This window comes from Pseudopipra pipra, chromosome 16, assembly GCF_036250125.1.
Source record: "Pseudopipra pipra isolate bDixPip1 chromosome 16, bDixPip1.hap1, whole genome shotgun sequence".
NCBI classification, from domain to species: domain Eukaryota; kingdom Metazoa; phylum Chordata; class Aves; order Passeriformes; family Pipridae; genus Pseudopipra; species Pseudopipra pipra.
This window is the reverse complement of record NC_087564.1, coordinates 1517463-1651726: the sequence shown is the minus strand read 5'-3', so window position 1 is coordinate 1651726 and position 134264 is coordinate 1517463. Positions and strand designations below refer to the sequence as shown.

The 134264-nt window shown below is 56.3% G+C and overlaps 9 protein-coding genes and 1 long non-coding RNA gene across 30 annotated transcripts; 6 read left to right on the top strand and 4 right to left on the bottom strand.

Annotated features, from left to right (window-relative positions):
- Positions 1-216: 216 nt before the first annotated feature.
- On the top strand, positions 217-4524 carry METRN (meteorin, glial cell differentiation regulator). 2 transcript variants are annotated; one of them, XM_064672546.1, is made up of 5 exons: positions 217-1060; positions 2114-2535; positions 2705-2764; positions 3374-3480; positions 3631-4524. In XM_064672546.1, the coding sequence occupies exons 1-5, from the start codon at positions 720-722 to the stop codon at positions 3688-3690; spliced, it is 990 nt and encodes a 329-aa protein (XP_064528616.1). In that variant the 5' UTR covers positions 217-719; the 3' UTR covers positions 3691-4524. The 2 variants fall into 2 exon arrangements, with proteins under 2 accessions (XP_064528616.1, XP_064528615.1); XM_064672545.1 differs by having other exon boundaries at positions 220-1060; positions 3374-4524.
- Positions 4525-13065: 8541 nt separating this feature from the next.
- ANTKMT (adenine nucleotide translocase lysine methyltransferase) lies at positions 13066-15789 on the top strand. Of its 2 annotated transcripts, XM_064672561.1 has the most exons (5): positions 13066-13287; positions 13363-13467; positions 14081-14221; positions 14683-14733; positions 15306-15789. In XM_064672561.1, exons 1-5 carry the CDS (start codon positions 13081-13083, stop codon positions 15492-15494), a joined length of 693 nt encoding a protein of 230 aa, XP_064528631.1. In that variant the 5' UTR covers positions 13066-13080; the 3' UTR covers positions 15495-15789. The 2 variants fall into 2 exon arrangements, with proteins under 2 accessions (XP_064528631.1, XP_064528632.1); XM_064672562.1 differs by lacking the exon at positions 13363-13467.
- A 598-nt stretch (positions 15790-16387) lies between these two features.
- Positions 16388-40050, bottom strand: CCDC78 (coiled-coil domain containing 78). Of its 4 annotated transcripts, XM_064672539.1 has the most exons (18): positions 39854-40050; positions 36192-36343; positions 32022-32109; positions 30501-30578; positions 30113-30241; positions 29852-29938; positions 29445-29624; positions 25666-25803; positions 25537-25587; positions 24818-24903; positions 24041-24119; positions 23477-23602; positions 22516-22727; positions 21766-21937; positions 20790-20833; positions 19081-19147; positions 17703-17803; positions 16388-16768 (listed from the first exon to the last, which is right to left on the bottom strand). In XM_064672539.1, the coding sequence occupies exons 3-18, from the start codon at positions 32097-32099 to the stop codon at positions 16645-16647; spliced, it is 1752 nt and encodes a 583-aa protein (XP_064528609.1). In that variant the 5' UTR covers positions 32100-32109; positions 36192-36343; positions 39854-40050; the 3' UTR covers positions 16388-16644. The 4 variants fall into 4 exon arrangements, with proteins under 4 accessions (XP_064528609.1, XP_064528610.1, XP_064528611.1 ...); XM_064672540.1 differs by lacking the exon at positions 25537-25587; XM_064672541.1 differs by lacking the exon at positions 30113-30241.
- IGFALS (insulin like growth factor binding protein acid labile subunit) lies at positions 36740-39860 on the top strand. Its single transcript, XM_064672542.1, has 2 exons — positions 36740-36986; positions 37577-39860. The coding sequence occupies exons 1-2, from the start codon at positions 36971-36973 to the stop codon at positions 39388-39390; spliced, it is 1830 nt and encodes a 609-aa protein (XP_064528612.1). The 5' UTR covers positions 36740-36970; the 3' UTR covers positions 39391-39860.
- A 780-nt stretch (positions 40051-40830) lies between the features above and the next one.
- NUBP2 (NUBP iron-sulfur cluster assembly factor 2, cytosolic) lies at positions 40831-45558 on the bottom strand. Of its 4 annotated transcripts, XM_064672551.1 has the most exons (8): positions 45482-45558; positions 44024-44145; positions 43218-43416; positions 42776-42930; positions 42469-42579; positions 42110-42221; positions 41405-41551; positions 40831-41185 (listed from the first exon to the last, which is right to left on the bottom strand). In XM_064672551.1, the coding sequence occupies exons 1-7, from the start codon at positions 45495-45497 to the stop codon at positions 41409-41411; spliced, it is 858 nt and encodes a 285-aa protein (XP_064528621.1). In that variant the 5' UTR covers positions 45498-45558; the 3' UTR covers positions 40831-41185; positions 41405-41408. The 4 variants fall into 4 exon arrangements, with proteins under 4 accessions (XP_064528621.1, XP_064528622.1, XP_064528624.1 ...); XM_064672552.1 differs by having other exon boundaries at positions 40831-41551; positions 42110-42179; positions 45482-45555; XM_064672554.1 differs by lacking the exon at positions 45482-45558 and adding an exon at positions 45067-45085 and having other exon boundaries at positions 40831-41551.
- Positions 45559-45793: 235 nt separating this feature from the next.
- On the top strand, positions 45794-54210 carry SPSB3 (splA/ryanodine receptor domain and SOCS box containing 3). 3 transcript variants are annotated; one of them, XM_064672548.1, is made up of 7 exons: positions 45835-45914; positions 47859-47992; positions 50456-50633; positions 51276-51463; positions 52351-52453; positions 52844-52969; positions 53195-54210. In XM_064672548.1, exons 1-7 carry the CDS (start codon positions 45863-45865, stop codon positions 53536-53538), a joined length of 1125 nt encoding a protein of 374 aa, XP_064528618.1. In that variant the 5' UTR covers positions 45835-45862; the 3' UTR covers positions 53539-54210. The 3 variants fall into 3 exon arrangements, with proteins under 3 accessions (XP_064528619.1, XP_064528618.1, XP_064528617.1); XM_064672547.1 differs by having other exon boundaries at positions 50453-50633; XM_064672549.1 differs by lacking the exon at positions 47859-47992 and having other exon boundaries at positions 45794-45914.
- LOC135422933 (uncharacterized) lies at positions 52279-62565 on the bottom strand. 6 transcript variants are annotated; one of them, XR_010434650.1, is made up of 3 exons: positions 60630-62565; positions 57402-58042; positions 52279-55782 (listed from the first exon to the last, which is right to left on the bottom strand). It is a non-coding gene; the product is annotated as an uncharacterized LOC135422933 (long non-coding RNA). The 6 variants fall into 6 exon arrangements; XR_010434649.1 differs by lacking the exon at positions 52279-55782 and adding an exon at positions 55822-56631; XR_010434647.1 differs by lacking the exon at positions 52279-55782 and adding an exon at positions 55822-56114.
- NME3 (NME/NM23 nucleoside diphosphate kinase 3) lies at positions 62517-67131 on the top strand. The gene is made up of 5 exons (XM_064672563.1): positions 62517-62650; positions 63158-63288; positions 63660-63761; positions 64228-64340; positions 65077-67131. The coding sequence occupies exons 1-5, from the start codon at positions 62542-62544 to the stop codon at positions 65192-65194; spliced, it is 573 nt and encodes a 190-aa protein (XP_064528633.1). The 5' UTR covers positions 62517-62541; the 3' UTR covers positions 65195-67131.
- Positions 67132-68471: 1340 nt separating this feature from the next.
- On the top strand, positions 68472-95677 carry UBN1 (ubinuclein 1). Of its 6 annotated transcripts, XM_064672519.1 has the most exons (18): positions 68472-68556; positions 68944-69365; positions 71006-71092; positions 71969-72064; positions 72608-72742; positions 73191-73294; positions 74408-74846; positions 78235-78305; positions 80303-80432; positions 80667-80785; positions 81245-81373; positions 82235-82378; positions 85217-85267; positions 86327-86369; positions 86679-87896; positions 89710-89962; positions 90259-90348; positions 93339-95677. In XM_064672519.1, the coding sequence occupies exons 2-18, from the start codon at positions 69126-69128 to the stop codon at positions 93389-93391; spliced, it is 3402 nt and encodes a 1133-aa protein (XP_064528589.1). In that variant the 5' UTR covers positions 68472-68556; positions 68944-69125; the 3' UTR covers positions 93392-95677. The 6 variants fall into 6 exon arrangements, with proteins under 6 accessions (XP_064528589.1, XP_064528593.1, XP_064528591.1 ...); XM_064672523.1 differs by lacking the exon at positions 82235-82378; XM_064672521.1 differs by lacking the exon at positions 85217-85267.
- Positions 95678-96345: 668 nt separating this feature from the next.
- On the bottom strand, positions 96346-124794 carry PPL (periplakin). The gene is made up of 22 exons (XM_064672518.1): positions 124645-124794; positions 114538-114637; positions 113730-113884; positions 113147-113267; positions 112523-112648; positions 112149-112190; positions 111861-112022; positions 111307-111414; positions 110718-110813; positions 109609-109731; positions 108626-108772; positions 107716-107867; positions 107144-107241; positions 106735-106892; positions 105674-105852; positions 105088-105226; positions 103582-103775; positions 103093-103243; positions 102713-102796; positions 101657-101773; positions 100944-101036; positions 96346-99923 (listed from the first exon to the last, which is right to left on the bottom strand). The coding sequence occupies exons 1-22, from the start codon at positions 124704-124706 to the stop codon at positions 97239-97241; spliced, it is 5292 nt and encodes a 1763-aa protein (XP_064528588.1). The 5' UTR covers positions 124707-124794; the 3' UTR covers positions 96346-97238.
- Between the last annotated feature and the right edge of the window lie 9470 nt (positions 124795-134264).

Here is a 134264-nt window from a genome sequence, read left to right as displayed (position 1 = left end):
AATGGTGGGGTCTGTGCTGGTGGCACAATAGCGGCTGGAAGGGGGGTGGTGTAAAAAATCCCAAGGTTTGGAGGGGGGGAGCTGGGGGTTCGGATATGTGTGACCTCTGTGTCAGGCCCACTGCCACGTGCCTGGGCTCCCTTGGATAGGAAAGTGTCTGGGGGGGGTGGGTTGCTGCTGGGGGTTGGGGGTAGTAGGTTACAAGAAGGTTGGGGGGGTGTAGCTTTTTGGGTACACAGTTCTAGGGCGGTGTAAACCAGGGGGGCTGTAGTCTGGGGTGTGCATAACTTGGGGGGAACACAGCCTGGGGTGTGCATAACTCAGGGTGTGGACAGCCTGTGGTGTGTGTAACTCGGGCTGGGATGTTTGTGTGACTCTTGGGGGTGTGTGCAAACCAGGGGGCCTGTAGTGTGGGGTGTGCATAGCCTGGGCTATAGATTGGGGTGTACCCAGCCTGGGGTGCATACAGGTGGGGGTGCATACAGGTTGGGGTGTGCACAGTTTGGGGCGTGCACAGTTTGGGGTGTTCTCAGCCTGGGGTGTGCACAGGTGGGGTGTACCTGTCCTGCAGTGCCTGTAGCCCTGCTGTGCACAGCCACGGGTGCACAGAACTCAGGGCACACCCCACGGGCGGAGGGTCCCTAAGCTGGGGTGCCCCAGCCCTGCTCCGGTGTCCTGTGCCCCGGGCTCAGCCGTGACCCCTTGGCCGATGTTCCCCCATGCCGGGGGGCGCGGGGGAGCCCCGGGGGGCTCTGGGGCTGCGGCAGCGGCGAGTGCCGGTGCCCCGGCGGCGGGGAGGGGGCCGAGGGGGCTGCTCCGGTGCCCGCCCCTCCGCCGCTATTGGCGGAAAGTTCGGGGCGCGCCGCGGGGCGGCGGCCGCGCTGCCCCGTCCCCGCCGCCCCGGCCCCGGTGCGGGAGCGCTGCGGGCAGGGCCGGGCCGGGCCGGGCCGCCCGGGGCCGCCGCGGGCGCGGCCATGTGGGCGCTGCGGGCGCTGTGCCTGGCCGGGCTGGGGGCGGCCATCGGCGGCGTCTCAGCGGACCAGTGCAGCTGGAGGGGCAGGTAGGCACCGGGAACACCGGCACTGGGAACGTCGGGAACGCCGGCACCGGCAACACCACGCTGGGGGGGGCAGCGTGCCGGGCGGGTCCCCGCCGGGCACACGCGGGTCCCCGGTTCGCAGCCCCCAGGGGAGCTCCTGCCGCCCGGGCAGGGCAGGTTCGGGGAGCAGTGGGATGGCTGCTCCCCCCCCTCCGCCCTGTCGACCCCCAGGGCTGACCCCCCTCCCGCATCAGTGGGGAGGGTCATAGGGACCTTCCTCTGCCTCAGTGTCCCCAGTCCTGCCTGTGGCTGCCCTCCCCCGCCTCGAGGGATGCTGGTCCCCCCGCGGGGCTCCCCGCCCCTCCGGGACCCCTTTCCTCGGCCCCCCTCACCCGTGAAGCCCATCCCGGTGGCCGGCGGGACACTGAGCCCCCCGGCAGGGCCCGAAGCACCGCCCGAAGGCGCCGAACTTCGAACAAAGAGCCGGGGCCCGCGAGGAGGGGCTGCCCCATGCGGGGGCTTGGGGGGCCATGAGGGCTACACCGCCACCAGCATCCTGGTCGGGACAAAGCAGCCCTCCGGCTGTCCCTGCTCCCCCCACGCTGGTTTCCCCGCGTGTCTCTCCCACGCTCACAGTGCCGCGGGAAAGAAGTAGCTCCGGGCATCATTTACGTGTGAGTGTGTGACCCCAGAATCCACTGGGGATCCCCAGAGTGGGGATGCATGGGAGCAGGTGACCCCAAGGCTGTGGGCACCCTGGGGGTGGCTTGGGAGCCCACACTGGGTGCAAGGGAGGCTGTGCTGTTGCACCCCCTCTTCAGCCCCTCCTAAAAGTGCTGGGGGACCACAAGCACCCCCAAATGATGCACTTGCACCCCAAGTCCAAGTCATTGAGGGTTTGGTGCTGTTCCTCCCTGTGGCCATCCCACAGGCCTCCGCAGAGGTGCTGTGTGGGAGTGCAGGATGCTGCTGTGCTGGGGGACACGGGCGGGGGTGACACGGGCGGGGGTGACACTGGCTGGGGGCTCTCCATCCCTTGGGGGGTCCCTGCTGACGGGGTGCTGTCCCCCACAGTGGGCTGTCACAGGAGGCAGGCAGCGTGGAGCAGCTGTCCCTGCACTGCGCCGAGGGCTCTCTGGAGTGGCTGTACCCCACGGGGGCCCTTCGTCTCCGCCTGACCCCCCGCCTGCCCCCCACCACCGCCGCTGTCAAGGGCGGGAGCCCGCAGCACGTCACCGCCTGCGTCAAACCCACTGGGACCTTCCGGGGGGCTCAGCTTTACCTGGAGAGGGAGGGGGTGCTGGAGCTGCTGCTGCCAGAGGCCCCCCGGCCCCGCGCCCGCTGTTTCAGCTGGCTGCCCCAGGAGAAGGTGGCCCTGTTCCTGCAGGCCACCCCACACCCCGACATCAGCCGCCGCATCGCCGCCTTCCGCTACGAGCTGCGGGGGGACTGGCTGGCCCGCCCGGCCCTGCCCACCGCCAGCCTCGGGGCAGAGGGTGAGTGCCCAGCGTCCCCTCACCCGCCTCAGGGTCCCCTCCCCTTGCCGGGGTGGCTGTGAAGGCGAGGAGGAGCGGGATTGGGGTGGTGTCCCCCCGCAGTGCCACTGGCAGTGGCGGGTGGTGACGGGTGGTGGCGGGTGGTGACGGGCTGTGCTTGGCCTTGCAGGCGCGTGTCGGCCGTGCAACGACACCGAGATCCTGATGGCCATTTGCACTAGTGACTTTGGTGAGTGGGGACCAGGGCCAGGGCAATCAGAGTGGGGGAACAGCCCCACAGGCAGAGCTGGGCCCCCTCCGAGCTGGGCTGGGCTGGGCTGTGGCCAACGGGGACAGAGGGTGCTGTGGCATGGGAGCAGTGATGGGAATGGGGATGGAGATGAGAATGGGGGCAGGAATGAGGATGGGGATGGGAATGGAGAAGGGGTGAGGGATGAGGATGAGAATGGGAATGGGAATGTGGATGTGAACAGGGATGGGGATGGGAGCTGGGATTAGGATGGAGGACGGGATGGGAATAGGAAAGGGAGTGGGGATGAGACAAGGATAGGGATGGGGATAAGGATGGGAGTGGGAATGCAGATGGAGACAGAAATGTGGACAGGGATTGGCATGGGAATGGCGATGGAGATGCGGATGAGAATGAGGATAGGAATGTGGATGGGAACAAGGAAGGGGATGAGAATGGAGATGAGGACAGGGATGGGAATGGGAGTGGAGATGTGCATGGAGAAGAGAATGGGCACAGGAATGGGAATAGGGATGGAGACAAAGATGGGGATGGGAATGGGTCAGGGACAAGGACATGCTGACACCTCTCCCTTCCTTCTCCCCACAGTGATCCGTGGCAGCATCCGGAGCGTGTCCAACGACGCGGAGCTGCAGGAATCCATCATCGGGGTGAGCGCCACCCGCATCCACCGACAGAAGTTCCCGCTCTTCCAGGTGGGCGGGCGGCCGGGGCGGCCCGTGGGCAGCATCCGCACCCCCCTGCGCTGCGGGGTCAAGCCGGGCCCCGGCACCTTCCTGTTCACGGGATGGCTGCATTTTGGGGAGGCCTGGTTGAGCTGCGCCCCCCGCTACCGGGACTTCCAGCGCATCTACGAGGGGGCCCAGCGCACGCGCCAGAACCCCTGTGAGTTCCCCGTGGACTGAGCGGCTCCGGGAGTGCGACCCGGCCCCGCGGGACCTGGGGGACCCCTGGCAACGAGAGTACCCCGGGGGACACAGGGACGGTGCCCGGAGGGAGGGCAGCACATCCATCCTCGCCGTATGGCTGGACTGTGGCAGCGCCTGCCGGCGGGCTCGGGGGTTCTGGGAAAATCTTGCTGCAGGAGAAGGGATTTTCCCAGGGCACATTTTTCCGTGGGCTCCAGGGACCTGCCTGGGTGAGGGCTGCAGTGGTACGGGGTTGGGGCTCCCAGGGGACTGGGTTGCTGCATGCTCAGGAGATGCTGTGGGGCAAGTGGGTCTGGCACCAGGGGCAGCCAGACCCCCAGACCCCGGCAGGGCTCGAGGGTGGGTGGCAGTGGTGGCCAGTCCAGGGACACGGTGGGCACAATGGGGTGTGGAAGGGCCAGGAGATGGATTTGCAATGTTGAGGGTGGAAGAGGGAGTGGGCAGCAGCGAGCCTGGCCCTGGCCCTGCCTGCAATGCAGGGCACAGGCAGGAGCTGTGGAGGGGATGCTGAGGAAGAGGAGTGAGGCCGAAGGGAGCAAGGGGAATGGTGAGGTGGGAAGAAGGCTGAGCAGAGGTGCCCTTGGCACAGCCAGGGCAGGACCAAAGCGCCAATGCAGGGAGGTGCTGTGGGAACAGGGAAAGGTCACTGTGCCACCCGTCACCGGCAGCCTGCGGGTGACTGGCATTGAGGCACAACGTGACAGCCGGGGGGAATTTTGGACCGTGGGGGTGGGGGGCATTGTATGTGCACTAAAGTTATAATGATACCAAATTTGTGACTTTTTTTTTATAAACTAAGCTGTATTTGTAGCGTGTGGCTCTTGTTTTCAAAAAGCTGAGCGGGATGTTCAGTGCTGGGCACCGCGGTGAGTGCCGGTGCTGGTGTGTGCCACCCGCCTCCCCCTGTGCCAGCTCCAACCACCAGTCCTGCCTCCTGTGGGGCTGGAAACAGCCCTGATATTTATATATCTACATATCTATCTACAGAGTCAGATATATTGCTGTTTGCACGTGCTGCATCCCCTGGGATGGGTCACTTTGGGTATCCCAGGGTGAGGGGGCTGGGGTGGTCCCGTGCCGGGTGGGTGACAGCAGAGCTGCTGTCAGGGCTGATTCTTGTCAGAGTTGTCAGCCACAAGGCTTCATTGTGCCGGGCTGTGCCATTCCAGCATCCAACCCTGCTGGCTCCCACCCCTCCGCTGCCCCCAGCCAGCCCCCGCCTCGGGCTCCTGCTCCTCTGGCTGTGCTGTGTCCCTGGGGGTGGAGGGGATGGGACCCCTGAACAGGGATGGGACCTGGAAACCCCAGCTGGGGGTGGGGAACAGGACCCCCAGATAGAATTGGGATATGGAACCCCCAGGTGGGGATGGGGCACAGGACCCCCAGTTGGGGTTGGGCATGAGAACCCCAACAGGGGATGGGACATGAGTCCCCCAGTTGGGGATGGAGTACAGGACCCCAACCAAGGACCTTTTCTCCTCATCAGTGATGCCCATAGGTGCTCATCACAGGGAGGCATAGCTCCTGAGCCCCCCCAGAGCCCCCGAGCCCCCCAGATCACCCAAGCCAGACTTATGCCACACATCCACTTGTACTTAAACAACTTCTCAGTCTTGTTTCAATAATACCTTTTCAAATATCACCATCCAGGATGAACTTCTGGGTGTTTGGTTCCTCTGCTGACCACAACACACTTTTCCTTGCCAAAAAACTGTTTCCAAAGAATGCTGTGGGCTTTGGAGCTTAATTAAATATAAATATCTATATGTGTGTGTGTATAGAATGATCTGGCTGTGATAAGATCCTGGTGGGTTTGATACACAACACATGTTTTCCCTTGAGAAGAGTTTGATGCTTATTTTATGTTTTACTGCCAATTTTATACCGATGTATTTTGATTTTTTTCCTTTTACTGCCCCATTTTTGGGCTGGGCTGGGCTGGGCTCTGAGGGCAGGATGTGGCTCTGGGGAGGGGGATGCTCCACGCCGGGTGCTGGAGGATGCCAGCATCCCCCTGGAATTTGGCAGCAGGCAGGAGCCAAGCAGGGCAGGGGGAAGGGGGAAGGAGTGGGAAACCCAGCGGAGGAGGAAAAACGAGGCTGGAAAAGCAATAAACGAGGTGCAAAGGGAATTGTGCTGCCCACGGCATCCTCTGTTCACTCCGGGGGTAAATCCTGGCGGCTCTGGCCCTGCAATCCAGCACATTCCTCGTGGCCGAATGACGGCGTTTAACGCGCGGAGCATCCGGCGCTTTTCTGTCCCACAGCAAAACCTCTTGTTTTTCTTCAAATCTGTTTATTTGGTCAAACCAGCTCACTGCGCTGCAGCGGAAAGGGCTGTTACTCTGCTCAACCTCCGCCACAGAGATTTTTGGGCTGTTTTTAGTGCCCTCTGCCTCATGTCAGGTTGGGTCGCCCGCCCTCCCTTCCCCCGGTGCTGGCTCCTGCAGTGCTGGGCCCCGGCCAGGGCACTAACACTTCCTATGGGATCACCCCACAGGGCAAACAGGCAGATGGTGCCTCAGTTTCCCCACTGTGGGATGGGGATCACAGCTCTTCCCCGTGGCTCAGGGTGGCCACGGCACCAGGCAGCATCCCATGGCTCCAGCATCTCCATCGCCCCAGGGCCAGGCATCCAAGCACTTCCCCAAAAGCTGAGTCCAGCCTGGCCAAGCCATACTCCTGCCTGGCCTGTTGGCACCCGTGGAGGGTGAAAACACAATGAGATAAACTCCAACCCAGGGAATATTTCCTCTGCAGGATGGAAAATGTGGTGTGAGGCAGCACCAGCGAGGGGGGCAGGATGGGGGACACGGTGTGAGCTGGGGGGTCTGAAGGGGCTCGGACAGGGGTGGCCATGGTGAAGAGCTATGGTAGCACCCTGTGAGCCCAGGAAAGGGTGACCCTACCTGTGGGCACTGTGGTGCCCACCCAGCACGGCTGCCTGCAACATCCATGGGGATGATCCAGCCAATCTGCTCCAAAAGCGCCCCACCCATCTACACCCCCCCCCCCCCCCGAAGGGGGTTTTGGGGATCCCATGGACAGCAGCACCCCAAAAACAGCTCCCTCGGTGCAAATGTGCCCAAGGAGGTGCCTGTGGCTCCTATCCCATGGGATTAGCCCCATTGTGGACCCAAGTGTTCACACATCCCAGCCCAGGAACTCTGCGGGGACTGTGAAGTCCTTCGGTCACACTGCAGGTCGGTGTCCGTGCTGGGAGAGCCAAACACAGAGTGGTGGCAGTGCCGGGTGTCCCCTGGTCCCTGTCCCCTTCCCTGTCACACAAAGGGAGCCGCCGTTTCCCGCCATTTCCCCCCCTCCAGCCCTTCTCCCCCCTCTCCTGCCCCCTTCACCCTCCTCCTTCCCAGCTGCCTGATAAAAGCCCGAACGTGTGAATCGCGGGGCACAAAGGGGAGGCACAAAGGCGGCCGGCCCCGCTCAGCCATCCCTGCGGCCCCCACCCCAAGCAGGGACCCCCAGGACCCCCCAGACATCCTGCCTGTCCTGCCCAGCCTGCCTGCAGCACCCCAGAGCCAGGAGCTGGCATGGAGCAAGGGGATGTCCCTGGGGGCAGGGGGTCCCCAAGAGGGTCAGGATGATGTCCCTGGAGTTTGAAGATTCCTCATAGTGTCAGGGTGATGCTGCTGGGCTTAGGGGATGCCCTACAGGGTCAGGATGAGGCTCCCAGGTTTGAGGATGCCCCATAGGGTTGAGGATGCCCCTGAGACTGAGAGCAGCCCCATAAACTCAGGATGAGGACCCTGGGGTTCAGAGATACCCTGCAGGGTCAGGATGATGCCCCTGGGACCAGGGGGTGCCCAGCAGGGTCAGGATGATCCCTCATCAGCTCTGGATGAGGGCCCTGAGGTGTGGAGACGATCCATAGGGTCAAGATGATGCCCCTGGGACTGGAGGATGTCTCATAAGCTCAGGATGAGGCATCTGGGGTTCAGAGATACCCCACAGGGTCAGGATGATGCTCCTGGGGTTATGAAATGCCCTATAGGGTTGGATGATGCCCTTGGGGTTTGGGGATGCCCCACAGGGTCAGGACGCCTCAGGAGTTCAAGAATGCCCCATAAACTCAGGATGAGGCCCCTGGTGTTCAGAGATGCCCCATAGGGTCAGGATGAGGCCCCTGGGGCCGGTAGAAGCTCTAGCCTACAGCCCTTGGCAAGAGGAGAAGCAAGAGCCTGGTGACTCCGAGGACACCCTCCCACCCTGCCACCCCTTGGGGCGCTGCACCCCAAACTTGGGCATCAGGGCATGCTTCCAGCCCCCTGCTTCGACCGGGATGAACCCAAACCAGCATCATCGCAGCGCGGGGAGGGTTGCTGGGGGTAGGGCAGGACCCCGGCCCGCAGCAGGGCCCCGCAGCCCCTCACCCCGTGCAAGGCGCCTGCGCCCGGCGTGTCCGGCCCCGACAGCTGGTGGGAAGCAGCTTTCCCAGCACATAGCGACAAATTCCTGGCGGTCGGGGCTGCTTTGCAGCCGCCGCGGCCCCGGCGGGGGGAAGCTGCCCTGGAAAGAGGAGGATTAAAAGCTCTTTGACTCCGGCGACACATCCCAACTGGTCCCCTCGCCCGGCCACCTGCTCGTCCCGGCACCCCGAGATGCTGCGGGCACCCCGGGGCTGGGGCAGTAGGGGAAGCTGCCACCACCCTGCTAAATCCCAGGGGCCCAGCGAGGAGGGCTCAGCCCTGCCTGGGAATCGCTTCCTTAATTAATTTGCTCTGCAGCACCACGGGGGCTCTCGGGCTGCTCCAGGGACTGGCTCATCCCCACGGACCATCCTCCTCCTCTGCAGCCCGCTGGCCCCCCTCTTCCCCCAGCTCCGATTTCCCTGGATTTTCTGCTTTAACCAACTCCACCTGCCAGCGAGAAAAACCCGAAACCGGAAAATCAGGGTGATCCCCATGACCCCCGATTTGGCCACGCTGGGCCCTTTGGCGGGGCCGGGCAGGGAACAGCCCTGGGATGGATTTTGGGGGTGGCTTCACCTCCCCGTTGGAGCCCCACGGCTGCTCCATGGAATGTGATTAATGAGGTCTGGTTGTTGTTAAGCCCCCCGAGCTGCATGTTTGGGGGTAAAACACATGTGGGGGTACGTGTGGGTGCGTGTGCATCCTCATTCCATTTGGTTCCCACAAATCAGGGTGAGATGGAGCAGAAGCACGTGTTGTGTTGCCTTTGGCAGCTTCACTCTTGGCTCACCAGCAAAGAGGGGCTCCAGGGGGGCTGGTGCTGGGCCTGTGCTGCCCCCAGGGCTGAGGAGGTGGGAGTTCCGCTCCCCAGTTCCACTTCCCTGCACCCCAAAGCCCTTCCCAGGCCATCAGAGTTCTTTCCTACACCCACAGTGGCCTCAGGGACACCAAGGCTTGTGACGAGGCTGGTGGCCCTGTGGCAAGGACGTGGAGTGCCACCAGACCCCTGAACCCCAAGCTCTCAGGAGACACCCCAAAACGGTGCTGGAGGGGAGCCCTGCACATACTGACCTACGGACCAAGGGGGGAGCAGGGGGAGGTGACAGTGGTGACATCCCTGGTGACACGTGGCCACACAGGCAGGGGGGCTGCAGCCCTTTGTGCCCCTCATTGAGCGGGTGTTGTTCCCCCAGTTGGTTGGGTTGGGTTGGGGGGGTCATTAACTGGGGGTGGGCAGGGGCTGTGGGGCTGGGCTGCCCCTCCTGCATCCCATTGCCTGAAATTTTCCCACAGTCACTGCTGCCTCACTGCAGGAAACCCACCGGCTTCCTCAGGCACAGCCCCCACCAACGGGGCACGGCTGTGCACAGCCCTGTAACAACCCCACAACCCCATAACAACCACACACACACAGGAACAACTGTGCACAGCCCTGCACAACAGCACACAACTGCGCCCAACCCCACAACAACCCCACACAGCCATACACAGCCGTGCACAACCCCTCACAACCAGGCACAGCTGCTCAGGCCTGCACACAGTCACACAGAGCCACGCACAACCTCCACAGCCCTGCAGGGCCGGGCACAACTGCACACAACAAAGCACACCTGCACACAGCTGTGCACAACACACACCAGACCACGCTCATCCACGCACAACTGTGCCCAGCTGTGCACAACTGCACAAACCCCTGCACAGCCACACACAACTACGTGCACAACAATGCAGAACGACACACACAGTCCCACCCCACTGTGCACAGCTGTGCAGAACCGTGCACGACTTGGCACAGCCCTGCACAACCACACACAGCCACTCACTGCCACACACAGCTGTGCACAGCCTGCACAACACACACAGCCATTCACAACTGCACAGGACCACGCACGGCTGTGCACAGCCATGCACTGCCCTGCACAATCACACACAACTGTGCACAGCCACAGAGCCCTGCACTGCTGCACACAGCTGACACAGCCGAGCACAGCCACACAGAACCACGCACGAGTGCTCACGGCCACGGAAAACCACACACAGCTGCACACAACTGTGCACAGCCACACAGCCACACACAACCTGCACGCCACCATGCACGGCTGTGCACGGCCACACACACAGCTGGGCACAACTGCACACACAGGATCACAGAATCAGTGAGGTTGGAAAGGACCTCCGAGATCATCGAGTCCAGCCTATGACCCAACTTGTCAACTAGACCACGGTACTAGGTTCTCCAACACCTCCAGGGACTGTGACTCCACCACCACCCTGGGCAGCCCATTCCAATACCCAATCACCCTTTCTGTGTAAAATTTCTTCCTAAAGTCCAACCTAAACCTCTCCTGGCGCAGCTTAAGACTGTGCCCTCTTGTCCTACTGCTGGTGGCCTGGGAGAAGAGTCCAACCCCCACCTGGCTACACCCTCCTGTCAGGGAGTTGTAGAGAGTGAGAAGTCTCCCCTGAGCCTCCTCCTCTGCAGACTGAGCCTCTCCAGCTCCCTCAGCCTCTCCTCACAGCACTTGTGCTCCACTCCCTTCCCCAGCCTCGTTGCTCTTCCCTGGAACTGCTCCAGCCCCTCCATGTCCTTCCTGAGCTGAGGGGCCAGAACTGGACACAGCACTCCAGGGGTGGCCTCACCAGTGCTGAGTCCAGGGCAAGAATCACTTCCCTGCTCCTGCTGCCACCCTGTTCCTGATCCAGGCCAGGATCCATTGCTCTTCTTGCCCACCTGGGCACACACTGGCTCATGCTCACACAACTGTGGTCACCTGAGTACAACTGCAAACAGCCCTGTACGACCATGCACAGCTGCACAAAACTGTGCAGTCCCACACAGCCATGCACAGTCCCACAGCTGTGCACAGTCACACACACAGCTGTACACAACTGCACACAACCATGGTCAGCCGTGCACAGCCATGCACAAACACACACAGCTGTGCACACACACACAACGGTGCACACCCATTCATGATTCACAACTTCACACAACCATGTTTACAACCATGCACAGCTGCACTCGAGCACCCACAGCTGTGCACACACACAGAGCTGTGCAAACACACACAGTCACACACAAACACAGCTGTGCAAACACACAGACCTGTGCAAACACACACAGTCACACACACAGCTGTGCACTCACACAGCTCTGCACACACACAAAGCTCTGCACAAACACACACAGACCTGTGCACGGAGCTGTGCCCAAACACAGATAGCTATGCACAAACACATCCACAGCTCTCCACAAACACACAGAGCTGTGCACAAATACACACACAGAGCTGTGCATAAACACAACCATGCACAAACACACACACAACTCTGCACAAACACACAGAGCTGTGCACACAGCTGTGCACACACAGCCATGCTAACACGGACACACACACAGACACACTGACACACACACATACACACCACACACACACACAGACACACACACAGACACACAAGAGTCACACACACACATAGAGACACATAGACACACACACAGACACAGACACACACAGACACACACAGACACACACAGACACAGACACACACACAGACACACAGAGTCACACACACACATAGAGACACATAACACAGACACACAGACACAGACACACACATAGACAGACACACAGACAGACACAGACAGACACACACACAGACACACACACATAGACAGACAGACAGACACACACACACACACACACACAGACAGACACAGACACACACACAGACACACACACAGACACACACACAGACAGACACGCACACACACAGACACACACACAGACACACACACAGACACACACAGACACAGACACACACACAGACACAGACACAGACACAGACACACACAGACACACACACAGACACACACACACACACACAGACACAGACACACACAGGCACACACACAGGCACACACACAGACACACACAGACACAGACACACACAGACACAGACACAGACACAGACACACACACACACACACACACACACAGACACACACAGACACACACACAGACACACACACAGACACAGACACAGACACACACAGGCATACACACACACACACACACACACAGACACAGACACACACAGGCACACACACAGGCACACACACAGACACACACAGACACAGACACACACAGACACAGACACAGACACACACACACACACACACACACACAGACACACACAGACACAGACACAGACACACACACAGACACAGACACAGACACACACAGGCACACACACACACACACGACACACACACACACAGGCACACACACACACGACACACACACACACGACACACACACACAGACACACACAGACACAGACACACACAGACACACACAGACACAGACACACACACACACACACACACAAACACACACACACACACACACACACAGACACACACACACACGACACACACACACACACACACACAGACACACACACACACAGGCACACACACACACGACACACACACACAGACACAGACACACACACACACACACACAAACACACACACACACAGGCACAGACACACACATACAGACACAGACACACACGACACACACACACACACGACACACACAGACACACACACAGACACAGACACACACACACACACACACGACACACACACACACACGACACACACACACACACACAGAGACACAGACACAGTCACACACACACACACTGTCTCACACACACTGTCACACACAGATACAGTCACACAGACACCCCGCACACCGCCCCCGCACCATCCGCACCCCGCTCACTCCGCACACGGCGCTGCCCCCTCTGTGCCCCCCGAGCCCCGCGGGGCCGCCGCCGCTCCCGCCCCGCACCCGCAGGCCCCGCTCCCCCCGCTCCCGGTGCCGCTCCCGGAAGGCCCGGCCGCGCTCCCTCCCCTTCCGGCGGCCATGGAGCCGGGGGAGCCGGGCTGGGAGCCGGGCGAGCCGGGCTGGGAGCCGGGCTGGGAGCCGGGCGAGCCGGGCTGGGCACGGGGCGGGCCGGCCCTGGGCGGGCGGGGGCTGCTGGCCCTGGCCGTGGCCAGCGGGGCGGCCGCCTGGGCCACCTGGGCGCTCGTGCTGATGCCCGGCTTTCGCCGCGTCCCCCTGCGGCTGCAGGTACCCCGGCACCCCCCGGCCCCATCACCGACCCCCGGCCCCTGACCCCCGCCCTGACCCCCCTGTGCCCCCCAGGTGCCCTACCAGCCCTCCAGCCCCCGGCAAGTGGCCAACGCCCTGGCGCTGCTGCGGGGACGCGCGGGGAAGACGGTGGATCTGGGATCGGGAGATGGACGGCTCGTAAGGGCTGGCACGGGGGAGGGTCAGAGGGGCTTTGGGGTGCCCAGGGTGGGCAAGAGGGCAGGGAGGGGGGCCTGTGCTCACCGGGAGGGTGGGTGGGAGACCTACACACATCTGCTGCCCCACTTCTGGCTGTGGGTCTGGGTGGTCCTCCTGGCTGTGGTATGGGACAATTATAGGGGGTTCCAGAGGGTCCTGGGTGGTTCTGGATGGTCCCAAGGCAGAACTAGGTGGTCCTAAATGGTCCTAGGTGGTCCTAGATGACCCTACATGGTCCTAAATGGCCACAGACAGCTCTAGGTGGTCCTAAATACGCCTATAAAGTCCTAGACTGTCCTAAGTGGTCCTAGATAGTCCTAGATGGCCCTAGGTGGCCTTAGGTGGTCCTAGGTGGCCCTACATAGTTGTATGTGGTCCTAGACAGCCCTAGAAGACATCACATGCAGGGAGCAGGGTGGGAATGCATGCTCTGGAAGGTGCTGAGAACGAAGGCCACCCTGCCTGTGAGCCAGCTGGAGGGAGGGAGTGGAGCTGGGGAACAGCCACTGTCCCCTCGGATCGCCCCCAGACTCAACACTGAGATCCTTTGGTTTCACCTCTCTTCCCTCTCCAGGTGGTCGAGGCTTACAAACAGGGCCTGAGGCCAGCCCTGGGCTATGAGCTCAATCCCTGGCTGCTGTGTCTCGCCAACTACCGTGCCTGGAGGGCCGGGTACCACGGGAAGGTCTCCTTCTTGAAGGAAGATCTGTGGAAGGTAACAGTGTCCTGAGGGTCTGGCTGTGCCAGGGCAGGGCGTCTGTCTGCGTCTCCAGGCTGGCTTTGCTGGTGGCTGCTTACTGCTTCCCCATCCCACGTGCTCCAGGGAAGTGGAAAACCACCCTCCTTTCCAGGGGAATGGCAGAGCTCCTTCGTGGAGCAGCTTTGAGGAGAGGTCTGTGTGCCACTGACACAGTGATGAGCTTCTAAGGCTGACATCAGGTACCCACAGCCTAACTGGAGAGAATCCCTCAGGGAATGTGTTTCTGGGATGGTGCTGGAGGCAGGTGTTTTCCAATAACTGCTGCTTTCACACCCACATCCCACATGTTTTGGGGCATCTTTGCACCCTCCGAGGTTCAGAAGAAGATCACCCACAAGGCTTGGACACTTAGATGGTTCCACCTGTTCCCCCTGTGCCTGTTGCTTCTTTCATTCCCCTTTTCCTTCCCTTTTAAGGTGGATCTTTCCGACTGCAACAATGTGATCGTGTTCCTGGCCCCCAGCGTGGTAAGTTGGTCCCTCATGTCCTGAGTTGTTCAGGGGGAGCTCGAGGAGGCTTTTCTTGGAATAGAGAGAGGATCTGGGACAGAATAAGGCCAAGTGGGCATTTCTGTGAGCGAGTGCTTTGGTGCTCAGCAGCAGCAGGATTTATAAAACCATGGAATTGTTAAGGTTGGAAAAGCCCTCTGAGATCATCAATCCAACCATTCCCCCAGCACTGCCAAGGCCACCACTGACCCATGTCCCCAAGTGCCACATCCACGTGGCTGCTCCAGGGATGTTGACCCCACCCCTGCCCTGGGCAGCTGTGCCAGGGCCTGACCACCCTTTCCATGAAGAAATGTTCTCAATATCCAATCTAAACCTCCCCTGGCACAACTTGAGGCCGTTTCTTCTTGTCCTGTTGCTCATCACTTACTCCTAGTCCCAGCCTTACACAGGGCCAGTACCAGCCCTGTGTTTTGAATGCTTGATGCCCCTGCTCGGGACCCACCAGAAGCTGCCCTGTGATCCCTGGTGGCACTGCCACTACATGACCGTGTCCTAAGGTTGCCTGGCCCTGGCTCTTCTCTCCCCAGAAACCTCCCTTGGCCACGAAGCTCCTGGCAGAACTCCCCGACGGGGCCCGGGTGGTGTCTGGACGCTTCCCCTTCCCGTCCTGGACTCCCAGCAGCACCCTGGGGCAGGGGCTGGAGCAGGTCTGGGCCTATGACATGAAGGAGGTGCGTCGAGCAGCGCAGAGCAGCGCCCAGGGGAGCCCTGTCTGACAGCAGCCTTGTTGAGCTCAGTCTAACACCAGCCTCATTAAGCCTGGCATTAAGGGTCAGAGCCTCTCCAGCCCTAGGCTCAGCTCAGGACAGCAGTGCTTGGCCAGGATTTGTCCTGGGGACTTGCAGGGTGGCAGTCACTCAGTTTTCCAAAGAGTTTGGGAGAAGCAAGGGAGGAGAAAATCAGACCTAGAAATCCTGGGATTAACACAAGATTTAAGGACTAAAGCTCCAGTGCCTCTGTATGTTTACTACTTTATTTAATTTTTCAAAATAAATATTTAGTTGGTTGTTCCTTTGAGGTTTTTGGTTTGCCTTTGAGCTGCAGGACAGTCCTGGAACCAGAGCATGCCTTGGTCCTGGACTCTGGCTTTGCTCCACTGTCCCTTTGAAGGTAACACAGGAAGGGAGTGTGTCCAGCTCACCTCCCTGAAGGATCAGCTTGGCCCTCTCATCTGTGTGACATTCCATTTTCCACTCAAACACAGAGAAAAAAAGGGTTTTCCCACCACAGAATCTTAGGATCATACAATGGTTTGGGTGGGAAGGCACCTTAAAGTTCATCTCCTTCCACCCCCTGCCACAGGCAGGGACACCTTCCACTAGCCCAGGTTGCTCCAAGCCCCGTCCAACCTGGCCTTGGACACTTCCAGGGATGGGGCAGCCACAGCTTCTCTGGGCAACCTGTGCCAGGGCCTCACCACCCTCACAGGTAAAGAGCAGCTCATCCCTTTGTCCAAGCTCAGAGTGCCTTGAGCCAGACTTGGCTCCGTGTCACGGGAGCTGGGAGGGAGGGGAGGGGAGCGATGCAGGAGCAGCCCTTGGGCTCTGGTCCAGGTCTCCCCCAGCAGAAATGTTACAGCAGGAACAGGAACCTGTCCCTGCAGCCCGGCATTAAAGAGCTGCCTGGGAACCTGACCCCATGTCCGTGATGTGCTCAGGGAACAGCAGAATTCCTGCAGCCCAGGGATAGACGAGGAAAGACGAGACACAGTTGTCTTGTCTCATTTTAGTCCTGTGAATTCGAGACGGGGAACACCCACGTGCTTTCCCTCGCTGCTCCCAGCTCCCAGCCCAGCAGTCCATAGAACACAAACCTCCTGCTTTGAATCCCATTCTTCCCTGTGCTGGTGCTGCTCCTCACAGAGTGCTATGGATCATGGCTGACAGTCCTGGCTCTGGGCAGGGGGGGAGCAGCAGCTGCCCTGGCACTGAGCACACGTGGCCCCTCGCTGCCCTCAGCGTTCCTGAGCCGCAGGATCTCCTGCTTGTACCTGCCGTGGGAAGCAGCACAGTGCAGGCACAGTGCCCGGGCACTGAGCCATGCCAGGAGCTGTGCCTGGCAAGTAGGAACCCACAGCCTTTCATTTCAAAGGTGTTCGTGGGCTCTGCAGAGCCTGACCTGAGTTCCCAGGTGGGGAGTCACGGCAGGAAAGGTGGATCATGGTCTGACAGACCTGCCCTGCTTGTCCTCACCCTTCCCTGCCCCAGCAGCTCCTCTCCTGCTCCGGGGCAGGATGAGCCAGGGAGAGAGGAACATGGATCAGGGGCTGCTGGGAGGCTTCATATTTTAGGCAACCCTCTCTTAGCCCCTTGTGAAGGCTCCAAGGAGACCTTAGAGCCCCTCCCAATGCCTAAAGGGGCTCGAAGGGAACTGGAGAGGGACTTTGAACAAGGGCCTAGAGTGACAGGACAAGGGGGAATGGCTTCCCACTGCCAGAGGGCAGGGTTAGATGGGATATTGGGAAGGAATTCTCTGTGAGGGTGGGGAGGCCCTGGCACAGTTGCCCAGAGAAGCTGTGGCTGCCCCATCCCTGGAAGGGTCCAAGGCCAGGCTGGACGGGGCTTGGAGCAACCTGGGCTAGTGGAAGGTGTCCCTACCTGTGGCAGGGGGTGGAACTGGATGGGTTTTAAAGTCCCTTCCAATCCAAACCATTCCATGATTCTGTGATTCCTCCAAAGGATGGGTGAGCAGGGAAGGAAGGAGACATGTGGCTGGGCATGTGTGTGTCCCTGCTCTGTGGAACAAGGGCTGGTGGCAGCTGTCTGCACAGCTGGAGGTGCAGCAGGACATCAGCCGTGCTGGCAGTGCTGTGGCAGTGCCAGCAGTGGACACTGACAGCGTGGTGGGCACCATGATGTCCCTGGCAATGAGCCTGGAGATAAACTGGGAGCACAGGGCAGAGCAGGGGGATCCCACTGTCTCACCTGGCAAGATGCTGATCTATGTACTCCTGCAGCTCCAACACCTGCTCCTCTGCCACAACAGCCCGAGTCAGCAGCTGGCTCCTCTCCTGCTCCAGATCCTCCTGGAGGGGCAAAGAAACATGGAGAAAACATGGAGAAAACAGGGAGGTCTGTGAGATTGAAGTTGCTCAGTCCCTCTCTGCCAGGCCCTTCCAACCACTTCCCCGTCGCTCTGGCCTCTCAGCCACGGCAGCTCTGGTTTTTTGGCCACAAAAATACACCCAGTGTAGGTGTTTGGCTTTCAACATCCCCACGTAATGGTGGAGCCCTTCCTCAGGTCACTGTGGACAGGGAAAGGCACGACATGAAAGCAAATATCTTTGCACCCAGGGGGAACCAGACTGGGAAGCTGATTCAGATTCAGCCCAGGCTTGAACCAGGTCAAACAGAATCATGTAGGTTGGAAAAGCCCTCTAAAATCATCAAATCCAACCACTTCCCCAGCACTGCCAAGGCCACCACTAACCCGCATCTCCAAGTGCCACATCCATATGGCTTTTAAATCCCTCTAGGAATTGGGACTCCACCTCTGCCCTGGGCAGCTGTGACAGGGCCTGACCACCCTTTCAGTGAAGAAATTTTCCCAATATCCATCTAAACCTCCCCTGGCACAACTTGAGGCTGTTTCCTCTCATCCCATCTCTTGTTCCCTGGGAGCAGAGCCCGACCCCCCCCCGGCTCCCCCCTCCTGTCAGGGGGTTGCAGAGCCAGAAGGTCCCCCCTGAGCCTCCTTTTCTCCAGGCTGAGCCCCCCCAGCTCCCTCAGCTGCTCCTGCTGCTCCAGCCCCTTCCCTTCTCTGGACACGCTCCAGCCCCTCAATGTCCTTTTTGTCATGCAGGACCTAAAACTGCCCCCAGGATTGGAGGTGCCTCAGCAGTACCAGCACAGGGGACGGGCACCCCCAGTTGGTTATAGAGATGCCAAGAGGCTTGTTCTGAAACATAGGCAGGAGCCATGAGGGCACCAGGGACAGTAGAGCCTTGAGACATCACCCGCTGGGACCTGTCAGCATCACCTGATGGGCTGAGGCCAAAGCCACAGCAAGGCTCCATGGAAGGTGGTCCCCAGGGCAGTGGTCATCACGGTCCCAAGGCTGCCAGACCTCAAGGACTGTTTGGACAATGCTCTCAGGGACAGGGTGGGATTGCTGGGGTGTCTGTGTAGGGCCAGGAGTTGGACTGGATGATCCTTGTGGATCCCTTCCAACTCAAGATATTCTGTGATTCTGTGAAAGTTTCCCCCCTCCAGCCTGGAGCAGCACATCAGCCCCAGGGCAGCACATCTTTGCCACGTGGGTGAGGGATAAGCTTTTACTCAACAGGCTGTTCCAGACTTTTACCTGGGTGTTGTGTGTGAATTCCCGGAGCTGCTTCCTGACCTCTGCCCAGCCCTCCTCATCCAGCTGCCTACGAGAGAAGAGCGTATTTGGATCACGCCCAGATATCAAATCCAGCCCACCCACAGGTCACACAGCTCCACACAACTCATGCCCATCCCACCATGAACCCCAGTGCCTGAACCTTTCCTCTCCCAGTGCCCAAACCTCTTCAGGGTACGTGGCACCATCCCATGCCCAGGCACGGGAGTCACAGCCCTTCTGCCAGCCTGGGATTGCCCACCAGGGCAGCTGGGTCTGTTCCAAATCACATCATCACTTGCACGTCAGGGCCTCTGTGCAGAAAGAGCCCAGACCCCGGCCCTGCAGGGCTGGGTTTGGTGGGAACAGAGAGCCATCAGTGCCCGAGGCTGGCGCGGGGGGCACGGCCCGTTCTGGTCAGCGAGCACGATAGGTGAGCTGTCTGCTCAGCCCGGCGTGGGAAAGCCCTTCCCACTGCCTCCCAGTCCGAGGGAGGAAAATAACAGGTCACATCTGATGCTCGGGGAATTTGGGCTGTGTGAGGGCAGGAATGCATTGTGCTCCCAGCAGCTCCAGTGGCTGCAGCTTCCCAGCCCAGGGAGATCCCGGCTGGGATTCCGTGGGAGCAAGAAGAGAAGGGGACAATAAACAGGGAGTCCATGCAGCTGATAAACCTCCATGGCATGGGGGGGTGGAATGAGATGGTCTTTAAGGTCCCTTCCAACCTCAACTATTCTGTGATTTAATGATAAAAGCAAGAAGCAGGAACTAGGGCTGAAGTGCTGTGGGAACACTGGGATTCATGTCACTAGCTGGAGGGGCAAGGTAACAGCATGGATAAACCCATCACAGTTTGAAGTTTGGTCTCTTGACAGTTAAAAAACCTAAAGAAGATGCATCACTAAAATTCAGACTCTGGATTTTCCATGTCTTGCTCCTGTGGTGAGTCTGATAAAATTAATGCATCTACTCAAGGACTGCTTCTATTTTCAGTGTGGAAAGCATGGCAGAGGCTGTTTGAATCTCAAGCTTGTGCCTGAGACCCTTCCAGAGCCCAGGGGCTCTGGCACTGACCCATTCCTTGGTGCTGGCACCCAGCTAATGGAATACCTGACACGTTTTCTGGGTGACCACATCTTAAAAGGCTGAAAAATCCCAGCTTAGGTTTCTCCTACGCTTTGTTCCAGCTCTCCACAGCTATAGCTGTTCAAGTTTCAGCATAAAAACAGAGCAGGGGGAAAAGACTCATCAAAAATGAGCAAATTCAGAGCTTGTTGGGAAGCCAGGGAGGCATCAGCACAGTGGCACCGAAGGGTTCCAGCCTGGGAGGGAAGAGAAACAGGACCATCCCAAACTGGTGGTGTTCCATAGCCCTTTCTCAGGTTGTGATCCACCAAAGCACTTGGGCATATGCTTAATTTCAGCTTCTAAAGAGGTCAGTGGGACTATAAACAGGATTAAATCAAATATATGCTTAAGAGCTTTCTTGGATCAAGGCCCAAATGACCAACTCTCCTCCCCCCGGGAAGGGCTGTGCTGAGGGGGCAGCCAGCTGTTCTTCCCAGAGCGGGCCCAAAAGCTCCCTTTCTCCCTATTTATTGCTGTCTCCAAGTAAGCAAAAGAGATTCCTCAATGCACACATTAAGGAGAATTTGGAATGACAGATATCCTCTGAAACAAACAGCACTTACTGCTCTGGAGGCGGTGGAAATGCAGAGGCTTCTTTCAGTCTTTTCTGAAGGTAAAAGAAGAGCAGGATTCCTTTAAGCATTCAACCATTGCAATCCCAGATCCTGCCACCTTTGTAGAAATCATGTCATGGAACGGGCTGTGTTCCAAGGGACCTCAAAGTTCATCTTGTTCTACCTCCTGCCATGGGCAGGGACACCTTCCACCAGCCCAGGGTGCTCCAAGCCCCGTCCAACCTGGCCTTGGACACTTCCAGGGATGGGGCAGCCACAGCTTCTCTGGGCAACCTGTGCCAGGGCCTCACCACCCTCACAGGGAAGGATTTCTTCCTAACATCCAATCTAAATCTCTTCTCTTTTAGCTTAAATCTGTTCCTCTTGTCCTATCAATCTCTGCCCCGTAGAAGTCACTCTCCCCCCTTTTTGTAAGCTCCCTTTGAAGGGGCACAATGTACCCCAGCACTCCCACAGCCACCAGTGCCCTGGCAAGGAAATGATGTGCTGTAGAATCTTAAGGTTTTAGGTCTCCCACTCTCTGAATTTTTAAATAAATGCATCCCATGCAAATTAAGAGATGTTCCTCCCATCCCTGGAAGTGTCCAAGGCCAGGTTGGACGGGGCTTGGAGCAATCTGGGCTGGTGGAAGGTGTCCCTGCCCATGGTGGGAAGGTGGAACAAGATGAGCTTTTAAGGTCTTTTCCAACCCAAGCCATTCTGGAATTCCATGGTTCTGTGACTGGGAGATGATTGGAATGTTCCCTGCCTGTGCCACGGTCACAGCAAATCCTCAGGGAGAGGGTGGATGTGGCACCCAGTAACATGGTTTGGTGGTGGCCTTGGCAGTGCTGGGGGAACGGCTGAACTTGATGATTTTGGAGGGCTTTCCCAACCTAAACAATCCTGTGAATGCCTAAGAAAGGGGCTCAGTGTCACCTTAAGACTCTCCCCACCACCCCCAGTTTCCCTGCCCAGCCTCCACCTTTTGCAGTTCCTGGAGCTGCATCTCCAGCTTCGCCTTTTCCTCCCGCAGCCGGTTCAGCTCCCGGGTGGTGTTTGTGAGCAGCTCTGGGTCCAAGATGGAGAAGTGGAGCTCAGCAGGGCCACAGTCCACAGCACTGCTCCCCAGGGACCGGATCTGCTCTCGCTGGAGCCTGTAATGTGCCAGAGGGGTCAGTCCCTGGTTGTTTTTTTGGGTGACAACACTGAGCAGTTCTGCTGCTCCTGGAGGTACCATTCCCTTGGGACCTGCTGGTTTCTGGCCACCTGCAAAGGATAAGTGGGAGCATTCCTGGGAGAGTTTCTGAGGGGAGCTTGTCCTAGAGCTATTTGTAGCTTTTATACTACAAGTATTTCTGCTGCTTCCCACAGCCCAAGCTGCTGAGAGAGCTGTGGAGTGGAGCTGAAAGCACTGCAGGGACAGGCTGGGAGGTGGAGCTATTTGTGGTACCTCTGCATTTCCACACCATCCAGCGTGGGATCCATCTCTCACCCTGAATTTTACGTGGGAGAAACATATGTGCAAAGCAGCTCCATGATGTCCAGAGCACCCTGACGTGCAGCTGGAGGCACCTCGATCCTGGATTGTCAGGAGCAGGGAGAACGTGCACTCCACATCCCCTGCTCCCCCTGGGAGCCCCATTTGCCTCCCTCTAGGACAGTGGGGGGGTGCTATGGAGCACTTCACTTGGTCCTGAAGGCAGAGGTGGCCCAGAGCCTGTCTGAGCCTTACCCATAGGCAATCAGCAGGTTCTCGTGCTTCTTCACCAGGTCCTTCATGCGTTTCCTGTACCCACGTGCTGCCCGTGCCAGCTGCTCCTCCCGAGACTTGTAGGAAGCCCGGATGTCCTTCAGCATGTTGTCCACAAAGTGCTTCATGGCAGCATGATCAGCTGGGGCTTTGCTGTGTCCTGTCCCGTGGCTGGATTTGCTGTCCATGTAGTTCTGTAAATGCACAGACAGAGGAATGGAGGGGGAATGGTTTCCTGCTGCCAGAGGGCAGGGTTGGGTGGGATACTGGGAAAGAATTCTTCCCTGTGAGGGTGGTGAGGCCCTGGCACAGGTTGCCCAGAGAAGCTGTGGCTGTCCCATCCCTGGAAGTGTCCAAGGCCAGGTTGGATGGAGCTTGGAGCAATCTGGGCTAGTGGAAGGTGTCCCTGCCCATGGCAGGAGGTGGAATGAAATGATCTTTAAGGTCCCTTCCAACCTAACCCATTCTATGACTCTAAGTCAGCCTCCCTCTGCACCCAGTTTTCCTGTATAGCCCTGCAAAATGATCTGTGAGTTTCTGCTGGGATTTTTCTTGGTCAGATAACAGGATTGAAAGATCCTCTTATTCACTTATTTGGTCTTATTTATTTGCAGCAGCCTGAAAAGGAGGGCAGCCAGCATGGAGAGATCTGAGGGAACAGCTGGAGCTGCATCAGGGCAGGGTTAGGCTGGATCTCAGGAAAATGTTCTTCCCCCAGAGGGTTGTTGGGCACTGCCCAGGCTCCCCAGGGCAGTGGGCACAGCACCAAGGCTGTCAGGAGAGTTTGGAAAACGCTCTCAGGGACAGGGTGGAATTGTTGGGGTGTCCTGGGCAGGACCAGGAGTTGAGTCATGATCCTTATGGGTCTCTTCCAGCTCAGGATGTTCCATGATTCTGTGATACTCCCCAGGCCTGCAGAGCCCCCGGGGCTGGGGGTACCCACCGCCACGTCCCTGATGTACCGCGCCAGCCGGGAGCGATATTCCTCGTTCAGCTCCTTCAGCCGGAGCTGCAGCCGGGAGTTCTCTGCCTCCACCTCCTGCAGCTGGCTCTGGGATGTGAGCAGCACCTGGGCACAACAAACAAAGAAACTGCTGCCCTCCAGCCAAGGAGGGGGAACTGAGAAGCTCCATAATACACTGGAGATTTCCTTTCCAGATACTCAGCTTCGCTAGAGCTGGGAAGGTTCTGAGTTTTCAGAGAAGTCCAATGGAAATGTTTATAGCCTCAATTCCCCTGCTACCTTCTGTCATTTGCCACCTCCCCGCCCCGGTGATTCCACCAACTCTTTCTAAAAATCAGTGAACAAAATTCCTCCCACCACCTGAGCAAGCAGCACCTTCCACCACGTGCGGAAGGAAACTGCACAGGGAGGAGAACCTTGGTGGGAAAAGCTCCCTGGAGAGGAAGAGGTGTCAGAGTACCTGGATACAAGGCATGCCCCCCTGGAAGCTCAGGAATAGCACGTGGCTTGAAGGAAGAGCAGGGGAAGGAAGCCTGTCCTCACCGCTGACTGCTCCACCAGCCTGCGCTGCGTGTCCCCAATCGCTCCCTTTGCCTCCTGCAGCTCCTTCCCCAGCCCCAGCCTGGACACACAGGAAGAAAATGTGTTATATTTTAACCCCCCCAGACTTCTGCCCCATCCCTGGAAGTGTTCAAGGCCAGGTTGGATGGGGCTGGTCTAGTGGAAGGTGGCAGGGGGGTGGAATGAGATGATGTTTAAGATCCCTTCCAACCCAAACCATTCTGGGAGTCTCTGTAGGTCCAACACAGCCAGCTTGGGGAAGGAAATCACTGGGATGACAGAAATCTCCCAGCAGCAGCTGCCATCCCCCAGATGTTCATCAACCAGCACCACAGAACTCTCCCCATCAAAGGTGAATGTCTTCCCCAGGCACAGGGTCTACTCCTGCAGCATCCCTGCTGGGGCAGCCTTTCCCAGGACATCAACCACATCCCGTGACAATGGAAGATCCACTGTGGGGGTAAGGGCTGGGGCTGGATTCATCTCTGGGCTGTCACACATTTGCTGTGTTTTACAGAATGTGGATTTTCAAGGTGTCCCTAAACACCACCAACTTTAAGCAGGCAGCTGACTCTTTGAAGAGCCTTGAAAACATCAGGTTTTCCTTCCAGGTCTCACTTCTTCCAAGGGTGAATCATCATTCCCACCTTGTACCCCACCAGAGACAGCCTGCCTCCTTCTCCTGCTCCCATGGATCAAATCCAGCTGCAGTGAAGCCCATAAATGCCCAGCCAAGCAGAAGGTGCCCCCAACACTCACACTCGCTCCTCCAGCTTCTGCTGCCAGTCGTGGGTTTTCTTCAGTTTTTCAAGCTCCACTTTTATGTGATCCTGGTTTCCAAGCAACTGAGGGACAAACAAAGAGGAAGATGAGGCAGAAGGCTGAGCAAAGAGAGGATGAAGTGAGGAGAGGCTCCAGTGAGCGGTGACATGCTGGGGAAAGGACTGGTTTAACTGGAAGGGACTGGTGCCCTGTAGCACAGCAGAAATGGAGTCTGATCTGCAGACAGGGCACGTGGAGGTGCACACGTGTCGCTCTCCCAAGGGAAATTCTCACGTTGAGAGCCACATTCCCAGCAGGAGCTGGTGGGGGTTTTGCAGGGACTGCAGATGGGGAGGAGGCTGAGAGCATCTCCCTGCTCTCAGTTTCGGGTGCTTCATCACCCCCAGCTTTCTCAAGTGTGAGCAAGAAGAAAATAAGTGTCCTCTGCACCTGTTGGATTTTAAACTCCTGCCTGTGTTCACCCTGACAGGGCACAGACCGAGGGCACCACCTGTGCCCTCCCTCAGCTCTGCCTGCACATCTGGAGTTACCCCAGCCTCATTTGGCAACTGCACAGCTTAAAAAATAATTTAAAATTAATCAAGGCATCAGCTGATCCACAAAACTCAAGTTAGCACAAGGAGGTGCCAGCCACAGTTGGAATCAATCCCCCCCTCTGTTTCCCAAGGATCCAGCAGCAGACCCCACACACTCACATTTCTCTCCAGCTCCTGCTGCTCGTGTCCAGAGGCAACTACATCTTCAGGCTGGTTTTAGGAGAGACAGAAGGGCCTGTTAGATCCTTGTTGTCCAAGGAGCTGGTGGAAGGGCAGAGAGTTCCTTACCTTCCCCCTCACTCTTTCCAGCTCCGCAGAGGATTGATGGGCCACGGCAGGCGGGTGGGTGCTCTCTGTGCCAGGAAGGGTGTTCCTGCCTTTGGCCAGGTTGAGGAGCTCTTGGGTGAGCTCTTCATTCCTCCTGACCTGCCAGGGCAAACAAGAAGGAAAGAAAATCCTCCTCACCTGCTGCTCCTGGTGTGTGCACAAGGCAGGCACCCCTGTACCCTCCCAAAAGCAAGTTTTAATTTTAGTTCTCTCTCCTATGGTCTTATCTCCACCGGTCCAAAGATACGAGTGATTTTCTAGTTCTCATGGAAATGCATTTCCAGGCAGCAGAGTTATTCCCATGGAACCTTATCCCTCTGCCTGTCTCTCTCTCACATTCAGATCCAGATCCCAGTGCCAGCCCTGGGCACAGCTCTGCCACCACCTCTCCTGGCCTCCAGCTCTCTCCTCACTCCAACCCTGCACCTCTGGAACGTCTTTCCCCGTGGAACAGCTTTGAACAGTGCTGGACTCCATAATACAAGAGAAGGGCCAAATCTCCATCCTTCTGTCCATCCCTGCTGCCACAATCCCAGTTTGGTTGGGATGCATCCCCCAGCAGCAGCCAGCCCACAGCTCCGTGTAGGCAGCAAGATTCAAAGCAGTGCTGGTGTGAAGTGACACATTTCCAAAAGATAAAGAGGATCTGAATGAGAAAAGCTCTGTTACAGGTGATCTGGAAGGAACACTGGGGGAATTCATGTCTCCCGGGAGGGTTTCTGTGTAGATAACAAAGCTTTGATGGGGTTTATGACTGGGGACAAGCTTGAGTAATTGTTACCATGGCAGTGAATCGGGAGGATGGGAGGCAGAGGTCATCTGAGTCATCCGTGGAGAGAATAGCTTATCAAAAGATAGCACAGGGTGGGCTGGGGGAGAGCGAGGAGAAAAGAGGCTGACAAAGAGGTGAGATATACAGCTGTGAAACCTGACAGCTCCGCAGAGCCAGCCTGCTTGTTCCCCAGCCCAGAGCGATCCATCTGCAGCTGTCAGCCCCGACAATTCGGTCGGAAAGGGGGCACAGCTACCGGTTTAGCCAAAAAAAGAGGCAGTCCCGGGTTTGAGCTGGGCTTCGCTGAGCTCCCGAGCCTGGCCCGGCTCCAGAGAAAACCCCGGCGTGGAACCCGGCTCGCAGGCACTGGGTCCCCTCCGCCGAGCGCCGCCGCAGCCGCGGGACAAAGGGAGAAGGAAACTGGGAGCTAGGAAAGGTCAGAGCCTTGAAAAGGGAGAATTTACAGCGAGTCAGAAAACAGGCACCAAGTGCCTGACTGGCACCTTCTGCAAGGCGCTTCCCAAGGGTTGGGCAAGGCCGGCTCTGCGGCCGGGGCAGCCCCGGGGCGGTGTGTGAATCCAGCACAAAGGGCGCCCGACAATTCAGCGGCTCCAACTGTTCCCGGCCAAGGGGCCGTGAATGAGTTCGCGGAGCTGCTTCTGCGCCAAGCAGCCATGACAACATATTGGCAAGGTCACAAGTAGCACTTGTAATTGGGAATGTGTAAAAGGTTCATTGTCTCCCCAGAAGAGCGCCGGGGAAGGGGAGGGGACAGAACCGCAGGCTGCTTTTCCCATTTCCTTTGGGAAAGTCCACACTGGGAAAATAATGAGCAAGAGGCCCATGTCGCGACAAGTCCCAGCCTGCCAAGTCGGAGCCTTTCTGGCTTCAGGCAGGGATATCTGGGAGTCAGAGCCAAGCTGAGGGTAACCCCCTCAGCATATGGATTACATCCAAGGAATTCACCTCTGGCTTCTGGACCATGCTCCACTGCTTCTGGGAACGACCTAGTCTAGTGAAAGTGCCCCTGCCCATGGCAAAGGGTAGAACAAGATGGGCTTTAAGGTCCCTTCCAACCCAGGCCATTCCATGATTCTATAATTCTTCGGGATGCTATCCAGGCACAGAACTGAGTCCACGTGTTTTCACCCTCTGAAACATTCCAGGATCCATGTGAAAACTGTGTTATTACCTCTAACTCGCTAAACCCATCATTTAGAGATATCAGCTGCCTGAAAATCCAATTTTTGATAAACATACTGCACCCCCTTGGGGACAAGGAGCAGCTGAGAGTGAACATGGAGCTATTCCTCCACGAGGAGGGAGCAGAGCAGCTCTGCCTCGTGCTCCAGTGGGATGACAGGGTGGCTTCACCCCTCTCTGAGAGCTGAGCTTGCCTGCTTGTAAGAAATTCCCATTTCTCAGCTTATGGAAGACAGATGATCAGCTCTCAGGGGTCACTAACCCATGGCATGATCATGATCCTGTACCTCCTCCGCCAGAGCTTTGCAGACCATCCAGACAGACCCGACCAAACAAACGTGCCTGGTCCCAGCTCCACATCTTCCCACCACAGCCCGGCGTGGAAAACCAGGTCATTTAGCTGAACCAGCGAAACTATCTGCTGGGGGAGGGAGGGAGGGAGGCAGGAGGGTGTCACTCATTCCATCCAATTTAAAAAGGAGAAGAAGCAGGAGAGAGGAGAGGGAGGGGAGAGAGGAAGGGCTATTGAAGTAGCTGTTCTTGCCAAAGAAATACACAAATCCAGGTCCGAAAGACTCTGGTTAATAATTGCTAAGCTAACAGTCACCGGGAAGGTGACTATCTTTTAAGGAGCCATCAGAAACTTGCTTGAATTCAGTGTTTTTATGAAGCTGTCTGCCTAAAAGCTCCCAGGCCCCTTCCCGCCGCCGCCCGAAAAGAGAGCGACTCCAGTCCGCTCCCGTGCAGCCCGCGCAAGCCAAGCAGAAAAAAGGGAAACAAAGCGCGCTGGCAGCGCGGGGGGAGCGGCCCCGTGTGCCCGGGCCAGCCCCGCCGTGACCCCCGGGAAAGGGATGGGGCCGGCCCGGAGCGGGAGGCTGTGCCAGCGGGGCCGGGATCACTCGGGTCAGCGTGGGCTCAGCGCCCACCCCGCTGCGCAGAGCGGGTCCCACAGACCCCGCGAGGAGGGGGAGGTGTGACAGCAAACCCCGGCTCTGCAAACAAACCCGGGGCCGTGTCACCGCTGAGGGGCTGGACCTGCCCCGGCCGTGTGCCTTGGGCTGATCCCACAGCGTGGGCAGCAGGGGAGGGGGGATTCTGCCCCTCTGCCCCCTCAGGTGAGACCCCCCTGCAGAGCTGCCTCCAGATTTTGGGGAACCAACAAAGGAAGGACACGGAGCTGTTGGAGAGAGTCCAGAGGAGGCCACGGAGATGCTCCAAGGGCTGGAGCCCCTCTGCTCTGGAGCCAGGCTGGGACAGCTGGGGGGGTTCACCTGGAGAAGAGAAGGCTCCAGGGAGAGCTGAGAGCCCCTTCCAGGGCCTAAAGGGGCTCCAGGAGAGCTGGAGAGGGACTTGGGACAAGGACCTGGAGAGACAGGACAAGGGGGAATGGCTTCCTACTGTCAGAGGGCAGGGTTAGATGGGATATTGGGAAGGAACTGTTGGCTGTGAGGCTGGGGAGGCCCTGGCACAGGTTGCCCAGAGAAGCTGTGGCTGCCCCATCCCTGGAAGTCTCCAAGGCCAGGCTGGACAGGGTTTGGAGCAACCTGGGCTAGTGGAAGGTGTCCCTGCCCATGGCAGGGGGGGAGAGTTGGGTGGCCTTTAAGAGGCCCCTTCAGCTCAAGCCATTCCCTAATTCTGTAAACAAGCCTCACTGGAGCTGAGCTGTGACACGAATACCCAACCCAAGGCCACCAAGCTGCCTGTACATCAGAGGAATGTGAGACGGAGCCGGGAACACCGGGATGAGCACCGGAGTCTGTCTCACCTCCTGGTCCAGCTCTTTCCCAAGGGCCAGGTAGTTGCTTTTCAGAATGATGTACTCCTGTGCCAGCTCCTTCCGAGCGCTCTCCAGGGCTCGCAGGCGCTCCCACAGGGAATCTCGCTCCCCCATCACCTTCTCACTGCCCAGCTCCAGCTCCCGCACACGGTTCTCCAGGGCCAGGATCTGCAGGGTGAAGTCAGCAGGATTAGACTGTGGCAGAGACCAGGAGCAGTCACAGGGAGATGAGTTTCATGGGAGTTTCGTGATATCTGGCATGTCAGGGGGGAATGTAGCTCTAGCCAGAGCCAAGAGAATATGCCCAGCAAAGCAAAGGTGGGTGTATAAGGAGCTGGACTGCTGGATAAAGGCATTGGCAGGGCAGAAATCGGCTATTCCAAACTTCTGGATACCATATTTTTCAGTTCAAAGTTCTCTGTCTCGTACTGCTCCTTCATTTTGTTGGTCTCTATCTGGAGATCGACGAGGTCCTTGGAAATCTAGGAGAAGGAAGGACCTAATTAAAGCCATGGATGGATTCTGAGGCCAACATGATGTTTAAGCACAACACACATCCCTCTAGAAGGAGGAATTCCCCCCCAGATTTCCTCCTGTGGATCTACAGACCTCTTAGAGCCTCACAGTTCAGTTCTCGCCAACTCTCAAAGTTTTACCTTCAGTTTTTCCTCTTCACTAAAGAGCACCCTGGCTGGGAAATCTGTCTTGGAGCTAGCCAGCTTCCCCATCCCCTCCTGGGAGTCTCCAAGCTGGTACATCCCATCGTTCCCATCCTGCAGCTGCACCTGGAGACACAGAGCAGCTCCCACAGCGGGTGCCAGCCGAGCCCTCCTCCCCCTGCCACTCACCCACCACATGCTGCTGGAAGAGCTCAGCTTTTCAGAGCCTGAACAGATTCTAGATGGGATTTTCAGCTGCCATTTTCCTCCTGTGGTGAGGATTTCCTTGGCAGAGCCTCTTCCATCACCCGGGAAGGGGCTGCAGACCTTCACACTTATATTTTTCATTAGCAAGGTGCTGCACATGCTTTGTCACAGCACTCACCTTCTCATTCTCTGCAACAATTCCAAGATCCATGTGCTCAGAGGCCGAGATCTCAGCACAGTGTGGGGCAGGCAGCAACTGAAAAGCAAAGGAAGGATCTAAGGATCTCTAAGGAACTTCTCCCTGGAGGTCCAGCACTGTTGCTATCAACTTTGGTTACTGGAGGGTGTGGCATCCACCTCGATTTTAAGGTGGAACCAATAATTCCAGCCACCCCGGGAGCTGTTAGAGGGAAGGAAATGAAACTTCTGGGGAGGCTTTTGTATTTCCAAGTCAGCTCACAACAGATACCGGAATAAGCAGCTCAGGAAACACCCCCAGCGGAGCAATATTGCCATTTTGGAGGTACCACACTGTTATGGACCATTCCCAAACCTGCTGTAGGGGTGGCCTCCATCTCTAGGGCAGGGATCTTCCAGTACTTAAAGGGGGCTGATAAATAAAGAGGGAGAGCAACTTTTTCCATGGACAGATTGTGCCAGGACAAGGGGAATGGCTTCCCTCTGCCAGAGGGCAGGGTTAGATGGGATACTGGGGAGAAATCCTTCCCTGTCAGGGTGGGGAGGCCCCGGCACAGGTTGCCCAGAGAAGCTGTGGCTGCCCCATCCCTGAGAGTGTCCAAGGCCAGGTTGGACGGGGCTTGGAGTAACCTGGGCTAGTGGAAAGTGTCCCTGCCCATGGCAGGGGATGAAACAAGATGAGCTTTAAGGTCCCTTCCAACCCAACCCATTCCATGACTCTATGATCTGATTAACCCATTAATTAACCCATTAACACTACCACCTGCTCCAAACCATCCAGGAGCATCTAACTTGCTTCTGGGCAACTTTCTCTTGATCTCTGCAGTCCTTGCACCTCTTGTGTCAGTGAATCACCCAAAAGGTCCCAGGATCTCAGAGCTGTGATCAAGCTGAAGCTGGTGACAGAAAAGACCTTTCCCAGTTTACCCCTTCACATCAGGGATACTGTGTGGACAAAATCTAAACTTCAAAGCAAAGCATGCATTGAAACCAGCCCAGATTAGCCCAGACAGTGCAAAAACTGGGTTGTGCTGGTCTACACAGTGCTGCTGGCTCCAAACTGGGACCAGCTAGGCTGGAATAGGACAAATCCCAAGTGTGTGCAAAGCTAAAAGCACTTGAAGAGTCTCCAAGGTAAGAGTGAGGGTAAAAGGGAGTGTAGGGCATGGTGGATAGTGCTGGAAAACCCTGAACAGGAGTAAAACTAGATGGACTAGATGACCTTTAAAGGTCCCTTCCAACTCAAACTAGTCGATGATTCTATGATTCTAAAATGAATTCCAGTTCTTAATCTCCTCATTTCAGGCTTATTATCGCTGCTATTTCTGTAGAGTGGGTGAGTTTAGGTAAGAATCTGTCTTTTAAAGAAGAAAAGCTTTGACAATTAATGTTCAAAAAAGACCACAGCTCTGAATAACTCTTCTGGATCTGTCAGAGCCAAGAGGATGAGAGGGAGAGGGGCCATCCTGGCAGAAGCTCCATGCCAAGCAAAACTCCTCACCTGGTCCAGGCTGCTGGAGAAGCCCCTCGAGGGGGATTGAATGAAGGTCCATGGATGTGATACCCAGGGACTGAACATTCCGGGGACTCTGGGGAAGGAGAAGCCAACAGAACGTCCAATTAGGGCTTATTTTTCTGCGAAAGAACTTAACAGACCTGAAGTAATTTTATTAAGGTAATGAAAGTGCTGATGAGAATTCACAGTCTCTTCACACCCACCCAGGAGCTGAAAGCCAAATTCACACCCTGCCCACGGTGGAGGGGGCTCAGCACATGGGGAGCTGAGCAGCAGCTCCACTCCCCGGGCACATGCTGCATCCTGAGGGGTCTCAGCCCCACAGGGACACCCCAAGGATGGGCACTTAGGCTGTCCCAGACCCCAGGACACCTAATTTAGGAGGGCAAACAGCCCGTGCCACCACGGTGGCACAGCCAGGTTCTTCCTGATCCTCAGGGTGCCCATTTCACATGGCAGAGGACAATTAACATCCATAAATATGGCATTAGCTATGCAAACCCACCTTGGTGGCAGGTGTCCTATGGGCACCAGGAATGACAGTGCCCACTTTCCCCATGGTTTGGGAATATGAAGCAAATTTTGTCCTGGTCCACACCACAAAAAGCAATTTTGGGCTGAGAGATGAGTTTTTAGGGTGTCACTGCAACCCTGAATCTCCATCCCTGCTCCAGAGTAAAACCAAACAGAAAGTCTGTGTTTTGTTAACCCCACCAAAGGCCAGCTCTGTACCGAGGGCTTGTCACTCTTCCTGTCAAGGACACCTTAACCACAGCAGCTGTGGCGGCTGGGTCACCCTCGTGCTCCGAGGTACCAACCTCTCCCCTGGGATGCAGCACAAAGATGGAGAAACGCTCCCAAATCCACAGGAGTTCACGGGGAAACAGGTGCAATATTTGTAGCCCGCAGCCCGCCGGGCCGATGCCGCTGTTTGTTGTCCCGTCCCCTCCATCCCTGCAGCCCTCGGCAGGGTCACACACCGCGCTGGCCCCGAGGGGACCCGCGGGCGGAGCGGGGGGAGCAGCCCCCGCCTTCCCCGGAGCCTTCCGCAGGGCCCGGCACGGCCTTAGCGCAGTGACTGGCTCCATCTGGCTTCCAGCGCCAGCAAAGGGAATTTGCGTTCGCTCCTGGATGCAGCGGATCCCTGCTGGGAGGCGGGTGGAGCACCGGGAATGCCCGGTGTGGTGGGAGCAGCCCACAGCGTCACCTGCCTGGAGGCACAGAGGTGCCCAGCCGTGGCACCCCCAGGCCAGGCTCCCATTGATCCCCCCCCAACCCATTTTCTTTTTATATCCGATCTAAATCCACTGTCTCCCAGTTTAAAACCATCACCCCTTCTCCTGTCTTGATGGCTCTTGAGGAAAAGCTTCTCTCCATTGCTCTTCCAGGGCCCCTCATGTATTGCCAGGCTGCCACAAGGTCTTCTCCAGCTGGACAGCCCCAGCCATCCCAGCCTGGGGAAGGAAGAGGAGGAGGGAGCTGGAGCAGCTCTCTCAGCTCTCCCTTCCCATGGTCCCCCCCGGACCTGCTCTGACCCATCGGGGTGTTCCCTGTGCTGGGATCCCAGCACTGGATGGGTGTGAGTTCCAGGAGGAGGGAGGATCATCTCCTTGGCCCTGCTGAACAAGCTGCTTGTGCTGCAGCCCAGGAAGTGTTGGGTTTGATGGACTGCCAGCACCCACTGCTGCCTCATGTCCCTTTTGTCACCCCCCTGGCATCTCCAGGTGCTTCCCCACGGGGCCGAGAAGGAGGGCTGGGATGGGGCAGGCACGGAGGTGACAGGAGGCAGTGGGGGGGTTGTGGCCATGCAATCCCAGGCAGGGGGAGGGTGCATGGCCCATTCTCCCCAACCAGGCACCCCGAGGACCAGGCTGACCCCTCCACCCAGCAGCTGCTGTAGGGCTGGCATAGAACCCACCAGGTCTGGAGAGCTGACCTGGGACACGGACCCCTCCCCCCTTCCTGGCACACCAGCACTGTCATCGAGGTGAGTTAGGCAAGGTGACTGCCTCCCATCCCTCTATTCACTCCCCAAATCCAGCTTTGACCTGGCAGCCACTGCTGGGACAGGCTCTCCTGTCCCCACACATCTCCAGCCTCCCGCTCCCTGGGCTTCTTCTTTTCCCCAAACCTCAGTGTTTGGGAATTTTCCCATCTGTGTCTCCAGCAACAGCCTGGCCACCCTGAGTCATGCCTTGGGGATGTCCTCACCTCTCCCAGTCCAACCAGTCCAGCCAGGTTGGGCTGGTGGTGAGGTTTCACGTGGCCACCAGGGCTGTAATTGGCTTCCCCGAGAGCCTCTGGTGCTTCCAGCACCTTTCCCAACTTTCCCAGCACCCGTGGCAGGGCAGGAACTGACAATTGGTGATGCCCATGGGGACCTTTGCCAGCAGCTGCCAGGCCCCTGTGCCCCCACTCCCAGGTGTGGCCAGAAACGTGGGTGGCCACTGAGCACCAGGCCAAGCCCCACTCCTGGGGCCTGGTCCCTGCTGGTGTCCCCAGGAGTGGCACAAGCTCTGGGGTGCTGGTGTCACCCATCCCAGCTCTCTCAAGCAGCAGCATCAGGGCTGGCACGGTTTTGGTTGGGGATGAGGAGCAGGAGTGCTGGTTGCCCTGGCAATGAGAGATGGTCTCCTCCAGACAGCAACAATATTTGGAAAAATTTGCTAAAAATACTCCCTAACTCAGCTGTGACAACACCACGTGTGTCACATCCCTCCTCCCCTCAGGGCTCAGCCTGGCTTGGTGCTGTCCCTGCTGGTGTCCAGAGCTGTCTCTGGTCACTCACCCTGGTGGGTGGGGATGGGCCAGAGAGCTCCTGGGGTCCCACAGCAGACCTGGCAGGGTCACCAGCACCAGTCCCTCCCCAGTTCAGCCAGAACAGGGAGCCAGGGGCAGCTGGTGGCATTTCCCACACACAGGGAACTGGGAAGCTCCCTGGGGAGGGACCTGCAGGCACAGGAGGGCTGCTGGGGAAGGTAAATGATTCCTTAGAGTTTAAATAGGTTTGAAAACTACTTTTTTATGATTTTGCTGCTTTTCCTAATACCATTACAGCCTTCTCCATGGCAACCAGGGGAGGCGGCTCAGACTTTGGTCCCAGCCAGGGAGATTATCTGTCAAAGCTGAAGAGATGGGGGGATCAAGTGGGGAGGTCCACAGTGGCCAGGGACATGGTGGGAGGAGGACATCCATGGTGGGGACCTAAATGAGGTCCCCAGGGTGGCTGTGGAGCCATGGTACACTGGGCAGGTGGAGGTCCAGGTGTTCAAGGTGGGCTCATGGTGATGCTGAAGGGATCAACATTCATGGGGTTCCAGCCACAGGTGATGGGACACATCTGGAGGAGATGCCCTCAGGGAGGTTTAAAGGTGGAGACAGGTCTAGAAGAGATGCCTCAAGGACCTTTAAAGGTGGAGATGGGTCCAGCTCCTCCCTGCACCGCAGCCACACTGGGAAGGGATTTGCTTATTGACTCTCTTTACTCTCCCATCACATCTCATTTGACATTTTCCCAGAACGGGCTGCTGAAGGCAGGGATAAACCTGCTCCCAGCCACAGGCAGGGCTCATTTAAACTTCCCAAAGAGGTTTGTGGGTTTTGGCTGGCTGAGCTGTGCTGGCTCAGCTCTTTTTAGCTTCCAGATTGATTACACCTTGTGTCAATATGTGCTCAGTGCCTATTAGTGTGTGTGTGTACCCCCATCCCGTGTTTCTCCCTTCTGATCTATAAATTCCCAGAAGAGAGGATTAAAATAGAGGGGGAGGAGAATGGCACTCAGGGCCAAAAGGGAAGGGAGAAAGCAGTGCCTGTGGGAAAGTTGTGTTGCAAGGCTGGAGCCTGGATGTCTCGCTCCAACACGTCTTCCCATGGTCATGGAACTGCCCCAGTTCAGTGATGAAGAGCTGAGATGGGGCCTGTGGAGCTGGGGGGACATGCCAGGCTCCCATGGGAATGGGCATGGTGGGGACACCCATGGTGTGGGACTGGTGGTGGACAGCTTCCCTGTTCCATCTCCACCTCCCAAAGCAGCCTGGTGGGAGCTGGAGCTGGGGGAGATGCCAGGCCCCGACGGACGGTGGTGGAGAGCATCCCTGCTCCACTTGCAGCAGGGGGGGAACCAGGGCTGGGAAGAACAACACTGGTGGGAGATACCTGTTCCTGGAGGTGAATGATGTGAATGATGCCAAACTTCATCTTCAGGGAAGAACAGGGCTACCAGGACATGGGGAAGGGTTGGCTGTGGCTTTTCCATCCAGCAGCCACTGGCCACGAGGCTCCTCTCACTGGGGCTTTCTCTTTCTCCCCTGGAAAGTGGTAAAAGATTCCACAGAACCTGTGCTGGAGGCTGGTGGGGAAATGCCCAGGGACACAGGATGAGGTCATCAGCCTCCCCAGCGTGGTTTTGAGGAGCAGCCAGGGGCAGAGTGTGATCTGTCAGCCCTGGAGCACCATTCACATCACCCCACTGTCCAGGGGACCCTCACAGCCACCATTTCACCAGTGGGAGATTGGGTCCTGATGCAGCATGAGGAGGGCAGGGTCAGTGTTCAGGACCCTCCAGGAGCTCAGGACAGGGTCATGGGACACCCTGTGAGGTTGCCCTCCCTCCACCCTCACTGCCCACTCAAACCCCATCTCTGGCAGGATCCCCATCACTCCATCAGATTCCTGGATATCTCACTCCACCCCCTTTTCCCGAGCTGCCCTAAAGGCAGTTACAGACCAGGGGGAGCAGCGAGGAGCCCGTCCCGGTGCCAGCAACGCCGGCCAGGCTGTCCCGGGGGCTCAGCCCAGCCCGGCCCAGCAGCAGTGGGGTTAAGCCCGGGCGGGCTGCTGGACAGGCGTCAAGGTGGTTGCTCCATCCATCCCTGCAGGCGGCGGGGCCGGAGAGCGGAGCGGGAGCGGGAGCAGGAGCTGCCCTGCCCGTCGCCATGAGCGCAGGCAAAGGTGAGGCTGGGGAACCTGCCCCTGGGCCGGGCTTGGGCTGGGGGGACACCCTCAAACTCTGCTGGGGCTTCAGTCACCCTTCGCTCTTCTCCTCCTCCACTGCTGATTATACATTCTGGGGGCCCCCGAGCTGCCGGGGGGGCCTGCAGGCACTGTAGGGCAGAGCACAAACCTGGCTGGGGGCTGCAGGGGTGGGCAGGGACTGCAGCACAGAGACCCCCTGGCTCCAAGGAACAGCAAGTTAAGGGGAGGCAGCTGGGGAGGAAGGAGGAGAGGGTACTGGGGGGCCTTTCCCCATGAAAGGCAGAAGCTGCTGCAGCCACTGCAATATAGAGATGAGTTCTGAGGGTCCATGCTCGAACTCTGAGGAGTCTGAGCCGTGGCAGGAGTGGGGGGTGATCCCACACCCTCTCTCAAGGGATCCAACCTCTGCAAACTGCTGCAGCTGCCCTGCATGTGCAAAGGGCTGGGACTGACCCCTCCACCCCCAACTCCAGCAGTGCAGGCAGCCGGCAGAGGGGTCCCAAAGGGGTCCCCTGGAGCAGCCGTGTCCCCACACTGACGGAGGCCCCTTTCCTCACACCCCACAGCAGGCATCCCCCTCCTGCTCCCCCTGGCCCTGCTGCTGGCCGCCGCCTCCCAGCCCCCCGGGGGGGACCCCCCGAAGGAGCAGGGGGACACGGAGCCGCCCCGCTGCCCCAGCCCCTGTGCCTGCAGCCTGGACGACTACAGCGAGGAGCTCAACGTGTTCTGCAGCGCCCGCAACCTGACGCGCCTGCCCGAGGATGTGCCCCCCAACGCCAAGGCCCTGTGGCTGGACGGCAACAACTTCACCCTCCTGCCGGCTGCCGCCTTCAGGAACCTGTCAGCCCTGGACTTCCTGGACCTGCAGAGCAGCCAGCTGGCCGGCGTGGAGCAGCACGCCTTCCACGGGCTGAGGAGCCTCTACCACCTGCACCTGGAGCGCAACCGCCTGCGGCACCTGGCCCCGCACACCTTCCTGCACACCCAGAACCTCGTCTCCCTCAGCCTCAACAACAACCACTTCAGCAAGGTGGAGGAAGGGCTGTTTGCGGGGCTCTCCAACCTCTGGTACCTGAACCTGGGCTGGAACTCGCTGGTGGTCCTGCCTGACAAGGTGTTCCATGACTTGCCCAACTTGAGGGAGCTGATCCTGGCCGGGAACAAGCTCCCCTACCTCCAGCACCAGCTCTTCTGCAGCCTCACCGAGCTGAAGGAGCTGGACCTGAGCGGGAACGCGCTCAAGGGCATCAAGATCAACATCTTTGTCAAGCTGCAGAAGCTGCAGAAGCTGTACCTGAACCACAACCAGATCAACGCCATCGCCCCCCGCGCCTTCATGGGCATGAAGGCCCTGCGGTGGCTGGACCTGTCCCACAACCGCCTCGTCTCACTGTACGAGGACACCTTCCTGGGCCTCCTGAGCCTGCACGTCCTACGCCTGTCCACCAACTCCATCACCAGCCTGAGGCCCAGGACCTTCAAAGACCTCCAGTTCCTGGAGGAGCTGCAGCTGGGGCACAACAGGATCCGGAGCCTGGTGGAAAGGACCTTTGAGGGATTGGGGCAGCTGGAGGTTCTCAGCCTCAACAACAACCAGCTGCAGGACATCAGGGCTGGGGCCTTCCTGGGGCTGTACAATGTGGCAGTCATGCACTTGTCTGACAACTGCATCAAGGTCCTCCCTGACTTTGTCTTCAAGGGGGTCACCAAGCTGCACAGCCTCCACCTGGAGCACAGCTGCATGGGCAGGGTCCGAGCAAACACCTTCTCCGGGCTGTCCAGCCTCAGGCGGCTCTTCCTGCAGCACAACAGCATCTCCCTCATCGAGGACCAGAGCTTCAGTGAACTGCACGAGCTCCTGGAGCTCGACCTGAAGCACAACAGGCTGAGCCACCTCTCGCCCCGGCTCTTCGTGGGTCTGAGCAACCTGGAGTACCTCTTCCTGTCCTCCAACCAGCTCCTGGAGATCTCCCAGGACACCTTCAGCCCGCTCCAGAGACTCTTCTGGCTTGACCTTTCCCACAACCAGCTGCAGACACTGGACAACGCCGTCATCTCCCCCCTGGCCAACCTGCGGTACCTCAGCCTGAGGAACAACTCCCTGGAGACCTTCTCTGTGGGCTTCCTGTGCCCCCCCTTCACCCTGGAGCAGCTGTGGCTGGGGGGCAACAACTGGCACTGCAACTGCTCCCTGAGGGAGCTGCGGGACTTCTCCCTGCAGCACCCGGCGGTGGTGCCGCGCTTCGTGCAGTCAGTGGCCGAGGGGGACGACACCCAGGAGCCCGTGTACACCTACAACAACCTCACCTGCCTGCACCCCCCGGCCCTGGCAGGGCTGGACCTGCGGGACACCACCGAGGAGAGCTTTGCTCACTGCTGAGCTGGGCTGGCCCCTCCCAGGGGATGAGCCGTTCCGATGGGGGATCCTCCCCTGCCACCTCCCTGCCCTGTCCCAGGGCAGCAGCAGGAGCTGGGGCTCTGTGGCCACCCCAGACAAGCCCAGCTTTGCCACCACCTCCAGCTGCCACCACAAGGAGAGTCAAGCCCAGGCAATGCTGGATGGGAAGCAGCTCCTGGGCTTCAAACTGAATATTTCAGCCCTTTAATATTTAAATAGCAGCCCCCAGTTGTTCCCAGTGGGAACATCTCTAAGGATGGGGGAATGCTGCCCCGCCCCACAAGGGGCATCCCTGACCGGGCCAGGACTTGTGTGGGACAAAACAAAGCATCTTCCTGCCACAGAGCTGTGGAGAAATCCTAAAAGCCCCCCCGAGCTCAGGGAAGGGGGCAGAGGACTTGCTTGAATGATTCCCTGCAGCAGCAGAGAGCCACACGTCACTCACCTGATAAATGGCAGCAGACAAATAAACCTTTGGAGCTATTGCAACCCCTCTTGGAAGGTCGTTTGTTCCACAGCTCGTGACCCCCAGCTGGGGTTTCTCCCCAGAGCCTGCTCAGGGTGAGGGGGGCAGATCCTGGGTGGGGGTCAGGAGCTCACAGCGTTTCCCACAAGCTCTGGGTGGGTGACACATGCCCAGAGAGGCAGACACATGCCCTCCCAGAGAGGGAGCAAGAGGTGCCTGGCCATCCCCCAGAAGCCAACAGCCCTGTCAGACTCCAGTGCTGCTCCTGGCTCTTCAAATCCCAGAGAAGCGTTCAAAGGTCAGGTAAAATTTTCCTGGAAAATTGCACATGGGGAAACCTGGTCAGGTGTGGGTCCCACAGGCACAGTGGGAGCAGGGGGGGATGGTGCTCCTGCTCTCCTCCAAGCAATGGCTGCCTGCTATGATCCAGTCTGGTTAGTGGGAATACAACATTTCCCTGTCTTCCTGGGACTTCACTGTGAGGGCGAGTCCCAGACATGGAGAGGGAGGCAGGCAGGAGGGGCTCAGAGTCCAGGAGAGAGGGAGATAAGATGCAAGGCCACCACCTCCATTTGCTTTCCCAGCTTAACTCAAGCCTGCATGAGGAGGGCAGGTCCCAGGGGAGCAGCAGCCCATGGAAAGAGGTTCCAGAGGGAACAGGACACTCGGAGCAATGAAGCAGAAACCACCTGGGGACACGGAGGAGCCCCACGTGTGGCAGGGGGGTGGAGAACACCCATGGCAAATGATCCCAAGAAGGACTGCCAGGGCCAGCCCACAGCGAGACAAGGGACAGGCTGGATCCTGAAGCCATTACAGAAGAAGGGATTTAGCTGGATTCCAGCAAGAAAACCAGGGAAAAGCAGGAAGTACCTGGATGTACATGAAGTGTTTGCAATGCCAAGACTCAGACCTACAGCGAGGTCCGAAGCCATGGAAAAGCAGGAGTGACAGACTTGGATTTAAGAAAAGTGTTTACTGCCTGGAATCTTCAAAGATATTCCTGAGCCATATAACCCCCAACAGACCCAAGGCCTTGTTTCCAGCACGATGGGATGCAGATCTCACAGGCGGAAGAGCTCCTGGAGACGTTCCCTCACGTGTAGCACACGCCGTGCCCTCATCACGAACCAGCGAGCACAGGGGCCTGGCTTGGGTCCACATGGAGCATCCAGCATGGCTCAGGCACTGAACCAAGAACCTGTAATCCATCACTGAGCCAAGTACTGTGGAATCCATCCCATGGGGAGAGCGGGGGGAGGCAGCAGCACACGGAGCCACGATCTGGATCATCGGTGCCATGTGGGTTCACTGAGGGAAGAACAGCCACTTGCCACTGCAGCTCCAGAGTCTCTTTGGATCCAGGGGGATGGAGCAGTACTTCCCTTTTGAAACTGCCATGAACAGCAGGAACCTGTGCTTCCCCTCCCTCCCTCAGCCCTCAGCGAGACGGTTTCAGCCTTAACCAGCTCCTGCATCCCCCGTCCCAGCTGGCCCAGGGCTCAGCCAGAAACAGTTCAGCTCCACAACCTTCTCAGGAGCTCTGCTGTGATGTATCCAAGATCTGCTGGGTGATGTGAGCCAAGGCAGGGAAGGCAGAACTTTTGGGAAACTCTTGGATGAAGTCTCTGCCTTCTTCCAAGCTCTGGCTGAGCTGAGGGTCCAGAGGAACACAGCCTGTGGGACAGGAGTGGGAGAGTGAGTGCTTGCTCCTTGTACGGCAAAGGTCTGGAGTCAGGGTTAAAGAAACACACTGCCAGAATCAACTCCAGGAGAATCAGTAGGATAGAGCTCTCCAGGAGCTAATTGTCACCTGCAACTGCTTCCTCTGGGTCCAAGACCCCACCACACCCCAGTGCTTCAGGAGAGGTGCTTTCCCCCCCTGATCCCAGCCCTTCCAGGGGCAGGGTTCAGCCCTCAGCCCCCATTTCTCATGGAGGCTCCAGGACACCCCAACATGGTTCTTGGGCAGCTCCAAGCTTGTTTACCCCGTCACCATGATGTCAGCAGCCACAGTAGGCTGCTGGCACCACCCCCTCTGCCCCAGCCAGGTGCCCACAGGGAGCAGTTTGGATGGCAGAGGAGCAAAGCACGACCCACACCCCAGCTCTGCCTGGGGCTCATGGGGACTGGAGTCCAGCCCACCTGCCCCAGGATGCTGCTTCTCTGCACTCCACCATCCCACAGCATCACCAGATCACCCCTGAGCACAGCTCTGCTCCAGAGGCCACTCACCCAGGAAGGGCACCCCAGCGTGCTTGGCCAGCTCCTCCCCTCCGCCTTTGGAGAAGATGTTTGTGCACTCCTGGAGGAGGAAGAACAGCAGGGAGTCATGAATTCCAGAGCCCTGTGTGACAGAGGAGGTGCTGCATCACCTGAGCAGAGCCAGCTCCTCCCCACCCTCCACCCTCAGGGCCTGTGCCAGTTCTCCTCAGGAGAGCAGAGCCAGTGGCTTTTCCCAAAGCTGGCACACAGACCTGGCAGCACCTCCCCTCCCTGGTGCACAGGATCACCCTCGTGGCATTTGCCAGGACAGCCCACCCCAAGGAAGGGCCCCAGCAGCCCCAGGGTCCCAGTAAGGTGGGGAAGCTCACGGAGCAGTGGGGGCACACGAAGCCGCTCATGTTCTCCACGACGCCCAGGACCCGCAGCCCCGTCTTCTTACAGAACGTCAGCTCCCGCCTCACGTCCCCCACGGACACGGCCTGGGGGAGCAACGGGAACGGGGGTGGCCCTCTGTCCACCACAGCTGGGGGGCCAGAGCAGTGGAAACCAAGTGGGAGGCGGATGTGTAGAACAAGCAGCCACCGGCTGTGCAAACACCCACCTGGGGGGTATATTCCCCCCCAAACCACTCCCAGAGGCAGGTGCCCACTCAGGAACTCCAGCCCCCTGTCTTACCTGGGGTGTTGTGACCAGGATTGCTCCAAGCAGCCTGTGGGGCCTCAAGGCCTCCACGGTGGAGATGTGCTCGTCAGAGGTGCCCGGCGGGGTGTCCACGATGAGGAAATCCAGGTCCCCCCAGGCCACATCGGTGACAAACTGTTTGATCAAAGCTATGAAATAAAAGGGGCAGATGAAAACCCACACAACAGGTGCCCTGGGAGCCATGGGACAGGGCTTGGGAAGCACCCTGGGTGACAAGGACACAGGGAGGGGGGCAGGGTGATCTGTCAGCACAACACACGCTGCACTCTCCCCATCCGAGTGAGCTGAACCCACTCCTGCAGAACAGGAGCCTCATTGCCACAAGGAATGACACGACCAGGAGGCATCAGCACCTCCAGGAGGATTCACAGAAGGTTTCAGGGAAGGTTTCCCCAGCCCCAAACCCCACCATTACCGTTTTTCTTGGGTCCTCTCCACACCACGGCGTCGTCCGGCCGCTCCAGCAGGAAGCCGATGGACATGAGGGCGACAGCCCTGTCCTGGCCCACGAACACGGGCACCCAGCCACTGTCACACTGGTGCACAGCCCTGTCCTGCACCCTCAGCATGCGGGGGATGCTGGGCCCACACAGGTCCACGTCCAGGATCCCCACCTGTGGGACCAGCACAGCCCTTCAGCCAGGGTGGGCTCAGAGCTCCCAGGCTCCTTCCCTGGCAGGGGGAGGCAGCCCCCAGATCTGGGCTTTCACAGCCAGATCTGAAACACAGTTTCAAAGAACTGCTTTAGAACTGACTGCACTCCTGGCCTCCTTCCCCCCAGGAACATCTCCTGGGTGTTTCCAAGCACTTTATGCCAGAATCCAAGTGGCATTGGCTGCACAGAGCCTTTAAAAAGACCCTCAGGGAATTCAGCCTGTCTCCTGCACACACAGTTCCCTTTTGTCCCCATTGTCACAGTGTCCTTCAGCTCACCCACTTCAGCCCCCAGAGGGAGTGGGTGTTAACAGAACAAACCAGCAACGTAATCTCTCAGTGCCTCAGCTTCAAACCCAACAGTAAATATTGGGTGATTTTAGTCTCTTGGGTAAAAGAGAAACGAACTCACTTACCTGACCCACTTACCTGCAAACACAGAAGAATCACTCGAAGCACTCTCACAAACAGAAAACGCACAGGCAGCCCACACAGGACACACACACCACAAGCAGAGCCCAGCTGGGGGCTGGGAAGGGGAAGGCAGAGCTCCCCCACCCCACTCACCCTGTGCCCGCGGTGCCGCAGTGCCAGGGCCAGCTCGGTGCTCAGGGTGCTCTTGCCCACGCCGCCCTTCCCCGACAGCACCAGCAGGATGTGCCTCACCCCCAGCAGGTTGGTGCTTCTCTCTGGGAGGAAAGACAAGGAGGCATCAGAGTTTCTTCTGCTGAGAGACAGCAGCCCCTGCCACAGGCTCTGCAGAGGTGACAGTGGCTGTCACTGCCCCAGCAAGTCTGCTTTAAGTGTATCATGCAATCATGGAATATCCTGAGCTGGAGGGACCCACAAGGATCATCCAGTCCAGTCCCTGGCCCTGCACAGACACCCCAACAGTCCCACCCTGTCCCCAAGAGCGTTGTTCAAACCCTCCTGGAGCTCTGGCAGCCTTGGGGCTGTGCCCACTGCCCTGGGGAGCCTGGTCAGTGCCAACCACCCTCTGGGGGAAGAACCTTTTCCTGAAATCCAACCTGAGCCTGCCCTGACACAGCTCCAGGCATTCCCATGTCACACAGAGCAGAGGTCGGTGCTGCCCCTCTGGGGAAGATGCAGCCCTCCTGAGCTCTGCCCTCAGTGTAAGGGAGAGGGAAAGAAGAGCTGTATGTGCCACAGCCCTTCTGCCATTAGAAAAGGGACAATAAGACAGTGGCAGTAAATACTCCATGAGGAATCGGCTTGTCCGGATGACCTCAGCGGCATCTGGGCAGCCAAGCACTAAACACCGCCGGGGGCTGGTCAGGCTCGGCCCTGGGCCGGGGTGAGCTCAGGCCCTTGGCGTTTCCTTCCTCTAGTGTCACACCAGTCGCTTCCTGCCAGTCCCACGCTCCTGTCCTGCCTCCCAGCCGTTCCCTGTGTGCTGTCAGAGCTCCCGGGGCTCCGCTGTGGGCTCAGACCCCGCGTCCGACCAGCGCGAGGCCGGGACGGGCAGCGCTCGGGGCAGGAGGTCGAACCGGGGCTCCCGCCACCGCCGGGCAACGCCACCAACCCACGGGCCCGCGTCCCACCGGCACCGACTGCCCGCGCCGGGCCCGGGGCATGGAGCCCGCCCGCACCATGGCCGAGCTCATCCGCGCCTCCGCCGACGGTAACGGCCCTGGGGCCAGGACGGGGAGGGGGGAAAAGGGGGCCGGGGAGGGGCCGGGGCCCCGCGGCGCTCTCGGCATCCCAGAGCTGCCAGCAGCAGCGGTTACTCTGTAGTTCCTCGGCGCTGCCCCAGCGGGAGCCAGGCCTGGGCCCCCGGCGAGGCCCTGGCCGGGGCTCCCGGCACCGGGACCCGAGCCCAGCACTGCGGCATCGGCCCGGCCCGAGCACCGCGGAGGTCCCCGGGAGCGGGTCCTGACCCTGCGTTGGGCCCGGTCAGCCCCCGCAAGGCCCGGACCCCCCGGGCCCCGCTCCCTGCCGAGGGCCGGTTCTGCCCCGCGGTGCCGGTTCCCTCCCTGCTCCCGTTCGCTCCCGGGTCCCGCTCACCGCCCGGCCCGTCCATGCCGCCGACCCGCCCCGCCCGCTTCCGCCTTCCGCCGGCTCCAAGCCCCGCCCCCCAGATTGGCAGACTCCGTACCCAATCGCAGATCTCGCTCTCACCGGTGAGCCCGCCCCCAGAGCTTCGCAGCCAATCCATCTCTCTGGCCAGCCAATGGACTTACTGCTTTCCTTCGCTGGTGGCCTCCCAATGGTGCTGCTCGCTGATGATTGACACACAGCACAGCCAATAGTGTGGGGCTCCCCTCAGACACCGCCCCTCCTTCCTCCTCCGGTTGTGAGTGACGGGGCGCTCAGCTAATGGCAGAGGGGTGCGGCGCGGCCGCAGCCAATGGGCGTCGGGGGGGCGGTGCCGGGAGGGGATTGTTTATGTCCCGAGAGGAGAAAGTGGGTCAGAGCGGCGCCGGGACCGGCCGGGAGGGTGAGCCGGGATCGGGATTGGGATCAAGGATTGGCGACTGGGGATCGGGGTCGGGAATGCGGCTGGGATCGAGGGTCGAGGTCGAGGATCGGGGCGGGGGGGAGCCGAGGGCCGGGGTTGGGCCCAGGCCAGGCCGGGGCTGTGCGGCCCGAGCGCGGTGGCCTGGCCTGGCTCGGCCCGGCCGCGCCTCAGGTGCCGGCACAGTCCGGGCTACGGTGCCGCCCCCAGCGGAGCGGCTGCCCCGCGGTCAGGGGGCCGGGCCGGGCGTGGGGAAGCGCTGGGCGGGGAGCGGGCGCCGTGCGGTCCCGGTCCCGGCCCACGGAGAGGCCTCGGCGGGCCCGGGGCCCCTCAGGGGTGAGGGGTGTTTTGTATTGGCGCTGTTACGGCAGCAGGCCCAGGGCAGTACCCGTCCCTGTGCTGGCACTGCTGCGGCACCTCCAGCCCTGGGGACAGTGCTGGGCCCCTCATAACAAGAAAGCCATGGAGGGGCTGGAGCGTGTCCAGAGAGGGAAACGGAGCTGGGGAAGGGGCTGGAGCAGCAGGAGCGGCTGAGGGAGCTGGGGGGGGTTAGCCTGGAAAAAAGGAGGCTCAGGGGGGACCTTCTGGCTCTGCAACTCCCTGACAGGAGGGGGGAGCTGGGGGAAGGGTCGGGCTCTGCTTGCAGGGAACAAGGGACAGGAGGAGAGGGAACAGCCTCAAGCTATGTCAGAGGAGGTTTAGATGAATATTGGGAAAATTTCTTCCCTGAAAGAGTGGTCAGGCCCTGTCAGGGAGCCCCAACCTTAGCAAGGGGCTGGGGGAGCAGAGCGTGCTGTTGGGCTGTCGTGGGTGCTGTTCAGAGCTGGAGAGAGTTTCTGGTGTGGTTGTAGGTTCTTCCCCCATGGCTGTGCTTGGCAGGGGTGTAAGCCCTCTGATTTTGGCAGGTGGGATGCCCAGGGCCCTTCAGAGCATCCAAGGGCACCTGCACAACTGGCCATGGCTCGGCCTGTCCTGCTTTTCCAGGAGCTGTTGGCCCAAGTCAGGACTGAGGCGCAGGAAGAGCAGGGACAGGAGCTTTATGGCAGCCCTGGCTCAGGGCTGACCCACTGCAGGTCCACAGGATCCGCAGCCCCAGGGGCTGAGCCGAGGGAGCAGGTTCAGGGGATGGATGGGGGGTTACACCCCTGGGTGCCTCTTGGTGCGGAGTTGATCCCTGCAAAGATAAACTTCAGGGAAATGAGATTGGAAGCTGAGGTTTCCCTGTCACATCCACAGCAGTGCTCCTGTGAGCTGTCAGGATGTGCACAGGGAAAGGGCCTTTGGAAATCAGATCAGCATCTTCCCTTCTGTCTGTTCCCTTGAGGCAAGTCTGGACAGGTCTGTGACAAGGCTGGGTTCCCTCCAGTGAGAAGGAAAGTGGTTTCTCCCCTGCCCAAAACGCTGAGAGCAGAGTGTTCCCTCCCCAGCTGCAGGCAGACAAACACTTCCCGCAGACAGACCCACACGGGGGCTGTGGGGGGCCGGGGCAGTGCAGGGGCACAGAGCCAGGAGGCTCACGGGCTGTGTCATGGAGCAGCCTGCTCTGATGGAAGGTGTCCCTGCCCATGGCAGGGGGTGGAACGAGATGAGCTTTACGGTCCCTCCAACCCAACCCCTTCTGTGGTTCTGACATCCCTGAGGCTCCCCAGGAGAGGGGGAGCTGGATCCGTGGGTGCCGGATCCACGCCCTGCAGAGGGGCAGCTGCTGCCACTGCCGGCTCTCTCTCGGGAGCATTTGAACACTCGGGGGAGGGGGAAGTTGACCCTGCCCAGAGCAGCAGGCTGAGGTTTGCAGAGGCTCTTGATGGGGCCGGAGCCTCCTTTGGATCAGCTGAGGCCGTGCAGATGTGGCTGGTGACTGGGGGTGGCACAGGCTGGGGGTGGCCGTGGGACTGGCAGCCCTGTGTGACCCTGTCCTCTCCCCAGCCTACCTGTCTGGCAGCACCATGGCACGGCGCCCGCGCAGCAGCCGCGCCTGGCACTTCGTCCTGAGCGGGGTGCGGCGAGAGGCCGACGGCAGGGCCGGCACACGCGGCTGGGGGTACGACTCCGACGGGCAGGTAGGAGGGCTGGGGCTCGGGGGGAGGGCTCTTCTGCCTGACACAGGCAAGGTCTCTGCCTGACACTGGCTCAGGGTCTCTGTAACTGAGCAGCAGAACTGGCCCAAAGCACGAGAGGTTTAGGAATATTCAATGTGACTGTCCCGCTCTGCTCACCTGCAATATTGGGGCAGTTTGGGGCACCACAATATAGGAAAGATCTGAAGTCATTAGAGTGTCCAAAGGAGGGCAACGAAGATGGGGAAGGGCCCTGAGGGGAATCCGTGTGAGGACACTGAGGGCACTTGGTGTGTTCAGCTGGAGAAGTGGAGACTGAAGGGAGGCCTCAGTGCAGTTCCAACTACCTGGGCAGGGGCAGAGGAGGGGCAGGGACTGAGCTCTGCTCTGGGGGGACCAGGGACAGCACCCAGGGAATGGCTGGAGCTGTGTCAGGGCAGGGTCAGGTTGGATCTCAGGAAAAGGTTCTTCCCCCAGAGGGTGGTTGGGCACTGACCAGGCTCCCCAGGGCAGTGGGCACAGCCCCAAGGCTGCCAGAGCTCAAGGACTGTTTGGATGATCCTCCGGGGCACAGGGTGTGACTCTTGGGGATGGTCCTGTGCAGGGCCAGGAGTGGACTTGATGATCCCTGTGGTTCCTTCTAACTCAGCACATTCTGTGGCTCTGTGTAAGCTAAATGCTTTTTTAAGCATAGAATGTGTCTGTCATACATAAAGTACATACAATATTCTTAAATATCCTTTTGAAAGTAGAGCTCTACTTCTGTTTGAAGTGGATCAGTTCCCCAGTCCAGCTGGCTGCTCCCTCCTGGGCTGTGTGGGGCTGGGAGGGAGCAGGGCAGCTTCAGCCCGTGAAGTTACAGGCTCAGGTATCTTCAGATTGAAGTTCCCTTACGTTTCCTGCTCTGTAACATGCATATCCAGGTGTGCTGGGGATGGGAACACAGCAGCGAAAGCAGTCAGTGAAACACTGTGAAGAGGGACTTTGATTCATCTCTGCCATCCTTCACTCTTTTCCCTAATTTCTGAGTGTGAGTTGAGTTCCCTGTGCAGAGGTGGGGATACAAGGAGCTGTTCCAGGAGCTTCAGAGCCAGGCTGAAGCCATGAGGCCACTGCCAGAGCACAGTGTCCAAGTCCAGACCCTGTGCTCACAGAAAATGAGCATTTTCTCTGCAGTCAGAGCAGTTTTCAGTTCTTGCAGTCACAGGAACCACTGGATTTCAGTAGTTAGGGAAGTTAGAAGTTAGCAAAGACAGAACTCATGCTCTTGAGTCTCCAAGCCAGAGGAGGAGGGCTGGGCAGGACATGTGTAAGCCTGATTTCAATTCCCTCTGTCTTACACAGCTACAAGAATGTGAGTTTAAAGGATTTTTGTTGTTAAATACCCCTTATGAAGTCTGCCATGGGGGTGAATAAGGAGCAGGTGCACCTGAGCAGTGTGTAAACCCAGAGTAACTTGCTGCTGTATGTAGTGGTAAGAGGCAACACCAAACCTCCCATAACACAGGAGCAAGATGGGGCTGTGGCTCCCACAGTGTCCAGTGCAGGGACACTTTGGTCTCCTGGTACTGGGGAACAGTAAATCAGATTTTTGTGTTCATGGATGAAAGTAAACAAAAGCCCTTTAATGTTGCTGTAGGTTCCCTGTGGGCCCGTCTGCAGCACTGGCCTGAGGAGCTGAACTGGCTCCCCTTTGTTCTGCCCTCCTCTCCCTTTTCCTCCTTGGCTTTTGTGCCTCCCTGGCTCCTCTCAGCCCCCAGGCTCTCCAGGCAGTGCTCAACTGGGTGCTCAGCTGGTCTCCAGCTGTCTGGAACCTGCCACTGAAAGCCAAAGCCTTAGCACAGAGTTTGCTTAAAAACATGTGTCACAGACTTGGGCTGTGACCCTGCTGTGAGAGCTCCTGCCCCTGGAAGGCACAAAGAACATACACATGGTGTAAGTGCTGAGAGGTCCCAGCAGCTCAGCAGACACTATCCATGTCCCAGAGCAGGGTAATTCCATGGGCACAGCCTCCCTGTGATGTGGCACAAGCCTGGGGAGGTCCCCACACCCCCTGAGCACAGCAGAGCAGTGCCAGCCCAGCTCCCTGTGCTGGGGACAGCCAGCAGTGACAGTTCCCTGTTGTCCCACTGACCGTTCCCTGTTCTGCCACTGACCACTCCCTGTTCTGCCACTGACCACTCCCTGTCCTCCCCACTGACCATTCCCTGTTCTCCCACTGACCACTCCCTGTCCTCCCCACTGACCATTCCCTGTTCTCCCACTGACCATTCCCTGTTCTCCCACTGACCATTCCCTGTTCTCCCAGTGACCGTTCCCTGTTCTCCCAGTGACCGTTCCCTGTTCTCCCAGTGACCGTTCCCTGTTCTCCCACTGACCATTCCCTGTCCTCCCCACTGACCATTCCCTGTTCTCCCAGTGACCGTTCCCTGTTCTCCCAGTGACTGTTCCCTGTTCTCCCAGCAGCACAGCGACTCAGACTCGGAGCCGGAGTTCTCCTCCCTGTCTCCCTCCATCCCCAGCGCCATCCCTGTGACAGGAGAGTCCTTCTGCAACTGTGAGAGCCAGAGTGAGGCCCCGTTCTGCTCCAGCCTGCACGCCCTGCACCGTGTCCGCGACTGCCGCTGCGGGGAGGAGGACGAGTGTAAGGGCTGCCTGTGCCCTCTGTGCTCCCTCGGGGGGCAGGGGCTGCACCCCAGCGTGGCTCCTGTCCCTGTCCCACAGTGCTGCTCCTTTGTTTACATCCCCAGGCCATGGAGGAGGATTACAGCCTGTGCCTGATGTCGTGTTCCCAGGGCTCAGAGCTGAACCTGTTAAAGGCGTCAGAGTTTCACCTCTGGGGACCTGATTTCCGATCCGGCTTAGGCCACCAGTGAAACAGGCCCCGGTGCTTAGGGCTCTCCTGATCCCTGGAATGCTGGCAGGACGCCTGGCACGGCGTGCTTGGAGCACAGGGTGGACTTGGGCTGGCTGAGAGAGCCATGGCATGGCAGAGCCACCCCCTGTGCCCACGGGGAGTGAAGGGAGAAGGGCGGCTCTGCTGGGTCTGCTGAGCCAGAATGGGGACTGGAGGATGCTGACGTTTTGGGAGCACTGAACCATCCCTGGTGGGACACTGTTCAGGCCTCAAACAAGTCACAGCTTAAGATTTACCCTCTTAAACAATAAAAAAATTACAAATGAAAACCCCAAAAAGCCTTCAAAACAATGTCCTACTGTGCTTTGGCTTGGGGATCACTCCCTGAGGATCTTTACCCATCCCTGTGCTCTCTGTGATCCTCAACAGATTTTGACTGGGTGTGGGATGACCTGAACAAGTCGACGGCCACCCTGCTGACGTGTGACAACCGCAAGGTGAACTTCCACATGGAGTACAGCTGCGGCACCGCCGCCATCCGCGGCAACAAGGAGCTGGCGGACGGGCAGCACTTCTGGGAGATCAAGATGACCTCCCCGGTGTATGGCACTGACATGGTACGTGGGGCTGGGGGTGAGGGGCTGGACATGCCCTGGCTGTGTGTGCTGGGACCCAGAAACCCCCCGTGCCCTGGGCTGATGCCACAGCGTGGGCAGCAGGAGAAGAGGGGATTCTGCCCCTCTGCCCCCTCAGGTGAGACCCCCCTGCAGAGCTGCCTCCAGATATGGGGTCCCCAGTACAGGAAAGACACAGACTTGTTGGAGAGAGTCCAGAGGAGCTCATGGAGATGCTCCAAGGGCTGCAGCCCCTCTCCTCTGGAGCCAGGCTGGGAGACCTGGGGGGTTCACCTGGAGAAGAGAAGGCTCCAAGGAGACCTGAGAGCCCCTTCCAGGGCCTAAAGGGGCTCCGGGAGAGCTGGAGAGGGACTTGGGACAAGGGCCTGGAGGGACAGGCCAAGGGGGAATGGCTTCCCACTGCCAGAGGGCAGGGTTAGATGGGATATTGGGGAGAAAATGTTTTCTGTGAGGGTGGTGAGGCCCTGGCACAGGTTGCCCAGAGAAGCTGTGGCTGCCCCATCCCTGGAAGTGTCCAAGGTCAGGTTGGACAGGGTTTGGAGCAACCTGGGCTGGTGGAAGGTGTCCCTGCCCATGGCAGGGCTTTAAGATGGGCTTTAAGGTCCCTTCCAACTCAAACCAGTCTGGGATTCTGTGAACAGGACCTTGACCTTCTCCAGGTTCCGTTGGGCCTCCTCACTTAGGAAGGGAAATGGGAGCTGGGAGCCTTTAGCTCCATCTTGAAACCTGTGACTTGGCTTCACCGAACCCTCTGGGTGTTTTGGGCTGAACCAAGAAGAGGAGGGGAGAGCCAGAAGTGGGGTCTTGATTGTATTTTGTTCCTTGAAAAGACATTAAGCCTGCATTCTTCTTCCTGGCCTTGCTCCCAGATGGTGGGAATTGGGACGTCGGATGTGAATCTGGACAAGTACCGCCACACATTCTGCAGCCTTCTGGGCAAGGATGAGGACAGCTGGGGACTGTCCTACACAGGTAACATGGACAGGCAGCAGTGGCACAAGAGGTTCCTCAGGAGGTCAAGGCCAAAGAGGCAGCAGAGATGTGAGTCCCTTTGTTAAGGGCACCCAGAGTGGCTCCTGGTAGCTCTTGGAACATCAGTCCTGGTCATGTTTTGCAGAGCCCTTAGACCCGGTGTGGGACCCTCCAGGGCACCTGGGTGCCACTGTCCCATCACCAGTTTGGGGTTGTGCTCTGGAGTTACAAAACCTCAACTTTCCCCTTTCCATTGGCCACCCTGGGATGGGATGGATGTTTCAGACTGTGAGTGAGGCTGTACCAGCAGGAACTCAGAGCATTGGAGCTGGGGGGAATTCACGGAGCACAGGTTTTCCACAGAATGCCATTCTTTTTGTGTGTTTTAAGGTCTGCTGCATCACAAGGGAGACAAAACAAACTTCTCTTCGAGGTTTGGCCAGGGCTCCATCATTGGGGTGCATTTGGACACGTGGCACGGGACGCTCACGTTCTTCAAGAACCGCAAGTGCATCGGTAAGAGCAGCGGCTCAGGCAGGGGGGTGGACTGGGGGAACTCCAAGTCTGTCTGCAGCAGAAAACACTGGCAAAGCAGAAGACTGAGATGTGAAGTGAGTGGGAGGAAGGTCACATTTGCTGTTTAATAGGTCGGGATTTTGGAAGGCTTTTTCCAATGGGTTCAGGGTAGGTGGGAGGAGCGAGATGCCCTTGTCTAAACTCACGGGTGCTGTGCCCTGGCAGGGGTTGCAGCCACGAAGCTGCAGAACAAGAAGTTTTACCCCATGGTTTGCTCGACGGCGGCCAAGAGCAGCATGAAGGTGATCCGGTCCTGTGCCAGCTGCACGTCCCTGCAGTACCTGTGCTGCTTCCGCCTGCGCCAGCTCCTGCCCGACTACGTGGACACGCTGGACGTGCTGCCCCTGCCCCCGGGACTCAAGCAGGTGCTGCACAACAAACTGGGGTGGGTCCTGAGCATGAACTATAGCACGTCGAAGCCTTCATCCTCCTCCTCCTCAGGGAGTGACTCGGACAGCTCCTGCTCGGATGCTGAGGCCTGTCAGAGGAAGAGGTGCAGGAGGACATAATGTCTCTGGGGGTGGGGGTTTGTTCCCCCTCTGGGCCTGATGTACCTCTTCCTTCATGGGGACATCCATTGCTACTTGTTGGCAAAGATTTCCCTTATGCTGTGGAAATCTTTGGCCTCGACATCCATCACAGGCATTGAGAAGAGCTCTTGGCTCCAAGAGGTGCCAGCTCTGACACAGGAAAACAACGGTCAAATATCTGAGCTTCATCTCCTGACGTGCTATCGAAGCCAGCACCTCTTCCTGAAGGATCCTTCTTCTCCCTGTTGGCACAGAGAGGATTTAACAAGTTGGACTCGATGACAGGAGTTGGACTCGATGATCCTTGTGGCTCCCTTCCAGCTCAGGATATTCTGTGATGATTAAGGCAGACTCACAGTTTTAAAGCGTACTGGATTCCAGTCAAGTAACGGCCCTGACTTGTCAAGGCCAGCCCTCTCCTCCTCCCTGTGTGTAGTTTGGTGTCTGCCATGAACTCGTCCCTCTCTGGGCCCGATGGAGCAGCCCCAGTGCAGGGAAAGGGTCCCAGAGGCGCCGCTGTGTGAGCGGGGATGGGGCTGGGCTGGGGGTTCCTCCAGCCCCTGTGACTTTAATTGCTTTGCATGTTGGTTCCTGCTGCTTCTCCTCTGTCCAAGACTCTGTTAAACTGTAACAATAAAAGTAGAAACTGTCTGTGGATCCTCTCAGGGCTCTTGAAGGCAGGAGCCTGCAGGTGCTTGGCAAAAATAGCCAGGCCAGCCCAGCCAACAGCTGGAGGCAGCAGTTGTGTCAGAGCTGGAGGAGGTGAAGGCAGTGATCCCCTTGTCTCTGCCCTGTGCAGGGCTCCAGTGCTCCCCCCTGAACCAGCAGCATGGCTGGGATGATCCCCAGTGGAGCCCGTGGCTGAGCAGTGGAAGGGAGGCTGCAGGGTTTATAGTGCCAGGACACGCTGGGACAGACCCCCCAAATCCTCATCCCAGAGCCTGGGACTCAGAGCAGCCCCTGCCCAGCCTTCTTGGTCGTGCTGAGGGAAATGCTGGATTAGGGCCTGGACAAGTGAGTAGTTCTGTAGTGGTGCCACTGCCAGACAACAGGCTCTGTGCTCCTTCAGGAATGGTGCCAGTGCCCGGCCAGTCCCTGTGGGGGACTTTTCCCTGGGGGGCTTTTCCCCAGCCTGTGAGCCCTCCTCTGGTGGGCAGCACCTTTGCTTAGGATTCAGAGCTGAGCTGGTGCTGTCAGCCTTGCAAAGGGAAAGTGGGACAGGACTGAAATATGGATGGGAAATGGCTTTAACCATTTCTCTCCATGGGTTTCCTCCCAGCAAGTTCCAGCCACTGCCTTTTCCTCTGCTCCCATTACAGACACCCATAGGGTCAGGTACCCTATGGTACCATGTGCACTTATTCCCCATTGAGCCTCCCACTTCCATGCCCTTCCTTCCCACATCCTAAGTCCTGAAGTGCAGACAGCTCTCCCTTCTGTGGGAACACACTTTGAATGAGAAGCTGACTCCAGCAGGTCAGGCTCTGCCGATCCCTGTGGATCGGTGCTCCAGCCAAGCCACACTGCTGGGCTGCTCTTCCCCAGGACCCACTTCAAGCATCAGCAGATGGAGGCAGAGGAGTCCCTGGCAAGGAGGAACCTGGTTTGGAGGGGCTTTCCCATTTCTGTGGGTCCAGCTGCCACTGCTCTGAGCCAGCAAGGCTTTGGGAGGAAGTTCAGGGGTTCTGTGTCGCTGGGGAAGCCCCAGTGAGCAATCCCAAACCTCAGCAGGCACTGGGGGGCCCTGACCCCCACTGTCCTGGCTGCAACTATTTCTGAATAAAAAACAGTGTTTGCTTTGGGGAAAGAGAATCCCATCCTAACCCAGCACTTCCCATGGAGTTTTCTGGACCTTATCTGGCATTTCCTTTTGTTGGGAATTCAGATATCAAACTCCCCTCCCCTGCCCTGAGCTCTATCACCCCAAGGATGGGGTTTCTCTGGCCAGGTGGTTCTGACAGTTGGTGAATGTTTCCCAAAGTAACTCAAACAGGACCCACCTGCCCACGGCAGCCACAAGCAGGACCTACAGTAACAGGTCCAATCCCCACAAAGAGCCAGAGCAGGACATGAAAAGTCAAGACATGTTGCCAAAAACACAAGGCTTGTTGAACAACTCACCTGTGGCTGTGAGACAAACCCACATCCAGCCCCTGTTCCAACCGTTCCTCAGCTCTCATAGGAGACCCAGTTTTTAGCCAGCAGAATAGAAAGCTGGGGCAGCTGAAAGAGGAAATGAGAGCCAAGAGGGTGAAGAAAACATCTGTAACAAGGCATTTATTGATGTGCAAGTCTCTGTTCTGAAAGAGAATCAGCTGCTTCCCCTGGCTGGGCTCCCAGCTGCAGCTCAGGCACTGCTGAGCATGGGCAGGTAAAACAAGGAGTGACCAACACAGCCCACAGTCCCCTGTGGGGTCCAGGACAAGGTTGGGTTGGTGGATGCCAGCAGGAGGTAGATGTGGTAGCATAAGTCTGGTCTTTCCACTGGTGCCCCATGTCACAGGGATGTCACTCAGCAGAAGTTTTTCACCTTCTGTGCTGCATTCTCCACAGGCCTTTGAGCATACAAGAGAAGGAAGCAGCACAAATGTTCTAGGAGACCTTCCCTGCAGGGCTCAATCCCACAGCTACAGCGAGGATCCATGACTCAGCCTTCATCCAAACATACCAGAATGGGGGATAAAGCTCGGAAGAAACAAGCTCTGTCAATTGGAAAAGACCTCACACACACTCAGTTCTGTGCTACCCCTCCAGAGAGAGCTGGAAAGCCACTTCACAGACTCCCAGAATGGTTTGGGTGGGAGGGACCTTAAAGCTCATCTTGTTCCACCCCCTGCCATGGGCAGGGACACCTTCCACTAGCCCAGGTTGCTCCAAGCCCCGTCCAACCTGGCCTTGGACACTTCCAGGGATGGGGCAGCCACAGCTTCTCTGGGCAACTGTGCCAGGGCCTCACCACCCTCCCAGGGAGGAATTTCTTCCCAATGTTCCATCTATCCCTGCCCTCTGGCACTGGGAAGGCATTAAACCCATCTTCTTCTGAAGAGGCTGTGCTTGGGACAGAGATCAAAGCTCCAGGGGGAGGAAAAGGAGAGTATTTGATGACATGAGACAAAAAAAACCCAACCTGTCACAGTTACTCATCTAATGGATGATTAATGTTCACAAAAACAAGCACTGATAAAAACATCTTTTCCCCCATTGGCTGAGCTGCCAGAAGGGTCAGATGGCATCCCAGCCTAACCCTGCTCCCCACACACCTCACTGTGCCACTCTAACTCATGAACCTGCAGAAAGCTGAAGGGGGTGGGGAGAGGGAGAACTCAGGGAGCTAAATCAGCTCCCTGAAGGATCAGACAGCAGAAGAGCAAAGCAAGTGTGGGGTACACAGCCAAGAGAGCTTGGGTGTGCTGTGGAAATGCCACACAGTAGGGGTGACACATTCTCTGCCTGAGGGGGATGGAGCAGCAGCCACCTGAGACACCACCCAGCTGATATCAAACAGACTGTGTTGGACGAGGCAGTGGATACACCCAACCCTCCCTGGCTGGGGTGGGCAACCAAAGGTATCAACAGGGGAACATGCAAAGATGCTTCTACCGGGTCCTGAGAGGTGAGACCAGGGCAGGGAGAGGCCTGGGAGGGCCAACAGGGGGTGAGCAGCTACTGTTGAAACGAGGCTCTGCTTTAATCACATCCAGAGACAAGCCTTGCCTCTGGAGAACTTATTCCACCCTCAGGGCTTATTTGCTCCATCAACAAAGACCTTGAAGTGAGGAAGGCCATGACAGCCCCCTCTGCCTTTGTCCTCCAAGCTTTAACACACGGGTTTGAGGGCTCACCTGTAACAGGGGCTTGGGAAGGGATTGCTTCCATTGGAGCTGCTGCAGGGCTGGCTCTGTCCAACTGCTGGAATCGTCTCTTCCACACTTGCCAGAGTCCTGTGCTGTCCTTCTCCACCTGCATCCCCTGGCCCAGGCCCTGGAAAGGCTGAAAGGAAAATCCTGCAACTCCAGCTGGAGCGAGGCCTGAAGCTGGTGTGTTCACAGAGCACAGCCCAGCAGACCCTGCAGCCTTCCCTGGCATTAAGCTGTGGGCTTCTAAAATCTCTTTCTGCCAAAGCCTAACACTTTTTCCCCTTCAGTTTTCTTTCCTTCCCCAGAAATCTCCAGAACACTGAGGTGAAAAGATCTTCCTAAGGCTTTTTTCCCTCCTTTCCTAGTGCTGAGCCACCACTGAGCATTCACCATGAGAGCAGATTTTCATCAGCAGAGACTCAAAATGATCTTGAGACGCATGTGGGCTGGGCCCTTCCACTGATGGAAGTTCCTGTAACTTCCACTGAGGCTTCCCAAAGCTCTGGGCTTGGGATGTGATGAGTCCAGCATGACTCAGTACAGGTGTTTTCTTACTGCCTTTGTCAGGCCAAATTCCTGCCTGTGTCTAGGGACAGAAATTCAGTGTCACCCCATGGCTGCAGCACCTGGAGAAGTGACAGGAGAAGCAAGAGGTGAGACACATAACACACCAAGCAAGAGGCCAAGGACAGGCTCAGGTGAGCCAGGACAGCCCGAGGCCCTCACCCTCCTCACCCCTGGGCCAGCAGCACTGGTGTCAGCCCTGGCCACCACAGGCACCTGGGGAGAGCAGCAGGGCAGTGCTGGAGTCACCAGCCCTGGGAGTGCTCAAAAAACGAGTGGATGTGGCACTTGGGGACATGTTTAGTGGACAGGGTGATCGTCAAAGGTTGGACTTGATGATCTCGGAGGTATTTTCCAACCTTAATGATTCTCTGAATGAGCACAGGGGCGGGACACAGCCCTGGGCGGGCCGGGCTGCCCGGCGGGAGGGGGCTGGGCTGCCCGCAGCAGCAGCAGCTCTATTTGCTCAGCCGCAGCAAAGCCGCTCATCCTTCTTAGCTCCCCGTAAGCCACAAGTCTAACCCCTTTTAGATCACACTCCGGCAGGGCAGGAATTTAGTGCAAGGGATATCAAGCCGGGGTTTAGGTGGTGTTTGACCTAGTTTATGAGTGCTGTGACATCACAAGGAGCAGTGCTGGGGGCACCAAGGGACACAGAGTCTGCAAGGCAGAGACCTGAGCAAGAACTGAGAAGCCCTTTCACAGCTGGGCAGTGGGTGCTGGGCTGGGGGAGGGCAGGCTGGGGCTGAGCCCCCCTGAACAGGGACTTAAGAACAGGGGGCTCCAAATGGTGCCTCGAGTTTGAAGTCCCTCAATCCCATTGCCAGCCAAGGTGAAGGAGGATGCAAGTGGGTGCAACCTGATCCAAGCCATGGCAGGGGGTGGGGTGAGATGCTCTTTAGGTCCCTTCCAACCAAACCCTTCTGTGAAATATTCCAGGCAGGACAGACCAAGCTACTGTAGCTGCATCTATGCAGGGGATTTGGGATGTGATCACACCATCAACACAGAGGAGATTCTTCTGCTGTGCATGTTCCAGGACAGGAAGGACCCAGGCACTGGGAACAGCACAACAATGACACATTCAGGGGACAAGAAAAGGGCTCCAGGCCCTGAACATCTCAGAGGGCACTGAACAGCAGCCCTGCTGCCCTCCTGGCTCACCTTTGTCCCCAGAGCATCAGCACTGATCTCCTCACTGGCACTGCCTTTTCCAGCCTGTCATTGTCTAGTCTTGGACTGGGGGACGGATGGACTAAGAGTTTCTCAGGGAAGAAGCACAGGCTTCAATAAAACATTGTAGGGACTGCACAGAAGTGAAAACTAACCCAAATCTCTGCTCCAAAATGCAAGTGTTTCCCGGGCTGTGTACTCAATGTTTCTTTCAAACAAATCTTTTATGGACTCTCTCAGAATGGAAAAGCCAAATGCAAGGAAGGGCCTGGCCAGTTCCCTCTGGGGCAGCAGCACCTGTCCCAGGGTTAGATGTGCCTGGACACCTCCTGCTGTACTCAGAGACAGCTTCCCCCTGCAGGTCCTCTCCTTTCCAACTGCTCTTCTGTGTCACAGTTCTGTTTCAGGAGGGAGCAATGGCAGCTTTGAATGAATCCTCTTGTCTGTCCCACGTTCACTTGGCCAACTGACTCTGCTGTAGAGCACTTTGTGTAGGTCTGGCTCTGAGACCTGGGTCACCTCAGTCAGGGACAAGGTGCTTAAGGAAATCTGGCTTTACCAACACCTCCTTATCCCACAGAAGATGAAATAATTTCCAACAGGATCAGGGGTCCAGCAGGAAAGCAGACAGCAGGTCTGCACCTGTGCAGGGCCCAAGCTGTAAGAGGCACCCACACTCCAGGCTATGTCAACGCTATGCTGGTGAAAGACTGGCTGAACTGAAAGGTAAAAATCCTCCCCAAACAAGCAAAAGGTTGCAAAAAGAGCCTGAGAAGAAAGGCAGTGATAACTGCAGAAGTTGCTAAGTACAGTGAAAGGACACAAAAGGCCTTTGTCTGCACTGCAGAGAGGTAGGTGACCACATTATCTGCACCTACATGATCTGGAGTCTCTTATATAACCACAGTATCTGCAATGTTTTATCCAGCAAGAGCAAAAATAGAGTTGTGCCTCTGCCTGGAATTCCTGCAGAGGGGGCAGGCACAGGAACAGCCCCCTCAGCCTCCCCTGCCATGGAACCAAACTGAACTGGGAGGTTACTGGGGACCAGAAGGGACCAGCTGCCCTTCCAGGTTCCCAGGGAGGGCTTTAGGAAGCAATCACTGGGCTTCCCAAAGGAGGCAGCAAATCTGTCCACCCTTCTCCAGATGTGCAGCTGTTGCCTGTGGCAGCATTCCATGCACACCTCTGGGCTGGGAATGCTGAGAACCCAAGTGAGACCTCTGTATGAAGGACTTGTGGTCTCATTCTTGATTACTGCAGGTTCCTGAGCTCAGCCTAAAGGCACACCTGCCTAAAATTGTGCCTAATAATACTTTGGAATAATCTGTGTGGGAATCAGGCCCAGCTCCACTCCCCAAACTAATTGGTCACCAGTAATCAGTGTTTCTGGGGTTCCTAAGCCTGGCCTAGAGAGGGAACTCAAAGCTTTCTCCCCACAGCACATCATTGCCAAAGAGGATGAGAAGGACTCACCAGAGTGGACAGTGTTTGGCATGTTTGTCCTCCAGGTTTTGCTGCAGGGAACTGCCTGACGCTCAAAAGAATATTTACAGTCCAAGGAAATTAAAACCTTCACCCAAATGTCTGAGCTGGGATCTTTAAAGACATCTGTGGAGAAGGACAGAACAATCCTGGTGTGAGAAAAAGAGGTATTTCATCAGCATTAATAAACCAGAAAAATAAACCAAGGGTGAAATGAGGGATTCTGCCAGCCTGGGGAGTCTGGCTGCCTCCAGGGCACGTGTGTTGGCTGGGCTGTGAACTGAGTTAGTGACAGCTCTGCAGGCACCTTGAAAACTGTCCTGGAATAAATCTTATTAAATGTACAGAAACATCATTATCTGTGAAATAGCTGTGAAAGAAGCCAGAGACTGGGCACCAGGCTGAAGGAGGAGCTGGGCAGTGGGGTTTCACCAGCCCTGACACACCTCCCTTCATGCTCACTTCAGCTCCATTCCCACCATCCCTGTGCTGGCCTGGACACACATGGATGTCACCAGGACCCCACGGAAAACATGCTCTTCATTAGTGGCTCTGTGAGTAGCTAATGAAGGTTGACACCATCCACTGAGCACCTTCCTCACAGCAATCTGAACCTTTGCAAAGCATGGGGGGGCTCCAGGTGGGATTTGTTTGAGATTTTCCAACAAAATAGCCCAGCTGTCTCGAAAACACGAGGGAGGGCTGACGACGTGCTGCTTGTCCACCTGAAAAACATCAACGCCTTGTTTTAGGAGGGCGCGTTGGCAGCGGGACTGTTCGGCCCAGGCCCTGGCAGGATGGATCTCGGAGTGCCGAGGTTCGGGTGAAAGGCAGAGCGCTCCTCCGCGCTCCTTGCGCTCCCTCTGCCGGCACCGAGCTCCCAGAAAGAGCAGGGACAGCCTCTGGAACCGCCCCCACCTCCCGAGCTGTACCCACGGCTCCGCAGCAAATTCCACAACCGAACTGTCCTGGAGCAGACGGGGGCAACCTTCCTGAGGCAAAGCCATGTTATGGATCCCCAGGATACAACCTCTGATTATTTTATGGGTCTAAATGTGGGGGTGCTTGACTCAAACCCGTGCTGGGTGAAGCAGCGGGATCCCGGCAGCCCGGAGAACCAAGAGAATCCAGCCATGACCTGACCAGGGGAGAGCGAACAGACACTGCCTCTGAACACGAGGAGGAGACTGGAAGCGGGTTTGGAAGCAGATCCAGCCTCCGTGAGGCATCTGGAGAAGGTATTTCAGGTGCTGGTATTTCCAGAAGCTGATCCCGGAGCTGAACGAAGAGGTGAGTTCCTGACAGGAGGTAATGGAGCCTTGGACTGGGGGTTTTCGTGTGTCTTCATAACGACCCCTGAGCACAAGAGCACACTGACAGCTGGGATCTTGCACCCAAAGCTAAACCAGCACCACGAGCTCCCCGAGCCCTGCGGGGCCGCAGCTCTGCCCTCCTGCTCCTGCCGCACGGGCTCAGGGCTCCTCCCCAGGGCTGCCGGCCTGGCCTGGCCGAAATGGAGGGGCTGGGCCCCCGTGGTGCTCAGGGAGCGCAGATGTTGCCCCATAACTGCAACCACGACTGGTCAGCAGCCACGACAGCAACGACAGAGACGGAGAAGGCAAAACAGCCCCATAAACAGCCGGGGGGCTGCGCGGCCCCCGGGCCAGCGGCGCAGGGGAGCTCAGAGGCGGCAGCCAGGAGGGCCCGGGTGGGACACCTCGCACAGGTACAGCCGGGTCCCCCGGTCCCCGCGGCCTCCATCGGCCGCTCCGGTTCCCCGGGACCCCCCGGGTTCCCCCGGCCCCGCGGGGCTCGGGCGGCCCAGGCCCCGCCCGTTGCCATGGGAACGGCCCGTGCCCGGTGTGCCCGTGTCTCGGCCCCGCCGCTCCGCGTCCCCGGCGCGATGGTTCCGCGGGGGGCGGCGGCGGCGCGAGGGGAGCGCGGCCCCTTTAAGAGCGGCGCCGCCATGATCTGCCTGGTGCTGGGGCTCTTCGCCGGCCTCTTCCACAGCGGTGCGGGACGGGCGGCACCGGGACCCCCCGACCCTGTGCCCCCGTCGGCTGGGACCCTCCCCGACCCCGCGGGCCCGGGGTCCCCTCTGCCCGCTTGCCTGAGGGCCCGGGACCTTCCTTGTCCTCTGCCCCCGCGCCTCAGGGACTAGGACCCCCACCCCTGCCTCTGTGCCCCCGCACCCGCGGGCCAGGGGCCCCCTGCCCATGTCCTTCAGCATCCGAAATCCCGGGGTCCGCCCTGTGCCCCTTTGTCCCTGGGACCCCCCTCCTGACCCTGTGCCCCCCGCGCCCGAGGACCCTTTCCTTTTCCTCCCGGGGTCCTGGGACACTCCCTGCCCTTGTGCCCCCGCACCTGAGCCCCTTGACCTCCCCTTGTCCCCGTGCCCGGGGCCTGGCTCCCCCTGCCCGCCTGCCCCAGCATTGGGATCCTGGGACCTCCCTGTGCCCCCTTGGCTGCAGGCCCGGGGGTCTCCTTCTCCCCCTCACCGCTGTGCCCTGTCCCCGCAGCCCTCGGCGGGGTCAATGAACGCACCTTCGTGGCCATCAAACCCGACGGGGTCCAGCGGCACCTGGTGGGGGAGATCATCCGGCGCTTCGAGAGGAAGGGGCTGCAGCTTGTGGGGATGAAGCTGTTGCAGGTGAGTGGCCGGGCCTGCCCGGGGGGGTCCCTGGAGCCAAGGAGCCCCCCAGGCCCCGGCTGTAACTACAGGGGTTCTGCTGTCACCCGGCTTGCACAGCACCAGCAGCAAACCCTCCCAGGGCACAGGGGCGTTGGCACCCAGGTGCCTGAACTGCCTCTCGAGGGTGATGCCGGCTATGGGGAGCACAGCTGTCCCTGGCTGTGTCCGTGCTCCAGGGCTGGCACTGAGCTGGCACTTCTCTCTGTGTCAGGCTGCTGCTGGTTCCCTCCTGGAACTGAGCACCTGTGCAGGAGCTGGACTGTAACACACAGAATCCAGGTTTCCCTGCATCCCTCAGGTGGCTAAGCTAAGCTCTGTGCTCTCTGCAGGCCTCAGAGGAGCTGCTGAGGGAGCACTACGTGGCCCTGCGGGACCGGCCCTTCTACGGCCGCCTGGTGAAGTACATGAGCTCCGGGCCAGTGGTGGCCATGGTGAGTCTGGCCGTGTCCTCTGCACCAGGGGACAGGGAGGAAGGACAAGGTTTAAGCAGCACTGCCTGTTGGCATGATGGAAACAAGGTGGCTTCTTTCCTCAGAGGGTCTCTTGCAGCTGTACTGACCTGTAGGGATGTTTTCTGTGGTAAATTAAATTGTAGCATCACTGACTGGTTTGGGTTGGAAGGGACCTTAAAGCCCATCTCGTTCCATCCCCTGCCATGGGCAGGGACACCTTCTACTATCTCAAGTTTCTCCAAGGCCTGTCCAGCCTGGCCTTGAGCACTTCTAGGGATGTGGGGAAATCCACAGACAATTCTGGTTCTTTTCCAAAATCAACTTTTGAAGGCTATTTGGAAACACTCTTTCCTGTCTCTCACCCAGGTGGATCAGAGGGATTCAGAGGACAGATGTGATGTGCTGGGGCACTGTGGGGGCTGACCCTGGTCCTGTTCTCCTGTAGGTGTGGCAGGGCCTGGACGTGGTGAGGACGGTTCGCACGATGATCGGGGAGACGAACCCGGCCGAGTCCAGGCCTGGCACCATCCGAGGGGACTTCTGTGTCGAAGTCAGCAAGTGAGAGCTTTGGCTTCTTCTTCCCTCAGTGTTCCAGGGCATCTTGTCCAGACACTCATGTGCTAGGCCTGCCTGAGCCATGTGAGCCTGCACGCCCGAGCAGAGCTGCTCCCTTCTGTGCTCACAGCAGAGCTGAGCTCTGCCTCCCAGGCTTGGCTTTGGCAAGAGGAGGAGCCTGGGTTTGTGTGCTTCCCTCTTCCTGAGGCCTCTGTTGAAAGCAGATGGGGTTTGCCTGTGTTTTCCTCTGGGAATCAGCTGTGAAGAGGAAGGGAGGAGCCCTCTCAGCCTTTTCCTGGGAGTAGGTGAAGCTTCATGGGTGGTGACCTTGGGTGGCCACAACCTGGCTTGTGGTAGGCACGGCTCACATTGAACCCTGCTGGCTGAGGTTTCTGTTCCTGGGTGTCCAATACCAAACCACCTTTGACAGAAGGGAGGGGGGAAATCTGGAGGCACAGCTGGAATTACTGACATAAAAACAAGCAAACCACTTGCAGCTCCTCCTGGAGCAAACAAATGGCTCCTCATCATAGGAGGAAGGAGTTCTGGGAATGGGCAGCTCCTGCACATCCATGTCCCACACCCTGAGCTGGAAGAAGGGGGGGGTGTGGTAGGAAAGAATATTGTGGGATAGGACTGGCTCCATTGCTTTAATTAAATTGGTCAAGGGGAAATTTTCCAGCATCCTCTTCCACCTTCCTATGCTGAGTGCCAGCTGATCCCTGTCTCCTCCCCCCAGGAATGTGATCCATGGCAGTGACTCAGTGGAGAGTGCCCAGCAGGAGATCTCCCTGTGGTTCCGCCCAGAGGAGCTCACATGCTGGGAGGACACGGCCCAGCACTGGATCTACGAGTGAGGGAAGGACACCTTCCTGAGGGGACACAGGACATTTCCATCCATTGCATGGCTGTGGATCCTGCTATAGGATTCCTGTTCTGCCTGTGGGGTCCTGGGAGCTGGGCTGTGTCTGGAACAATGTGCTTCAGCTCCTGCCAAGAGTAACTGTTTCTTTTTTTCTCTCTGCTCTAGTAAGTAGCATTGTTGCTCCGTTTGCTGCAGTATCTTAAATCCCAAGTAGCTCAAGCTGATTTACTGAAGTACGTCCTGGACTCTGGGCCCGTCCCTGAGTGTTTCCAGCCCTGCCTGGTGCAGGAGAATGTGTGTTCCTTGCTGCTGGGAGAGGTGCTGGTCACGACAAGGTGATGGGATTGATAGAATTTACCTGCATTTCTAGAAGGCTTTTCACCAAAGGCTTTTAAAGAACTAGGCTGCTGTGGGGTGTGGGGGAAAATTCTCCCTTGGGGTAAGAGTGCATTCCAAAACAAGGAATGAAGGATGGAACAATCCCTCTCCCTCGGTGGGAGCTTCATGTGCTGGGGTTGGCACAACCCCACCCGGCTTCCGACACGATCAGTGAGTCCATGGAAAAGTTTCTCCAAAGGCTGTTAAACGCACAGTTTCTCTGGCTCCAGTTCCTGGACTGGGAGCAGGGAAGCAGCTTCTCCAGCCGTGCTCTGGTTCTCTGGGGCTGCACAGCCCTGGCCTGACCCCGCATCCTCAGTCCCACGCTGACCCTGCCTGGGGACTGACACAGGCTGGTGAAGCTGCAGCACTGGGGCAGCCAAGGAATAGAAGGGGGAGAGTGAGGCAGGGAAGGATTTGTGGGTTTGGGGCTCAGGAAGGACTAGGAGGATTATTTAGTCCTCTCTTGTGCACAGTGCAGGCTGTGGAGTACTGGCACTGAGCTCTGGGAGATCCTGAGATCTTCTTTGTCTGATCGTGGAGCTTCCCTGCTGGGAGGGTATCTGGAGACCCAGTTTGTAATGGGCTGGACACCCCCTGTGAGCTCTCAGTGGGCCACCCAGCTCCTCAGAGCTGTGCTGGGTCTGGAGTGTAAGGACAGGGACAGTGACATGGCATCCTGCCATCGAACAGGGACACAGTTAAACCCAGGGAACGAGATCCCCTGGGGCTTTTCTGTGTGTAGGGTTTTACCTGTGCCTTCGGGGCCTGTCCCGCTCTGTCTCTGGCTCCCCAGCTCTGTAGCTGCTGGGGGACGAGGGCAGCTCTCTGGGGGCAGAGAGAACTCACTCCACTCCCACTCTGGGCTAGGGGTCTCCCTCCAGTGGGGCCTCCCTTCCCTTCCCTCTGCTGCCCAGCTGCCTCAGCCTGGCTCCTCCTGCCTTGGCCTTTTCGAGGAGCTTGCTTACAGCTCTAAATACATGATAGATCCCATTTGTTCCTGGAACTCCTCCATTTGGCTGAGCCCAGAGTCTGGCTGCAGGAGACGCTGGCAAAGTAAAGACTGAGGTGTGAAGAGAGCAGGAGGAATATTTCATTTGTTGTTTAAGAGATGTATTGAAAAAAGCTATTGGCTCCAAGAGGTGCCAGTTCTGTGGCCAAATCCCTGAGCATCATCTCTTGCCATTGCCTTTTCCCGAGGGATCCCTCTTCTGTTGGCACAGATGAGATTTAAGGTGCCCTCCCAGTTTCAAAGCACACTGGATTCCAGTCATAAAACAGCCCTGACTCCTCAAGGCACAGTCAAGGCCAGCCCTCTCCTCCTCCCTGTGTGTAGTTTGGTGTCTGCCATGAACTCGTCCCTCTCTGGGCCCGATGGAGCAGCCCCAGTGCAGGGAAAGGGTCCCAGAGGCGCCGCTGTGTGAGTGGGGACAGGGCTGGGCTGGGGGTTCCTCCAGCCCCTGTGACTTTAATTGCTTTGCATGTTGGTTCCTGCTGCTTCTCCTCTGTCCAAGACTCTGTTAAACTGTAACAATAAAAGTAGAAACTGTCTGTGGATCCTCTCAGGGCTCTTGAAGGCAGGAGCCTGCAGGTGCTTGGCAAAAATAGCCAGGCCAGCCCAGCCAACAGCTGGAGGCAGCAGTTGTGTCAGAGCTGGAGGAGGTGAAGGCAGTGACTGGGAGAAATGGTATCAAAAGCTTTACTAAAACCCCAAACCACCACATCTACTGTCTGCCCTCAATGGCTTTGACACAAAGCTGGAGGAAGTGCCCAGGAAGTTCCACCTGGACATGAGGAAGAACTTGTTTGCTGTGCAGTGATCGAGCACTGAACAGCCTGCCCAGGGAGGGGGTGAAGTGCTCCTCACTGGGGATATTCCAGAACCTCCTGGACACAATCCGTGCCATGTGCTGTGGGATGACCCTACTGGAGCAAGGAGTTGGGACCAGATGACCCACTGTGGTCCCTTCCAGCCTGACCCACCCTGGCTGTGACTGATGACTGCCTTGTCTTTCAAGTGTTTTTCAGTAACTCCCTGCATAACCATCTCCATAATTTTACCAGGCACTGAAGGGAGACTGACAGGCCTGGAGGTTCCAGGGTCTTCCTTTTTTCCTGCTTGAAAACGGGGACATTTGTCAGCTTCCAGTCAACAGAGATCTCTCCAGACTCTCTCAAACCACTGCAAAATACCAGAGCAGTCCCACGATGGCATCAGCAGCTCCATCAGTACCCTGGCATGGATCCCATCGTGTCCCAGCACACCCAGCTGGAGCAGTCAGTCCCAAACTGGTTCAGGGTCCGCTGGGAGTTTGTCATCCCGCAGTCGGGGTCTTCCAGCACAGCACTCCGGGGATCCCAGTGCCTCCAGCCTTGTCCACAACATCCCCTGTACAGCTGTTTCCCCTTATAGTTACACATTCCCTAAGTTGTATTTCCTCCTACGGAATAAACCTGAGCTTGTTTAAGTGCTCCTGGCACATGAGGGGCTCTGAGGACGAACGCGGCTTCCTAGAGGCTTCACGCGAACGACTTCTATTGGGCTGCACCGAGCGCTGCTCGGTGAGTGACGGGGACGCGGGCAGCGGCTCCGAGAGCCCTGAACAGCCGCTGCTGCCGCCGCCTCACACCCCTCCCGATTCAGCCCCGCAGCGCCGGGCGCGGGTGCCCAGCGGGTCCGGCCCCGCTCAGCTCCGGCGGTGCCTCAGCCGCTCCCCGAGGGCCCCGGGCCGCCATGGCCGCCATGTTGCCGGCCCTCCCTCCCAGGCCGGGCGGGGGCTGCCGGGACGGGGCGGTGCCGGCGGCGCGGATTGGTCCTTCCTGGTCACGTGTCCCGGGGCGGCCCCTTCGCGTGAGGCGTGGCCGCGGCGGCGGCCGCTGATTGGCCGCGGCGCGCGCGGCCCCGGCGCGAGGGCAGCGCCGCCCACGTGACGCGGGCGCGGGGCTGGAGCGGGGCCGGGGCGGCCGCGAGCGGCGGTGAGTGAGGGGGGGGGCGGGGGCACCGACCCGACCTGGCACCGGCACCGCCAGCACGGGGCCCGCTCAGCCCCGGGCCCGCTCACCGGGGTGTCCGGCCCTCCGTGCGGCGGGAGAACAGGCGGCCCGAGCGCAGCCCCGGCCCCGGGAGGTGCAGCCCCAGGCCGGTGTTAGTGCCCGGGGATGCTGGGCCCTGTCACAGACCGTCTGGCGGGGACGTTTTGGTTGCCTGGCAGCTGGATTTCCTTCAGCCCTTACACATGGAGCGGTGTGGTGTGAGGAGGGAGACCTGTGGATGGACAGGAGGGGCAATGGGAGGCTGCCAGCGCTGGAGGGAATTCTGGTGCAAGGACTGACTTACTCTTTCTTTCTCTCTAACAATTGCAGCAGGCGCTGGCAGCACAGCCCTCTGTCATTTCCCAGGAAAACTCCCAAACCAAAGGACTTGTCCTGCTGCCAACACCCGCCGTCATTCTCAGCCGGCGGTGCGGTCCCTCCGTGCGGCCGGACAGCCCTTCCCGATGCAGAGGGAACGATGCCGTGAGGGCTGGTGAGCCCTGGCCAGAGCCATGACAGAGCCCCACAGGGTGTCGTTCACCACCCTGCACGGCCCCCTGAGCAGCAGCTTCCTCAAGAGGTCCCGCAGGGAGGACGGGGAGCAGCCCCCGGAGCCCGAGCCGACGGCCACGGCCGTGCGGATCACACTGACCCTCTTCGAGCCCGACCACAAGCGCTGCCCCGAGTTCTTCTACCCAGACCTGCTCAAGAGCTGCCGGGGGAAGGTCAAAGGGAGCTCCTCAGGTGACAAGGTGAGTGCCCTCCTGGCCTCTGGGAACCTGCGCCGTGCCTGTCTCAGCGTTGCTGCTTTGGGAGCTGGTTCTGTGTTTGCTGTGGGGGGGAGGAGGGTACTCGAGCATCCCACAGGCAGGAGAACTGATGTCCAGACAGGATTCCTTGTCAGGCCACGCTGTGTCACTCCTTTGCCTTGGCTGGAATTTTGTGTTGGAAAGGTGTTGTGTTGCTGGCAGGCTGTGGGATGTAAAGCCTGTTTAGTTTAGAAAGGACTGATCTGAAGTGGGGTTTGGTACCTGGCCTGCTCTTCTCCAAAGAGGACCAGAGGAGGGGTGTTTCTGGAGTATGTGGCTGTATCTTTTTGAGGACTGTGCTCTGCTGCACATCAATATTCCCACTTCAGTCCTTGGTATCTCCTTATGGGTGGGGGATGTGGTGCTTTCAGGTGTTACCTGACAGTTCTCTTTGCTGTCAAAAGCCATTTCTCAGGAAACAATGACATGCACACTCCTGCAGAATCTAAACTTTGTATTATGAGTTGTTTTCTATGGAAAGAAACTTACTGGATTCTACTAATTTTTACTGCTGCTCTTCAGAACTGATTACAGTCAGGTAGGGCTTAATGCTGCTTATTTTTAGAGGTTTTTTGGGAGTTGGGATAAACAGATAGGTACAGAACTAGTTGAGAGAGCACCCAAAACAGAGACACTCTCAGAATTACAGAGTGTTTTGTGTTGGACCTTCAAACCCATCTCGTTCCACCCCCTGCCCTGGGCAGGGACACCTTCCACTAGCCCAGGTTGATCCAAGCCCCGTCCAACCTGGCCTTGGACACTTCCAGGGATGGGGCAGCCACAGCTTCTCTGGGCAACCTGTGCCAGGGCCTCACCACCATCACAGGGAAGAATTCCTTCCCAATATCCCATCTAACCCTGCCCTCTGGCAGAGGAAAGCCATTCCCCCTTGGCCTGTCCCTCCAGGCCCTTGTCCCAAGTCCCTCTCCAGCTCATCTGGAGCCCCTTTAGGCCCTGGAAGGGGCTCTCAGGTCTCCCTGGAGCCTTCTCTTCTCCAGGTGAACACCCCCAGCTGTCCCAGCCTGGCTCCAGAGCAGAGGGGCTCCAGCCCTTGGAGCATCTCCATGGCCTCCTCTGGACTCTCTCCAACAGCTCCATGTCCTTCCTTTGTTGGTTCCCCCATATCTGGTGGCAGCTCTGCAGGTGGAGTCTCACCTGAGGGGGCAGAATCCCCCCTCCCCTGCTGCCCACGCTGTGGGATCAGCCCAGGGCACGGGGGGTTTCTGGGTCCCAGCACACACAGCCAGGGCATGTCCAGCCCCTCACCCACCAGCACCCCCAGATCCTTCTCCCAGGACTCATGAGGTTCCCATGGTCCCACTTCTCCAGCCTGTCCAGGTCCCTCTGGATGTCCCATCCCACCCTTCAGGTGAGTCAACCACTGCACACAGCTTGGTGCCATCTCCAAACACTCTGAGGGTTGTGATCCCCCATCCATGTTCCTGAGGAAGACATGGCACAGCACTGTACCAAAGCCTGTCCCAAAGGCTGATTTGGCTGGTGTTCCAGTCAGGATGGGTTTAATTCATGGTGTTTTGGTAGCAGCATTGATTCTGATGGTTTTGTGTCTTTTATTTTTACAGAAGAAAGACCCAACTGATCCTTTTAATGATGAGGAAAAGGAAAGACATAAAGTGGAGGCTCTTGCAAGGAAGTTTGAAGAAAAATATGTAGGTGTTTGTTCTTTCTCTGCTGTTATTCCTGTGGGTGGGCAGTACTGGTTAATGCTCCTGGCTCTCAGGTTCCTTTTCTCCCCCAGTCCTTTATCCTGGCTGGCACGTGCTGGTTTTTATGTTCCTTTTCTGTCTCAGGGCTGCAAAAATAGTTCAGATTCGTTCTTAAGTCAGATGTGCCTGATTAAAGCGAATGACATGAATTAAAGTGAGTGGCAAATCACTTACTGTAATTGATAAAATTTAATTTCCTTGAGCAAAAATTCGTTTCTAGGCCTTGTTGCTGTGGCAGGATGGAATCTGCCAGGTCTGTGAGCACAGGGCTGTGGTGAATCCACTGCCCTCAGGGCAGTGCTGCCTTCCCTGTTTCTTTCTGTTCTTCCTCTCACCTTTGCAATAAAACCACGTTGTGTTTTACAACTGGCACTTTTGAGTAGCGAGTTGTACGTTGTCTCGTGATCCAGGTTTGACCCATGGGTCACCCTAACACACTCTGTGTGTGTGTGGTGCCTGCAGTACCCAGTCTGTACTCACTGGGTAGCAGCTATGGAAGAGCAATCCATAGGGAAGAGCCCTGGCAGGAATGTTGAAGGGGTGCAGACCCAGTTCAGCATGAAGCCTGCTGGCAATAAGTCAGCTTGGCAGGCAGTGATTTGTTTAATTTGGCTGCACTGTTTTGATTCTGTATGGAAAAGCCTAAAACTGGATTTACCACATCCTGAGAGTCCAGCGGGATGTGTTAACCCTGGCTTGGTTCTGCTGCAGCTCATTCTCTTTCCTGTCCTGGAACCAGTGTCTGTGTCCTGTATTGGGGCTGTCCCTGTGGTAGCTGCAAAAGGGAGATGATCACAATGTCAGTCTTTGCTTGTTTAGGGGGGGAAGAGACGCAGGAAGGACCGGATTCAGGACCTGATTGATATGGGGTACGGCTACGACGAGTCCGACTCCTTCATCGATAACTCTGAAGCCGTGAGTGCTGGGGTGGGTGTGAGGGTGGGGAAAAGGGACAGCCTGGGTGCTGGGTTGGCACCTCAGGATCAGCCAGGAGTGTGCCAGCACTGAGGAATGAGAGGTTCTGGGGCAGGAGGATGCTGGTGAGCATTCCACAGCCTTGTCGGGTCTTGGGGGAGCACCATCTCTTCACTCTCATGAGCAGTGACAGGATTTGAGGGAATGGCATGAAGCTGAGTCAGGGGAGGGTTAGGCTGGATATCAGGGAATGGTTCTTCCCCTTGAGGGTGGTTGGGCACTGACCAGGCTCCCCAGGGCAGTGGGCACAGCACCGAGGCTGCCAGAGCTCCAGGAGCGTTTGGACAACGCTCTGAGGGACAGGGTGGGGTTGTTGGAGTGTCCTGGGCAGGGTCAGGAGTTGGACTGATGATCCCTGTGAGTCCATTCCAACTCAGGATATTCTGTGATTCTATGAATCCCACTCCATTTTCCAAACAGTTCAGCTATGGGATAAAGTAACAAAACTTACAGTGCCAATAAACTGTTCTCTGTTGTTTCCAGTACGATGAGCTTGTTCCCGCTTCTCTTACTACGAAGTATGGAGGGTTTTACATCAACTCAGGGACGCTGCAGTTCCGTCAGGCATCTGAGTCTGAAGATGACTATGTCAAAGAGAAGAAGAAGAAGTGTCCCAAGGTCAGCAGGGCAGCTTTCTCAATTATTTCCTCTGTTAGAGCTCGCTGCATGAGTGTGTTGACATTCAGACTGGGAGAGATTTGTGACTTGGTGTGTGCAAAATAGGGATGAGCACTTGAAATCCCATTGTGTCCCTATATTTCATAGTAAAATGAAGCATGTCTGGTGTGGCATGGATGAAACTCTGGTGGAGTTGCCTGGTTCCTGGAGCAGAGGTGACAGCAGCTCCCTGTCACCCTGGAAGTCACTTGGCATGGTGGTGGTGAAGAGTAGAAGCTGGGTGTGCTGTCAAAGGCAACGTGTGCCAGAACTGTGGTGACAGATGTAGGGGGGTTGGGTTAATGTGTCCAGTGTTTTGAAATTCTTGGGAAAGGTCCCAGAGTGTCACTGGGAGTGCTGGTAGCGTTGTGGGAGACTCTGATTGTGACTTGGCTTTAACCCTCTGCAGAAGCGGAAGTTGAAAGATGGAGGTGAAAAAATGAAGAAGAAGAAAAAAGATGATTCTTACGACAAGGAAAAGAAATCCAAAAAGTCCAAGTTTCCAAAAGCTGGGTAAGGAGGCGGAGGAGGGAATTCTTGCTGCTTGACACCTTGCTTCAGGGTGGCTCAGTAGGACCTGTGGCAGTGTGGGGTGGCCTGAATGCACTTTGCACAAACCCTGGCAGGAAAACCCCCATTGCTTCCAAAGTGGGAAAGAAAGGCAGGTGATGATCAGGGAAGGAGCACAGCTCCACAGCAGGAGTATCCAAGCACAGACAGGCACAGCTGGCTGCAGTGTTGATGTTTGATGGAGTCTGTTTAGATACTGAAGATGGGAACAGATACTGAGAGTGGAGAGAAAGACAACAACTGTTGGGAAAAAGTTGTGAGAGGAAAGGCAGGTGGGAAGGGCTTGGACTCGGGGCCATACAAGTGCCAGGCTGGCAGGGAGGGAGAGGTTAGAAGACTGTGTTGCTGCTGTTGCTGGGCATTTGTACTCCTGCCCAAAGTATTTCTTGGATGAGTGCTCAGCTTTTTTGCAGCTTTTGGGCTGTAAAATGAGTGAGTTTTCATTTTGTTCTAAGTCATCTTGTGCTGTTGCTCTGCCCTTGCTTTTGTCTGCCCAGCCTTTCTGTTTCATTGTCTGTATGTTGCTTTTGACTATTTTCCTGCATTTTCCTCCTGTTTCTTTTCCTTCTTCCTGTAACTATTCTTTGTGATTTCTTTTTCCCTGCATGGATCTGCTTTTGGGCTACAGCAAACCATGTGTGACATGGTACCTCCAGGGTGCGATTCTTTCATAGCGAGCAAGGAAAAGGAATTTGCTCTCCTGGTCTTAATAAGCAAAAAGCTTCACGAAATTCTCTCTTGCTTCAGTTTCCTCTGCACTAGTGGCTCGTGCATTTCCCAGTCTTCCCTGCTGGAATAATACATGTATCTAAATAAAAGTTTATTTTTGGTGGAGGTGGTTTAAACCCCAGCACCTCTCTGCAGTGAGGCAGGGCAGCCTTCCCTTCTCAGAGCTGAACAGGCAGCATGACCTTAAGAGGCTGTAGAACACTTTTCCTGATGCAACTGGTTAAGGGGCTAAGACTTTCCAGGGAATTGGTGAAATGGGGTGAAGGTATCATTCTGCTCCTTGGTCTTGTGTTCAGTTCCCTTTCCTCCTCCATACTTTGTTTGCAGCTTCACAGCATTAAATGCAAGTAAGGAGAAGAAGAAGAAAAAATACTCTGGAGCTCTCAGTGTCAAGGAGATGCTGAAGAAGTTTCAGAAGGAGAAGGATGCTCAGAAGAAAAAAGATGAAGAGCAGAAAGTGGTGGCTCCTTCCCCAGCAGACCCTGCGGGCCCGAGGGAGGCCGAGGCGATGCCGGACCCTCTGCTCTCGCTCTTCGGCCACGCCAGTGACACCGACCTGCTCCAGGCAGCCACAGCCATGGACTCCCTGAGTGACCTGGACCTGGAGAGGCTCCTCAGCGAGTCCCCAGAGGGCAGCCCCTTCCCTGATGTGGAGGATGGGAGCGATCCTGGTGGCACAGGCTTGGAGCAGGATTTCAAGCAGCAGCCATCCCTCCCTGAGGGCCTCCCAGCCCCGCTGGAGAAACGCATCAAAGAGCTGGCTCAGGTATGGCAGGGAGGGGACACTGGCACTGCTGGTCATTGGAGAGGGGACAGCTCTGCTGGGTTTGTGTGGCAGGGACAGAGAACATTCCACTGGGGCAGTTTTGCAGTGCCACTGGGGTCACACTCTAAGGTACTTTCTTGAAGGCCCAGATGTCAGGGGGTGTCAAAGTCTGGGCTTTGTTGTCTACTGAATGTACCACACCTGTCAGGATTCCTTCTTTATCTCTCTTGGCAAAGTATGGACCAGATGCAAGAGGTACTTTCCAAAGTCAGTTTAACATGAATGAACCTAAATGTGCACTAGTGGGGCTGGAGGACTGTTTTGGGCTGAGGTGGAGTTAATTTTCTCCGTGGTAGCTGGTGGGCAGGCACTGATCTCTTCTCTGTGGGAACCAGTGACAGGACTTGAGGGAATGGCCTGAATTGTGGCAGGGGAGCTTTAGGCTGGATATTAGAAAAGGGTTTTCCTCCACAAGGTGGTGGGGCACTGAACAGGCTCCCCAGGGCAGTGGGCACAGCACCAAGGCTGACAGAGCTCAAGGAGCATTTGGATGATCCTCTTAGGCACATGGTGGGGATGGTCCTGAACAGGAACAGGATTGGACTTGATGGTCCTTGTGGGTCTCTTCCAACTCAGCACATTCTGTGATTCTGTATGGGGCTGGTTTGGATTTTTGCTGAAAACAGTGTTGATAACCCAGGGATGTTTTTATTATTGCTGAGCAGTGAGTGCTTACACAGTGCTGCTCCTCACCCAGCACTGCCAGCGAGGGGGCTGGGGGTGCCCAAGGCGCTGGGAGGGGACACAGCCAGGACAGCTGATCCCAACTGAGCACAGGGATATCCCAGAAACATGGGGTCATGCTCAGTGTACAGAGCTGGGGGAAGGAGGAGGGGGAATGTTTGTTTTCCCAGGTCACTGCTACATGTGATGTAGCCCTGCTCTCGTGGGGATGGCTGAAAACCTGCCTGCTGAGGGCAAGGGGGAATGAATTCCTTGTTTTGCTTTGCTTACGTGGCTTTTGCTTTCCCTATAAACTCTTTAGATAAACCCATGAGTTTTCTCACTTTTGCCCTTCTGGTTCTTTCCCCCATCCCTTGAAAGGGAAGTGAGTGACTCTGTGGGGCTGAGTTGCAGGCTGGGGTTAAACCATGACAAGGACAAATTCCACCATAATATCTTTAATGTGCTGTGCTGCTCAGGAGAGCAAAGTGGTGCACAGTGCTCTGTAGGTAAAATAAGAGGATGCAGCTGGAAAGCATCACCAGTTCTACAGCATGAGAAGGCCTGGAAAGCCCTGTAGATGGGGCTTGAGGGTTTGCTGAAGCTGTTTCCCATGTCACACACAGGCTGATGCCTTCACAGGGCACCATTTGACATCTCCCACATTGAAGCTGCTCCACTGGCAATTGGAGTCCTTTACCCACCTTACCATTTTGAGGTTGAGGTACCATTTAAGGAGTGGAATATATTAATTTCTAGAAAGGTGATCCTCTGTCTTTTCACCAGTAGTTCCTCCCGCAGCTGGACTCCTGTGGGACTCATCTTCTCCCAAATGTGCTGTGCTTTGAGGTGCTCCAGTCTGTTTTGGAGAAGGAAAACACTGTGTGCTGGTCAGGGATCCCTCTCCTGGCGTGTCAGAGTGTGCTTTCAGATTTGTGGGGCTTCTCTGGTGTGAGGGCTGACACCACCAGCCCGTCAAAAAGTGCTGAGATGTTTTGCTCCTGCTACTGATGTGTTTTTGAACGTTGATTTTAAGTCATAAACTTGCTCTTGGACCTCTGTAGTGGTGTATGTTTTGCCTTCTGGGGCACATCAGTTTAGAGCACCTCTTACTAAGTAAGAGATATTGAATAACTCCTGTTACTGAAGATAAGCTGCTGTTAGAGAACTGTTCTGCTGAGAAATTACACAGTGGGGGTGAGCAGATAGAGGGGAGGGAGGAACTGAAGAAAGTATTGCCACAGCTGATAATAAGAACAGGCTCTTCATGGATGTTTCTATTTCAGACAGTGCCAAAACAGCTCTTTCTAAATATATCTGAGTTAAAGGAGAATATTTTGGAGGCTCCCATGATATCAGGTTAATTGTTATTGTGTTTCAAGACAGTACAATAGCTGATTAGCTACATTTTCCTGCTTAGATTTTCTGTTGCTGGACTGTGTATGTTAGGAAAAGAAACCAAGGAAGAGATAAGATTTAACAATCTCTGTGTCAGTTGGGATTTTGGGATGTGGACTGTGTTGCAGGTGGGAATGAAGAGGTGCTGTACCTCTGTCTGAGAGCCAAGTCTCTTCCCAGCAGGTGGGAGCATCTCCTGAGTTAAATGGAGCTTCCAGGCATTTCCTCTTCTATTTGAACTGATTCCACTTTAACTCTCTCTTCTCTTCCTAAGATAGTTTTCCTGTTGAAGATTCTCCTTAGCATTGAGCCTTTTCCTTTGGTATCACCAGCTGTCTGTGACCTGCTGCTGGCAGAGAGGAATGTGCACCTTCTGGGCATAAATTAATTGTTTGCCAACCTTGGAATGGCAAATCAGGGGATTTCAAAATCATGCCCTCTCCTGGTCTCCTTTTCACTTTCTGGATGTGGTGCCTCGTGATGAATCCCAGTTTTGTTTATATCTCCACTCAGAAGAGACTGAAATCTCTTGGCAATTTGCTACTATCTCATTCATCTCTTGGAATTATTTTCCTGCTGGACATATTTTTCATGGGTGTGATTTTTTTGGGCAGCACTGTGTGAGCTGCAGTCATAGCTCAGGAAGCTTCCTGACCAGGACTTTTTCTTGTTGTTTCCATGGTGTTAACTGGGAATAACACATCCCCTGTGGCTCTGACTCTTTCTGTTGGTTTCTTGGCTTAGTTTCCAGATTGATCTAGAAAACCTGGTGATGAGTCCTGTCACCCCTCATTAAATGTGCTTAGGATGATTTTTCCTGTTCCAGGGACAAGCTCTGTGCTCACATTGCTCAATCCAACAGCTCTGCTGTGAAGTTAAAGCCATGCCCTGAAACTGTTGTTCTTCCCATGGGAAGTTTGCTAAAGAAGCCAGTTGCTCCCAAGCCATCTCCTTTGTCCCATTAAAAGGAGGAACCTTCACTCCAGAGTAGTAAATCCAGTGCATCTAGAGGGGAGAATCCAGAATGGGAAGGTCTGTGGTAGGACCTGGTGTTACCAGGTCAGGGTCGGACTTGAACTGGGGAGTTGTGAGAGGACAGGGCACGATCTCCCTTCTCCTGTCAGTTGTGGCAGCTTTTGGGTGGTGCAGAGTGTATGGAATAAAACTGTGCTTTGTTTTGCATCGTTTCTGTGGTGGTTTAGAAAACACTCAGTTGCTTGTGCCATCTGTGAACTGCTGCTGACTTGTTTTATTTACCAACTTCCAGGCTGCCAGGGCTGCCGAGGGAGAAGGCAAACAGAGATTCTTCACTCAGGATATCAACAACATCATACTGGAGTAAGTGCTGCCAGCATGGAAGGGTGGGAAAGGAGAATTTTGGTAAATTCAGGAGCAGGTTTAGCAGGAGATCTTGTCCTTGTACAGGTCTTCCAGGCAGAACATGCCTAGGAAGACAGGAAAACCACTTGGAAATGGCTTTCAGCTGAAATATGCTGAGGTAGGAGAATGTTGGAGGGGATATATCCAGGCTTCCTGTTCTCAAGATGATGCTTGATATTTGTGTGCCTGAATTTGGTCACTTGACTTGCGAGTGTAGCTGGATGCAAGAACAGCAGATTTTTCCCTGTCAGAAATATCAGCCATGTTCTTTGCTATGTAAGTTATATGCAATATGGAATATTTTATAACTGGGATAAGGCTTCTGTGTTCTGGCTCTCTGGGCAGGCTGGGGGAGCTCCATTCCTGCTCTGTGTTTTTGAGGCCCCAAATTACAGAATGCCAGTGTTGCTCAGGCAGCTGCTGGTAGATAGATAATGGCTTCATTCTTCTGCAGGTGCCTGGAGAAGGCTGCTGAGTGCACAGGGCTTTGTGATCAGTGTAATAATACTAACACACAGGCTTTAATTTCATTAAGGTTTATCAAGGCACTTGCAGTGAACTGCTGGAGGGAGGTCTGGGACTGTGTTGCCCTCTCATTTCGAGGGGCGATTCCCACCTTCCAGCATTCCAGTGCTGGCTGCACACAGCCCTGGTCTGATGTCAAACTGATCACTTCAGCCACAGTCACAGGAGGTTTAGATGGGTTTGTATGACTTTGCTGTAATATTGGGGTCAGGACAATCCCAGACATGAATATAAGCTGAGAGAACTCATTGAGAGCAGCCCTGGGAGAAGGATCTGGGGGTGCTGGTGGGTGAGGGGCTGGACATGCCCTGGCTGTGTGTGCTGGGACCCAGAAACTCCCCGTGCCCTGGGCTGATCCCACAGCGTGGGCAGCAGGGGAGGGGGGATTCTGCCCCTCTGCCCCCTCAGGTGAGACCCCCCTGCAGAGCTGCCTCAGGATATGGGGGAACCAACAGCACAAGGACGTGGAGCTGTTGGAGAGAGTCCAGAGGAGGCCACGGAGATGTTCCAAGGGCTGGAGCCCCTCTGCTCTGGAGCCAGGCTGGGACAGCTGGGGGGGTTCACCTGGAGAAGAGCTCTAGGGAGAACTTCTTCTGGCCTTTCAATACCTAAAGGTAGCTTAAAAGAGAGGCAGAGTGACTTTTTACACAGGCAGATAGTGATAGGACAAGGGGAAATGGTTATAAACTAAAAGGGGAGAGATTTATATTAGAAATTCTTCCCTGTGATGGTGGTGAGGCCCTGGCACAGGTTGGCCAGAGAAGCTGTGGCTGCCCCATCCCTGGAAGTGTCCAAGGCCAGGTTGGACAGGGCTTGGAGCAACCTGGGATAGTGGAAGGTGTCCCTGCCCATGGCAAGGGGTGGGATGAGGTGGTTCCAACCCAAACCATCCTGTGATGATGATGATGATGGGAATGGTGAATCAGCTGGGTTTCTTTTACATTTATTATTGACACTGAGAAGTGGCTTAAAAAGCCAGTCTCTCAAGTTATGTGTAACTGTGTAGATGGGTTTGGCACACACTGACCTCTCTAATCTAGTCTCTGGGAAGTAAATTGAAACCCAAGGGATGGGGTTTGATTCCATATTGTCCTGAATTAAACTGCCATAGCACCTGACATAACCAGTGTGTAGTTCTGCACATTGCCTGACACTCCTTCACTTCAGCTGCCAGGGAGAGCTGCAGGACAAGTGAGAATGCTGACATCCTGTTGTTCCTTTTCCAGCTGCTCTGAGACCAGAGTGAAAGGTACAGCTTGGGATAAAATGCCTGAGTCTGTTGATTCTAGAACATAACGAGCCTCCATGCAGTTTGGCTTGTCCCATGTCCCTCTCTCCCAGCTCCCTGGGTTGCCTCAGAGTGTTATGGATGTTGCTTAGGGAATCCCTGCCAGATTCCTGGTGAACACTGTGTTTGTTTTTTCCCTCAGCATAGAGCTGCAGACCCGGGAGCTGAGCAGCCAGGTGAGGTCAGGGGTGTATGCACACCTGGCTGCCTTCTTCCCCTGCAGCAAGGACACGCTGGTCAAGAGGGCCCGGAAGCTTTATCTCTATGAGCAGGTGAGGGATGGGCAGCACAGCCCTGTCTCCTGTGTGTGTGTGTCTGTGTGTGTGTGTGTGTTATCCCTGAGCTCCAGGGCTCAGCTGCTGTCCCCTGACCTGGTGGTGTCCTGCCCTGAGCACGGCTCAGGCACAGGGGTGTGTTCAGGCCTGGCCAGGGCTGGCCCTGCCAGGTTTGGGGGTCGTGGCTGGAGCAGCCCAGTGGAGCCTCAGTGTGTTCTGTGCTTGCTCTAGGGCGGCCGGTTGAGGGAGCCCCTGCAGAAGCTCAAGGAAGCCATTGGCAGGGCCATGCCAGAGCAGGTTGCCAAGTACCAGGAGGAGTGCCAAGCCCACACTCAGGCCAAGTTTGCCAAGTAAGCTCCTTGTTTGCTCCTTCTGCACCTGTAGCTTTTTCCAGCAGGCTCCCTGTGGCCTGAAGGCTGCTCTCCTGAAGTTTATTTACCTCCTCTTTTTGTTCTGTAGGCAAAAATTGCTGATGGGCATTGGTTGGCCTAATTAAGCTGTGTATGTTCTCTGTGCTGTCTGTGGCAGTGCCAGCTACAGCAGCACTGATGGGACCAGAGCTTGACAGAAGTGTTCCACGTGTGCAGGCGTGTCTTTGAGAACATGGCAGCCTGGGAACAGCCAGGCTGGATTAGTCCCATGGTCTCTGTTACAAAATATTGGGAGATTTCCTAACCTTGAGCCCTCAGCTCATCTTGCACCCTAAGCCAGAGATCGCTGACTGCTGGGACCTCTGACCAGTGCTGGTCAGACATATTTAATCCTCTCCTTGAGCCTCTTGACTCCCACATTTTCTGTCTCCATTTTAGGATGCTGGAGGAGGAAAAGGACAAGGAGCAGCGAGATCGAGTTTGTTCTGACGATGAGGAGGATGAAGAGAAGGGAGGGAAGCGCGTCGCGGGGCCGCGGAAGAAATTCCAATGGAATGATGAAATCAGGTCTGAATAGTTTAGATATTAAGCAAACCCTTGACTTGTCTTACTGTTTGCAGTTGGAAGTGAAGCGTTTTGGCATCTGTATCTTGTTTTCAGAGCTGATCACCTGTAAGAACAATCAGCCTGGAGGTTTGTGGCACACGGTGCTATTTATGGAAGCCACTATTGCATTTAATAAATGTCACCCTGAAGCTGATTCCAGGCACAGACCAACTCTGAGAGAGGTGCTAAGACTGTGCAGAGTCCAAAAGAGAGTGAGGGATCTTTGGGAACAGAAGGAACTCAGCTGAATTGCTGAAATCCTGCAGCCAAGACTCTTAGTGCAACCAGGTTGTGGTTGTGGAAGCAGTTAAAGCTGTAGGGGATTGCTGCCTGGCACCAGGGTCTGACAGAGAAGGGAGTGTTTGGAGGAGGGGACATGACAAAGAGTAAAAGGAGAATCAATCCTGCTGTCTTTTTCGTCTTACTCTGGAACAAATTGAGGTGCTGATTGGTTTAGGGCAAAGCCAACTTCTCTTCCTGCCTTCTCCTTGCTGGGAGGTTCAGTTCTGTGGTTGTTAATGGTGCCAGTGATTCTGGCACTGATTTGCTGCCTCAGGAGAAATTTGCTGTTTCAGGAGAATAAAATGGGAAGGGGGAACAAGACTTTTCTCCCTGGTGGATCAATGTGTGTGCATAGACAGAGCAAGGAGCCTTTCCCTTCCCCTTTCTTGGGAAGGCAGTGCAGGGTCAGTTGTTTTAGGAAGGTGTTGTGCAGGGCCAGGTGTGTCTTGGTGTATTTATCCAACCCTGGATAAAGAGAACGAGCTCCAAGTGGGAAAAGTTAATCTGCGTAACTGTATTTGAAATCTTCCTGTTCTTCAGGGAGCTGCTTTGCCACTTGGTGAAGATTAAGTTGGATGGTTATGACCTTGACAAGAATAAAGCTCAGTCTCTAGAGGATTATGTGAAGACCTTCCTAGAAGGAGAGGTGAAGCCCCTTTGGCCAAAAGGCTGGATGCAGGCCAGGTGAGCAAGAATCAAGTTGTGCTGCAGGGATTCCTTGTCCTAAGGGACCTGGGAAGGTCGTTAGTTTTACCCCTGCTCAGGAGTGGCTGGATTCAGAGTTAGGTCAGAGTGCTCAGGGCCTTGGCCTGTGGAGTTTTGGGGATCTCCAAGGATGGAGATCACCACAGCATCTCTGGGCTCCTGTTCCAGTCCTTAATCACTCTTCATGAAATCTTTTCTCTTTATTTCCAATCAGAATTCCCCTTTTTGCACTGAACTGAATACTCCCTCTTTTTGCTCTTTACTGTGCACCTTTGAGAAAGGTCTGTCTCTGTCTTCTCCATGTCTCCCTGTCCCTACTACTCTTTAGGCAGTGGAAAAGTGCTGTTAGATTCCTCCTCGGGCTTCTCCTTTTCCAAGCTGAGCCAACCCAGTTCCCTCCACCTCTCTTTGGCTGTCACATGTTCCTTGGGATGGCTCCAGTTTATTAACATCTCTCTTGTAGTGTGGGGACCCTGAAATGGGATGCTGTGTCCAGATGTGCCCTCACAGGTGCTAAACAAGGGGAGTGCTCACACCTCCAGGGTACAGTTTGCCAGGACACCTTTGCAGCAGTGGCTCAACTTGCCCACCAGGACCCCCAGACCCTTTCCTGGGTGCCCCATGGTGCTGCCTGGGGTTGTCCCATCTCAGCTGCAGGACTTTGTGCTGGTCTTCCTTGACCTTCACAAGGTTTGTGTTGGCCCCTTTATCCAGCCTGGGAAAGGCCCTGTGAATGGCAGCCCTGCCCTCCAGCATATTCTCCCCCCTCCTCCCTTTTCACATCACCCCCAAACTTGCTGAGAGTGCAGGTCAGGTTGTAAGTTACAACAGTGAGTAGCTTTGGCCTTGTTTTGACCTCTGATGGATGCCACTGGCAGGTAGAGCTGGCACTGAGATGAGGCTGACTGGCCTGGCTGTGCTTTCTTGACTCTGTATTCCAAAGGATCACTTTGTAATCACAAAGGATACATTTTTCAGGCATTTTGGGAAGTCTTCCCTGGAGTATTCCCAAAAGAAGGCAAAGCAGAAAGTTTTAGGGGCTTATCAGGGAGTCAGCAGTGTAAATAGGAACTTGGTGTGGTTTCTTTACCCTTTCTGGGGTCCTCACTGCTGTTTCCTGCTCCTTCCCACCCTCCACCATCCCTGCCATTGAGCTGGCAGTGGCAGAGAGCCACACAAATGGCAGAGAGTCATTTTCTGGCACTGTCATCATCTCCTGTCCTGCTTTGTTTTGCTCAATGCTTTTAAAGAAAGGACAGCTGAACAGTTTTACTGCTGGAATCTTTAAGGTTCCTCCCAGCCCAAGCCATTCCATGGTCTCTGTCTCTTTGCATTTAACGACCTGGGCAGTGCTGTCTTCTCTCTGCTGCATTTGCTTTTTGGGTTTCCTGGGGGATAAAGGAAGTAGGTACCAGCTCTTAAGAGCAGTAAGTATGAGTAGCACAGCACAGATCCACTTGGAAAAGTCCATGGCTGTTTATTGCAGTTGATTGTGCACATGAAGCACAGGACTGTGCATGGTTGTAGTGTGGTGGTACAGGAGCTGAAACAAGGCATTAGGAGGTGGGTGAAGATTCCTACTTAGTTAATGAGGATATTATCAGGTCTTAGTTTTCCAAGTTTTAAAATCTCTTTTCATTGAATAAAAGGAAAATAAAATCTTTCACCCCTTGTTTGTCAGTGAAACTGTTGTCAGGCATGCAGGTGTTCACCCAAGACTCGGTGTAGGAGGCTCTTCCAGTGGAGTTAACTACAGAATGACTCAGTAAAAGTGGATTTTCTGGTTGCTTTCCAATGGCTCAAGGACAGTGGTTTCTCCTGCTGGGACTTGGAGTTGGACTTGATGATCTCTCTGGGTCCCTTTCAACTTGAGATATTCTGTGACTTTGTGGTTTAAAGACAGAGGATGGAGTGACAGCCACACAGAAGGGGGCAATTGGTGACTCTAGAACTGTAACAGTTTTCTGAATAAGTCAGCTTGATTCACTGTCTTCATGATCACAGAAGCTCATCTTTAAGAGGAACTTGAAGGTGGACAGAGTAGCAATTTTGTGTAAGATTTTAGAGAGGCCCTGCCATGAGTCTGTTTCCTCTGTTAACACTCAGAGAGGATTAATGGAATATGAGGTTAAAATAAGCTTGCTTTTTAAAGAAAAAGGATGACAAAAATCTGTTAATATCAGACAGGAATTGTATTCCATTCCAGTACTGAAGGTGTGTTTATAACTTATGTGAGAATGCAGCTGAGGGCAGCTGGTTTGGGCGAAATAGGACTCACGTGAGATTCTGGTTTCCTGAGCCTCAGGAGTGCAGGGTTGGGAGGAAGCTCAGTCTCAGTTGTGCTCAGTCAGCTGTTCATCAGTCTGTGCTGATGTAAGAACTCCCCTCAGCTCTTTGCTGGCAACACAGACACAAAGTGAAGGCTTCTCACCCTTCTTGCTGTGTGAGGCAGGGGAAGGGAACCTTTCTCCCTGGAAGTTGGTGAAGAGCTCTTGGATGATCTGTGAGCAGTAGCAACCCGCTTGAGTGGTGGTTCTGCCTCTCCAGTTGGATTTTTAAACTGGCAGAGCCTTTTCCTTAGTTGCTGTCCAACAACTGCCTTAATGGCCTTTCCAGCGCCTACAAGCGTAGCTCCCCCGAGAGGGAATTGTGTTGGGAGTTCAGGAGGATCTTCCTGGAAAAGGGATGAATATATTTGCTCTCTGTGATGTAATCACTAAGTCCCCTGCTGTACTGAGCAGCTCTGTCTCCAGTGATCCCAGCTGCTCTACTGGGTCTTGCTGGATATCACTTCTCATTGCTCTCTTCCCTTCTTAGGACACTGTTTAAGGAGAGCAGGCGTGTACACGGACACCTCACATCAGTCCTGTGAGTATCCCAGCATTCCTTTGGAGTGAGAACTGGTGCAGTCCGTTCCCTGGGGCCTGGGTGGATCATGCAGGAGCACCTGAGCTTGGCTCCCCACAGATAGTTCAGCACTGCTTCGTTTGGGGAGGTCTAGGGAGAGCAGTTTGTGTGTGACATCTCCCAGCTCCACCTTCCTGAGGTGCTTTAGCCTTTGAAGCCAGGCTGCCTCCTGGCCTTGTTCAGCAGCCTCTGTGCCAGGCCCTGGTTGGCAGATGGAGGTGTCACGGAGTGTGATGGTAGCACTGGGATTGTTGCTGCCTGTTCAGTTGGTTCTTCCTGCAGTCTGGATTCCCTCTTTCTTGTTGCCTGGTTAAAGGAGCTCAAACCAGTGAAAGTGGGTGGCAAAACCCAAATATCCAGTTGGACAGGGGCTTTAATGCCAAAGGGTCTCATGGATCTTGCTGGCAGTGGATAATAGATGATGCCACGGATTTAGGCTCATGTCTTTTTGACACACAATCCTGTTCTTGGCGTTGGATGAGCGAGGGGAAGTGTGAGGAAGAGTATGAAATGGAGTGTAGAGTCATCCTTCCCTCAGCCAATCATTCCAGCAGCTCAGGGATGTCTTGTACCAGAGATTGCATCTGACCAGGCCAAATGGTCTATTCTCTGTGGATTTGGCAGATGCTTTTGCATCCTTGACTTCTTCTGGGAACCTAAAATAACTGTGTACCTTCTCCACAACAGTGTCTGTGCCAGTCTCTCTCGGGGTGTTGCTGTAGTGAGGGCAGCAGTGGTGGTGCAGGACGTGCCTGTGAGTGTTTCATTGCTCTGCTGCCACTCCAAGACTCTGCTCCACTTCCTAATTCATCCCTTGTGTGGGAGTTGGGGCTTCCTAGAGCAGCAACCAGATATCATGTGGTTTTGAATCCTAGCAACCCGAGATGCTGCCTCTGTTCCCTTGGGTCTTGGCAAAAGGCTCAGTGGATCATCACTAACAGGGCCCAGGTGTTCTCCCTCCTTGGATCCTTCCCTATGGGCATTCAGTGAGTTGTGTTTCTTTTGTCTCCCTCAAAACAGGGCGAAGAAGAAAGTTATGGCTCCTACTAAGGTGAAAGTGAAGGTGAGTTCTGTGTTTTCTGGTTCTCGTGGTTGGCATATGCCAAGAGTCAAATGACTGCCATCTCAAATCCTGTGTTTGAGCCTCGTGTCTGTACATTAGGTACTGTGAAATGGCTTTACTCAGTATGGGGGTTCAACAAACAAGTAGAACAGCAGCTAAAACTGATGGCAGTGGCAGCTGGGAGGGAGGTCAACAGGCACAGAACGTGTATTCTGCCTTTCATCCCCAAAGTGGGAACCTTCCCTTCCCTTTTCAGCAGTAAACCCTGTCTCTGTTCTGACTGTGCCTTCTCTTGTGATTTTGTTCCAGGAATCCTCCTGCAAGGCAGATAAAAAGCTGTCGGTGTCTGTTCCTTCAGTGCACTCGAGCAGCACCTCGGCCATGTCTTCAGAGCCCCAGGGAGGAGCTCTGGGCATCACTGCCCAAACCAGAGAACTCTTGTCCCTTGGGACAGCCCAGGCAGCCAGCAGTGGCACTCCTGCTACCTTCAAGGATGACTCCTTGGATGAGGACCTAATTCACAATCCCACCTCCTCCCTGGAAGCAGTCTCTAAGGAACTGGCTGTGCTGAACAGCAGAGCGGGAGGGAGCCCTGACTTTACTCTTCCTGCACCTCCAAAAGCTCCACCAGAGAAGATCCCAACTCTTGCATCCTCAGAGGAGAAGAGGACATTTCCAAAGTCCAGCCCTTCCCCTACATCTTCCTCTGGTTCCCTCCAGTCTCCTCTAAATTTCCTGGCTGAGCAGGCCCTGGCGTTGGGCCAGTCTTCTCAAGACAAGAAGACAGAGAACTCTAATTACAAAGAGCATTCCTGCCAAGCCTCCCCCAGCAAAATCCTTGCTGATGCCCACCAGGCTAAGCAGAAGCACCACAGCCTGATGCGGCCCAGCCACGGCCCCCAGGCCCCCGCGCCGGTGCCCGGCTCCCAGGTGAAGGTGTTTCACCCCAGCACTCAGCTCCAGAAAACCTTCACCTCCCCAGCTCCCTTTGTCAAACTGCAGAACCCCAAGTCCTCCTCGCCCCTGCCCCAGCGCTCCCTCCTCCAGCAGGTCAAGTCATCAACCAAAGCTCAGAGCTTCCATTCCTCTGCGTCACCAGGCAGTGCTCCAACCCCCAGCGGCTCCCACAAGAGCCAGGGCTCATCCTCAGCATCTCTCAGCTACAGCGGGAAGCACTCGAGCGGCTCCGGCTCTTCAGGACAATCCTACAAATCGCCTTTTGTTGCTGGGTCCCTCTCCAAGCACGGGGCTTCTTCCAGCAGCTCCTCCTCTGGAGCTTCTGCAAACCAGGGCAGCTCCTCTGGGGCGCTGCTGCCCGGCCCAGCCCCTGCCCCGGGTGTGTCCGCCCGCCCGGCCTCCAGCTCCGCGCTGAAGAAGCCTCCTGTGTCCCAGAAGCTCACTCTGGTGGCACCTCCCGGGGGCTCCAACGGAGATTCCAGCGGGGGCACCCAGGGGGTGGCCAAGCTGCTGACCTCGTCCCTGAAGCCAGCGGTGGTCAGCAGCACCGCAGCCTCTACCTCTGTGCCGGTAAGGGGGCTGTGCCAGCCAGGAGAAAACATGGCCTGGGGCTGGCCAGCTCCTGCTGTGTTCAGACCTGCCATAGGGGAGATTTCTAAAGCATTTCCTGAAGTTCTTGGATGACTGTCTGGATTTCAGTTGCTTAGCTTGGAAGTCGCGGCCTTTGCCAGGGGCTTGCACTCCCCAGTTCAAGCTGTCATTTTCAGCTTAAAAGAACAACTAAGCAGAATTCTTTGGTACCTTCCAAACTGCAGTTTTTGCACAGGGTGTGTCATGTTCCTGCCTTGGATTTGGGAGTTATGGGGACAGTAGGGCTCCCATTTGGATTAAGAGAAAGTGCAGTAAAGTAGTTTAACACAAGAGCTAAAAGTCATTGCGTGAACTAAAAGTATAATCATCAATTTGTTATTAGTTACATCTACAAACTTGGCCTCCCTTAAGTTATTGCAAGTCATTTTAGTATTATTGCCACTTTTTTAACAACTGGCTCATACATAACCTGTGGTGATAGGATCCTGGGGTCATTAAGGTTGGAAAAGCCCTCCAAGATCGAGTCCAACCATCCCCCAGCACTGCCAACCACTAGACTGTGTCCCCAAGTGCCACATCCACGTGGCTTTTAAGTTCCTCCAGGGATAGGGACTCCACCATACCCTGGGCAGCTGTGCCAGTGCCTGACCACCCTTTCCATGAAGGAATTTTTTCAATATCCATTTAAACCTTCTCTGGCACAACTTGAGACCATTCCTTCTCCTCCTGTCCCTTGTTCCCTGGGAGCAGAGCCCGACCTCCCCCCGGCTCCCCCCTCCTGTCAGGGAGTTGCAGAGCCAGAAGGTCCCCCCTGAGCCTCCTTTGCTCCAGGCTGAGCCCCCCCAGCTCCCTCAGCCACTCCTGGTGCTCCAGCCCCTTCCCCAGCTCTGTTCCCTTCCCTGGACTCATTCCAACCCCTCTGTCTGTCTTGCAGTGGGCTCTGATTCTGAGCTCTAAGCTCCAAATGCCTCCCCACCTGCTTTGGTGCTTATCTCTGCCCACTTTCTGTTCCTTCCCAGTTATTTCTAAAGCTGCTGAAGTGATGTTTTTGGAATGGAGTTCAGTGGCACACTGAGGAATTCAGGGTCTGAGTTTGTTGGGATACAGTATCTCATAAGGGACTCCCAGGTTACCTATGCAGACTTTAATTATTATAATATTGTATTACTTAATAATATAAGGCCCTTAATTTTTATCTATAGGAAAAAAGTAATAGTTCCTAATGGTGTTGTATTCATTTGTAGTTGGCTGCTCATCCCTGCCTTCCTTTGGGCATGTGGGAAGAGCTGGACAATTCAATAAGTGTATTTAAATGGGCCTGGAAACCATGTCCTGCTCAGCCCCTGTGTGTTTTCTGTTACTGGGAAGCATTCCCAGTGCTACCTGTCTCCATGGGAGAGATCCCAGATAACACTCCTGGGTGCCTTGGGTGCCAAACCTTGGTGCCTTGAGTTGTCAGGAGTGATGTGCTGCCAAAATGGAGTAGGAAGCATCCCCCCTGGAATGCAGTGTGGAAGCACTGGTAGTGTGGAAGCTTTTTCTCTGCACAGTTCCAGAGCAAGGAAGTAATGGAGGCAAATCCAGTGTGGCCACACTTAGAAGAGCTGGATTGCCAGTGTCCTGGGCACGTCCTGATGGCCTCAGATGTTGGCAGCTCTTGGGCCCTGACTGGGAGGGTGCTCCTTGTGAGGAGGGATTCTTGAGCACTCTCATTTTTTGCAGATTTATAAGAATGAATAATGCTCTGCCTTGGTTTTCCCACTCCTGACTGACCTTTTCCATTGCTTTTCAGAAAGGAACTAGTGGAGCTGTGCTGCTAACCAGTTCTTCCTCCCTAAGTGTACTGGCTCCATCCTACAAGTCGAGCAACCCAAAGCTGCCGGCTGCCCTGAGCTCCACCCCGTTAGGTATTATCTCTCCTATTCATTCCTTCCCTCTCCATGTCATCTCCTTCAGCTCCGACTCCTCCCCAAAAGCAGGAGTGTCAAAGGATGCCATAGTCACGGGACCTGCTCCAGGGACCTTCCACCACGGCCTTGGGCACAGTGAGTATCCCCTGGGCACACTCGTGTTCCCCGTGCCTGTGCTGGCAGATCACAACTGCCGTGCTCTGCTCTGCTGACCCGCTGCAGACCCACCCATCTCTCTGGCTGTTGCTTCGTGCTGTAGTCCCTGCTTTTACATCCCCAGCAGTTACATTTGGAGAACCTTGAGCACGTCCCTAGAGCTAGCCCAGAAGTCCCAGTAGCTCTAAGCTAATTGCTGCAGCTCCTCTGCTTGTTTCTGCCTTCGATGTGTATTTGTTCCTTTTTCCCTCTCCTTTCTTTGTTTTTCTCTCTAGGTCTTCTGGCTGGTTTGCACTCCAGCCCCCACCATGCAGCGCCACTCCCACACTCTGCCCTGTCCACTCATTTACCACAGAGTTTGCCAGGTAACTTGTCAGTGTTTGTCTTCTGCCTCGTGAGTCGTCCTCTATCAGCAGGTCCTTCCTTCAGGGCTCAAACCAAGCTTGTCTGTGTTTTCCAGCTGGTGGGGTTGTTGCTAAAGCCTCAGCCTCCCTGAGGCACAGAGGGGGTCAGACCAGAGGGGTCTGGTGGAAGGTGTTCCTGCCCATGGCAGGGTGTTGGACTAGATGATCTTTAATGTCCCTTCCAACACAAACCATTCCATGACTCTGTGCTTAGGGAGAAATTCTTCCCTGTGAGAGTGGTGAAGCCCTGGCACAGGTTGCCCAGAGAAGCTGTGGATGCCCCATTCCTGGAAGTGTCCAAGGCCAGGTTGGATGGGGCTTGGAGCAACCTGGGATAGAGGAAGGTGTCCCTGCCCAGGGAAGGGGGTGGAACAAAATGAGCTTTACAGTCCCTTCCACCCCAAACCATTCCATGATTCTGTGATTTCTGGAATGATGAGCCCTTAGTGTTTATAGCAAATGTTGGTTCCTGGAGATACTCAGAATTATCCTGCCAGGATAAAAGCTGTGCCTGTTTGTGCACAGCCTGCCAGGACTGCCCTGGAATGAATATTCCGGCTTTGTGGAGTTTTGTTCCTGGTGACCTACATAAGATGTGTCAGACCAGAATGTCTTGTGTCTGTGCTCTGAGCTAATTGGCATCTCCTTCACGACAAGTTTGTAGTGTAAATGCAGAGACTTGCTGGTGACAACATGATGATCTGGCAGTTGAGCCTGTTCCTGCCCCAGCTGATGCCTGCAGAAGTGATGCATAAAACAAGAGTTTTCCAAAGAAGGAGAGTAGTAAGGAAAATTGAAAGTCAGGGCCAGCAGGTCGGGCTTACCTGCTCTGGGGAGTTGCTTATCCCACTGGTAATTGCTATTTCTGCCTTCCCAGTCGTATTCTTTAGCACTTCAGTGCAGTTCAGTCTCTTACTACCTGCTCCTGCTGGGATTGTCTTCCTGGGCAACTGAGCCTGATTTAGGAGTGGGTGTTTGCCTAATCCTATGGCTGTCAGGCCACCTGTGGCCTCCTGGAGCAGTCATGGAATAAAATGCCCTTGACTGCTGAGCGTGGTGTTTGTTTGCTGAAGAAAGAAGAGTGTGTTGTGCACTGAAAATGCAAAGAATTGGTTGTCTTTGCTTCTTTTCCTGAAGTTTGAGGTGGGTTGTTGTGCCACTCCAGTGTGGTGGAGTTGAAGAAGGCTCTAGTGGTGATCACTGGTGTGACAACCCTTCCTTCCTGTTTGTAAATTCACATTACTGAGAGTGAGATGAGTGTTTGTGATTTGAACGTGGGTTGTGGAATGTGTTCTGTGTCACTGAGGAAGAGTTCTTTGCCCCATTAGTTGAGGGAATTTAGAGTGGTTCCTTCACTGTTGCTTATAGGGGTTATAACAAGAATTTTTGATGGACTCTACAGCAGGATGCAGTGCCAGGAGCTGTGAGCAGACAAAAGGTCACTGGGAATGAGTGAAGGAAAACTGACCACGGATACAACTTCAGCAAGGACTTGCTTTCTCGCTTGGTGTTTTCACATAAAGATTAGAGGCTGAGCCTAGTGCTGCCATCTCTGAGAATATTCCCAACCTTGGTGTTCTGTAGAACACAGTAGATATTTAAGTGACCCCCCATAACCTTACAATGAATTAATGTGTGCTGTGGCACAAGCTGTGGTTGGCTGTATGAACATCTGGCCACAGCTGTATTGCTGTGTGTGAAAGCTGAGAGGACTCTGGTGTGGAGGAGTTTGCTGCAAATGCTGATGTCTTAATGAAAGTGCTTTTATACCGGTGTTCATCCACAAACCTCTGAGCAAGGAGCATCCAGTGCTTGCCTGTGTGCTGTCAGTGCTGCTGTTGCTGGTGGAGGTGCCTTTGTGCTGTTCTGGGGCTGGGGCTGGTTCTGCCTCTCGCTGCAGAAACGGGACATGCTGGGCTGAGCTCTTGCATGGAATGAGCTTTTCCTTGTCCTGGAGAAGGGGCTGTTGCTGTGCTGCTCGGTGCCTCTGCTGCTTAACTGCACATCTCAGTACTGCCTGAGATGTTCATCCTGGTCTGATTGGAGTTTTAATTGCCCCTGGAAAACTTCTGCTTCCTGAAGTTCCTTCCTTTTTCTCTCTTCAATGTTTTTACTCTTTTGCCTCCACACCCCCTCCCTTCTGTTCCATCAGTGGTTGCATTCCTGTGGTTCCTGTCGCTATCAGTGGGCACCTAAAGCCTTCATTAAAAAAGCACCCAATTAAATAATTAATTCATTCATAAAGAGCCTAAAGTCCACCCTGACAGGAGGTTGTAGCAAGGGGGGAGTTGATCTCCTCTCCGAGGTAACAGGACAAGAGGAAATGGCCTCAAGCTGTGCCAGGGGAGGTTGGGGTTGGACATCAGGAGGAATTTCTTCGTGGAAAGGGTGGTCAGGCATTGGAAGGGGCCGCCGAGGGAGGTGGTGGAGTCCCCATCCCTGGAAGTGTTCAAGAAATCACAGGACATGGCATTCAGTGCTGTGGGCTGGGTGACAAGGTGGGGATTGGGTTGGACTTGATGATCTTGGAGGTCTTTGCCCACCTTAGTGGTTCTGTGATTCCAACAGCAAAGGTGCACTAATGGGTTATTTCCAACCACCTTTAGGTGCAAGGCAGCCCTGCCATGTATTTCTGGTTTCCTGGATTGGGTAGATGTGCCAGAGTGGCTTTAGAGAAGGACATAGGCCGACAAGTCCCCCAGCAATTGGGATCTGGGCCTTGGTGCTTTTTGGGGGAGGCCACAGGAGACCCTCAGTGCTCCCCATGTCCCTCACTCAGAGCCTGGGCTGCTCCCAGTCGGGAGATGTCTCCAATGACATCCTCTTCCCTCTCACTCCTTGGTGCTGCAAGGGCAGAGTAGGTCTTTCTCTCTTTGCAGAGAGGCTTGGCTGTCCCAGCTCCATGGGGGTGATGCCAAACCCTCTTCCCACTTGGTTTTACTCTCTTTCAGATGCTTCTCAGCTTCATGGCAAAGGGTCCAATGCACAGCAGCGCAAGTTGTGACGCCTGCCAGGAGGGGAGCGAGAGCACCCATGGGATAAAACCAAGAGGGACAGGTCATGGACTTTGGATACCAGCTGTGTCTTTTCATTTCTTTTCTTTGGTCTTCTGTTTCTTTTTTTCGTACGACAACTGGAGAGACTGAACTGCGATGAGGAGCTCGTTGGTGCTTGGAGGCTTCCAGAGCTGAGCCCTGCACGAGGGGCCACCTTGAGCCACGCCCTGATGAGAGAAGCATTTTGTAGCACTGTTTTATTGCTGCTGCCCTTCACGCATTCCCTGGCACTGGCAGGAGCTGGAACACGCAGGGACACTCGGGTGTTTCCCGTGATCCCCACCCGCCTGTGTCTGCAGCTGCCAAGTACCTCCAAGTCCAGTTACCTCCTTGGTCTCCCCGTGGAGGGTATGAAAGGTGCTTCTTTCTTCTGCTTTGGATTTACTTGGGTAATTCTAGCACTGCCAGTGCTTTCCCAAAGACATTTGAGGAACTTCCCAATTGTACTATAAAACTGTGCTACAGTTAATTGGAGGACTTAACATTTTCCTGTGTGGTGAATCCAAGGAACCACCTGATGTTCCCCTCGAGGATTTAGAGAGACATTTTTAGATGCTGTCATGGACTTTGAGAATTCTACTTCTTTTGAGTTTCTGGATTTTTTTCCATCTGAAGGGATGCTTTTTTCCTGCTCAGTTTTATCCTCATTACCATCGAATGCATTGGATTGGATGGGACACTTCTCGGCATGTCACATGGATCGGAAGACATAATTCCAGTGCCTTTTATGGTGGAGCAAGAATGGACTAGTGACACACATTTCAGCCCTATTTCGTGTGCTCCTCAACCCTTTTTTAATCATTCTGTATTTAAAATGTATTCTGGTTTATTTAATAGAGCTTTTTATGGTTGCACATCAAAAAAAGAAACAAAGCTGCACTGTCTGGACTTCAGTGGTGTCCTGGTGACTGAGCACAGTCCCACATCCAGCAAGAGCACCAGTTCTCATCCCAGTATGTGCAGGCGGGTTCCAGGCCCTCCCCTAAAGCCATTCTTTCCTAGGGTCGTGGGTTGGGATCTCTCTGGTGGGCAGAGGGAATGATGGAGATGAACCAAGGTCACTACTAATCAAAGGAATTCCAGAGGAAAAGATTGCTCTCCTCCATGATTTCTGCACTAGGATCATGTGCCCAGCACAGCTGCAGGAACAGGGACCAGCTACAACTGGGGGGTATCTTTTCTTGTTATATTTTTAACTTTTAGACCTAAATACTTCCCCTGAGCCCCCCCTTTCAGACCATGCAGGTTGTGGTTCCACCTGAGCTTCCTGAGGTTTGATTTCCTGCTCTCCCCTGCTCTGCCTTCTCTCAGGCCCCCACAGCCACGCTGGAATCATGCTGATCCATGTAGAATTTACTGGTATTTCAGGCAAAAGCTTGCAGCTTCCTCCTTGAGCTTTGGGGAAGGACCCCGAGTATACCAGCAAATCTCTACTTCAGTTTTCCCTGTTTTATGAAGATCCAAGAGAGACTGTTTTCAGTTTGAGCTGATACCCAATTTCCCAAGATCAATGAATTGTATTTAAAAAAATACTTCAGCTCAGATTTCCAGTCTGTTTACAGCAAATACCTGGGTTGTAGCAAAAGAGCCAAAGACAGAACTTGTGTTGTTGGAAGGAAGCCCAGCAGTTGTTGGTGGACTCTGAGCAGTGGATGTCACGTGGTTCCCGTTGATCCTGAGAGGTACTTTGCACCTTCAGCTTCCCCTGGGAGCTGAAGGAGCATTGGGGCACTTGCAGGACTGAGGGTCTCAGCGAGTGACTCGAGGTACTGGTTCTCCTCCCTCTCTGCTTTCACTTGAACGCTCCTGCTGGGAAGTGTGGCCGGAGCAGAACGCCCTCCTTCTAGGAATTTAGCAAAGCCTCTTGCCTCAGGGAAATGTTTATTTGGTGGGAATTCTGCCGGATATTTTTTCTTTACGTGCTATAATGAGTGAGTGAATGGTGTGGAGCAGAGCTGCAGCAAGGCAGGACCACGCAGAGACCCTGCAGCTGAGGGGGAGCCAGTCTGGCATCTCTGCCTGGGCGAGGCCTTGCAGCGTGATGGGATGGGGAGGAAAGGCTCCCATGGCACTTACTGGGAATGGCAGTTCCTTTTGGGTGTAAGAGCTGTGGTTTACTATTCTATTTTTTTTTTGTGTGAGTTGGGACTGTCTTGCTGAAGATGGTGGGGGTGGTATGAAAACTGTTAATCTTGTACAGAACAACTGAATAAATTGTTTCAAACTTTCCAAAATGCCTTTTTTTTTTTTTTTCCATCTCCTTACCTCTAGTTTCCTGACTTTGTTTCCAAGAGTTTGTGTTGCAGCTTGGATCATTATTTGTTTGTTGAGCGAGTAATGAATTACTGACTGTTTGAACTAAGCTCTCCTATGTGGTGAGTGAGTTGCAGCTCTGTTGTAGCTGTTTTGGGCATGGAAATGCATCTGATTCCATGTGCTCCTGTTCGTGCCTGAAGTAGATGTCTGCTGGAAAGGACGTGTGGAGGTCAGACCCTGGAGCAACGATGTGATCCTGCCTGATCCTTTCATTCACAAAGGTAAAATAGTGGTGTCCAAAGCTAGGAGTGAATGGTTATTGCATTGACGTCAGAGTTTACTGGGGTTCAGGTATTACCTGAAATTTGGGAAGAAGGAAGCGACTGGGCTCTAGATGTGGAAGGCCCTGACCCCATCCCTGCAGTGTCTTCCTGCAGCTGCAGTGCCATTCGTTAGTGCACTTCACTCCCATCTAATGCTGCTAATTAGTCCCGGCTTTAATGCTGCTCCAGCAATTTCCGCCTTGGAAAAGAGTCAACAGCTAAATTTAATAATCTTAGTGCCTTAATTCTGACTCTCAAATGGCAACTTCTTGTAAAGCCAAAGATCAAGAGGCTTCCGGAATTAATAAAGACCAACCACCCTCTGATTGGAACCACTGCGTTTTTATTTTGTACTATAAATAGAATTCCCCTCTATTTCCCATTCCCTTACACAGGTAAATGAAACATGTAGCTGCATGTAACTCCATCCAGGAAAACACCAGCCCTACCAGCTTGTACCCACGAGGTAAGGGAGCTGTGTGTGGAAGGCACTCTGCGGTGGGTCCCGTTGCATGCTGAGCACTGCCCCTGGTGTTGGTCCTTTCTGCCATCTCTTCACATCCTTTCCTCGACCTCTGGTATGTGAATGCTCCTCCTGGATCAATGGCTGGAGCCATCAAAGCACATCTTCACTCTTCTCCAGCAGCACAGGCACGTAGGTGAGCAAATGATGGTGTTGGGTGGTGATTCTGGACTGAGATGTGCAGCACACCTTGGGTTTTACAGAGCTGGTTTTCTCACAGGACGAGCCCATCATTGATCAGTTGTCCACGGTGGAACTGTCTGGCTTATCAACATGCAGCTGATGTAACCAGCTCCTGCTGGTCACCTCAGAGTCACCTGGACTTTCAGTCCCTCTCCTGACAGCCGGACGCAGTTTCAGGAGCGACTACGTGAGGATATGTTGAGGAAACTGCAGGTTCTACTGAGTTCTGGACTTCAGGCACTTCACTGTCCTAAGGCTTTCTGTCTTGTTTTCTGTTGGGCAGGGCTGAAGAGGGGGAGAAGGTTTTGCTGTAGTCCTGACAGACGTGTTTTCCACTGCTGGTGGTGCTTTTCTGCGGTGTTTGACAGCAAGCAGTGTGGCTTCGCAGCATGGCTGGGGCAGAGGCATTTTGGAAGCATTTTGGAAGAGGCGAAGGAGGGCAAGGATTTGCAGTGATCTGGTTGTCTAACAAGTGCTGCAGCTCTGACTTGCTGCTCTTAAGGAAAGTTTCTAAAGTGGAGGGAGCGCTGTGTAGTTAGTTCCGGACACCAGGACTGCCAGCTCCTGGATGGACATCTCCTTGTTGAGGTAACTGTCGTACTGGGCCATGGTGAGCCTCCCGCTCTTGAGGGCGTCCTCAATCGAGAACTCCCGACCAGACTTCCTGTCCAGGATCACGGACGACTCCCCGTTGGGACCCTTTATTGAGATCTCCTCCCAGTCACATTCCTGACTCTTCAGTTTGACAAACAGGCTCCATTCAATGAGGCCAAACACATGAGCTTCCTCTGGAGACATCTCTTTCCCCGTGTCAGGGTCAATGACCACGATGGAGCGCCTCAGGTGGTTCTCCCTTTGCTCCCTCTTGATAGCCACTGTCTTGAGGCGATTCTGGAGTTGCTCGATCTCTGCATCTTTTTCTCTGGACAACTGTTTCAGGTCCTCTAACTCTCTTTCCAAAGCTTGGAACCTGGAGTCCAGGTTTATTCCACTGTCCACGTGGGTCATGTTTCTTAAATCCTGAGCTTCTGTAGCTGTGAGTTCAATCTCTGACTGCAGTCTCCTTGTTTCCATCAGCAGGTTCTGTTTCTCGAGGTGTAGTTTGTGGTTTTCCTCCCGTAATAAGTCTAGTTCCTTTGATGACTTGGAGTTGTTGAATTCTACTTCGGACAGCCTGGTTTCCAGGCGGTTGATGTCTGCATCCAGCTCCCTCTTGCGCCTACTTTCTTCCTCCAGATTGTTCTTCAGCTTTTGAATCTCGTACTCCGTGTCTCCTTTGTCCACTTGGACACTCTCTGAAAAGACCACTTTCTCTTTGACCTCCATCTTTTCCAAAGAAAGGAGCTTCTTTCGCAGGGCTTCTAGTTCTGTTTGCAAGACTTGTCTCCGGTGCTTCTCTTCTTCTAACTCCAGCTTGAGGAGGGAGTGCTCCTTCTCCTGCTGGGGATCTTGCTGAAGGATCACTTTCTGCTTCACAGTCACTCGTTCTGTCGTCTCCCTCTCCTGTTCTTCCAGCTCGTTCAAGCGGATCCTCAGCCTCTGCACCTCCAGCTCGGCCTCCCTGCGGGCCTGTCTCTCCTTCTCCAGCTCCTCGAGCTGCCGCTCCAGCTCGGAGCGTCTCCTCTGCAGCTTGCGCAGCTCCTCGCGGAGGCCGTCGATCTGCTTCAGCTCGCTCTCAATGCTCTGGGAGAAGGAGTTGACTTCAGCTTTCAAGGCAGGATCTTGCTCATACTTCACTACTTCCTGCTGGACCACTTTCTCCTTCACCTGGGAAAGCTCTTCCTCCTTCTGTCTCACTTTTTCTTCTTGGAGAAGCCGCTCCCTCTCCAGGTCGATATGTTTCATCTGTTCATCTGCCAGCTGCACTCTCAGTGACTCCACCTCCTCTCTGGTCTTGGGGTCTTCTCGAAACTGCAGAATTTCTTGAACAACTTCCTTCATTTGCACTTGAGGTTTGGTATCTTTCAAAGCTTGTATCTCTTGTTTCAGCTGGTAGATCTCCAGGTCAGCTCTTTCGATAGCTCCAGTCCTCTCTATGATTTCCTCACGGAGCCGCTGTAGCTCCTTTTCGGTTTCTGGATCATTTTTGTACTTAATGACCTCCTTAATGACTTCTTTGACTTCTACCAGTGGCCCTCTGTTCTTCAGAGCAGCCAGCTCATTCTGGCAGCTCTTCAGCTGTTCATCACCACCGCGGTATCTCCTCTCCTGCTCCACCAGCTCCAAGCGAAGGTTGGCAACTTCATTTTCAGCCTTGGGATCTGGGCGCACAATCTCACGCACTTTCTCCTGAACAACCACCTTGGAGTTCTCTTCCTCCAGCAGCTGAATCTTCCTGAGCAGCTCAGCCTTTTCCCGCTCGTTGGAACGACCCTTGGACTTCTCATCTTCGTACTGGCGCCGGAGCTCGTTCACCTCCCTCTCAATGGCCAAGTCCTTCTCTACCTTCAGCACCTCCTTGACGGTGATTTTGCCCTCGGCGATGGCCCGTTCCTTCTCAAGACGTTTGAGCTTGTCCTGGAGGAAGCTGAGCTCTTCCTCGTGCTTCTGCCGAAGGGCACTCTCCCTCTCCTTGTTCTCTTGCAACATCCGGAATTCCATCTCCAGCTGGGGGTCGTTCTGCAGCTTCAGCACCTCCTTCTCCGTTACCTTCTCCTGCTGTTTGTTCTTCTCGCTGGACAGCACAGCAATTTGTTGGCGTAGGAGGATGACTTCATTCTCCCTGGTCCCTTCCTGTCTCCTGAGCTCTTCCAATTCTTCTTTGAGCTTCAGGATTTCATCAGCTTGAGCCTTATCTTGTTCAATCCTCAGCACCTCTTTCACTATGTACTCCTGCCCTCCCTCCCTCTTCTCATGCTCCAGAACACGCAGCCGGATTTTAAGAGCCTCCAGCTCATCCTGAAGCACCTGGTTCTTGCGCTGCTCCTCTGCCAGGTTTTGCTGCAGCCTGTGGAAGCTCTCCTCCAGCTGAGGGTCAGGCACCTTCTTCACCAGTTCTTTCTTAAGCACAGTTTCTTGGGGCTTCTGGTTTTGCAGGTGGACAATGTTGTTCTGAATGGCTTGGATCTCTGCTTCGAGCTGCTGCCGACGCTGAGTCTCATCCTCGAGCTCTTTCTTCAGCTTCCAGACTTCTTCCACGGGCCTCACGGATGATTTGGTCTGGGCAAAGTCTTGTGTCACCTGAACCTCTGGTTGCTGTTGGTGGAAAAAGAATGTGTAGTTAAAAACCCCCAATTAATCATACTTTTGGTGCTTACCATACAATCACAGAACCATTTAGGTTGGAAAAGACCTCCAAGATCATCGAGTCCAACCTGTGCCCGATCCCCACCTTGTCACCCAGCCCAGAGCACTGAGTGCCATGTCCAGTCATTCCTTGGACACCTCCAGGGATGGTGACTTCACCACTGCCCTGGGCAGCCCCTTCCAATGCCTGACCACCCTTTCAGTGAAGAAATTTTCCCAGTATCCATCTAAACCTTTCCTGGCACAACTTGAGGCCGTTCCCTCTCCTCCTGTCCCTTGTTCCCTGGCAGCAGAGCCCGATCCCCCCCGGCTCCCCCCTCCTGTCAGGGGGTTGCAGAGCCAGAAGGTCCCCCCTGAGCCTCCTTTTCTCCAGGCTGAGCCCCCCCAGCTCCCTCAGCTGCTCCTGCTGCTCCAGCCCCTTCCCCAGCTCCGTTCCCTTCTCCGGACACGCTCCAGCCCCTCAATGTCCTTCTTGTCACGAGGGGCCCAGAGCTGGACACAGCACCTGAGGTGTCTCAGCAGTGCCAAGTACAGGGGGACAATCACTGCCCTGCCCCTGCTGCCACAGATATTGGTGCCTCCTGTGACAAAGCAACAGGAGGGTGTTGAGCTCTGGCAAAGTCTGAGCAGGGAGTTATTTGCAAACAGACTTCCCTGCAGGTTCTCAACCTGAGAAATGCTTTCTGCAATGCCTGCTGCTGTCAGAACAAAGCTTTTGCCCACAAGGGACACTAATTCTGGCATGGAGTGGCAAAAAGTGTTGAAAATGATGCGGAGCTTCCTAGGGTGAGTGGGAAATGGGACTGGGACACACAGAGGGATGGTCTGTCTGTCATAAGTGTCTGCTGATTAATGATTTAGGAGGACAAAACACCAGCTAGGCTTGTTCCCAGTTCAGCTTGTGATAGCAGAGCCCCACATGTGTGTCACTCACACTTCAGTGTCCCGTTGCTCCAGGTGAGCCCTTACCTGCCGCAGGAGGCTCTGAGCGAACTCCAGGTTCTGCAGCCTCTGCTTGTTCACAGCATTTACTTCGGTGTATTTGGCTGCCAGAACAGCTTCCTACAGAACAAAAAACATGTTGGGAAGAGGTTGAAAAGACTAGAAATAACAGGCCCTAAGGAGGTAACCCTGGGTGCTCCTCTAAAAACCAGCAGTGACCTGCCAAGCTTGGGGGCAGGAAGAGCAATTCTCCTGCACACTCAGGGTCATGGTCAAACTGTGAGTTATCCAGTCAAGACAAGCAAAGAGAGGTGCAGCTGAGAAAGAACCAGGTGGACACTTCTGTCTGCCTCCACAGGCAGGAGGAGTTTGAGGCAGGTAGCAAACATATCCTGCATAAATAAGTAGCTTGTGGCCTGATCTCGCTCCAAGTATTTCTACCTTTGGTGGTGAAATCTCACTTTCTGTTTGAAAGTCTGGAGAGGGGAAAAACTTTCAGGTTTTTGGCTTTTCTTCCCCTCTTTCAAGAAGTGTTAAATCCAGCATTTTGCCTCTCTAATTCTGGCCAGACCAGCCCCAAAATCTGATGGGCTAAGAATAACGAGGAATCCCTTCCTCCTGATTCCCTGCCCTTCCTCGCAGTCCCCTCTGGGACCAAGGTCCCCAAGAGTAAATATAAGTATTTGCAAACCCCCACAGGTCCCATGAGCTGCTCGAGCTCTCTGTTGGCTGCCCCTTACCTCCTCCTTCACTTTGGCAGCTGGAGACTGCAGCCTGGGCTTCTTGCTCATGTACCCGTTCCGGCTGTTCTCCAGGTCCAGGATGGACCGCAGCTTCTCAGCTTCCAACTCATAGTCCTGTGGGAAGACATGCCCAGGAAGAATGTGAGATTACTGGGTCCCCTTCATGCACAGGCTCCTCCTAAGCCCTGGCTTTAACAGTTTCTTCTATTGAACCATTTTCTGGGGAGTTGCTGAGGTTGGTGGGACCAGAGCTGTTGGCAGGAGCTGCCGGTAGGTTCTGAGCTGGGTCACTGCAACAGCCCAGCTGTAGGTGTGTCCTGACTTGTCCTGCTGGGTTTGGGGTGGAAACTCTCCTCTCCCAGGCAGTAAAGCCAGCTGCCAGGCTCATGGCCACATGATGTCAATATTGGGGTAGATACAACATGGTTTAAGCTCATCAGTTGACTGAGCAAAGGGCACTGGCTTTCTTTAGGTGGCTCCTTGTAGGATGTAGTTGGTTCTGCCCCTCTGACATTCTGGTGAGACACCAGCTGGGGTACTGCACCCAGCTCTGGGGTCCTCAGTACAAGAAAGACTGGGACCTGTTGGAGCTGGTCAAGAGGATGCCACAAAACCCCAACTTCTGCTCTGGAGCCAGGCTGGAAGACCTGGGGGTGTTCATCCTGGAGAAGGCTCTGGGGAGACCTTAGAGCCCCTTCCAGGGCCTAAAGGGGCTCCAAGAGAGCTGGAGAGGGACTTGGGATGAGGGCCTGAAGGGACAGGATAAGGGGGAATGGCTTTCCACTGCCTGAGGGCAGGGTTAGATGGGATATTGGGAAGGAGTTGTTCACTGTGAGGGTGGGGAGGCCCTGGCACAGGTTGCCCAGAGAAGCTGTGGCTGCCCTATCCCTGGAAGGGTTCAAGGCCAGGCTGGACAGGGCTTGGAGCAACCTGAGCTAGTGAAAGGTGTCCCTGCCCATGGCAGGAGGGTGGAATGAGGTGGTCTATAAGGTCCCTTCTAACCCAAACTACTCTGTTTCTCATTTCTCCCACAGGCAGAACTGCAGTCCTCACCTTCACTGCCTGCTGGTACTGCTGAGCTGTGGCAGAGACCTTCTGCACCTCCTGTTCCTTGCTGGCAATGTCACTGAGGAGAGCCTGGCAGGAACAGAGACAGACAAAGCAGACACAAATTCATCATTCAGCCTTTTTGAGGGCTGTCATTAAAATCACAACACTGAGAATCACAACCTACTCAAGCTACTCTGCTCTATGTAAACAAGGCACAGGAGGACAGTGGGAGCTTAGAGCTTTATAAAAACGCACAGAACTTTATAAAAATAAAGCTAATATTTATGTTTTTCTATTTTATGTTCAGGAGTTATCTAAGTTCTGTTGTTTTAATATTGTTCCCTCTCCTCTCCCTGTGGGGCCCAGGCTGCTCTCGGAATTACCGCTTGGTTCTTCAGCTTCATTTCCACTTGCTGGATGTTGTCTGTCTCCTGTGGCTCGTAGTTGGGGATGTTGGACAGGAACTGGTTCACCTTGTCGTAGTTGGTGCGGTAGTTGGAATAGGCACTCTTTGCTTTCTGCAGGGTCTGCGTCCTGTGGGGGGAAAACAGCTCAGCTTCAGTCCTGTCATATCTCCTGTGTCTTCTGCAAACACCTCTTAACCACTTCCCCTGCTCCCTGAAGACATGGATTTGAGCCAGAGTTGTTCTCTTGGCAAAGTCCCCATCTCTGTTGCCAGAGCACTTAATCCTAGAGTTCTCCCAGAACTACCCAGCCAGTGCACGGGTGCAACCACTCCCTCTTCCTCCTCAGACCTCCCTGGAAGCCCTTCTGCAACTCCTCATTCCCAGGATGGTGGTGTGGCTCTTCCAGGTTCAGTGTGGTTCCAGCAGTAACCCTCCCAGCTCTCCAGGCGGGCCCTGGAGTCTCACCTGTGGTCGATCTGCTTGCTGAGGTTGTTGAAGCGCTGGTTGAGTTTGTAGAGCTCGGCCTCCTGCCGCTCGATGTCGGGGCAGTGCTCCTGGAACTTGCTGGCCAGGGTGTTGGAGCACATCTTGGTCCTCTGCAGGTTCTGCTCGGCTTCGTTGAGCAGGAACTTTTTGGACTGGAGCTCGTTGCCCATGGCCTGTGGAAAAAGCAGGAGAGAGGGATTCTCTTGGGTTGCACAAATGCCAGGCTTTTGTCACTGTTCCACTTCTACTGGAACGTCCTCTGCAGAGGATGAGGAATGACTGAGCTGTCCAGGTGTGGACAGAAGCAAGTCCAAGGCCTGCAAGGTAACCAGAATCATCTTGTAAATCTGAGGAGAGAAAGCTACCTCCTGCTCTCTTCTCTGCCTGCTAACCTTCAAAATCAGCCATACTATGTGCAAAATGTCTGGTGCTCCTCAAGCAAGGATTAAACACTGCTCCTGCCAGTGCAGCAACTCCAGCAGGAGCTGTGACAGCATTTGCACACTAGTCTGAACTCGGAGAATTGATGGAAAAGCTGGAGGAGCAGAGAAAGTTCTGGCCTAGCCAATTCTGGGCCTTTCTATAGCAGAAGGAAATTCCAGTTTGGGTTGGTAGCTTTTCCTAGCAATAAGTGTCCTCAAAGCCTTGCCAGGTCCATCTCTTTCCAGTATCAGGCCACTGCATTGCTTTTCCCAGACCATTTTATCCTTCACTTCTCAAAGAATCACAGAAGGTTGGAAGGGACCTTCAAGCCCATCTCATTCCACCCCCTGCCACGGGCAGGGACACCTTCCACTATTCCAGGTTGCTCCAAGCCCCGTCCAGCCTGGCCTTGGACACTTCCAGGGATGGGGCAGCCACAGCTTCTCTGGGCAACCTGTGCCAGGGCCTCCCCACCCTCACAGCCAAGAATTTCTTCTCAATATCTAATCTAAATCTATTCTTTCTTAGTTTAAAACCATTCCTGTTGTCCTATTGCTCTCTGCCTGTGTCAAAAGTCTCTCTTTTTTAAACTCCCCTTCAGGCACTGGAGGGGGCTCTCAGGTCTCCCTGGAGCTGTCTCTTGTCCAGGCTGAACATTCCCAGCTCTCTCAGCCTGGCTCCAGAGCAGAGGGGCTCCAGCCCTTGGAGTATCTTCACAGCCTCCTCTGGACCAGCTCAAACAGGTCCCAGCCTTTCTTGTGCTGAGGACCCCAGAGCTGGACATAGCACCATGGGTGGGGTCTCACGAGGGCAGAGTAGAGAGGGAATTACTCTCCATTAGTCCTTTTGTCAAATCACAAGAATTCCACTGGCATTTGATTTGATTTGGGGATGGGAAGGGTTTGCATTTGAAGTAGTTGGGACCCCTGCAGTCGAGGTGAGCTCTCACCCCCACTGGGGGAGGCCACACTTTTACCATCTGATTCAAGTTGAGCAGCAATTTCCCCAGATTTTGGGAATTGGTTCTGTATGGGGAGCATGTCAGTAGGGCAGAACTCTCACCAGCAGCTCTTCTTTCTTCCTGTCCACCACCCGCAAGTCCTCCGGCACCGTGTCATCCGTGACCAGTCTGTTCTCGTAGGTGGACAGCAGGTCTCGGCCTTGTTGGAGGCTCCTCTCGAGGTTTGTGGCCACCTCAACTCTGTGCAGACACGAGAGGAAGGTGTTTAAGCACATCTGCACCTGTCTCATAGAATCACAGAACATGCTGAGCTGGAAGGGACTGACAAGGATCATCCATCCAACTCCTGGCCCTGCACAGACACCCCAACAATCCCACCCTGTCCCTGAGAGTGTTTTCCAAACACTCCTTGAGCTCTGGCAGCCTTGGGGCCGTGCCCACTGCCCTGGGGAGCCTGGTCAGTGCCAACCACCCTCTGGAGGAAGAACCTTTTCCTGATACCCAACCTGAGCCTGCCCTGACACAGCTCCAGCTGTTCCCTGGGGTCCTGTGACTCGGGTCACAAGAATGAAGAGATCGGAGCTGCCCCTCTGCTTCCCCTCATGAGGATGTTGAAGACCACAATGAGGTCTCCTGCAGGATCCTCCATTATCCCTGGCTCAAGCCACGATTTAAGCCACGACTCACTTCTCCTGGGCAGCGCTGAGCAGCTGCACCACACGGTCGTACTTCTTGTTGGTGTTTTCCACCTTGTTCTTGACCAGGGTAGCGCTGCCGGTGTTGGGCACGGACTCGATGAAGGCCTCACACTCCTGGATCTTCCTCGTTTTCTCAGGTTCGATGCGCCGGACCTCGTTGGTGATGTTCTGCAGGAGGAACAAAGCCTTTAGAGCAGCTGAACTAGGACCTGATGGCTACAAAGGAGCTGGCCCTTGGCTGTCCAGGGTGAAGAGGAAGGTCAGGGCTGAGGGCTTGTGTTAGATGGAAGGTGCCTTTCAGCCCTGCAAGGCACAGAAGGATATTTTTCAGTGACTTTTTGTTGACTTGTCTCTCCTGGGGCAAGGAAACTGCCTTAGCAAGGAAACTCCGGCTGGGGAGTGGTTCCCAACAGCTCCAGCTCTGACAGTGACATGCTGGATCCATCTGGACTGCTGGTCTCTGACGGATGAATCCTTGCCTGGACAGTGAAGTGCTGCAGGCACTTGGAGTAATTTGCTTTCACTTGTGGTGGCACTTGGATTTTGCCACAGCCCTCGGCAGATGATGTAACCAGGACCTGAACTTCCTCCTAAACCAAGGGAGGTTTGTGGCACAGAGCCTGGCTTAATTAGGGGTCTGGAGGAGAGGAAAGAAGCCGGATGCTATGGCACCGGAGCCTAGAGGAGCAGGTCCACAAGGAGAAACAGTGCCCTGGACCAGAGGTGTTTTCCTGCTCCTCTCTGAGCTGGTGATGGTGGTGGCAAAGCCTGAGGGTTCCCTTCTTCCTCACAGCCATCACCTGCAGCCATCACCTTTTTGCCATTCAGCTGAGCTGGACCAGGAGCAAGGCAAAGGTTTTTGGCTTCTGAGGCTCCCCAAAGGGCTGCTCCCAATCTCCACTGGAGGAAGCCAGCCAGCTGTGAGCATCACTCCATCCCTACTCCTGGGTTCAGGGAGAGCTCAGCACCCAGCATACTGAGGACCACTCTGGAGACCCTTTGGAGCACAGTCCCTGTATGGCACCACCCCTCTGCCTCCACACCCCGTACCTTCAGGTCCTTGGAGCGCTCGGTGCTGTCCTGCACCGCCCGGCTCTGCTCCAGCGGGGGACGGAGGTTTGCTGTTATTGCTTTCTCCTGCTTGTCCAGGTCACTGTTGACTTTCTCCAGCCCTGCCAGGAGCTGGCGGCCCCGAACCGAAGCAGCGTCTGGATGATGAGGGGAGACCAGGTTAGAGCTGGCTTGGAAGCTGGTTCTGGGCTCAGTCCCACCCTTGAGTGCCAAACCCATATCTCACTGCCCTCCCTGCTGTGCCCACAGTCTCCTGCTCTGCCCCTGCACCCATCCCAGCACTCTTGTTCCCAGGACACTTAGGAGATGGGAACATGCCCCTAAGATGTCCCCCCAACCTTTCAGTGCCCGGAAGGAGCGAGCCCCAAGCTGCTCCCCTGATCCACACCTCCGATGCTGTCTGCCTTCAGCCCCTCGTAGCGCTGCTGGAGGATGTTCTTGCAGTTGTTTGTCTTCTCCTTCACGGCCACGTAGTGCTTGCCAATCCTGCAAAGCGGGGCAGCGGGAGGTCAGACAGGCCCTCAGCCCTTCCATCACCCACCACCCATCCCAGTGCTGCTCCAGGAAGTAGCAAGTGGGGAAGAGGCACCTTCACCCCATGCTGGCAAAGTGTAGAGCAGTGTCTTCATCAGAGCAGGGGAGAGGCAACAAAGGCAGGTACCTGCCTGCTGAGGGAGGAGTGGGCAGCTCCCCCTGCCATAATGGCCCCCAGGGGAGGGGGGACCCGGATGGCTCTCAGCTGGTCCTGCTTTGCCAGGTGGGATCTTGTGAACAAGCAGGAAGGTTGTTCCCTCCTGAAGGAAGCCTGAGGCTTTGAGATGGCACAGCTTTGCTGTGGGAATTGGGGCAGAGCCCCTGGGGGTGCCAGACTGGGGGTGCAGCGCTTGTGGCATGGCCTGGGGCTGGTGAAGGCAAGGACAAAGGCTGGGGGGTCCAGCACACAGGGTGGGGGGCACGTACTGGTCTGCCAGTGCTATTGCCTCGGGGTCGGGCGGGGGGATCATGAAGCAGACCCCCGGGGCGCTGATCCTGTCTCCTGCGCTGTCGGCCACTTCCCAAACGTCTCCGCTGTTCCTGTGCAGGGTGTACTGGGCTCCTCGGCTGATCTGGCCCTGGGGGACAGGAACCGGTCACAGCGGCACGTCAGGAAATGCCACCCCCGCTCTGCCCCACGCCGGCAGCGCTCGCTGGGAGGCAGGACCGCACAAACCCCAGTCCCTTCTCCCGACTTCTCCCAGAGTCTGCCGCTTGCCAGAAGCTCATGTGCCTTCTCCTCCCTCCCCGGAGCCTCCAGGCGCGAGGCCGTGGCTCTTGCAACAGCCACGGCGAGCAAATTCCCACTCGGGCAGAGATGAGGAGGCGTTTCCATGGCAGTGCTCTGGCTTTCCTTTTCCGAGAGGCCGGGAGCTGAGTCAGCTGGAGCTGCTGGCTCCTGTCCCAGCCCCTGCCACTCCCGTGGTGTCTGATGGCTCCACTGTCCCATCCCTTTGGCCAACTACTCCGTGATGGTGGGTTGAGGGGATGTGGACTGGGAATGGCTGGTGGTGGGGGGTGTTTCTTTGATCAGAAACATGCCGGGACATCTGCACTGTCCCAGTGCGAGGAGCGTGGGAATGTGGCAGAGCTGGGCTGTCGCAACCTCCTCAGGGTGTGTGATAGGCACAGAGGTTTCGTTTTCTCCAGCCCCCTCCTGCCCTGGTCCTCGGCTGCAAAACCTGCTCTCCCACTGGGGTGAGCGCGACCTTTGCCTTGTTCCCACCGTGGGAGACATCACTGCTTCCTTCCCAGTGCCTCTTCCATCCCCAGTGTCCCCCGGCGAGTTGGTCCCCAGCAGCCCCCCTGCCCCGCCCGGGGGTGCGGGCGGTGTTACCTGCTCGCCTTCGTACTCGCACAGAGCCTCCACGGGGACGGGCTGGGGCGGCGGCTCACGGCGGTACCGCAGGGGCAGGACCTGCTGGCTGCGCTCCTGCAGGGACTTCACCACGGCCTCGTACTTCTCCAAGGCCTTCTCCTGGTCCTGGCACAGGGCAACAACCAAAACCAGTAAGGAAACATGGGAACGAACTCCTGGGCTCTCCCGGCCGGGGAGGAGCTCAGACCCAATGCGCTCAGGACAGAGACTGCAGCTTCAGGTCCTGCCGTGTGCTCCTGCACTCTCCTGCCTCCTGCAGCCAGGCTGAGGACTGGGACTGTGCCCATGAGTTGCCACGCTGGGCACTACCCAGCAGGCAGTGACAGGGTTCCCTGAGGCATGCCCCATGTCTGTATGGCTGTGTGTTGGTGGACAGCCCTGTCCCCAGCCCTGATCACAGCCCTGGGACAAGGCTCTCCAGCAGTTGCTCTGTTTCTAGCTGTGGATGTATCCCAAAATGTTGAGTGGGATGGAGTACACAGGAGGAGAGGGACAGCTCTCAGGGAAGAGCTATCAGCTGTGCCGGGACACGTGCATCAGCTGGGCCTGCTGCAGCACGCTTGGGCTTGGGTTTGGGCTTGGGCTCAGCACAGCCCTTCCCGAGTGGGCGGATCTCCAGCCCAGCTCCCGGCAGCACAGCAAGTTCCACAACCTCCTCTGGCAGCAGGTCTAATTATGCTCCTGCCCTTAACGAGCAGTAACTCCATGAAAGAACAAATAAAAACCAGCCCAGTGAGCAATTACGTTGCCAGGGGAGAGGCAATCTCTAGCCAGAGGGGAAGGAAGAGCCGGGGGAAGGCCGGGAAGAGGGAGCAGCAGCAGGTCCATGGAGAAAGCTGGGCCAGGTGCCCACACGGGCAGGGATGTCCCTCCCCCGGTGCCATGGGGACACTGGCTCCTGCTCCTGCCTCCCCTGCAGTCCTGCCTGCACCAACACTCACATCCAGCTCCCGCAGCAGGGACTCCAGCTGGTATCTGTCCTTGAACTCTGGGCTGAATTTTTGGTCCAGGTCTGTGTCCACCTTCTTCAAGAGCTCCTGGGCATCCTTACTGTCCTTCTGAAACTGCACAAAGGGAAAGTGTCTTGTGAGGGAGGGTCTTGCTGGAACATGGAGCAGACCCACCCCAGCACCATGGTCCTCACACAGACACCAGGAGCTCTGCTGGGCACCTGGACACCCAGAATACGCAGAGAAAGGCAAGGAATCACTGTTTCCCATGCTCAGGACAGAGTGAGGGAAAAGACAACAAGGAGCAGTTTATTCCAGGGTCCTCTCTGGCAGAGTTGTTAAGTCCCACCTTTGCCTGCCCTCAGTTTGTCTCACTGGGACAGCATCACAACGGTGTGTGGTGTCTCCACTGCCAGCGCAGGAGAAGGCAGAGCCAAGCCCTTCCACACACAAACCACCCCCTGGGGCAGTTATTCTGGCAGATACCCATGAAAGGCACTGCCTGGGCTGGGCACCAGGGTTCAGCTTTGGCAAGAGACTCCTCACATCGTGAACACGCCCAGGCTGTGGGAGAGGAATCCAGCCTGACCTGCTCCCCTGCAGAGCCTCCCTGGCTGTCAGATGCCATTTATCCTGCAGACATCTGTCTGCCCAGCTCAGCCGGGGTGCTCAGCCCTTGTGCCGGGCTCCCCGGGGGCAGCTCTGCCTTTGGCAGGTGTCATTTCCTCACATGGGCCTGTTCTGCTTCCAAGTGGAGCATGCAAGGTCTCCCCATGCCTAGTTTTGGGGGTGAGGTACCTCAGCTGTTCTGCAGACAAAGATGCCAACACCAGACTGTGGCTCACGAACCTCAGTGTTGGGAGTGGAAACTTTCTGCAAGTCATGCTTTGGCCAAGAAATCACTGACCTGTGGTGCCTGAGCAATTGTGACTTGTGTTCTATCAGCTCAAGGTGCTCTCCTGGCCTTAAAAGCCCTGTTTTTAGAGGACTCTGGCTCTTCTACTGTTTCCAGAATTGCAGTTTTTGTTTTCTGTGATCTCCCGCAACCCAGCACTTGCTCTCCAGGCTCCAACAACTCGCTGCCCCCAGGGAGCTGGTACCTTGTGGAAGTCCTCCATGAACTTCAGGTGGCTCTCCTCGCAGATCAGCAGGTTGAGGTACTCCTTCCAGTCGGCGTGCACGGCCTCGATGTGAGCCTGCAACACAGGGTGGGAGGGGATGTCAGTGGGACCCCCATGGCAGGGGAGAGCCTCAGCTGCCCACCTGAAAGTACCAGTTGCCATCCTGAGTGAACAACTCCTTGGCAGACTCTGGAGCCACCCAGATGCTCTCGGGTCAAAGCTAGGATGGCAATACCCAAAGCTGGGATGCTCCAATGGAAATGTTGGGATGCTCCAATGGAAATGTGGGGCTGGGGGGAAGGAGGCAAATCCTTGTGTCCATCTTCCCATCAAATAAAGAATAATTTATCTTTTGTGGGTGGGCACAGGGTAATTGCCACAGGAATGAGGAAGATGGAAGAGCTCCTTAGGTTTATCTTTGCTCCTCCAATGCCATTTACACACTTGCAGGTGAAGGAGGCTTTTTCCCACTTGGCATCTCAGGAACTAAAGTCACGAGTCGCGTTGGCAGCAAGTCCCACTCCGGAGAAGGGCTGGGTGGGAGCTGTGCCCCCTCCCTGCTGCTCACCTCGATGGCATTCTTCCCGGGGTGATTCTGGGCCAGCAGCTGATCTCCATCCGCGTGCAGCTTGTTGATGGCCTCCTCCTTCTCCTCCAGCTTCCGGTGGATGAAGTTCTGGGTGGGGAGAAGTGAAACATTGATCCCTATGCAAAGAGAGGACCCTGGCTATGTCCTGGGACTGAGTGACTCTGAAAGGGCTCAAACAGCTCCACAAAGTGAAGTGTGATGTTCCCCCACTGCAGCTCTCACTTTTCCCTCCCTTGCAGATGTTGCTGAATATGTGACTTTTGCCAAGCCAATGCTGAGATAAGGCAGAGGAGGACGAGGAAGCTGCTACGCTTCCTCATCGTGTTATCTTTGGCAGAGGTGAGGATTAACCTTACCATCCATGTGCTATCAGCTGGACATCTCAAAAGTGCTTCATGATGCACTGGGGAAAACTGAGGCACGGGGGAAGGGACATTTCCTGCCCCCATCCAAGCCTGCCCTTTCCCCTGGTGCCATGCCCACTCCCCTTGCTCACAGCCCCCAGCCAGTCCCCATCCCTCCAGCGCACGGACCTCGTACTGGCGGCGCCGGCTGGGATAGTCCAGGTTGTGGTCACTCCAGTCGTAGTGGGTCCTGTCCTTGGCCTGCTGATCCAGCCAGTAGAGCTTGTTGGTGCAGCGCTGCATGTAATCCTGCAGTGAGGTCAGATCCTGCTGCCGCTGCTGGGAGCCAGCCTGGGAGAGGGCAGAGGGGAGAGCTCAGCACAAAGCTCCTCTCCGTGGGTCCCCCAGGGCTGCCTGGACACCCCAGCAAGGGACCCCCTGCAAGAGGGTTCTGCCCCCAGGATCTCAGTCTCTTACCAGCAACTTCTGGTATTTGGCTTGGAAATCATTCAGGTATTCCTGGTAACAGAGGAGAAGCAAGGCAAGGTTTAGGAGTTAGGCAAGGGTTAGGAGTTAGGCAAGGGTTAGGAGCGGTCTCTGGAGAGCAGTGGTCTGGCAGGGGCTCGAGGGTGGAGGGGAGTGTGGTTTTATGATGGAGCAGGATGTGACTTTATGGGGTATGTCCCATTGTAAAGCTGGAGCTGGTGGGTTCTGAGGCTGGGCTGGATCTGGGCACCCACCCGACCTGCTCCAGGCTGAGGCAGCTCAGATGGTGGGATGCCCCCCCTTCACCCACGGCTCAGGAAAGGGATGACCCTGTGGGGCAGCAGGGAAGGGGCAGGAGAGCTGACCTTGCTGCCATCCTTGGCCATGTGTGGCCCGATGGCCATGACCTCGTTGTGGAAGATGTTGTGCTCTTCCACTTGGCTGTTGACCAGCGGCAGGTCGGTCCCGAAGCCTTTGCTGCTTAACAGGTCCTGTGGCACAGAGGAGTTGGGGTCAGCCATGGGGATGGGGTGAGGGGGCCAAGGCCTGGGAACTCCTCTTGGAGGTGGCCACGGAGCTGGGCTTGGATGGGCTCCAGGGCAGGTGCCCAGGAGCACATGGGTGAAATCAGCTGTGCCAAGGGGCAGCCATGGGAAAGCCAGTTTGGGAGTTTAACCCTGTTCTGGCTGGAAGGATGTGGGGAGTGGGATAAAATTATAAATAAGGGCTGAGGGGTAGAGCCCAAAGCAGGTGGTGACTGGAGACACTGAGGCAAGGCCACCTCGAGCACTGATTCCTGGTGCCACAGCACCTGGCCTTGCCCCATCACCTCTGCCCCTCCCCTGCTTCCTTCCCATGCTGTTTGCTGCTCCCAGCATAGAAGTTGCCCAGAAGTTTTCCAAGAGCCTGTTTCTCCACGGGGAGCTGCACCAGGTCCTGCCCAGCTGGTGCTACTGGCCAGGCAGTGTCACTGGTGGTCCCGTTGGTACCTGTTTCTCCTCAATCACTGTTGACCAGTTGACCTGGGGCTCAATGTGCTGCAGGGGGAAGTTGTAGATTTGGTCATGTTTCACACGCAGGTTTGTCACTCGTTCCTTCAGCTGCCGGATGCTGCGGGAAGGGAAAGATGAGGGTGGGATGCAGGATGTGGGCATGGGCTGGCATTACCATTGGTGCATCCTCTCCCAGGCCTCCATAGAGGAGGGGCTCTGCTTAGGGAACCCCAGAGAGCCCAGGCAGGCTGGCAGCAGCCACGCTGTGCAATGGCTGGGGAGGGAGAGGGCAGAGATTCCTGTGCTCCCATCCTCTGCTCACATGGGGTGGGCTCAGGGCAGGCTGGGCCTGGGGGACAGTGCGGGGCACAGTGGACAGGTATCACTCCACCATCAGCAGGGGCAGCCTCCTCACTTTACATGTGCCCAAGGATGGCTGTGGGATACACACTTTAATGGGAACTGGGATGCAGAGGAGCCTGTAGTGACCCCACCGCTGCTGGCAGGGGCAGAGCAGAGCCCCTGGAGAAGTGTGTGTCCCCTGAAGGGCTCTGGGGACAGCTGTCCCTGGTGTACTCACTCCTCTGTGATCATGTCCCCCTGGGGATGTTTCATGTGCCGGGCGATGGCCGCGTCCCCGTCCAGCACGTAGAGCAGCTTGTCGGACTCCGAGAGCCTCTGCGCCGTCAGGTCCTTGTACTGCGCCAGCTGCCCCGCCTTGATCTTGTGCAGGTCCTGGGGAGGGCACGGGAAGGGTCACCAGGGGCAAACAAGAGGTATCCAAGAGGTCATCCCACCCTGGGCAGTGGAGGTGGGCAGGGCCTCTGCTGTCCCCCATCCTCCCGTGATGTGTTTTGCTTTCCCCTCACCTATCACAGAATCATGGAATGGTTTGGGTTGGAAGTGATATTAAAGACCATCCAGTTCCAACCCCCTGCCATGGGCAGGGACACCTTCCACTAGACCAGGTTGCTCCAAGCCCCATCCAACGTGGCCTCCTGAGGAAGGGCCGGGGGTTGCATCACCTCCAGATGCATCACACCCTTTGGAAGAGGAGGATGGCTCAGGCCCCTCTGCCTCCATCCTGCCTGCTGGGATGCACATCCAGGGTTGCACATCCCCACTCTGCAGTGCTACCCAGCCATGGGGAGGAGGGAATTTTGGGGCCCAGTTGCCTGTTACACCCTTCCACTCTTTCCATAAGCCCCAAGCACCCCTCGGTTACAGACCATCACACCCGGGGTACCTGCTGCAGGGATGGGGAGCCACCCACGTGTGCCATAGGAGAGGAGATGGGACCCAGGACCTGGGAGGGGCTGGGGCAGGAGGGGGAGGGCAGAGGGGGCTGCTCAGAGGAGGCCCTGTGTGTGGGACCATGGCTGGCTTACATTTTGCATTCGGGAGTCGGTCTCCACGATGTTTTTCTCCACCTGGTCAGCATTTTTCTGCAGGCGCTCTATGAGCTCAGTCAGCTCTTTGCTGGAGATGCTGGGGAGAAAAAGGGGGTCCTGTCACCCCACAGACCCAGCCCCAGCCCTGAGCTGCTCCCGGGGGTGCCCACAGCGTGCCGTGACCCCGGGGGTGGCCGGGGGCCAGCCCAGCCTGCCAACCCCTGCAGCTGTGAGTGACTCACTGCTGCCTCTCCAACACTTTCCAAAATACTCCTGCTGTGCCAGGAGGGGGGGCGGGTGGGGGATGTGGGAATGGCAGCGATGCTGTAGGTGAGCCTGAGCCTCCCTCAGCTTTGGGGCAAGAAAGAGAAGAGCTGTTTGCAGGGGACAGGGAGAGAATCATGGAATATCCTCAGTTGGAAGGGACCCACAGGATCATTCAGTCCTGGCCCCGCGCAGACACCCCAACCATCCCACCATGTGAGAAGGAGATGATGGAGCCTGAGCAGTAGGAGGCTCTGGGTCCCCATGCAGACAGGTGAGGTGGCTCTTTTGAGGCTGATGCCCGTCCCCTGGGCACCCCTGCCTACAGCCCTGCTGTGCCCCTCCCTGCCATGGTCAAGGCTTCCTCCTCTGCGGGGAGTTACTCACAATCTAAACCAGATAAAGAGGTGGGATCACACACCCTGCACCTCTTTCAGTGCTTTCTCCCTTGCTGAGCACTGTTTTTTCTCCCAGAGTGACCCTGGCCTGAGCCTCTGTTCACAGCTGGGCTGGCAGAGAGCAGGCCCAGCCCAAATATTCCCATCCGAGAGCAGGGAGGGCTGAGCTGGAGCAGAGGCAGAACAACCCGTGACGCAGCTTTTGCATTGCTGGGGTTATTTTAAACATCTCATCTCCTTGCTGTTGCTTTGGCTGCGAGGAGAGGCTGCAGCTCCAGGGACCGTGTGCCAGGCACTGCCCACAGACCAGGCAGAGAGCAGGGGGTGCTCCCCAAATCCCTGCAGCTGGAGAGTGCACAGGGAAGGCAAGGCTGGCACTTGTGTCCCAGCTGTGCTGCTTTGTCATGTGGGCTTAAGCCAAGGTTTGGCTCAGTCCAATCCCAACCACCTACAGAGTGGAGATAATGAGTCTTAATGACCTCGTTATGTGGTGGCAGAATTAATGTTATATGGACCTTGGGAGTGTTAACTGCTGTTACAGGAGCTGAGGGCAGTGGGGCAGGCTGGGCAGAGCAGGGCTGGCTGGTGGAGCACCAGCATCCCAGCTCAGCTGGATCATGGCTTGGAAGGCTCCTGTGTCCCCAGGTACAATCATGGAATAATTTACGTTGGAAATGCCCTGGAAGATTATCAAATCCAACCATTCCCCCAGCAGTGCCAAGGCCACCACTAACCCCTGTCCCCAGGTGCCACATCCACAGGGCTTTTAAATCCCTCCAGGGATGGGGACTCCAGCACTGCCCTGAGCAGCTGTGCCAGGGCTGGACAGCCCTTTCCGTGAAGAAATTTCTCCAATATTCAATCTAAACCTCCCCTGGCACAGCTTGAGGCCATTCTCTCTCATCCTGTCCCTTGTTCCCTGGGAGCAGAGCCCGACCCCCCCGGCTCCCCCCTCCTGTCAGGGAGTTGCAGAGCCAGAAGGTCCCCCCTGAGCCTCCTTTTCTCCAGGCTGAGCCCCCCCAGCTCCCTCAGCTGCTCCTGCTGCTCCAGCCCCTTCCCCAGCTCCGTTCCCTTCCCTGGACACGCTCCAGCACCTCAAAATCTTTCCTGGACTGGAGGTACCTCCCAAGGGACTCTGGTGCCGAGCTCCAGGGCACGTTCCCACCTGCCCCGTGTGCTGGTGCTTCAGTTCAGCAGAACAACCCAAAACCCAGCTCTGAGCTTGTTCCTCCCCACCTCAAAGCCTGCCCAGGCTGCAGGAGCCTCGTAGCATCTGACAGCTCCAGGAAAGTTCACATTTCCCTGGGAAGTTCTGGCGTGGGCAGGGTTTACACTGATTTTTTTCTTTTTATAGAAGCTGCATCATCAGGATGGTACTCAGAGGTTTGTGCCTGTCACTGTGGCTGCTCCTGCCTGGCACCTCCTGATGAGCCGAGGGATTGCCTTGCATCAGCACTGAACCCTGTGGGCATTCCTGAGCAAAAGAGCCAAGGAAGGGGTCGTTGGAAGTTGTGGTTGCAACGATTCCAAGGGTGATTCTCATTCTCTGTTCGACAATCCCAACTGGAGGGTTGCAGGGCTGCACCAGGATGTGAGTGGCTGGATCCTGCTGCAGTGGTAGAAGCAGCTCCTCAAAACCCATTTTGGGGTTTCTTCCAACCCTCATCATCCCACATAAACCAGGGAAAACATCAGATGAAATCAGTGGAGAGAAGGTGGTTTGAAGTGGGCGACTGAAACGTGCTGCACGTGTTTGGGTGTCTTCAGGTGATGGTTGCTTAGACCTGGCACCCCCTGCATCCCAGGAGAGCTCGAAGCTTGAAGCCACCAAGGAACCTTCCTCATCTCCCACTGATGAACCGGAGGCCACCTGAGCACTGAGGGTGGGAGAGGCTCGTTATCCAGGTGGGAGCTTGGGATGCTTCACTGCAAGAGTCAGGAGCTGGACTGGCACTGGGAGAGGCTCATTATCCAGCTGGGAGCTTGGGATACTTTGCTGTGAGAGCCAGGAGCTGGAGCAGCACTGAGTGGCGCTGGGGAAGAGCTGGAAGCACTTGCCAGCTCCTCTCCACATTCCCTACCTTGGTCTCCGTGTTTCTGGCAAGCTCAAGGATGGATCTTCAGGGTATCAGTTTATCTACAGTATGGATGGAAAAACCATCCCCAAAATCAGAAGAGGTCTGGGGCTTTTCTAGTTCCAGCTTTGACTGAAGCTTCTAAATTGTAGGAAGGAAATAACACTAAGCCAGGGATTTTCTGGGATCCGTGGCAATGCTGCAGTTCAGCCACAGCTTCCCAAGCTGCTGCTGCTGATCTGGTCTGGCAAAGCTGAGCCTGGAGCCTTGGCCTGGCCTTTGTGCTCGCTTTCCATCAGCAAAACTGATCCCAGGTGCCGGGAACCAGCAAGAGCAGCACCCAGGCCCTGACCCTCTTACTCAGGTCTGGCTTTGCCAGGCCGGTCTGGGATGGGGATGTGTCCAGGCAGGGATGTGCCCCCCATCCCCTTGTCCCTGCTCTTCCCCTGGGTCTGAGCCATGAGCTCTCCTCACCCCCATTACTCACCCCTGGGGCTGCCTGTGCCCTGCCAGCTGCTTCCCAACCTGGGGGTGCTGCCCCTGGACATCCCTCCCACCCTCCCCATGGCTCAGGGAACCGTGCCAGGGCAGAGCCACACTCTGGCCCCACGGCACCCCAGGGTGGGCAACATCCCTTCTCCGTCCCTGCAGGGAGTGGGAGCGGGTGTCAGGGCTGGGGGCAGAGGGGGGCAGAGGATGGCATTCCCTGTGAGGGAGGGGATGGTTTGCTTGGTAATCCAGAAATTGCTGCTCCCATGGGCAGCACCTGGGTGACCAGGGAAAAGAAAAGGCAGAGCTCACCTGGAGCAAGCAAGGACATGCTCGGCTGTGGGCATGGCTGGGCTCTCCTGACGCACAACAGAAGAGCTGTTTGCTCCCTCCACCTCTGAGATTTATGTGAGAGTCACCAGCTGAGGCTGTGGGACAGGGAACTCTCATAAAACCTCCCATGGCAGCTGGATCTCAAACTGCAGCATGGGGAGCTGCTCCTCTGCCCCCCAGCCTGTGCTGAGCACAGCACAGAGCCCTGAGCAGGGAGGGGGGTGTGAGCTCCCACTCATCCCACTGCTGCTGGAAATGCAGGAATAACAAGTGTGCAGGAACAAATACAGAGATAGGAGAGAATGGGAACCTCTCTTGTAAAATCTCTCTTATTTCTGTATTTATTTCTCCAGAGTTATCACTTCTGTGCCACTTCATCACCCAACTTAGACATTACTGATGTGAGAACATCAGCCCTGTTAATCACCTCCTGTGCCCTCCACCACAGCTGGGTCTATGTTGATAAATCACAAGGGTGAGTGTGGTCCCTGCATCCATCTGGATGCCAAGCAGGGGCTGGGAAAGCTGAAGCCTGGCTGAAATCTCCATGCCAGAGAATGGAAGGGGTTGGCTTGCCTATGCCCTTCCTCTGCTGTGAGGGGGGAAGATGCTGGAGTGCCAGGACAAGGGGGAATAGCTTCCCACTGCCAGAGGGAAGGGTTAGATGGGATATTAGGAAGGAATTTTTGGCTGTGAGGGTGGGGAGGCCCTGGCACAGGTTGCCCAGAGAAGCTGTGGCTGCCCCATCCCTGGAAGTGTCCAAGGTTGGACGGGGCTTGGAGCAACCTGGGCTGGTGGAAGGGGGTGGAATGAGATGATCTTTAAGGTCCCTTCCAAACTAAGCCATTCCAGAATTCCATGGAGGAGAAGCACAAGATGATGGGCAAACCAGTCAGGAAGCCTCAGCCATCCCGGGACAGGTGTGTGGATGGGATTTGCAGGATGTGGCTCTTTTGGGAAGCTGCTGGGAAGAGCAGGGGATGCATCCAGGCTTTGGAGCAGAGCTGCTGGCAGGGTAAGGCAAAGGGAAGCCAGGGCCAAAAAACAGGCAGGAGGGGCTGGTCAGAGCATGGAGCAGAGCTGGGGAGGGAGAAGGGCAGGATTTGGCCCCAGCCCAGCTGGGAAGGGCAGCACACGGGGGACTGAGCAGAGCCAGGATCAAAGGTGCCCAGGGCATGGCCCCCACGAGGCTGAGGCAGAGGGAAGGGAAATGCAAAGCTGCTCTGCTGAAATAGATAAGGCTTTGTTTGAGAGATGAAAACAGGGAAAGAAAAAAAAAAAGGCCTGGAAAAACTGGCTTTGCCATTTCTGGAAAACTTTAAAAGGAAAAAATGATCTCTCTCATTGAAAGCTGTGCTCGGCAGAAGAGTTTCTTGTCAATGCTGCCTTGAGCAGCTGGTGCATTGCCTGACTGGGGTGAAGGATCCCAGGTCATTCCTATGAGGAATGGGAGGGGTTTTTTGGATTTCTCCCAGCTAGGGGGCCAGGAGGAGGCAGCTGCTCCATGGTAGACACCATTCTTTCCATGTACCCCAATTCTGACCTCAGGTGATGCTCTGTTTTAGAGGGGCTTGGGTATTTCTGAGGGTTTAGAGGGTTTTCTTAGAGTTAAGTGGGGGGGGGGGGGGTTGGGTTTTCTTAGGGTTTTGTTGTTTTTCTTAGTGTTTTAGTTGTTATTTGTTGGGTTTGTTTTTTATTAAGAGAGGTTCTCAACAGACAAATATGATGATAATTATTGTGATACAGAAACTTTGCTGCTAAAATCTGGACTTTTTTTCCTCTATTCCTGTTTTTTTCCTGTTTTTTGTGGAAAGAGGCTGATGAATTTCTCACTAGGTTGCACCCTCACTGACAAGAGCACTTTTTGGAGCCAACCTCCCTAATATCAGTATCTCCAGGGTGTCCAAAGGTTTTGTGCTTGCTGGCTGGTGGTAGAAAATCCCTTTGATTACTCAGTTTCCATTTTTTCCAAACAAGGAGGTTATTTCCCTAATCCTCGTCAAGGGAGGATGTTCAAATAGACATTCTGGGAGTTTTGACCACTCTAGCTGGGAATGCTCCTGCTGGGAGCTTGTCCCGTGAATCTGGGGGGGTTAATGGGAAGGGCTCTACCTGCTCAGTGATGCTGATCGTGCCCTCCTGTTGGGAAACCTTCCCACAACAGAAGCTTCTCCTGCTGGGACAGCTCAGCCAGGGACAGGTGAGTTGGTTGAGCTTGGGGTCTGAGCACGGATCCTGGTCCTGCTTCCTGCATCCCACCACTGGGATGGAGAGTTGGTGCAGCAGGCAGTGACCACCCACTGCTGCTCTCAACTCCATCCCCCTTTAATGTCCATTTATCCAGATTTCATAAAAAACCACACCCATATCAGCACTGCTGCTGGAGGCCAGACTTTAGGAAGGACTAGAACTCCAGAAGGCCACAGCACAGAGCTGTAAATGTCCTTAAAGCTCCTGGAGCCACAGCTCCCACTGCACAGAATTCCCTTGTGCTGCTTCTAAGGACACTGGAGTGAAACTGTGGCAGAGCCCAGGACACGAGGGCTGGGCTCTGGCTACGGTAATTCAGGTTTGGGAGAGATTAAGATCTGGCTGAAAACTCGGGAGCAGTGTGCTGTCTGTCAGGCTGCCCACGGCAGGGCGTAGCTGGACAGCAGGGCTGCTGTGCTTAGCCCAGCTTGCTTCAATTACGTTTATCTTCCCTCGTAGGAATGGTGATATATTATTGTAATGTGCATGGAAATGAGAGCAGGAACGGGGCGGGCGATGGCAGGGCTCACTCTGCCCTAAGTACAGAGCAGCTCCTGACTCACCTGCTGTCTGGGCTCTGTGCTCACTCCAGCCCTTCCAAACAGCCTCTGGAAATGGGTGCCAGCCCTGCAGGCAGAGGTGTCCCAGCTGCCTGCACCCCCTCTTAGGTGGGGAGTGGGGCTCCTGACACTGTCAAGGGGCTCCAGAGCTGGGAGCCCTCCTGGGTGGATGCTTTCACCAGGGGATCCCAAGGATGAACATCTTTCCTGCTGCAGGAGGGAGAGTTTCATCACCAACTCTGAAGGCTGAACAGTTTCTTAGCATAAAATTATAGAATGGTTTCAGTTAGAAGGGACCTTTAAACACCCTTTCTCTTCCATATGGGAGCAGAGCAGAGCTGACCTCTTCCACCAGGATCACAGAATCATGGAACAGTTTGGGTTGGAAGGGACATTAAAGACTATGTCATCCCAACCCCTGCCATGGGCAGGGACACCTTCCACTAGCCCAGGTTGCTCCAAGCCCCGTCCAGCCTGGCCCTGGACACTTCCAGGGATGGGGCAGCCACAGCTTCTCTGGGCAACCTGTGCCAGGGCCTCACCACCCTCACTGTTTTCTTCCTCCCAAGCCTTGCCTTTCCAAGAGAGAAGCCAATGTCCTGTGTTCTAAGCATGGCAAGAGTTTGGGGAAGATAATGTGGAAAGAGGCTGATGAATTTCCCCCACACTACATCCCCATCCAAGGCCTCTGACTTCCCTTCCAGGGACACACATCTGTGCAACAATACAGTGGTCGTGATTCCCAACTGAATCCCCAGGGCCTTGTGATACTGGGATGGGGGAAGCAAGAAGAGCATAAAGCCACCAAGAAATGTCACCATCATTGGGGTTCCCCAGCCAAGGCAGGGAGATGCTCACTCGTGCCCAGGGCTGGATGGGGATGGCCACTGACCGAGTCTGGAGAGCACACACCCAGGCCAGAGCTGCAGCAGATATGCTAAGGAGAGACTTGGACCCAGGTCCTGCTGGATGGGAGGCTGAGGGCCAGTTTGGGGTTGGGGCAGGGTGGCTGTCACATCCAGGGGGACAAAGAGTGTTGTTCACAGAGAGATTGCAGTGCCTGCCTTGGGCTGCACAGACTCACGGGGATCTTGACTTGCCAGTGCTGCTCATCAAGATGTTCCCAGCATGGGAAGGGCTCACCCAAGGCTAAAGAAGCCACTGAGACTCCCATGGCTCCTCATCAGGCTCTGACCCACTGCAGGACGATGTTTCCCGGGCAGCCCCTGCCTAACTGAGCTGTGCTCGTAGCCCCGGCTCCCTGTGCTGGCAGGACAGTCGCCAAACCGGTGCTGGGTTAGAGCCCTGTCACTGTGCTGTGACAGCCCTGTCACCAGCAGCCCCTTGGCACCGAGCCCTGCCCGAGGAGCAGCCCCCGTGTCCCGGCAGGCGCAGGATGAGGCCGGGCTTGGGCGGTGTCGAAATCTCGGTCCCTGTTGACGGCGGGGGCGGGCGGGCGATTTTCGGAGCGTTGCCGTGTTTTTCTGGCGCAGAGCTGGGCGGGAGCCGGCCGGGAGCCTGGTAGTGCCTGGAGCAGGGGCCGGGGCGCAGCAGCTCCTCACTTCTTCGCAATCCTCCTTCAGCGAGTTGTTTAACCGGTCAGGCACCGGCTTCCCCATCTTGATGGTGGGGCTGTTTCCACACGGTGGGAGTGTTCCCTGGATTCCCAGATGTTTGTAAACTCCAAGGCAGGAATTAACAAATTGGGGCTAATAAGCACAGCCCTCCCCGAGGTGTGCGGGGACAGCCGGGGCGCAGGGAGGGATGATGGCTCCGGGCCACAGCCCTGCGCTGCTTCCTGAGCCACCGCCAGCCAGAAAAGCAGAGATTTCAGCCTGGCCCGCAGACTTCAGAGGTGCTTTGGCACCTGTCCAGGGCTGCTGGGCTCCAGGCAGGGCGGTGGAGAGAAGATTGTCTTCCTTCCTGAGCCCATCCATCGGCGGGTGAGGTGAGCACGGGGTACCCAGTGCTGACAGGGCTCAGAGCACAGCATAGGGACCCCAGCCCCAGCCCCAGGGTGGGCACCCCAGGGTCTGATGATGGGAGCACGGGCAGCGCTCAGTGCCCTACCCAGCACTGGCAGGGCTCAGAGTGCAGGGTAGGGACCTTGTCCCCAGTCCCAGTGCTGTGCTGAGTAATCAACCAGCACAGAGCAGGTCTGTCCCCTCCTGCCTCGCAGCATCCTGATGCTCTCGGAGCGCTGAGCTCCCCAGGTGCCAAGCCCAGGTGGGGGTTTCTCATTTTCCAGCCCCTGAAGACCAGAAATGCGACTGGGTATTTACACCACCCTTCACTCATGGGAACGCCGGGACCATCAGGGCTCAGAGGGCTCTGTGCCACCCCCATCTCCTCCTGCCTGCGCTCCCCAGGGCAGATCTGGCAGCAGAGTGTGCCCCGGGCTTTGGGAGCCGGAGCCTGGGCGGCCCTGCTGAGCCAGCCGGGCTGCCGGGGGAGCCCGTCCCCGGGGCTGGAGCCGGAGCCCCAGCCCGACCAGAGGCAGCTCAGCAAATCCCCTGTGCAGGGCAGCACCCTCCCCTCGCGGGGAACACCCTCCTGCGCGCCACAGCCCCACTCCCGTGGGCAGGGAGCAGCCAGGGGCTCCCCAGCTTGGAAGATGTCGGCGCCTTCTGGGCTGACTGGTCCCTGTCTGGATCCTCGAAGGCACCTCAGCTCCTGTACCAGTTCCCCAGTTTCCTTCCCAAAGGAGGATTTTTGGGAACAGGGCAGCTGTTCCGAGCCCACCAGCCAGGACAGGTGCCGATGGACAGGGATGGAAAGGGGTGAACAAGCCACGGGCTTGAATCATGAATCCTTGAATCGTTCACAATCCTGGAACGCTCCACATGCTCCAGAGCCCCTACAGCTCCTCTGGGAAACACAGGACAAGCTTCTGAATTAATCTCAACATCCACCTCTTTGGAAGAACATCCTTGGTGCAGGCAGGGGACTGCCCACCATCCAGCCCCGAGCGGGGTCGAGCCTTTCCTGGGAGGGATTTTGACACCTTTTCCCTTTTATCAGTGACTTTTCACAGGGCACATTCAACAAGCTACTCCTGGTTTTTTTACACCCAGTACAACCAAAATGTGCCCTCACCTCATCAGAGAGAGCAAGGAAACAACAATGGACCGATGGACTGAATACTTGGTCCCGAGGGAACAGGGGGATGAAGACACAGGACAACCAGACTACTTTTCCCTAAGACCCAGCACACATCTGGGAAGCGAAGGAACCTGCTCCCTGGAGCTGCTGTTCTGTGATGGGAAGGGAACGGGGGGAAACCACCTCTGTGCCCCCACCTGGCACAGGAGGTATGGACCCGTCTTGGGGAGGAGCTGACACTTCGGGAGGGGGGCAAACATCGGGGTTCCCACACCTCGGGAATGCCCACTCCTCAGGGGGTTCCCACACCTCGGAGGGTGCCCTCGTTCGCGGGTGTCCACACCTCAGGAGGGTTCCCACACCCCAGGGTTTCCAGTCCTTAGGCGAGTCCACACCTCCGAGGTTGCCCATAGCTCGGGGGTGCCGACACTTCGGGGTTCCACACCTCGACGGGTTCCCACACTTGAGGGTTTCCCACACCTCGGGAGGGTTCCCACACCTGTGGGTGCCCTCACCTGAGGGTTCCCACATCGAAGGGGGCCCGGCTCCGCCAAGTCCCGGCGCGGAATCCCCGGGGATTTCGGCGAAGCTCGTCTCGGGGTGCGCGGGGCTACCCGGAGCCGAGTCACTCACCTTTTCTTCTGCACGGAGGGGCTGTATTTCCCTTTGTTGCGTTTCCTGAAGAGCGAGTGCATCGCGTCCCCGCACGGCGCCCGCCGCGCTCCGCCTGCCCGTCCCCGCCGCCGCCCGAAGCCTCTGCGCCGCCACCGGGCCGGGCCCCGCGGGAGGCGGGACGGGGCTGCACCGCCTCTGCCTCCTCCTGCCTCCTCCTCCTGCCTCCTCCTGCCTCCTGCCTCCTGCCTGCCGCGGCCCCCCCGCCCCGCAGCATCCTCCTCCCCCTGCTCTGGTGGAGCGCCGGGTCCCGGTTCCAGCCCTGCCCCAAAGGGGTCCCGGCAGGGTTGGACCCCCCCAGATGTGCAAAGTCAACCTGACACCCCCAGGAGTCAGGACGTAGCTAGGGAGCAGCTTGAGGGATGAAGGGCACAGAGGGGCAGGCACGGGCGAGGCTGCGGCTCCGCGCGGGTGGTCCCTGTCGTTAGGAATGACCAGTGCCCCGAGCATCCTTCCAGGGGCATCGGCGCTGCTGGGGCAGCTCCGATCCTGCAGGCAGTGCTGGGCCCCTCATGGCAAGAAAGACATTGAGGGGCTGGAGTGTGTCCAGAGAAGGGAACGGAGCTGGAGAAGGGGCTGGAGCAGCAGGAGCGGCTGAGGGAGCTGGGGGGGCTCAGCCTGGAGAAAAGGAGGCTCAGGGGGGACCTTCTGGCTCTGCAACTCCCTGACAGGAGGGGGGAGCTGGGGGGGGGTGGGTGTCGGTCGGGCTCTGCTCCCAGGGAACAAGGGACAGGATGAGAGGAAACAGCCTCAAGTTGTGCCAGGAAAGGTTTAGATGGATATTGGGAAAATTTCTTCACTGAAAGGGTGGTCAGGCATTGGCACAGCTGCCCAGGGCCGAGGATGGAGTCACCATCCCTGAAGTGTGGATGTGGCACTTGGGGACATAGTTTAGTGATGGCCTTGGCAGTGCCGGGTTAAAAGTTGGATTTGATGATCTTAGATGTCTGTTCTAAGCTAAATGACTCCATAAGGCAATGAGGTGCCTCCCCCAGACCCCCCGCAGCCTAAGAGGTTTTGCTCACACATGCACACAGCAGTCAGCAATTAGGACCAGCCCTGGCCTTTTTATCCTGGGATTTTGTGCCCATGTGAGATTAAAGCCCTGATTGTAGCTTCCCCACCAGCCCCAAATCCTCTGCTGATTTTCATTCTGGGGGCAAGTCAGTGCACGCTGTGACCTATTGATCCCGATCCCCTGCGTGTGTCAGATCTCTCTGTTCCGGGGAGCCCTTAAAGAGGGCAGAGCCCTCCGGCCAGCCGGACATTCCCGCCTGGCTCCGGCTGCTCCTGCCCAGGCTGCTGGGAGGCTGCGGGTCTTGGCAGCGACAGTACAAGGCAAGTGTGTGTCCGTGTCTGTGTCCGTGTCCGTGTCCATGTCATGTCCATGTCAGTGTCTGTGTCCATGTCAGTGTCCGTGTCCATGTCAGTGTCTGTGTCTGTGTCTGTGTGTTCATGTGTGTTCGCAGGGGAGTCTCCTCCATCCCAGTTTGGTGTGGGTTGTCCTCCTGGGCTACTTTTGGGCGTGCTGAAGGCTCTGTGGCACTGGGGTGGCCCAGCCATGCTGCACAGCTTTGCTGTTCCCCTCTCGTGGTGAGTTAGTGATCGGGAACAAGCTCAGTTATGAGGCTGAAACCCACAGCTGATGGAGCTGTGAGCCCACTCGGGGCCAGGGTCACCCAAAGCAGCAGCACTCTGGGTGTCTATGGCCTCATCCAGCCTCATCCAGCAAAGCACCTCTGAGCCTTTGGCCAGCAGGGACACATTCAACACTCTCAGGAGCCCGAGGCTGTGCCGAAGGTGGATCTGGTGCTGGTGGGGGTGGTGGGGTCCTGCCAAGATAGCAAGTCCCATGGGATGTAACTGCAAGGAGACTCGGATCCCGTCCGCTGCCAGGGGGTGATGGGGTGAGGCTGGAGCAGCCTGACAGCGACAGCACTTCCACACAGCCCCCAGACAGCCGGAATTGGGGCTGGGGCCTGACCCCGCACTGGCTGGGGCTGACTCTCTGGACTCTATCAGTTATTGGCTGTGGTGACTCTGTTTAATTATACCTGAGGTTACAGATTTGTCTTCAGGGCACCCAGCTTCCATGTTTGCTTCCAAGTAGATTGTGAGAATTGCCTTGGTAGGAACTATTAATCTGACCCCAGTACCCATTGATCCCTGCGGGCTGGCACTACCACGAGGCTGGCACACTCCCTGCCATGGCCATGTATCCATACCAGGATCCTGCCCATGCCGAGGAGCAGACAAGGCTTCCCCTATTTTTTTGGGGAGGAGGATTTATGGGGTTGCTGTGGTTTGCTCAGAGGCTGTGAGCATCCCCATGCAACCTGCCGGGGCAGCACCTGCATCCCCCATCCTCCCCACACCCGGCTCCAATCCCGACACAAGGGCAGGTGAGGAGGGAGAAACTCAGCCCAACTACTTTTACTTCACTGCATGAAGTTCTGAGTGTTCTCTAGAAACAATTCTTGGTTTTCATGCTTTTGTACACCCCCCATCTCTAGCAGTAATGCTTTCTGGATGCACAGAGGACCAGTTGCTCCTTTTCCAGCTTCTGGAACCCCTGTACACATCCCAGAGCCCCCCTCCTTCTCAAGCCCTGCGTGGAGGTGAGCAGAGGTTTAGGGATGAGATGCCTTTTCCTACTGGAGGGGTTTCTGTTACATCTCCTCCTGCGCCAGCTCTGCAGCCTTAATCCTCCTAATCTCCCCACATCTCTGGCGTGGCTCATTTTTGTGTGCAAATGCCCTTGAGAGCAGCAAAATTGCAGCTGCTGGGTGAAACAGCAGGCAGAGAGAAACTCCAGCGTAGTGGAAAACTATGTCTTATGTAAACTGCCCAGGTATTTCACCTTTGCTTTGGCTTGGGATCAGAGGCACCCTGCAAAGCCACTGTACACAGGGTGCTTTTGGGGACCTGGGGGCCTGTGGTTTGGGGGTGCTGGCAGCTCTTGTATGAGCTCCAGAGCCTGCCCAGAGCACCACACACCCCGTGCTGAGGTTTCCTCCTCAGTTGGGGTCTGCAGGGGTTGGTTTTTCAGTATTTATTTTGCAAATGCAGCTTTTGGTGGCTTTACTGGTGCAGTTGGTCCCTCCTGTGCTCTGTGCCCCCCCAGCTCCTGCTGCTGCCGGGCCTGGCGCACCCCGTGCTGGTATCCAGACCTGGTGCCACCAGCTCCTCTGAAGGCTCTTGAGCATGGAGAAGTAGGGATGTCCTGCCAGCCAGGAGCCCGTGCTGGGGAGGGCTCTGGTCCCGTTGTGCCCGGGGAGCTGCCAGCAGGGCTGGACCCCACTGTGGGGCAGCGGGGGCTCGATGCTGCACCCCAGGGTGCTGCAGCCCACAGGGACCCCAGGTGTGTTCCCTTGGCTCCTTTCCAGCCCTTGAAACACCCATCGAGCTCCTTGCACGGGGCTGAGCACCTCAACAGATGGGGCAATATTGACTTAACCTGAGTAAGAAGCTCTTGAGCTGCTGCTGCGGGAGGGGAACGGGAGAGGAGCACGTTTTGTGCAAGAGATGACATTTTCCTGGCAAGCCCTTCTCCGGCATCCCACACCCTGCTCCACCCTGTACCAGCCCCACCATCCTGGCCGAGGCCAACCCCACTGCTGAGGGGGCAGGATGGGCACCAGCTGCTGGGGTCTTGCTCCTGTGCCATGGGCTTGGCCATCCCACTGCATCCCACTGTCCCACCCCACACAGCCCATCCTAATTTGGGATGGATCAAGGCTTGGTGGGTGAAGCAGGAGCATCCCCCTCCCTGCATGTCCCAAAAGGCACCACGGCAGTGCTGAGGGGCTTTGGGGAGCCATCACAGCAGAGAAGCCAGGCATGGGGATGCCCAGCCCTGATGGCTACTCAGAGGTGTTTCTCAATGAAGAAATTTTGGATTTAGCTTGGGGGGGGGGGGGTGCGTAGAGGCAAAACAGTTTGGAAATTTCTTCCAAGAGCTCAGTGGAACACAAACAACAGTAGATTAGCCAAAACCTCATTTATTTTCTGGGTGGGACTTTTTGACAGCCCTTGGAGGGCCCAGCTGAGCTGCTCATCCCCGTGGCAGGGATTTGGGGTGGGAAGGGAGTTCCCGCTTCCAGGCGGTGCAGGAAAGGAGGGCACCGAAACACCTCCGCGCTGCCGCTTCCTCCTCGCGGCTCCCCCGTGCGCAGGAATGTGGCCCTGCTCGTTCCTGGCTGCTCCTGTGCCGGGCGAAACCTCCCTCAGCTCCGTTTAGGGCCGGTTGTGCTCTGAAATCAGCAGCCAGCCTGGCTGCTCTGGCCCCATCCCGCAGTCCCCCAGAGCCCCGCTGGCTTTGGATGGGTCTTGTGGGATGTGGTGGCTTGAAAGACCAAGCTCAGGGTTCCTCAAGTTGTGTGAAATAAATAGAATAAAACAAGTGCATCGCTCCCAAGTGGAGCTGAAGGATGGGAGAACTCCCGTCCCAGCAGGGAAGTGGCTTTTTCTGCTGCACTTGCTGGTTTGAGCCCAAGTGCCATCAAGAGAGTTAAATATTGAACAAACACCAAGCGAAAGCGGGTGCAGGCAGCCAAGCAAAACAAAGGCTGAGAGAGGCCGGTGCTCTGACTCACTTGGCATGAAAATGCAGCATGGAATAAATTAACTTTGGCTCTTCCCCATCCTCTGGGCACAATATGGAGCAGAAGGGCCCTGTTGTCACCAGTGCTGTGATGGCTTTGGGGAGCTGGTGCACACAGCAGGCATCGAGGAGGGGTGGGGGAACCAAACTGGGGGGGGGTACAGACAGAAGGTCCCTGTCCTGTGTCCCCAGCCATGGCTTTTGGAAAGGCACTGAGCTGATGCTGGTGGCGCCAGGATTTTAAGATCACACTGTGCTCTCTGCATCTGAGGCAGCAGCAGCTGCTTCTGGTCCTTATTTCCCTGTCTTATGAAGGGATGGGGAAGGTGTGGGGGGGTCCTGGATCCCCAGTGGGGATGTCATCATCATCATCATCATCATCAAATCATCATAGAGTGGTTTGGGTTGGAAATGACTTAAAGCTCATCTAGTACCCCCCTCCCATAGGCAAGGACACCTTCCACTAGACCAGATTGCTCCAAGCCCTGTCCAGCCTGGCCGTGAACACTTCCAGGGGTGTCCACAGCTTCTCTGGTGACCCCTCTGCCTCCACAGTGGCACAGTGCTGCAGCCCTGGGCATCCATGCAGGAACCCTGATCCTGGCTGGGCTGTCCCATGGCCAGGACCACGGTCACAGGCTCCCCAGAACACATCCAGAGGGAGAAAATGTCAGGGCTTCAGTGCAAACTTTGGCCCGTGATGTAAAGATTGGGAATTTCCGGGGTGTAATGTTTGCATCGGCATAAATATGCAGCTGGAGCGCACCCAGGGGCAGCTGCCTCCGATGGGCGAGGGAGATAATGCCCTGCTTCCTCCAGCACGGAACTCTCGGGGGAAAGGGCAAGGCAGGGCCTGGCTCCGCAGCACGCCGCCGTGATTCACCCCCCGAGCCGCCTCGGGGGATGCTGTGACCCCCGGGGCGGGGGACAAGGGGGACACACACCCATGGGGTGTTCTGCAGGCTCCCGGCAGATGCGAGGAGGGCGCTGGAAATGATGCCCCGGTGCACGTGGTGCCTCGGCAGAGCCGGACCGCCGGCACCAGGGCAGGCTCAGGGTGGCCTCGCCATCCCCGTGGCTGCTGGGTGCTGTCCTGCCCCGGAGCGGGGTGACACTGCCTTTGACAATCCCGACCGGTGAGACTGGGAGAGGCCGGCCCAGCCCTGCTCCGGCCGCGGCACCGGCACCCCGCGCCCGCCCGCTCCCGGCGGTTTCGGCAAACCCAGCTGCCCGTCCTCCCCCGGCGGCACAAACCGGTCCCGGGGCTCACACCCGGCACCGCCCGGCCCGGGTTGCGACAGTCCCGGGAGCTGGAGGCTGTCCCCCACCAGCCCCCCTCGGCAGGGGGTCACCGGGGGGGGGTTCGTGCACCCCCAAGGCCCCACGGGATGCTCCGGTGGATGGGGCTCCTGGCCAGGGATGCACTGCAGGGGGCTGGCTCGGGGCAGGGTCTAAAGCAGGGCTGCACCCCTGAAGGGGGGTAGGGACAAGGCAGTGACTGTCCTGGGTGGAGGACTGTGTCAGGGGACGTGTCACCGGCCTGGGAGGCGACAGGCGGAAAGGATTTTGGCACCGGCACATCCTGCACAGTCACTCGGAAAGGATGCCGAGCGGGATCAGCCTTAATTCACCCCCTTCTCCCGCAGGAGCGCCCGCGGTCTGTCACCCCGGGCACAGGTACATCCTCCCGGGCGGCTGCCGGTGCCGCGGGGCTCCCCGCCCGCCCGCCCCGGGCCCTCCCTCCTCCTCCTCGTCACAGCGTGGGTGGCACGGGCCGGGGTGCCTCACTCACCCCAGACATCGAGCTGTCCCGATCCAGTCCCGTGGGCGCTCATGCCCTGGCTGGAGGTGTCACCAGCCACCACCGAGTCCCTAAAGCCCTGCCATGCCCAACACCTATGGGAGGCCTCAGCTTGGGGCTGGGGAGCAGTGGCTGGACAGACAGATTGCCACCATCTCTGCCATTCTGCTGAGCTAGTCCCCAAGTGTCCCATCCTGAGCAAACTGTCTCAAGGCAGGGTTCGGCTGGATCTTGGGAAAAGGTTCTTCCCCCAGAGGGTGGTTGGGCACTGACCAGGCTCCCCAGGGCAGTGGGCACAGCACCAAGGCTGCCAGAGCTCCAGGAGGGTTTGGACAACGCTCTTGGAACAGGGTGGGATTGTTGGGGTGTCCTGTGCAGGGCCAGGAGTTGGACTCATGATCTTTGTGGGTTCCTTCCCACTCAGGATATTCCATGACCCTATGTCCCAGCATTATCTGGAGCTGGGGGAGCTTTGAGCACAGGACTTGGCCCTGGTGGGGCCAGAGACTTTCCCAGGCCATGCAGGGCAGAGACAGACAGATGCATTTCATAATCCCCAGGACTCACCTAATCCCCAGGTCCCGGCCACCCCAGGCTGCTGCTCTGGGATTGTGCATGATGGGGAGAGGCAGAAATAAAACACTCATCATGCAGTGAGTTGGTGCTCATTTGTGACTTTTCCATTGCCCTGGATTAGGGACCCATCTGTCTGTCCGGCTGTCTGTCCATCCTACCCACAGCTGGATGTGGACGAGTATGACAGGGCCGGCTGTGATCTCACTGCTCTGGGATAATTCATATTTTGGGATAATACCCCACTTCAAACAGTTTCCATCTGCCCACCAGTGCTCACCCCCGGGGCCTTCCTAGTAGTATAAAGGATCATTTGGATGCTGGGGTATGACCAGACAACCTTCAATGGGGGGGGGGGGGGGGGGAAATACCCAAATGCAAGAATTGTGCTTCCAATTAAATAAATAATGTATTTTTATACATATTCTAGTAATAATATATATTCTATAAATATGCAACATTATCCTGGCAGTAGCTAGAGAGGAAGGGAACTGTGTGTGGCACTGCAGCCTGGGTTTAGTGCAGGTCAGAGACGCCTACAATTGGCTTTAAATAGTTTGTGGTGGCAGGTTAACCATGGATTATAACCATCGTTAATGATTGTAACCATCGTTAACAGCCACTGCAAATGCAGGGTGAGGGGGGGCTCCCTTTTTGGGGGGGGTGAAGGGGTCATCGTGCCAAATTAACTGCTCGGTTTATCAAACCAGGGGATGTGGTGGATGTGCCCCACTGAGGGTGGTGGCACATGGGGGACAGGACTCCGGGTGCCACGGGGGTCCCGCGGTGAAGGCTCTCGCCGTGGCTCCGATCCCAGACGGGACTCAGACCTGGTGGCTGGAATTTGCCACACCGGAGCATCCTGGGCCCGCCGTCCACGCGGAACCGGAGACACCGGCAGGGCTTAGCTGGGGGGAGCCGGCAGAGGGGCGATCACATGCTTGCCCGCCTGGGATTAGGTGTAGCCGGCTGCTGCGGGGAGCCGTGCCAGGGAGCCGTGCCGGCGAGCCCTGCCAGCCGCCGGCACTCCGAGCCCGCGGCCACGGGCAGCAGGAGCCGGCCCTGGGGGCTCGGCCGGGACCGCTGCCCCCGGATGATGTCCTACCTCCAGCCCCCTGGCCGCCCCCTGGAGCGCTTCGATGGGCTTTCCCTCATTTACTGGTAAGCGGGGCAGGGACGCTGCTGCACCGGGAATGGACATCCCTCGGGTCCTGGATCCGCTCTTCAGGAAGGGTGTTAGGGAGGATGCATTCAGTGGCTTTCGGGGGGGTTGTTAATTCAATTTATTTTGATGGCCCTTCTCCGGAGGGCAGGGTCTGATGGGGGTCCCACAGCACCTTCATCCCCCTGGGAAGGGCAGCGCGTGGGTGAGGCCGGCACCAGCCAGGGGTGGGGAAGGGGGTTTATTTTGCAGGCAACAGCTGGGGAAGCACCCAAAGCCTCTGGGAGCAGCTGTGGGTGCTCCTGCTGCAGCCCTAGTGCTGGACTCTCCCATTTGATCAAACCTCCCCAGAGGGACCGTGCCCACCCCACGGCAGCGCCCGCGGAGCGGGTGGGTGCGGAGCAGGGCCCCGGCGGGTGCGGGAGGGCGGCGGGCACGGCGGAGGGGACGGGAGGTGACGGCGGGTGCTGGGCGGCTGCAGATGTCTATGTAGGGCAGGGAGAGCGGCGGGAGCACGGCCGTGCCCGGGCCAGGGTTCAGAGCGTGCGGCTTTAGCCGATTAACTGGGGGTCAGTGGGCCGGATCCGGATCGGGCGTAGGCCCCCGCGGGATTTGGGGACCACCCTGAGGTTTGGCAGAGGCTCTCTTGGGCTGGCGAGCCTGGGCTTCTCCTCAGCAGAGACCAAGAAGCCAGAGCACCGTCCGGACACCAGGGACCGTGAATGCTGCTGGGACATGATCCGTCTCAGGCTGAAGTAGGTCAATGGAGCGAGGGCAGGGGGGGCTGCGGGGCGGCTGCACCCCACGGGGGTGCAGGGAAGCTGGTGAGAGCAGCACCCCAGGGTGACACCTGCCTTCACAGAGAGGGTGGTTTGATTTGCCGCGTTGATGCTTCCCTGCTGCTTTTGGGTGCAGAAAAGGCAGAATGTGTTGCTGGTCAGAAGGAGGTAGTGCAGGACAGGTGTGACCTCGTGGGCTGTGTTTTGGGGAGTGCTGCCACGTGGGTGCTGGTGTTATGGGGCTGTGGTGTGTGTATGGGAGCAGACAGAGCTACACCCCTGCCCAGCAGCGCTGTCACCTCATTGGGGTCCCATGGGCATCCCTGGCTCCACGGGGCTGCTAAACTCCACTGCCCTGCCCTTTCGAAACCTGTTTTCTACCTCAAAAATCTGCTCAAACACTGGAGTTTTGGCTTGAACCCTTCCTCAGCTTTGTCTGCTGGGATGTGCTCTGTGAGGATGGAGGGGGATGGTCAGCTTTGTGCCGGAGGACCAGCCCCCACATGTGGTGGCTGCCAGATGCGCCGGCCGGTGTCCGGCCGTCTGCCGGCTCCGTCGGGACACGGCGCAGGGTGGTGAGCAGATGGAGGGGAGATAACACCTCCCAGCACTCCGATAAGCACAACCCCACTCTGCCGCTGATTAAAAGATTAATTTTGGAGT

Coding starts and splice junctions, on each gene's coding strand:
- METRN (XM_064672545.1), top strand. CDS start 720: ATGCCGGGGGGCGCGGGGGAGCCCCGGGGGGCTCTGGGGCTGCGGCAG. Junction 1,061..2,113: donor CAGTGCAGCTGGAGGGGCAG/GTAGGCACCGGG, acceptor TGTCCCCCACAG/TGGGCTGTCACAGGAGGCAG. Junction 2,536..2,704: donor CGCCAGCCTCGGGGCAGAGG/GTGAGTGCCCAG, acceptor TTGGCCTTGCAG/GCGCGTGTCGGCCGTGCAAC.
- SPSB3 (XM_064672547.1), top strand. CDS start 45,863: ATGTCCCGAGAGGAGAAAGTGGGTCAGAGCGGCGCCGGGACCGGCCGG. Junction 50,634..51,275: donor CTGCGGGGAGGAGGACGAGT/GTAAGGGCTGCC, acceptor GATCCTCAACAG/ATTTTGACTGGGTGTGGGAT. Junction 52,454..52,843: donor CTGGGGACTGTCCTACACAG/GTAACATGGACA, acceptor GTGTGTTTTAAG/GTCTGCTGCATCACAAGGGA.
- ANTKMT (XM_064672561.1), top strand. CDS start 13,081: ATGGAGCCGGGGGAGCCGGGCTGGGAGCCGGGCGAGCCGGGCTGGGAG. Junction 13,288..13,362: donor GCGTCCCCCTGCGGCTGCAG/GTACCCCGGCAC, acceptor TGTGCCCCCCAG/GTGCCCTACCAGCCCTCCAG. Junction 13,468..14,080: donor GATCGGGAGATGGACGGCTC/GTAAGGGCTGGC, acceptor TTCCCTCTCCAG/GTGGTCGAGGCTTACAAACA.
- NME3 (XM_064672563.1), top strand. CDS start 62,542: ATGGTTCCGCGGGGGGCGGCGGCGGCGCGAGGGGAGCGCGGCCCCTTT. Junction 63,762..64,227: donor CCGGGCCAGTGGTGGCCATG/GTGAGTCTGGCC, acceptor GTTCTCCTGTAG/GTGTGGCAGGGCCTGGACGT. Junction 64,341..65,076: donor TTCTGTGTCGAAGTCAGCAA/GTGAGAGCTTTG, acceptor TCCTCCCCCCAG/GAATGTGATCCATGGCAGTG.
- CCDC78 (XM_064672538.1), bottom strand. CDS start 30,481: ATGTGCAGCACCTTGCTAATGAAAAATATAAGTGTGAAGGTCTGCAGC. Junction 23,603..24,040: donor GGCTGGTGGAGCAGTCAGCG/GTGAGGACAGGC, acceptor TGTTGTGCCCAG/GTGCTGCTCACATCCCAGAG. Junction 17,804..19,080: donor AATTCACACACAACACCCAG/GTAAAAGTCTGG, acceptor TTGCCCCTCCAG/GAGGATCTGGAGCAGGAGAG.
- UBN1 (XM_064672519.1), top strand. CDS start 69,126: ATGACAGAGCCCCACAGGGTGTCGTTCACCACCCTGCACGGCCCCCTG. Junction 86,370..86,678: donor CTACTAAGGTGAAAGTGAAG/GTGAGTTCTGTG, acceptor ATTTTGTTCCAG/GAATCCTCCTGCAAGGCAGA. Junction 87,897..89,709: donor CAGCCTCTACCTCTGTGCCG/GTAAGGGGGCTG, acceptor ATTGCTTTTCAG/AAAGGAACTAGTGGAGCTGT.
- NUBP2 (XM_064672551.1), bottom strand. Junction 43,417..44,023: donor TGCGGCACCGCGGGCACAGG/GTGAGTGGGGTG, acceptor CTGGTCCCACAG/GTGGGGATCCTGGACGTGGA. Junction 42,222..42,468: donor TCGTGTGCCCCCACTGCTCC/GTGAGCTTCCCC, acceptor TCTGTCACACAG/GGCTCTGGAATTCATGACTC.
- PPL (XM_064672518.1), bottom strand. CDS start 124,706: ATGCACTCGCTCTTCAGGAAACGCAACAAAGGGAAATACAGCCCCTCC. Junction 113,268..113,729: donor GGGGACATGATCACAGAGGA/GTGAGTACACCA, acceptor CCCTTCCCGCAG/CATCCGGCAGCTGAAGGAAC. Junction 108,773..109,608: donor CCCTGCTGCGGGAGCTGGAT/GTGAGTGTTGGT, acceptor GCCCTGTGCCAG/GACCAGGAGAAGGCCTTGGA.